At 40.2% G+C, this 144,179-nt stretch overlaps 2 protein-coding genes across 4 annotated transcripts; both read right to left on the bottom strand.

Annotated features, from left to right (window-relative positions):
• Positions 1-31,235: 31,235 nt before the first annotated feature.
• Positions 31,236-37,637, bottom strand: LOC127382922 (adhesion G protein-coupled receptor F4-like). Its single transcript, XM_051615074.1, has 8 exons — positions 37,560-37,637; positions 36,583-36,619; positions 36,302-36,462; positions 35,484-35,774; positions 33,389-34,753; positions 32,646-32,687; positions 32,494-32,553; positions 31,236-31,295 (listed from the first exon to the last, which is right to left on the bottom strand). Exons 1-8 carry the CDS (start codon positions 37,635-37,637, stop codon positions 31,236-31,238), a joined length of 2,094 nt encoding a protein of 697 aa, XP_051471034.1.
• A 6,170-nt stretch (positions 37,638-43,807) lies between these two features.
• CD2AP (CD2 associated protein) lies at positions 43,808-126,807 on the bottom strand. 3 transcript variants are annotated; one of them, XM_051614933.1, is made up of 18 exons: positions 126,597-126,807; positions 104,107-104,267; positions 87,064-87,217; positions 83,225-83,331; positions 78,748-78,868; positions 76,138-76,322; positions 72,375-72,483; positions 67,772-67,863; positions 65,483-65,587; positions 62,758-62,794; positions 62,136-62,198; positions 58,694-58,853; positions 56,462-56,601; positions 50,234-50,349; positions 49,343-49,429; positions 48,554-48,738; positions 47,220-47,283; positions 43,808-46,078 (listed from the first exon to the last, which is right to left on the bottom strand). In XM_051614933.1, exons 1-18 carry the CDS (start codon positions 126,598-126,600, stop codon positions 46,037-46,039), a joined length of 1,932 nt encoding a protein of 643 aa, XP_051470893.1. In that variant the 5' UTR covers positions 126,601-126,807; the 3' UTR covers positions 43,808-46,036. The 3 variants fall into 3 exon arrangements, with proteins under 3 accessions (XP_051470893.1, XP_051470892.1, XP_051470894.1); XM_051614932.1 differs by lacking the exon at positions 126,597-126,807 and adding an exon at positions 119,733-119,767; XM_051614934.1 differs by lacking the exons at positions 49,343-49,429; positions 126,597-126,807 and adding an exon at positions 119,733-119,767.
• Positions 126,808-144,179: the final 17,372 nt, after the last annotated feature.

Raw genomic sequence — 144,179 nt, 5'->3', positions numbered from 1 at the left:
TATACAGCTTGTCCATCTACCAGGGGCCCTGCTTAGGTTTAAAATTCATCCCCAGACTCAAGCCCTCATTGCAAAGTTCCTCATCTTAGAAACAAAACATATTAAGAGGAGAAGACCTGTATTCCCAAGGAGCCCTCTGGCACACCAGAATGTCCTCGCATCTATGTTTGAGTTCACTTATGAATGTCAAAGCACATCCTCCTGCTCTTGTCTGGGGCAAGCAAGACTGTATTTTCTTGTCATAGTTTTCCTGGGAATCCTGGTAGGGAGCAGATCTCCAGCTTTTTGAACCTGATGCAGTGGAGAAACACTGACTTACAAATGCCAAGTATCTGGCTCTACCCTTCTCCTAATCTTGCAGAGGGAGTTTCAGTGTCTCTATAGACCTGAGTCAAATAAATAAACCAAAGGGAAACAGGGCAGACATTTCACAGGACCTGAAGAGGCTGCATAGGTTTTATTGCATATTTTCGTGGTACCTACAGCACAGCAGTGGTAAAGCAGGTTTCACACTCCTGCTTTCCTGAGGATGACTTGTGAAAAAGCATGTTCTACTCGAATATGGGAGCTACATGATCAGCAGAGACTGTCTAGAAGAAAAGGGAAGGTTGTCACAGCTAAGGCGTGGTTCAAAAAGGAAAAAAATGGGACTATGTAACTCAGGAAGCACGATTTTAACCAAGAAAACAGTACCCTGACAGTAGCACCACAGGAGAACAAGCAACAAAGAAAACAAGAGCAGCTAAAGAAGAACAGAAAGGCAATGCCAACTCACAAGATACAGCACCAGCAATTTTGGTTTGGGCTCCTAGAAGAGTTTCAGGTGGAAGTTCCCTATTGCACAGCAAATCCTATTTCTCCACTTCAACATCACTCTGCTTCTCCGTTAAATACGTGCCCTGGAAACATGCAAAAGCCTTCCCAAGGAGAAACAAGTGGTATATGAAGCCTCATCTGTTTCTTTCTCATGTGAAAAAATAAAGCCTGGAATAAACACACGCATAACTATTTTCCAGCTCATCAACCTAATTAGAGCGGCTCAGTGATTTACGTGCAGCCTTCTAGCGAGTCAGAAGGTGGGAATGTAATTGGGAAAAGCTGACTCCCTTCCCCTCGATCTCTCTACTGGATCTCCCTCCTCCTGTTACAGGCTGAGGATGACATTAAAATTGTCCTTTCGCTGCCTGGTTGCTGCTGAAGCCGCAGTTCAACACTCCAAGCTCCGGTGCCTCCAGGCGCTCAGAGGGGATCCCTGCATCCCGCTGAGCAAAGACCTGTGCATGCAGACACTGGGATTGGCTGATGCCTGGCTCTCAGACGAGCACTTCAGTGCTAATTTGCGGTTAAATGCACCTTAGAGTTCTGCTGAGTACCGAGAGCTGTTTTTCCTTTGGTGTGAAGTACCATCACTGCTCACAGCTCCACAACTCCGGGCAATCGCCTCCCCTTTCTAGGAGCAAACAAAGCTCTGAGGAAGGGACATGCACAGTTTCTGTGAATTCTTAACTCTCTTGTTATAAGGGAGTGTTTTGGGACCTTTGTTTTCGTTTCTTAGTTTGAAGGCATCAAATTAACACCAACAGGGTAAGCAGTATCAAAGCAATTAAACCAATATTTTAGGACCCGATATCGCCTAAAGATACAAAAAATATCTTAGTTCTCTTCTGAATTCCCTCTGAAATAAAGGTTATACCAGGGAACACCTGTCCAAAACGGACAATATGTTTCAAAATGCCATTTGCCATGCCCAGACGTGTTACATCATGAAATTCTCCCTGGTTATATCACCCGTGCCTAGAGACCCTGATACCATCGGAAGGGGGGGAGAAGATAAAGAAATAAAGGACGCTGTGCAAACATTAAATAATAAAACTTCCCCCCCAAAAAAATGTTCTTTCTCAGGCACATCGTAGAAGTCTACAGCCTAAATTCTTCATTCTCGTGGCAAAACCTTTTATGCTACAAGAGGAAGAAGAAAAGCAGAAGGGCAATCAAAAGGATTCGATGTGAAACTTAAGTGTCAGTGAAGCAAATAGGAAGATGGACCTAAATTAAGAATAGCGACCAAAAAAAAAGTAGAGTAAGCACCTAGATGTGCACATATGCACGCGATTTTGCACCTTTTGTTTGTGTTTTGGTTTGTTTGTTTGTTTTAAAGTCCTCACTTTAGAAGAACAGGAGAAACAGGACGTACCTTATCCATGAAGTTGTTCATGAACCTCATCCATTAACTCCTCACAGAGCGGCACCCCTAGAACTCCACAGCTGATTTGTCTCAATGTCCGGAGCAGAGCGATCTGTAAAAGCATAAATCCACAGTGGTCTTGGTGTTTCGAGTTTTGAAAATTGAAGAGGGAGAGGGGGAAATCACGCTGTTCCTCAGTAAAAGGCGATCTCTCTCCTCCTCCCCTTCCCCTCGGGCTGCTCAGCTCTGGATGCTGTTCCTCCCTCTCTCCCTCTTCCCGGCGGTGCTGCTGTCGATCATCCGCTGTACCTCACAAAAACCACTCTCCGGAGCATCTTGTGTCCCTGCTGATCAGCTTTCCAAGGAAGAGAGAGACAGTGGGAGCCCAGCACTGGAGTGGAAGGGACGCAAGGCAGACCCAGCCAAATTCTGTCCAACCCTTGTCACATGCTGCTGGATCCCTCCCGCCAGGACAGCTGGAATCCTGTTCATCGCCCCCATCACACGACAGAGAATGCTTTTAAACTTCAAGGTTCACGTAACTGTTCTCATCGAGTGATTCTTATTTTCTGTTAAAGGGGGAGGGAGGGGAATTGCAGTCCTAAAAGGTTGTGTGTTTTTTTCCACAGGTTTAATAAAAGCATCTTTTAGCAACCTATTTCACTTGTGTTCACCAGCACCAGCAGTCACTTATAAAATTGGGCTGGGCAGTAAGAAGACATGTGTGTAAATCACCACCATTACCCTGGACTCAGTAAATGTTTACACTAACTGAAGACCTGACTTTCACTCCCCATTGCAGTAAAATTAAATTTAAAGCCTGCAAAAGAAGTTTACAAAGATGAAACACAGGAATTAACCCCTGATTCTTCTTCACCAACAGAGATTCCTGAGTCTGTCAGAATAAGCTGGTTTTCCTCAGCTGTCCTGTCAATAAGCACCTCCCTGGATAATACAGCAAAATTAATCTGAACCCGGATATGGAAAGAATATTACAGAGAACATTTTTAGTTGTTTTTTAACCAGAAACTAACCCTGACACCTTTCTGCCAGAGGAGCAGATTTAAGAAGCTGCAGAATTCACTAAAAGATTTTAGAAAATAACAAATTCACATGAATTTTTTGACCAGTTTTGTTCAATATCTAAATCAATGATCTGGATGAGGGGATTGATTGTTTCCTCAGCCAGTTTGCAGATAGCACCAAGTTGGAAGGGAGTGCCCGAGGTTAGAAAGGTTCAGCAGAGAGATCTGGACAGGCTGGACTGATGGACTGAGGTCGATTGTCTGAGGTTTAACAAGACCAAGCACCAGGTCCTGCACTTGTGTCACAACAGTCATGTAATGCTCCAGGCCAGGGGAAAAGAGGCTTGAAAGCTGCCCAGCAGAAAAGGACGTGGGGGTGTTGATCGACAGAAGATGAACGTGAGCCAGCAGAGTGCTCAGGTGACCAAGAAGGCCACCAGCTTCCTAGCTTGGGTCAGGAATAGTGTGGCCAGCAGGACCAGGCAGGAATCATGTCCCTGTATTCAACACTGGTGAGGCTGCACCTCAAATACTGGAGTCAGTTTTGGGCCCCTGATGACAAGAAGGACATGGAGGGGCTGGAGCGTGTCCAGAGAAGGGTGACAAAGCTGGTGAAGAGCCTGGCTAACAAGTCTTACAAGGAGTGAATGAGGGAGCTGGAGTTATTTAGTCTGAAAAAGAGGCTGAAGGGAGAACTTTTTGCTCTTTACAACTACTTGAAGATATTTGAAAGATGTGTAGATGTGGTGCTTAGGGACACGGTTTAGTGGTGGACTTGGTAGTGCTGGGTTAACAGTTGGACTTGATCTTAAAGGTCTTTTACAACCAAAATTATTCTATGATTCTATTCTATTTTAATACCAAAGATCATTACTGACTATGACACTTTTTTGCTTCATTTTTTAAAAGTTCCTCACCGATTTCATTGATGTCTTTCTATGCTTGCTGAGAGGTTCAAGGATTGTATTCTAAAAGAAAAAAGGATTGTAGCCTTCAATGGTAAAAGAAGATAAGAGGAAGCAAATAATTTCCAGAAATATGAAGGTTATTCTGAGCCAGGGAAGTCTTACACTCTGATAGTTTAATAAAAAAGAAAAGCAGCATGTTTTCTCCTTTCCTTACAAAGAGATTGGGAGTAGCCCAGTTTCCAGTCACAGACTGGCCCAAATTACTTCATGGAGACTGCAGCCTTCCTTGGTGCACACAGATCCTTCAGCCTGTGAACACAGATTATAAAGGAGGAATCATGAAACTCCAGAGACTGACTTTCTAATTGACCCAAAATCCAGGCTACACCATCAGAAACCTTGTGTGGCAAGGGACCTTAGAACAGTTCACTGCAGAATTAACAGGAACACAGTGTTTTTTGTTCAATTGACTTGAAGCTGCTTTGCTGAAAATCTCATCCAGAACCACAGGTGAGCCAAAATCCCAGCATTTTACAGGATCACAGATCACTGGGAAGGAAGCTCACGAACAAACAACAAGATAAAAATATTCCCAAGCAAACCACAGAAGTGAAAGGTATCAGAAGAAGGAGCTATTGCCACCAACAGTGATGTTGGCAACTTGGGGCACCGATGTCTTGCCATGACAGCCCTTGGCCAGTGCCCACAGGCAACCTCAAGGGTGGGAGAGTAGCTTGGAGAAGGACAGTGTAGCCAGAATATTGCTATTAATTACATTAGCAATTTCACACCTTTGAGTTTAATTAGACATTTTGAATTATTGATACATGGGTGTAATTTTAATTTAGCTTAATTAAGCAGCTTTTGCCTTATTTTGATTGAACTAGCAGTTAATTCTTGTGTTTATAACATCCATAACAGGATTTTGGCTGTTCCAGGTATCAATGTGGTATCAATGTAAACTCTGTGAACTTTTTGATGAACTAATTTAGGCATGTGGGGCTTGGTGAAGATGTGAGATTTAAAAGGTCCAAGTTGTGGAAGGTTTTTTCCAGAACCTTAGGGGAAAAGAAGCCATAGACTTAAAAATGAAGAATCACATTTTTCCAGTGACTGAGGAGAACCAAGAAGCTGCTGGTATTCCCAAGCTTGGACAAATCCAGGTAGCTTGTACCTTTCATGTCTAGACTGTCACAATTAGAGAAGCAAAAGCCAGTAGTGAACATGCTTGCAAGAACACAATCCCTGGTTGTGTTTAAGGGTGGTTTGGGTGTGGTGTTGGTGGATGTGGTTTAGGGGAGAACTTAGTAGAGTAGGGATGATGGTTGGACTGGGTGATCCCAAGAGGCTTTTCCAACCTGAATGGTTCTACAATTCTATGAACACAAAACTGAATATTTGATTGGGTGGGTTATTTTTTTTAAAGAAAAAAATGTACAGAAAAAAGACTGAAAGTTTAGAGGGGAAGAAAATATCCTTTGGTCTACCAGTACATTCATAGATTTTCTTCTGTTTCTAAAGCAGCCTTTTAAAAAATTATTGAGGGAGAGAAAACAAAAATCCCACATGAGAATGTCAGTGCTCCAGTTACTGGGACACCACTGCACTGATATATGTTTTCAACAAACAACATGAAGCACGATTAAAACCCCCTTTTACCTGCATCTTTTGCACCACTCTGCAGTATTCTTGGTGCAGCAGGTAGAACATCACTCCAAATTAAACATGACCATATCCCAACTGCAGTGTGTCTTAAATGTTCAGCATCCTCATTCATGTGTTATAAAAAAATATAATTTGAGGCTTAATGCTTGATACTACAGTGAGTAACTAGGAAAACCTGAGGTAACTCTGCTCTGCTTATGCAGTTTCAGCTTGGCTACACACAATGGCTTGAAAGAGGGACATTAGAGGTCAAGAGCTTCATCCTTCAGGATGTGTCCATCCAAATTACTCCTCTGGGACTTGCACCCTCTCTCATTAAGAAATAGATGCCAGGACTCATTAGAGGGCAAGGCCTGTGCAAACCTCCAAGTTATACTTCATATGACAGAGAGAATAAATACAATGCCAGTGCAAAGCTTAAGGCACAGAGGAGATCGGTGGTGGCGGGTGCCATCCTCTCTTGAGGCCTCATCTTCTAGCTGCCAAAACATGTTAACTGACTCATTGACTATGCTAAATCTACTAGCACCATTTTGGATGGTATTTTAAATATTAATGCTGAGACAGGATTTGCCAAGTGGAGTAATTGTGGACATGCCCAGGTCTTCGCTGTTGGCATGACACTGGATGAGCTCTAGTGCCCCTGTCATTGAGATCTTCTCCTCAACTACTGACCCCCAGTTTAGTTAACAATAGTGCAAATCAGGAGAAATAAATCACACTCACAAGGGATCAGAAGAGATGTTTGAAAAGAGTAGTAGTACATCCTTACTGCACCAAACCCTCAGATCTCTTTTTCATCCCTTTCAGACTGAATTAGCATCCATTTCATCCATTTCAACTGAAAATAACAACAGCATTGAAACATCCCTGTCTTCATTCATATGGAATACCTGCCTATCAAACAGCACCTGTGCTGCACAGTTCTCAGTTGAGTGTTCGAGTGGACGATCAATAACATGGCTCAGTTTACAGTTCCAAACAAGCAAACAAAATAGAAAACTTGATCCTTTGGCCTCTAAGGCAAGTTCACAGATACTATCCACCTGTCAGTGCTGGTACATTATAGTTACCTGTAATTGTCTTGATATGTAAGTTTTTCGTCAAGACTTGACCATTTGTATCCAAATCACCACTATTACTTGTCAAGATACAGTTTATTTTAGCCTTCCTCACTGTTAAGAGCTCCAACTTTGAAGTTGTTAATTAGTCACCTGCAAGTTCTTGAGAAGTTACATGGCAACTGGAAGTGTGTAAACTCCAATGTGTTTTATTCATCAAATCACAGCTCTCTCCCTCCACACTCTGTAAGCAGCTGCTTGCAGTGACCTTCCTTCTGGACAAAAATGCTTGAGTCAATTAAGAAAGTAAAATATCTGCCATTTCTTCTGCCCCCTCACTCAAAAAAACCCTCATTCTTCTCTTGTTTTCTGCCCATCTTTGTCCTCATCCTGTTACAGATTACCCTCTTCAACCTTTTCTCTTGCTCTAAGCCCTTCCTGATTTTTTTAACTCCCAGTTCCTTTCTTCCTCGCACCTAGAACAACATTTCTCAGATGTATTGTCCAAAAATCTGTCAGCCACTGTGAAATGCCATAGGATGGGATCCACCTACCTTAGGCTCATACCATTTACTGCAGGGAAACAGATAGTTTGGGTCTTATTATTGCCAGAGGTCATTTCAACTCGTTATAAAATTCATAGCTGGGAGTAGTCCAGTGAATTGCTCTCTGAAAGCACCAGGTTTTCTAGGATTACAGAACCACAGAATCACAGAATTGATGAGGCTGGAAAAGACCTCTGAGATCACCAGGTTCAACCTACCACCTAAAATCGCCACATCAGCTAGACCACTAAGTGCCACATCCAGCCTTTCCTTGAACACATTGAGGGATGGTGACTCCACCACTTCCCTGGGCAGTCCATTCCAATGTCTGATCACCCTCTCCACGAGGAAGTGCTTCCTAATATTCAACCTAAAGCTCCCCTGGTGCAGCCTGAGGCCATGCTCTCTCATCCTATCACTAGTTGCCTGGGAGAAGAGCCTGACCCCCACCTGCCTACAACTTCCCTACAGAAATAGGTCTATATTTAGTCCTAATTCCAACTTGTCCATAACAACTTGTACCAACCTCCACTGCAAACATAAGCAGTGTCTCCTTAGGCGTGCATGCACATAGGAGCATTTTTCTCTTACTAAGGCATATAACATCTGTGTGATCAATCAAGCTACTAATTCTGTCCTCTGGGTCTGCAGAACTTGTCAAAGACAGCCTTAACAACCTGCTGACAGTTCACTCAGGCCATCTGCATATGTCTCACTTCAGAAAAGTCCTGTCTCAGGCCATGAGGACACCTCGGGACCTTCTGGTTTCAGCCAGTGGTCCCCAGTTTCCCAAGAGGAGGAACATGAAAGGTACAGACCAAAGAGGCAGCCAAAGTGCTACAGCCCATCATGTATGGGTGAGCAGACTTCTGAACTTAATTCTATGGCATATGAAGATAATTATACATGCAGGCTAAGATCCATTTCACCTAACACCAGTTGATGAAATATTAAACATCCAGATTTAAATATCTATAAGTCTTTTATCTTCAAGCATGAGAAAAATGAACAGAAAACAACCTTTTCACCATGGAATTCAAAAGAGGAAACAAGATAAAGAAAAATGGAAAAATGCAATCTTCTTAAAAATTTGAAACTAACATTTCTGGAGTTAAATACTTCCTAAATGCTTGTTATTAATTTCGTTATCCCTGATAATATACATTAATTATGACAATTGAATGGAAATTAAGCAGTTGACTTGCTTCTTGACATCAGCCAAATTTTCCCCAATAAATTTTGAACTTATTAATTCCCCCCAAAGCAGAAATGAGTATAAATCTCTAATTATATCTCTTTTAATGTTTTGAAAATCAGTAAGAACATAGATAAGAGAGACACAGAACCGTAACTCAGGAAAGAAAGGAGGGAGAACCATGACATTTGCCATTAAGATTTGACACAAGATGAGGAAAGAATGTAACATGATTGTTTTTGAGGGAAAAGGGAAGATATGCATTAATGGATGGAGAGTAATAGAAACATCAAGCTTCATAAACTCCACTCTCTGTGATTAAACTGGGTTTTTTTTTTATTTATTTGAAACTGTAAAAAGCTCACCAGTTGACAAGCTGTGTATGTCACCTATTTGGATTGGAAGGCTGGTAAACATGGGTAGACCTCATATTTAAAATGAGAAAGTCTAGAAAAAAAGGCAACAGAATAAGTGGAGGCAATGGGGAAAACCAAGAAAATGATTTTTTTTTTATAAAAAAGAGTTGTCTAAATAAAATGGAAACTATCCCAGAGATACCTCTGGAAAGTGTAAAAACGTTTAGAAGAGTGAATAAGCTTGCTTCCTATTTATGTTAGAAAGGACAAAAAAGGGAATGGGGTTAACTTGTCAACAAAAAGGTTCACACTAGACATTAGAAAAACCCCGGCAAGGTTGGACTGACATCTAGTAGAAACAGTTTCAGAAGAGTTAGAAGAAGTGAGAAGGACTAGATAACTTCTCAGATTCCCTACTTCTCTTGCTTTGAGTCTATATAGCATAACTTAATTCATTTATGAAAACAGCCCATACACCAAGTAAATATTGATGTAACCAGCACAGGACAAAGACCTTATGTATCAAAACCAGATAACAGACACTGAAATGCATTAAATAATGAAGTTCAAAAGAGTATTAAACAGTATTTGATTGACCTGAGCCCACTTGCACTGTCCATTTCTTTACTACATCCCATCAGTTAAAGAATCCACAGGCTTCCCTGCTCTGAGGTCATTCATGAGTGTGTGACTTCGCATGGCTCATAACAGGACACAGAGCTTGTAATTACCTGGCTCTAAAAGTTTCACAGCCTGATTAATCCACTGCAAAATATTCACCAGCAACTGCTTCTCTTCCTTTTCCTATAGAGCAGTGCTCTATAGCAAAGAGAAGCTGATAGTCAGGTGTGTCTTGAACAAAGTTTTGAACATAAAAAATATGATCCTTTCTTCCTATGCATAAAGAACAAAACAGGATCATAAATAAGTAAATAAATAAATAAATAAATAAGGTTCTTCTAAGCTTCCATCATAAAAATCCTCTTCCTGACATCTCTCCAAAACACCCAGTGTTTCCCCAGCAAGATAAAACTCCAAATTTCCAGCTTGGAGCAGGTTTCTTATGGGACAGCTGATCACTTTCCTGTGCACCTCTAGCTGGAGATGTGTCCTTGGGTTTGTACCTGCCATTATTTCAACTACAAGCTTTCCTGTTATTTGTGGATGTTTTGTTAACCTAGACTAACTTATGCTGGTGGTTTTAGCAAGCAGTTTTGATAAAATTCCACCCAACATATTGTTCCTAACTGTAACTGGGAGGACCAAGTCTCTACTTGTGCAGTTACCACCTCTCCAACACCATCCTTCACAGTTAATAATACTTCAATTTTATGGTTCCCATTTTGGCTCTTGTTTGTTTAGTTTTTGAACACACTGGAAGCCTGCTGGTTGGTATAGGTTTGTCTACATATTCAGCTACATCCTTTTGAGTAAGTAACTAGAAAAGGATTCATGAGAAGTTGAAGTTATCGATGGAGCCCCATATCCTTGAAGCAATGCTGTTGTGTCTTCAGCCATGGGTCCAGGCTTTCCTCAGGTCCATGCTGCTGGGAATAAAAAAGGGCAAGAGACAGAGGGAATATTTTTTATCCACCTCAGTTGATTTCTCCCCTATCAGGTAACCCTATGAGCATTTGTGTGACACAGATGAGAGAATGGTGCAATATAAGTGCTTATAAAAAGAAGCATTGTGACCAAAATACAATACCTGCAGCTCTATCCTGACACCAGGGTTCACATAAAAGCAAAGTTTTGTTCAATCACAGAGAAAATAGATTGTCATTACTCACTTGATTACCACGCTCTCACATGAGTCTTCACTGGAGTCCCTGGTTTATTCAACACAGAGGAAGGATCTTGACTGTGTAATCTGCTAGAACTCCAACAAGGTGCAGTGGTCAAGGAACTGTAACAGTCAGATCAGTGAGTTTAATACATGGATGACCCAGCTGAAGCCACCAGCTGAGATGTCCAACAACTATATATGTAAATAATGTTTTCAAGTCTTTCTTTTCTCTGGGTGCTCTTTGGGCCCAGCAAACAAGAAAAAACATTAACTCTGCCCTGTAAAGTAGAATCTCTTGAAGAGGATGAAAAGAGTGAATGCAAGAGAGGAAAAGGAATGGAGAACGGGCAGAAACAGCAGCAGCAGGTGAAAGGAATTTGAAACAGTGAAAAGCAAGAGAAGAGTCTTGAAGTAAAATGGGTTGGAAAATGAAAGGATAACAGGAAAAAAAAAAAAAGTGGAAGACCTTCTGAAAATAAGTTGTCATCCATTTAAACTGCATCTTCTCTAGTTCAAAAAAACCCAAGATCCCCTTTAATGTTTCAGGGTAGGGTCATTGTTCCTTGTGACCTCCCCATGCAGTTCCCCCTTCAGCCTTGTTTATCACTTGCCTTTTTTCCTTCTCTTCCCATTCCCTTCCCAGTCACTGTTGTTTCCCTGTGCATGTCACACATTTTAGTCCTTGGGCCACAGTCTCCACATCTCCCCAGTCCCACAAGTGTGAGGCTGAAGTCTATTTACTATGCTCTATTTACTTCCAGAGAAAGAAAAACAAGTAGCCAAGAGGTGTTTTGGAGTCTGTTGTCCCTGATCTGGGGTATGTCCATCGTGCTCTGCAACACAGATTGTACCAGCTGTGTAAGAGCAAGTGGGGCAGCAGGAAAGCCTCTGCCTGCAGCAGAGTGATCAGCAGCCTCTACCATCAAATTAACACTTTCATACTACCAAAACCCCACCTTCAAAAAGCGTTACCTTCAATGCAACTAGAGGTGGCAGCAAAGAAAAAAACTTGAAGTTTCTCAAGTAACCCAGAAGGCAGTAGAACAGAATTAGAGCTTGGAGATGTGAAATATTTGTTTGTTGAGCTTCTGTCATTGATTAATTTCTGGTGGATTAAATAAAAATGAAAGGTGTATTTAAATACATATATATAAGCACAGCAGAAGACTGATGCTTGACTAAATACTTTTTTGTGGATAATAGTGAAAAGTTTCATTTTGTCTATTTGAATGTGTTCGTGGTAGCTGCTGATTTGACATCACATCTTTCATGGTATTTTCACAATCTTCAAATGCAGATGGACTAGTCACTCTTGATATTTTAAGCAGGTACCCAAAACCTTAACCACTGTTTGCTTTGGTATCAATACATCAGTACACACTCATTGTGCATCACTTGAGAAAAGATACAAACAAAACAACACAGAAGAGGAAAACCTTCCCAGTGAGGAGAAGACACCTAGGAAATACGTGGAGGATAAGGCACTTACACAGAAAACTGGAGTTCATATGACTAAAGTGAAGAGCACAGGAGAAAAGGGGCATAGGACAAACCAATAATGTTTGCAAATTGTTGAGGGCAAGAGGCAACAGAACTTCAGTTTGACATAACTAATTTTTCAGTCTCTTCAGTCTCTGACACGTAAATGCATCTTTTCTCTATCTGTGTAACACGCTTTTGGAAGATGAACACAAACCTTCATTTAATGGGACTATAGTATCTGATCTTTTTTTCCATATGTTGACAAATTTTGTGACTTTCTTGACATTTGTTAAAGGTAAATCCAAAGCACCATGTGTTTATGCATCAGGATGGATGTTAGGGGTCTCTCCATGTAGGTAAGTGTGTGGTCCAGCACGGGCAGCAGGCTGGAAATACCTTCCTCAAAAACAAACCCACATTTTCTCCTACTGTTTTACACCTTGGCAAAATGTGTGACACGCAATGGCACTCGTGGCTTACTGAGGTGATCCCACTTTGATGACATCTCTGTCATGGTGACTGTCTCCAGGGTGCCAGGACTATCTGACTGGTTCTGCAGTTACAAAAACGATGCCGAAAAATGTATAAAATGGAAGTCAGCCCTATAGACAGGAATATTGCCCCAAACTCCTGACAGCAACTGCCATGTCTGGGCATGCCATAGGAGAGAAGAAGGTGAAGACAACACTCCCAGCTTTGCTAGATGTTTATCCAAGAGATGCCATCACCAGGAACAAGCACAAAACACTGTTAATGGTGTTTCTGCACTTGTGTGTCCACCACTGCAACACCATTTGCAGAAAATACCAGCAAAGACTTTCCAGATCTGTTTTCTGCTGTTCTACCTACATTTTTGTTTACCACAAATCCAGTGCTACTGTCCCAAACCAGCTCATGGATGGAAATTAGTTGTTTTCCCCTGCTAATGTAAGGTTATCATTCCCTTAATCCCAAATGCTTATTATTTCTTGAAGTCATTCATGCTGTATGGATGGATTGTTAAAAGTGTTACAGAGGTTGCTATTGGATAAACTGTAATTGCTGCCTACAAAGGACTCTGTGATAAACAAGTGATAAACTCATTCCTGGCTGGTAGAAGGCAGGGAAAAAAGGACAAATGAGTTGTCCATGGAAGAGTTTTTTTGACCCCTACCTATTCACTTACAATTTCAGTGACTGAAAAAAGTGGATTTTAAGGACTTTTTGATCATTAACTGAATAGAAACCAAACATCCATCTGCTCCTCTAAAAGAGACGTCCTGATAACTACAACAAAAAGCTGCCCAATTCTTGAAAAAGCCACTGTTTTAATTGTACCCTTCTCAATAAACAAGATTACATTTTAAAGTCTAATTCTTTTTCATGCCATAGCATGTGATACCAACATAATGCTGTTATTGTCCTCAATGAACTATCGTTACATCCAAAATTTTATATAAATCAAACTCATGGTGGGGATTTAATTACTTCAACATGCATAGAAGCAGAGAACTTACTTTATGATGTTATAATATAGCTAAGATATTAAGCACATAATTGCTATAATACATTTCAATATGTTTTAAAATTATTTTAATATGATACTGACATTGTTAACAAGATGATTGAAGTTCTGACTTTAAAGCAGATTAATTGGGAGATGATAAAATGTAGAGAGTAAGAATTACAGGGTGAATATAATCAAATGAGGCTCAGCAACTATTTAAGATACTCAGATTATGCTCACTAAGAGACATAGACCAAAGAAGAGGAAGAGCACTGAGTGACTGCATCATGGAGGTGAAGATGTAACCAGAACTCATGGCCATGATATGCAGCTAAGCCTGGTTCAGCCTTGTAAAAGTCAGTGAGAATAGACCCAGTTTTCTTTTTTCTAAGCCATTCCTTTATGATGTTCTCATTGCAGGAAAAATCATAGCACCAGAGGGATGGAGAAAACTTCTACATAATAAGAAAGCCCTCTACACTCAAAGGATTAATTTTACAGCCTTCACACTATGAAAGCTTAATGTCCCACAGAGCAACTGAGCAAAGTTCCAGTAAAAATGTGCAACCTGAAGTGTTATCCTCTAAAAATATTTTCTTCCTAAAGGAATAGAAGTTTTGAAATCATGCAAACCCATGATGGTGGATAAACCTTCACCTTAACAATTCCAAAGTGTTCAGAAGAGGTCTATTTATTTCTTTTAATCCCCTGCTGTTCACAGTCTCCCTCTCTCAATGGTGACACATGAGTGGTATGATCTCTGCTGGGGTACTGGGAGCTCCAGTCTAAGGGATGGAGCTCATAACACAAATTGGAATCTGAAAATAAAATATATTCAAGAAGCAGAAAATGCTTTAACAAATAATGTCTTTTTAATTATAAACACATCATTTCAACATAATGTTCTCTGAAAGGCACAGAAGGAAAAAAGATAATTACTGGAATGCTAACTTCAATATTCACAACTTTGAGAACAATCCCTTGAGTACTGGTAACTGGCTAACATCTTCCTCTTGAAGTAAAGAGATAAAAGGTCTTGGGCATATCTTGACAGGGAACCATGCACTAACCAGCCAATACTGGACTTCCTTACATTATTTCAAGGGCATTAACATTAATTATATATACATTGCACCTCTGCACACAAATTATACTGGCTGGTGCTGTGCATATTTACTAGATCACTAGAGCTAGGAAAAAGTGTTTTGCCATGCATGTTTGGAGTGAAAAAGAAAGAAACCATAAGTAAGTATCAAACCCTCCAAAAGTGGGAAATGCAGATCAAAATGACTGGAATGGCACATTGACAATCTCTTAATAACAAGAACAGAAAGGTTTTCCACTTCAATCCAGCAAGATTTTTTTTCCCCAAGTGCTTATAACAAAAGTGAAACATAGAGCTACCATGGAGATGGAGAATATGAAGCAACTTTGTGGTTCAGAGGAGGGATGTGAAGCAATGTGGCTAAGGAGAAAGCTTGTTAGCATGCACATCCCACACAAAATGTAATAGCAGGATTGTATGTTGATGTCATACCACTGCAAAGGGGAATGAAAGACTCAGATTTCCTCTGGGAGAGTCAGGGTCTTCCATATCTTGAGTTCAGTGGGGACATTAATGATTTTCCATTCTTAGTGAACTTAGCTGCTATATTTTGGAAAACAGAAGAAATGACCCTTACACTGTAAAGAAAATAATAATTTCCTCTGCACGTCCCTTTGGTGCTCAGCCTGAGCTGCCAACTTTGAGCAGCCAACTAAACACCCCGGGACACTGTGGTGCCCAGCCTTGTGCAGAAGCAATCAGACACAACTCAAGGGTAGGGACATCTGACACCTCTACTTACTAGCATGTGCCTTAGGACACAAAAAGGGTGAGGAAATGAGATCTACTTCCCTTAAATACAACACATCCAGTCCATGGTAGTCCATAAGCTCCACTGACACACATCCTTCAGATGGAGGTTCAGTCCAACTCAGCATGGAGATACACAGAGATATGCCATGGAGAGGGCTTCTCCCAAGAACATTAAAGTTTGTAAGTAAGGTATGATTTCAGAGGGGACGTTTGGACAAACTTGCTAGGAATTCAAACCATTCAAAGTACGGGAATATCTTGCTCTTGTCACACTAATGCAATTCCTGCCTCACAAACTCATTGTCTAGGAGGCAGGCACTCATGCAACAATGAAGATTTATAGGTACTTCACTGATCTGTTCTTATCTGTAATTTGACAAGTCCCTGTATGACATGAAAAGAAAATTGATTTACTTTTGCACTGTCACAAAAAACTACAATTCAACCATGAAAACACCCATACCAGGGCAGACTATTTTACAGACTACCTGGCAGTTCATGCCAACACTGAAAGCTGCAGCCTTTAATGCAGATGGAAACATGTTCATCTGCCCAATGAAGAATGTTACTTATAATAACCTTATTTTGATCCATTACCACATTCCAGTCCTCTAAAACACTAGTAAAACAAAGGGGTTTGTTTAAAGTTGGAAAGGTCTTCTGGCTAAAACCTATAGTATGTTAACTACATGAGCTTGAGATGTGCAACATAATTTGCTTCTGAACCACTTACTAGGACACTATAAGGCTTGTTTCTTACTTCAGATTGTAAACCTACAGAGATTACTCTTGAACTCTCTGGAGCAGAAAGATATAGGTATGTTTTTCTTTCTTGTTCTCACCCATTCAATAAAAAGCTCACAGACATTGCACAAAAATGTTCTCTTCTTACACCCCAAATCAGTTTTTAAATTACTTACGTAAAAATTTTCTTGATCTATTATACCATCCATTTAAATACCAGGTGCCTCCTTCCCATCCTATCTCCTTGAGATTTCTGATGTGCTGAAATACAGGTATAATATTTCCAAGCTTCCAAGATTACCATTCCCAAGTAATCACAGAGAATGCTAAAGAGCTACTTGTCTATACTTCTGTGATTGGCTTTTCATGGTTTTGCTAAACATAATAAAGGTTTGTCTAATTAACAATCTGCCAGCAAAATCAGTGCATGCTGAATTTATGCTGAATTTCAAGATGATCAGCACACAGGGGTGACCTTTCTGACAAAAGTTCACAGCCAGAAATACTGCCTCAAGAATGTTAATTTAATCAAGTCACACTGACATTTTCCCCTACAGAGAAATCAGATAATACCAGGAAAAAAGTTACATCACCTCCTATTTCTGACAAAAACAAATAAACCATTTCTAATACATCTCAGTAGAAGTGATATGGCTGTGCAATGCCAACAGCATAAAATGTTTCACTGAAGTAGACATTTTACAGGTGCAAAAGTGAAACCATGCATTAACTTGCTAAGACAAAAAGATGTTGCCATTATTTTCCCTGAGGAGTTACAAGAAAAAATAAAACCATCCCAAATACATGATTACACCTTTAACCACAACAGACAGCCCCAATGAAAGAGGATTTCATAAAATCACAGATAACACAGAAAACCTGGGACAATAATTAAGACAAGGTGATTTTCTGAGAGTATATTTAGTGCCTGAGGCAAATCAGCAAAATCATATCTTGACACTAAGAAAAAGGGAAGAATGTGTCAAGCCTGGAGAGCAGGAAGGTTGTTGATTCATTAGAAAGTGTGTGTTGGGCCTTTTTTTTTTAGATTAGACACACTCTGAATTAAATTTGAGTTAAACCTTAAGTCAGACAGGTACCAAACTGGCATCAGTTACTCCATATGGCAAGGGTCTGGAAGAAATACGGGTGGCAAAGAAAAAAATCCCAAAACAGAGCAAGGAAGAAGTAACCAGCCTTCTAAAATACCTGCTTATAGTTGCCAATAACACAGGAAGCAGAACCAGAGATGACATTTGTTCTTCATATTAGATTTACACCTGTGGTAAAACTGTGTTGCTAAATGCACCAAATTCTCTCTGGGTATTTATCAAGAGCAGCCCAACTGAGTGAGGAGCTCAGCAGAACACAGGTATGCAAGTTGAGTTCTGCTGGCAAGCAAATCTGAAAATGAATGCTTCCACAGGGAGACTGCAGACATACTGATGTCATAATGTGTTTATAAAATGTTCACACACTGAAAAGAACTCATTTTTTTTCCCCACAAAAGATTGGTGACATTAAATTTATTTTCTGTTTCACAGAGTTCCAGTTTCATTCAAACTCATTGTTCTGTCATTTTTTGAAATTTTAATAATCAGTCAGGATCATAGAATCATAGAATGGTTTGGGTTGGAAGGGACCTTAAAGGTCTAGTTCCAACCCCCTGCATGGGCAGGGACACCTCCCACTAGACCAGATTGCTCAAAGCCCCATCCAACCTGGCCTTGAACACTTCCAGGAAGGAAGATACATAAAAGAAGACTCATGACTCACACATAACAATATTCACATCAAAAATTAACAAATCTGTATGTATTGTTCATATCGCTTCTTGTGCAGATGATCCAGGACTTCCTTCCACTTCCTTCTCCCTGTCCATCATCTGGCCCATACCTGTGGTACCAGCAGATAGAGACAGTGCACACAACTACCCACGGGAGAAAGATGCAGTTATGCCCTAGAGTATTTATCAGGCTCATCCCTCCAGTAGGGCAAGACAGACCTTTTTTTCTGAGCAATTGCATTTTGCTCACACAATGCTGCACCGTCAGTCACACAGATGAGGAAGGGTCAAAAGGGCCCCTACTGGAGATGGAGAGGACAACATCAAGCTGCAAATGCCTCCATTTGCAAATTTCTCAATTTCCTCCAAATTTCACTGTGGGAAAAAGCAATAATTGATTTGTAAGAGTCCCAGGGGAAGGATGGTAAGGTGCACGTTGGAGGCCAGGTGCTTTTTCCTGAGCTAGATGTGGCTTGGCATTTTCAGCTCATCACCCTTGCTCTAAACAGTTAGGTCAATATTTACAGAAAATAAAAAGCCAATTGAAAGTATCAGAAGTTTCTACAAGTTCCCAGTAAAATAAAGCTCAATTTACAACACATTTTATATCATGTTATCATGTATCATGTCATATATGAAATAAAAAACTATCATCTCTACTGATATTTATGTAAGGTCCAGCATTCAATTTTAACAAGTGAAGACTGTAAGCCCAGAAAACTCACCAGCTCAGCTGGGCTTTGTTGGCTTTTTGTACATTGCAAGTTCTTTGATAAACATTGTGAAATAAAAGGCACCATTTTAAGGTAAGTGACTTAATGTTGACATGTTACACTTTTTCACCAAGATAAGTTTTTCTCTGCCCAATGGTAAAGGCAAGAAGAGCTGTAGGTGCCACTAAATCATCTCTACAAATCCTGACAGAGGGGATGGTGCTTTTTATTGCTATTCCTGGTGTAGGTGGTGGTGTAGGAGCTGCTTAGCAGTGAGAATGGATTATTCACCTGCATACAGAATAATCTCATGCATGCTTTCCACTATGTTGTCCCTGTAAAGAGTTGGGCTCAGTGAGATGGGGAACATTTTTTACTGAGGAAAGTGTTCAGTCCCTGCATTTTTCTTACAGACTTATGTGGTTATATGACTGACAGGAATAACCTGGAGAAAATGTGAGACTGTTTGATCTCTTAATACCCCTGCAGAACTGTTAATATTTGAAGAGAAGAGATATCATTATGCTTTTGTTGCAGGAATGAAAAACCTGTCATTTTGGTTTAGGATCTGGCCAATAAAAAGGGCAAGTTTGGGTGTCTGTGTGTATTACCCCTTTAAATATGTATTTTTTGTGGTTTATAAAAAGTACCTTTTGTATTTCCTCTTGGATGAGTCTTGTTGATAACTGCTGTGCTTCACGGGATGGAGAGCTCAGAGCTCACACTGCAAATCCCCCACGGGTCTGTGCTAACGCCGATGAAAGGGGGGGGGAAATCTATGACATTAAAATGACAGATTCCATTATACTTGCACCTTCAGTGGCTGTCTGGCCAGGAAACAGAAAGTGTGAATGTGCTGAGCAAGATGACTTTGACTTCTAAAAACCGCTCTTATCAAGGTCAGGCAAGCAGCCCAAACTTTTAATGGGGTGCTGGTCTCTTTCCACAGGGATGCTCGCCCTGACCATGGCTTTGTCTCTGGCTTTACATGGCATCAGAAAGGGGCTCTCAATGCCATGGAGAGGCAGACTGGCCTGTTTCAAAGGTGCTCAGCTCACCACCCAGCTGGAAAAGATGTCTCAGAGCTGCATCAAGCACACGTGCATAAAGAAGCTGAGAACAAACTAAAAGCTCAGCCCATCATGGAAGGACATCAGAAAGTTCCTCTGGTGGCAAAAGCAGCAAGCAAAAGGGTAAGAAAAGCCATGATTGGGTTCACTCTACAGATACAAGAAATATTGAATGAGGGTTCAACATCAGATTTTCATACCAACATCAACGTTGTCAAAGAATACACAAGAATTATTTTCACTCCTTTTTTCACATAATGGAGTTTCTTTCAGTTCTTGTGGTGGATCATTTCAAAGGGGGTGAAGAATCCTCTGGTCCCCCAGAAAATTGCTTTTTTTGTTCTTTATAAAATTATAAACCTCTAAAACATTCAGCTTTTTAACCAGAATTTATTATTTATTTGTAAGCTAAATTTTTCAGGTCAGTTTTTATGGTTTTTTTTTCCTATAATGTTCCTGTATTTTCATTCTTCCACATGGTTTCCATTTTTAAAACCCTTCAGTCAGCTTTTAGGGAAAAAAAATTCTTGCCTCCACTTCAGTGTCTCTGAGAAGCTACTGTCTGTATCTTGGATGATAAAAAATTAGAACAAGGAAATTAATTTACTTTTCTCTCATCTCTCTTTTAGATGAGAGCAGGTGATGAACAACAGCATCACTCTGCAGCCCCAGCTGTGCCTTTGCTGCTGGCCACAAATTGGTAAATTTGAATCCTATCAGAGATATTACACTTCATTTGTTCAGTGGTTTATTTTTAATAGCTCTATCCAAAGACCTATAAAGATATTAACAAAGGAAAGACTTTATTCCATGCTCAGTCTCTATTGACATTGTATGGACAGATTGATTTTTTTTTTCCTGCACATAGAAAGGTTTTGCAATGTATTTTGATACCTGCACATACATACATGTACCTTTAAGGCTGATGATAAAGCCAAATAAACACTTTTCACCCACAAATATATCTACCACTCCTATCTTAAAAACATCTTAGTAAAAAAATTAATGTACTGAGAAGTGTGCTGCTTCAGAAAATAAGAAATGCTACAGAGGCACACAGCCTGGGACAGCTTTGTTTCATATTTAGGGTTACTCTTTGGAGGAAAAATCTAAAGCAGCACTCAGAAAGGCTGTTGACAGCAACACTGCTCACCAAGCTGCCCTAACATGTTGGCTCAGAAGGGAACACCCAGTGTGCAGACAGACCAACCCTGCCCAGGATACTTCATGGGCAAAAGCTTCCTTACAAGTAGAACAGGGTCTCTCTGAGTTACCTTTCAACAGAAAATCAGCACAACCTGAACAATACAAAACTATCACAATAACAATAATGCTGCAAGAAAGGTTCATGGGATTGCCCAGGAAAAGATCAGAAGAAAGTTGAAATTCAGATGAAACTTGCCTCAAAATGTTATTTTCCAAATCAATATTTTCTTGCACTGATGCTTTCTTCATTCCTAAACTGGGTCGAATGAACACCAAGATGACCTCAACATAAAAAGCAAGACAACTGAAGTTTCAGAGTTCTTTACATCAGAGCAAAGAAAATTTTCAAGTGCACCATTTGCTCCTTCAAACTTTTAGGTTTTGTTCATTTATTAGCATGATAGCCCTGTTGTACAAGAGAACTGAGCAAAAGCTCATTACTTTTGTTTTCTATTCTTCTTGTTTACATGTTTTATCTTTACTGAACCAGTAAAATAACTTTGGTTTGAAATCAACAATAAAACATTGTGGAAATCATGGGTTTACCCTGAAGAAATAATCTAAGAATTTGTTTCATACTAGTAGCTTTTATTTACATTGTCATAAGATCTTTCTCAGAACCACATGACTTGTTTTTATTTCCTGGAAACACTGATTTAGTTATGTCAAAACTTATCAAGCCAACTAGAGTTCAAGCTCAAAGTTCACCAGTTGAAAATAATTTCATTTTTAACAGAGTTTCTTTCATAGAAAAACACGACTCCAGATGAAATATCTGTAGGATACCCTCTTCCCCTTGCATCAGCAAAATTAGGAATTTTGGTCAGTGATTTTTAATCACTCACTTTAGTGCCTGCAGTGGAAGATTATCTTATGCTGTTATCTTATGCTTATTATCTTATGCTACATCACATCATTTCTACCTAGAGCTGCACAGGGCAATGACTTTTGTTTAACAGGTACAGACTTGCAAATACTTCTCTTACCTGTCACCAACAATTTCCATTTCATAAACACATGAATAATAAAAAATATTTCAGAGGAAACCTTCTAAGTCACTAGCGTTACCAGAATTATTATTGTTGTTGTTATTACTATTATTAGTAGTAGTATTATCCCAGAATGGTTAAGAAGGGACCTTAAAGATCACCAGGTTCCCTATGAGCAGGGACACCTCCCACTAGACCAGGCTGCACAAAGCCTCATCCAACCAGGCCTTGGACACCTCCAGGGCAGGGGCATCAACAGTCTTCTTGGGCAACTTATTACAGTACCTATTTACCCTCATGATGAAGATTTCTTCCTAATGTGTAACCTAAATCCCCCCTCTTTCAGTTTAAAACCATTACCCCCTATCACTACCCTCTCTGGTGAAATGTCCCTCCCCATCTTCCCTGTAGTCACTCTTTCCTGTGGCATCATGTAGGATCTTGAGCCATGGTCCAGGCCTCCAGCATGCTGAGCTCTGTGCAACCTTAGCACATTTGGACTCAATGATCTTAAAGGTCTTTTCCAACATAAATTAGTCTACAGCACTAAAGAATAGGTCATATTCTCAATATTCATATTTGGTACTTGGGTCAGGTTTATCTTATCCCATTTTACTAAGAAGTCAACCAAGGTCAGAAAATACAGCTACCAATCTGGACACCTTCAAGAAATAAAACCCAAGGTTATAGTCCTAATGCTGTAAGTAATCACCCACATAAATGATTGGAGTGATTGACTTTTTATGAAAATCAAATCATTGACAACTTTCACTAATATAAAGAGTATACCTGGATTTTTATTTTTTCTTGAGAGTTAAAAATTACAATAATAAGTAAGTTCCTTCTTAGAAATATTTAAGTAGATCCACATTTGAAATTATTAATGCCTTGTTTATTGCAAGGGTTGGATTTTAATTAGAATTAAAGGATTAAGTTTCTAAGTGGCTTTTGCATGAGCTGCAAAGTGTCCCAGTCCTGGTTCCATGCAGCCTGATGTGACCAACACACGACCAGTAAAACATTTTGTCTTCTTCCCCAGTGACTGCACCCCAACCAGGGAGCAACACAGCAGGACTGGGTTTGCAAACCATGATCAGACCTTCCCCGTGGCACAGTTGTTGTTTTTACCTCTCTAAAGAGAAGACACTGAGTCTTCAGCAGCTCTGCCTGTGACCATTTCTGCTTCAGAGCTGGTGCCCGCTGCCAGTAAGTGCAGGGTTAAATTATGCACTCAGACTCCCCACACATCTCCCCCACAGAGGATGCCAGGCCTAGAACTATATTTGGATACAATTATTCATATTTACTTTAGAAAAGGGGGACTCAGGCTTACATCCCCCTCACTTTTTGAGGTTCCCCAAGAGAATTTACACACTGAGAGAAACTAGGGCTGACTGACAGCACTTCAGCTAATCTCTGGAAAGAGAGACAACAACTCCATCATTAGATCCATTACATTTTAAGCATATTTCAGTTGAAAGTCATGCTCATTTGTTTTACACAGCTTTCCTTTACATTTTTTACCTCTCTGCAAATTAGTATTCATAGAAGAGCTGGAAGTGCTGGCAGTGTTTCTCAATCAGCCCAACTCCTCTCTCCCCTCTGGCTCTAAACTTCCATTTTCATAAAGCACATTTAATTTTAAGAATTCTGTAGTAGCTCAAGTGATCAGGAACACATACCAGCTATTTAATACAGCTCTATAATTCAAGTAATTGAGGACTATGACTAGCAAAAAGGGAATAATTATTTTAGAAAAAAAAAAAGAAGAAAAAAAAGCAGCCATGCATTCCTCAGGAGCATCCCATTTTGCATGCTTATTCCTTGTAAACCCTCCATAGTAAAGTGTCCTGCATCAAGGTTGCCTTCTGCTGCTGCTAAACAAGTGCAGAGCTCCAGATTACGTTGGAGAGCAGTCTTTGGATGTCTCTTCACCTTCTGCATGATCCTTTGCTTCCAGTTTCAGGCATCACCTGTCTCCCATCACCACACACCAAACCCCCAGACATCCCAAATGCCCTGGGAAAAAGCTCCCCCATGCCAAGGTCTCCATGGTAGCACCAGCTCATGGACTTCCCTCCTTTGCCCCACAGTATGCTCCCACTCTTCTTGGCACCAGTGCAATCTGTGTGGCCCTCACAGCCCCCTGGTCAGAGCTGACCAGGCCAAGAGGAGCCACACCACACAACGTGGAGCTGCACCACAGCACATATTCTCTTGAAGCAACCTGATGGCCAAAACCCTCCATCCAGCTATGGTCTGGCTGCCACAGCAGGTCCAGGTGGAGTTTCAAGGATCAATTGCTGAAGAGCAAAGACTCCCATGAGCTAGTAAAAAACCCTAAAAATCTGTAGCTTTTTTCTTTGCCAACACTGCATTTGTTTCAGATGTCAACCCCTAATTCTCATTAATTTCATTCCTGCACATGCAGCTTACATCTCAGTAACAAAAGATTTTCTTTCTACTTTTTTTTTCTTGCCTTCATTTCTTTCATTCATTACAGGAAGAAGCCAGCTTGTAGCCTGAAGGATGCAATTGTGCACTAAATTAATTCTTCTGTCTGCTAGCAAGAATAGAAATCAATACAAATTCAATCCTACAGCTCCTCCTCTGAAAGGAAAAAGAATCTATCTAGCTTGCCAAAAGGAGGTTGAAAGGTAGTTTGATCACATCTGAGAGCAGAAGCCTCTGGTTAATCTCAACAGTTTCTTCTGGCCTAGAAAATAAAAGCTAAAAAAAAAAAAGGATCAGTGAACCTTTTCCCAAAAGCAGATGTTTTCAAGACACACATCTTGGAAGTTCATTTTAAAGCCAGTGGGAATTTCACTACTAATCAGCACACTTCAAAGTCAGCCTTCAAGTCTTGTCTTCAATAGAACTTTTGGTAGATCCTGACACTCATTAATTATATCCCTGTAGCTTCACAACCTACTGACAAAAAAGTCAAAAAGCCTCTATTCTGCTGCCCTGTTCCTGCACTCCCCAGCAGCACCTACACTTGCAGCACAGAAGATAACAAGAGCATTTCTGCTGTACCTCTCCAGGAGGCTGGATGAGTACCTGGGGCTCTCTACAGCACACAGAGATTAAGATAACATTTAGCTAAGGCCCCAGAAGATAAGCAAGAAACCCAGGCTGTCCCAGAGCTCCCAAGCCAACCATCTCAGCAATAAGAGAGATTTTCAACTACACGAAGACACAGGCAAAGGTTGTCTGAGGAACTGCCATTACCCAGAAAAAATGAAACCTTTACTGTGGAAATAGTGATTGCTGAGACACACACAGCAGTGTGATGGATCTGTTGTGATTTAAACAGGCCAGTGGTACCCTAAGCCCCGTTCTGCTCTCCTGTACCACAGGAAGTCAGGATTAACTACTGATGTTAATGAAAAAGAGTGGCACCAATGCAAGGATACTGATGCAGCTACCCCACCTTCCTTTTCCTCACAATTGTCATCAAAGAGCCAGCCCAAGTTCTGCCTGGGGATGGCCACCCGTTAGACTAGAAATTCCCATTTGGTTACTGCTAAAAATACTACAATGGAAAGAGAGGCCTGGGATGGTTACTGAGTATCCAGGCCAGAAGGAATGGTTTCACAGGCTGGAGAGCTGCTGTCACACCACTGCACTCATCCCAATAATTAGGGTTTACCAAAAGCCTGGTTTAGCAACACCAGAGAAAGGAAAACTCGTTGCTTCTCAAAACACTTGCTCTACTACTAACTTAATTTGTTTTAAGGAAAGGTATTTAAAGCTGGAGCAAATTCAAGCTAAATACAGCTCAACCTTTCAAAAGCCCAGCAATTTAACAGTCTGCCTGGACCCTGACCACAGACATTGCAGCATAAATAAGGAGTAAATTATAAAATTCAACATACAATCCCCAAGGGTCAGAATGATCTTTCTAATCAATCCCCTCTTCAACACCATCTTCAAACAGCCCAAAGAGATGATTTATTACTGGTCTCAATCTGAAAGTACCCACAGGGTGCATGAGCTGTAATTAAACACTGACACTTAAGCAAGCAAAAGACCAGTGGGCTTTTCAAGTTTAGCCCTGCTGAGCAAATAAAAGTGCAGTTCCATTTACTGGCTCGAGTTAAGTAAATAAATTGACCTAAGATGACTTTTTCCAGTTGTGACAAACAATGACCTTAACACGTGGCTGCAGTAATTAGTGACAAATTAACTACCTCAGTAAAATCAGAAGAGGCATGCCCCTTTTCCCAAAGCTGGAACTAGCCTCAAGGTGGCACTGAAGCTGAGCTCGGATTCAGATACAATGGGAACCCGAAGGGCCTGGAGGAACACTGTCCAACAACATTTGACCTGAAATGCAGACTGCATGCAAACAGGTTTACAAACTTTGCAGCATTAGAAAGGTTGCTCTGTTACACTCAGATGGAAGGTATTCAAGAAAAACACTTCTAACTACAGTGCTCGGAGCAAAAACCATGGAAAGACTTGATTACATCAGAAGATACCAGGAAAGTTTATATGTAACTGCAATGGCATTTCATAGAATCCTAGAATCGTTGTGGTTGGAAAAGACCTTCAAGATCATCAAGTCCAACCCTTAACCCAGCATTGCCAAGCCCACCACTAAACCATCTCCCCAGGCATCACATCTACATGTCTTTTAATACCTCCCAGGATGGTGACTCCACAAAAAAAAAAATCTGGTTTATAGTGCAGAATATATTAGAAGTTATAAACTAAGTCATCAGCATCACCCTGCTCACAAGATACAAATGGGACATCTGACCTATGGGCCAGGGAGGGGAAATACTGTTGGTTTTATAAATTTGACCCAATCATATCCACCCACAGATATGTTAAAAATATATTCACATATTATTATTAGCCTAAACAAAAGCACTGACAGTGAAGTCAGAGAAGGTGATAGTGCTCCCAGGAGACAACTCAGAGATTTTAAGGGCATCTTCACTGTGGGACCAGAGGTGAAAAAGCACCACATGCCCAAAACTGCTTTCACCCCCCACCCTAAAATGAGACTTAACTTTGGGGAGGGGCATTACCCCATAAACCATGTCCCAATAACACCTGAAGCCAGGCAGGCTGACCACAGGGCATCACAACACTTCTCAGACAGGCAGACCCAGAGCCAGTCAAGGCCTTTGTGAAGGACCAGAGGTCAAGCACCCACTGGCTCTGGGAGCTGCAGGCAGCAGGTTGGAAGCGTGCCTGGAGCCAGCAGTGCCAAGCCTCATGGTGCAGGCAAGGATCTAACACAAACACATTTTACAGGGCAGCCCAACAGCCTTGTTAACAGCCTGCCAAGTCTCTGCTGGTTTGGCATCTTCTTCTCTTTTGATTCACCAGCTGTGAAGGAGATGTCTGTGCTGGATAGGGAAAACAGGAAAACTGCCTGGTTCTGGGAAGGCAACATAGAACTTGAGGTAAATTGATGTTCTGCTCAATAACCGGTTTTGGTGTCAACCTTGACACAAGAAAATTGAATTTTACCTGCTTGGCCAAGGAGCTCTGACATCTCTCTATGCTTGGCCATGCAACCAATGCTGTAAATCCATGGAATTAAAGCAGACTATCCCATATAATTGTGACAACTTGTGAAGAAAAACACTTGGGGTTTTTGAGTCTGACCACTTTGGCAGGCAGTGCAAAACAGCTTCAAAACAAGCTCCTGCACATCAAGGGGTCTATCTGACCCACTCCACACTGACAGTCTTAAGCTGTTGCTACATTGATAATTTGAAAAACTGGCAAAATTCCAACTCTGGTGATTTTATTTTTATTTCTCCCCCCTGTGGCTGCAATTAGAACTGGGCATTTCAAGAAATACCAGTTCACAACCTGTAGAGAACTGCTACAGTTTTCACCTCTCAAAAAACATTTTTTCATTAAATCCTCCTGGTCAGTTTAATTCTGGGGTATTAAAAATAAAGCTTCAGTGCTCATGCTCATCCTGTACCATTAACTGCTTCCCAATTATTTTAAAATAGGTAAATAATCATAAAACACAGGGAAAACACTCTGCTGTATATCAGCTTCTGAAAATAAGCACCTTACTTCAAACACCCTTTTATAAATGACTTAGACAGTTTTCTCAGCAAACTGCAGATGAAACAGATTCCTCTCCCAGTGCTATTGCCTGGGCAAGACTCCTGCTGAATTTCCTGGCATTCTGGAGGAGGTGCATATGAAACAGGAAGCCTTATCCAAGACTGTCTATAAATCCACAGTTGTAAATTTCTATGGTTTCATACGCACAAATGTGCATAGGTGAGAGAAGGGTAAGGTGTAGGTTGAGGCAAGTTTGCTCTAATGTTCAGGTGCTATTAAAAAAATCCCAATACTTGGTTAATAAAATTTCACTGTTAACAGGAAATCAACAAACAAACAAACAAACAAACACACACCAGCTGAAATAAGTGTGATCCCAAAACGTGGTGGGAAATTGAGGTATTTTTAAATACATGGCAGCAAATTCAGGTGCAAAGCAGTTGTTTTCTCCACTCTGCAAACTGCACAATGTGATTCCCTTCCTTCAGAGGTGACACAAGGGATCACAGGGACCAAGGGCAAACACTGACCAACACCTTCAGCTGATGCTACACACCCTGTGTCAGTCTTTGAACTATCCTTTAAAATACAGTAGCTGATTCATAAATCAGGTGTACGATACCACCAGAATGAAAGAAAGCCCTGAAGCATGACAGGCACATAACTCTGATGCCACCTTGGAAAAGGCCCTGTAGGGATTTGGAGAAGATGCTACTGATGCTGAAAAAGGTCTAACAGACACAGCTCCATAATACATGAGACTTATTAAGCGGAGGGAAAAGGAAGAAAAGAAAAACCCTCAAAGCACTTCAAGGAGAGAAAAAAGCTGCAGAACAGAACATGCTGCTTGACACTAAGATGCAGACTTTGGGGTAATGGTCTTTTTACATTTATGTTACAGCAGCACATAGCCCCAAATTTATCTCTGTTTGATGAAAGCTCTCCAACACACAAATGCTCTGTGTGAAGAGTAGGGATAGTCTCTTGTAACAGGACTAGAGTCTATAAGGAAAGAAGACAGGAGAGGAAAATGAGGATGCAACAGAGTCCTGGGGACAAGAACTGTCTCATGTCCCAGGGCAGAGCTCTGCCCTCAAGATCACCCCCTCCACTTTCCCAGCTTGCCCCTGGGACATCTGGCTGTGTTTTTTTCCATACTATGTAACATATCCCAGTTCATCTTCCAGAGTACTGGTCTTCCATTTCAATAAAGGGGTGCTGATGACATAAAAAAAGTATTACTTTGATTAAATCTTCTATATTTCAAATGTATGTGAAGCCACAGGGGGATGAGTGATTTCTGACTGGAGTAACACCAGTTTATTTTAAAGGCCTTTTATCTACTCCTTTTGATAGAGGAGGAGAAATTCCATTTATTAGAAACAATGACAACATTTCACCTTTATTTGAATTTGAAAGCATTGATTAGTCCTCACAAAAGACAATAACATTTTTATCAAAGCTTTCATGAGAAAGGGTTTCTTGGACCAAGGACTGAGTTTTCCTAATGAAACCAGATACACTACCTCACATGGATGAACTCTCTTCTTGGTTAGCACATTGAGCAGGACACTGGAGAGCTCCATCCACTTGATTCAACTCAGAAGCACATTCAAAGCTTGATTTTTCCATAACTAAGGAGGGAAACAAATTATCTGTAGAGTCTTTCTTGTTTATCTCTATCATGATCTTGCAGGACTGGAAAAAAAATGAAAGTTCTGTCCTGACCAACCAAAAAAGGATTTCATACAATTCCTCTGACACAAAAGTGCTGAGATGGAGAGAACAGTTGTAATGCACAAGTAGTGACTTTGTCCATCAGTCTGGAGGACAGATGGAAATGTTGAATACAGTGCCACCTAATAGAATCACTTTTGATCAAAGACAGCCAAGACCAACTAGGTAACACACTATGTTTGCACATCACATGTACATGCTGTACAGTTCCTTATTGCACTGACATGAAGAAAAAAAAAGAAATGGAAGCACTGAAATGGCCAAACTTTCCTCACAGCAGTTTTTGCAAAGGTAAGAAACAACCCTCATGCATCAGCGTGTTTCCTCCAAGGGTTGCTGCAACACTGATGGTTTCTTGCTCCCAAGAGCAGGGCCAGAGCCTTTTCTCTTCTGGTTTTCATGATGCTCCAAGGCAGTGCTGTCCATCCTCTGAGCTTCTCAGCCACTTCAGCTCATGTCAAACCAGGATTTCTGTGGAAGAAGTGCTCCTTTTCCTCTCACTGGTCAGATCCCCTGAAGACAACTGTCCACTGCTAGGACTAGGAAAAAACAAATCAACACATCAGATTAGATATATCATCCATGTAGGTGGAGGTTCTGTTTCAACAGGAAGAGGGGAGATTTAGATTAGCTATTAGGAAGAAATTCTTCACTATGAGGGTGGTGAGACACTGGCCCAGGTTGCCCAGAGAAGCTGTGGCTGCCCCATCCCTGGAAGTGTTTAAGACCAGGCTGGATGGGGCTTGGAACAACCTGGTCTAGTTGGGGGGTGGAAGGGTTGGAACAAGATGATCTTTAAGGTCCCTTCCAACACAAACCATTCTAAGATTCTATGATTGCAAACAGAAGGTTCTTCAGAGTTCTGTGAGAAATGCAACAAGATTGTAAGCTTAAAATTTGACCCAGAAGAAAGCCTCTTCTGACTCTGGAGAAAATAGGACGCTGAAACTAGAATCTGCATAACCCGTTTGGATGTTTTACACACCCGCCATTAAAATCCTAGTTACATATTTCCATTCTGAATCTCCCTCAAACAAGAATTTTTCTTTTATTTTTAACAATAATTTCAGGTGTGACAAACTTCTCCAGCTCTCACGAGTCGAGTTTCACATTTACACCCAAGGTTACAAGCCAAGTAGATGACTAACATTTCCCCCCTCACTGTTACGCAACGGCAAACACCTACATGTGGTCTTTTCCACCCAGATGAGTGACAACATTGACCCAAGTTCTTAGGCACATGCAGCCGTGGTTTCCACAACAAATTTGCCCTGTGAGACCACTTAACACTTTTAGTAAGTGTTGCAGAGTTATGGGATTAGTGATATTTCCACCTGTTGTTTCCAGAACATGATGTTGGTTGTGACTTGAGAGAACTTTAACTTTCAGACTTTCAATCCTGACCTAAAGCCAGATGATGCTTCACATGTTCACTCTTATTTGGATCCTGGATCTGTAAAAGCAGGAATTGCAATCTCTGCTTTTTAAATATGGAATAAATCTCAAACACTTCCCTTCTTGTTTTCCTCTTTCAGGTAGAAATAGTTACTTTTAGCAGAGATTTTGGGGTTGGCCTTTTTGTTCCTCGCTTGTTTTTTGGCTTTGTTTTGTTGTCTTGGGTTTTTTTATGTGGGTTTGGAGGTCTTTTGGGGAGTTGTGGTTTTGTGGTTTTTGGTTGTTATTTTGGGGGGTTTTATTTGTTGTTTGGTTTGTTGTGCTTTTTTCAAGAGAAGACCTTCTACAGCACAATTAAACTTAGGACATAAAAGCAAGCTAGATACAACTGAAGACTGAATTAGAAAGGAAGATGCAGAGGAATTAAAATTTGCACTGTCATGCACAGCCTCCCTTGCACCAAATGACCCAAAGCACACTAGGCCATGCTAACAGCAGAAAGCTTCCTTAACCCTTCTCTTTTTGCCTCATAAACCAACTACATTTGTACAAATTGTCACTAAAAGACACTCTGCAGCTTTCAACACTAGAATCAGGACTGATTAATAAATATACTGGAGAAAAGCAGGGAAATAACTTTGGTTTTCCAAAGTCCAAACTGAACTGACACAGTTTCTTTTGGCAACAGCAGGGGCACTGCAGATGATTCTTGTGAGTCACCTAAAGGAGATTCCCTTCTGTACGTACAGCATGAAACCACTACAGCCTTGGTCCCAAAAAAATAAATACATCTAACAAACAGCAGACTAAAGTTTTCCAATACATCCATTCTGCCAATATTTTCCTAGGAAGGTGTTAAAACACAGTTGTTAAACATTTCCTTTTAACTAATTGTCCTGGTAGTTTAAAACACTCTATTTCTTATTAGTACACAACACTGATTAACACCAAACTTACTGGCCGGGCTGTGAGTAGTTTCCATCCTGAGCTGAAATTCAGAGGAGAGCAGAACAATCCCCTGACATCCCAGAGGAGCCCTGCTCTTAAACATATCTGTATTTTAATGAAGGTGGAAAACAGGCCATTACACTGGGATTTTTTATTTAATTCAGCAAGCACTGGTCTTAGAAAAATGTTAAACTAGGTAAGACTTAGTGCATGCTTCCAGCCTCACCATGAACAAATACGGAGGTGTGTAAATTGGTATAAATTTTAAATTAAGCCATTAAGGGGGGAAAAGATAAAAAAATCTTTACTTTTGCTAGAGTACACTTCCTCCTTGATGAAAGGCAGTTCATCCTTAAGGCTTCTCTTGTCTGTAGATTAAAAAAAATATATATTAAAAGGAACAATTTTCTGAAGTGTAGAAAATGTTCATATAATCCAGAATAAACGCTGAAGTGATTACCTTTCTGTCCAGAAGTGTCCCAAACAAAAGGATGAAGAATCCCTAAAAGATTGCAAAAAATGTTAATAAAACCATCATAACCACGTGATGTTTCTTAAATGCTTCTAGGTGTCTTTTCCTTAAGGACAGCTAAAATAGTTTTGTCAGTGTAATAGATCTCAATCCATGACTCAGGTAACAGCAATGTGCAAAAGGAGTTTATCCACCCAGGTCATGTGGGCTCTCCAAGAATGTCAAGAATGGATATATAATCCATGTTTATTATCATTATGAACTGGACTGATGGGTAACATACCAGGACTTTCTCACCCCACTCAGTAGGAGTGTTAGCCAGGAAGAGCCAAGGCAGAGCAGGTATGCCAGGTAACACTGGATGTTCATACTGATGAGTTCAACAAAACCATCTTCAATAGCAAGTGAGAATTTTATGTGTTAAGTAATAAGGATGAGATATTTTGCAATTACTGGACATTAACCAGTCTACTTTGTTTAACATAAATTCACCAGTTCTTCATCACACTTTACACCAGCTGGTTTGTTCCATCACCCATTTGCATCTACTCTGTCAGTGCACGTTGTCTACTGCATGCACCATCCAAAATAGTCAAGCTGAAAGGAAAGCTTAGATCCTGTTTTGCATGCACAGCTCAAGCTGCCAGCCCCCCTTTGGTCTGCTACTTTCTCCCAAGCTCAGACAGGTCTGAGCCCATGCCCAAGCCCATTCCCAGTCATGCTGAGCTTACCTGGAAGGCGTTCAGTAGCGCAAACGTAACATGGAATGCCAGAGAGTGACTATCCAAAATGGTTGCTAATCCAAACCCCCAGGTGAGACCCAGAAGAGGTGTCAGAAGGGCAACATTTTTGCTAATTCGGATCATGTTGCTCAAATCTTGTGACTTGCAGCCTTCTCCGATAGAAGATCTCCCAGTCTTCACCACGACCACTAACACCACCACCACGTTCACAACAACAATGCTCAGAGCAGGAACAACAAAGGCCAAAAGGGCTTTTGTCTCATACCAGTTGAGCCAGCAGGCTCCACTCCTTAAATACCCATTTTTAGGTTCAGTAATAGCAACAGTGAGGATAGATATGACCAAGGGACATCCATATCCAATAGAGAATGCTGTAGCTATGAATACAGATCTTGTTATCTTAAAAAAAACAAGTAATAATCCATAGAGAATTAAGAGGCCCAGTGTAAACATCCAAAAAAACAAGGCAAGATAGAAAAAGTGAAGGAAAAAAGTGGCTGCTACACACAACTGGTAGTTTAGGGCTGTATTGTGCACAAGAGCCACCAAGATGAACAAAATATCAGCAACGAGAAGCGACGTAGCAATGTTGACCAAACAAAAATGGCGCATGTAGGTTATTTCAGTTTTTGTTACGTGGTGCCAGACAACAGCCTCAATGATCAGGCAGAGAACCAAGCTGAAAATGGAAAGGCCTAACCCTACCCGTGTAATGTCAGCCAGCACTGCACTGCGCAGCACAGTGGGGGACATCAAAATGGAGAAGGATTTGAACGTCCGACGGTGGTGTTTGCAGATGCAGACAACGCTGTTGATGTTGTCCAGTTTCACTCTGCATGCCTGGTTATCCCATCTCCTTTCAGTGGAGTGCCACCCAACACACTCAGCCTTAATGTTCTCCAGTTTATTCACCTTTTCAAAGGTAAGTAAAATATGCTGGAGCTCTTCTGGCAGGGACACTGACAACACCATTCCATTCACCAAACCAGGGTCCAACCGGCTGGTTTCTATAATGGCTCCAAGTGTTGGAAATGCAATGCTGATGGCTTTGGAAGTCTTGGGTAACTTCAAAAGCTCTTCCTCTGGAATGACCACATGCCCAGTGATATTACCTGTGTCATTGAACGCCATAGAAAAATCAAAGCTCTTCCCTGAAGTATTTTTGTGTATGCTAGAGCCTTTTGTAGAGATGAAGTGTTCCTGTATGCTTTCAGATCCATTCCTCAGAAGAAGTTTCCCAGCAAAGAAATTCACAGAGTCCAGTAATATCAAACCAGCGTTTCTGTCCCTTACAAATGCCCAGTTGGAAATAATGGAGCTGTTCAGAATATGGTTTGCTATCCTGCTGTAAGCCTGAAAACAAACAAACAAACAAAAAACAAACAAACAAACAAACTATTACTCCACTGGCAGAGCCTCCAGAAAGGTTCATTTATTTCAAGAGGGATTTCTATAAAAGGAACATTCTTCTTTGACAACAACAGGTTCACACAATCCACCCCAGCCATACCCAAACATCTCATTGGTATGGTCACTACCAGAATTGTCCTGTCTCCTTTGTATTATAGTTCAAAAGGTACTGGGAGAAGCAAGTATAAAGTAAAAATCAGGACACCTAAGTTCTATTCTAGGTCCTGACCCACTATGCAGGAAGTCTGGTTACATCACCCTCCCTTCATTCCTTCCCCACCTTGATGACTTCTGGCTTCATCAGGGAAAGATTTCAGTTTCCATTGTGCAACACATGACAACAGAGCTGTGAGTCAGCATCTCCAAGGCTGCCTTCCCTATGATGTCATACTTTAAGAACTAATTCTTCCTTGGACTGCTCTTCTATGTCTATAACAGCAGTTCCTGAAAACTTTTGATTTAAAAGGAAGTCACAGTTTGAACAGGTCAAACATGTTCATACATGAACAGTTTCTCCAACAACAAAATATGGCCCTCTCTGGAAACTCTTTCCAAGTGATCTCCATGGCACTTGCAGGCACCACTTCACTGGATAGTGGCTAGAAGGACAAAACACTGTATGGATGCTCTGGCAAGCTCAGAAACACCTCTTGAAGTCCCTAAAAGTAAATACCTGCATTTTTCCTCTATTGACATTATCTGATAACAGCCTGGAAATCTTCTTTAGCAATTCCACTATATCAGCAATGTTTCCTGGAATAGCTGGTGAAGACAGGATATCTGGGATGATGCATGAAAAATCAGTTTGGCAGTTACTGCTCCCACGGTCATGAGCACCGAAGTATTTTGCTCCATCTCCAGGCTTCCCATGTGCTGGCTTTCCTTCCCCTATGTAAGGAAGCTGTCCTTCAGCAACATCAAAATGTCCTCCAGAGCCATTAATGAATTGATGTTCAGAAATCCTCTGGAGGGAGGAAAAGAAATTTGGGAAAATTAATGAACAAAATGCAAATAAAGCTAAAGATACAAGGTACGGAGCTGACATGTGCAATGAATGTGTAGGACAGCCTGAAGCCCAGGACCAAAGCTCACCAGAGAAAATGTTTTCCTTGTACAAGACACATGAAGGAAGGTGCAAGAACTAAATGCAGTGTCTTATTCTTGAAGTGACTTGAAAAAAGTACTTTATTTTGTAGTTGGGGAGAATTTACCATGAATGATCTTTGTGTTTGTGTTGCACTTCTCTCATGCTCATTGTCTTGGTTTAGATCCACACAAAGAACCTGGGCCAAGTGGACAAGGCAGCTTCATTTCTGATTTATATTTCCACACAGGAATTTCCCAAATTCTTTTCCCATCATTTATTTGATTTAAGTAATCTGTGGTTTAGGATCAGATCTCCCTCCCTTTGCTCAAGATTTAAAAGGTATGGAAGAAAGGGGTGTCTTTGCAAGAAATTATGAGTACATGACAATGTAACAGTTACCTCACCTGAAAAAGGGACTTAACATCCAGGCTTGCACAGGCATCTGTGAACATTTGCCACTTTCTGTCTTCACAGACAAAGCTTGTCTCCCCATGGAAGGAGGGAGAACAAGGCCGAGTACAAATATCTCCATCATCTTTGCAGGGAATGAGATTTGTACATCCATCTGGAAAACAAATCAAGCAGATATTGTTGTATGGTGCACACCTTATAACATTCCAGGGTCCATGAGGTGAGTATCAGGGGTGTGAAGTATTGATAACTGACACATAGTTATTCACTGTACCTTGCTGATGACCAGGCTTTGACTCCTTACTGAGAACCTGGGGGGAAAAAAAAAAGAGAGAGGAATGTAGATTGAATATTAAAATAAAGAAGTAAAAAGATGACTTATTGACACAAACTAGAAAGGTGATTTCAAGAGCCAAATAATCCTTTTGAGGTCCGAAAGTCTTTTCAAGGTTCAGAATGCAGAGCTCATATGGACTGACAGAACTCTCCACTAACAGTCTGTGTCTCTGTATTACACCTTCAGCTGCAGCCTTCTGCTGCAGTGACATGAGCTAGTGGACAGGATCACACAAGCCTCCAGCAGTTACTCCTCAGTCAAAAGGTCTGGTTTAGGCTTAAGCTTTCCAGCATTTCTCATGTTGATAAGAATATGTGACTTGTTGACATTATGTGAGCTACATGACTTTTGCCATAGGTAAAGCTACAGTTGTATAAATACCAATAGCAGCTTTGTTCCACTCCTGACTGGGAAGCAACCCTGAGGTAGGTGTACCAGGCTCCTGCAGGCAGGACCACCTGCTGGGACTGCTCATGTTTTACAGCCAGGCACAACCCAAAACAGCTTCCACCACTGCCTAGACAAATGGTTTACCATATACAACCAGCCAAACCCCATCAATCTGGAAGCAAAGCTTGGCTACGCGATGCCCTGGGAACTGCACTGTTATCACTGGGTAGAACAGTCTGAACAGCAGATTTCTGACACTCCAACAGTTGTGCTGGAGGTTGCTTGGCCCACTGAACATACTGAATACTTCCAAGTATTTTCTCCTGTAGTGAAAGGACGAGGGGCAATGTCTTTAAACTGAAAGAGGGTAAAGTTAGATCAGATAAACCATAAATTTTTCATGATGATGGTGGCAAGACACTGGAACAGGTTTCCTAGAGAAGCTGTGGCTGCTCCCTCCCTAGAAATGTTCAAGGTCAAGTGTGATGGGATTTTGAGCAACCTGGTCTAGTGATAAAACTTACCCTGAGAGGGTTGCGTGGTGCGGCTGGGAAGAAGTGCAGAGCCCAAAGGAGCAGGCAGTGGGCTACCCTCACATCCATCACCTCACATTTACTGCTTTCCTCCTGAAAGATGATGTTAAAGAACTTTAGACATCTCTGTTTTCACTTCCAAACACAGCTGTTGCTAGTAAGAAAGCAACTAAACCCATCTCAAAGACTGGTCTTACTGGCTTGTAAGGGGAATTTCAGATAATTATTAACATTTTTAATTGAGAATGATTTGTGAACCTTTTCTTTAAAATAAAAAATAAAGACTTGTCTAACACTGGAAGTTACTGCATTAATAATTTCCAGTAAACTGTGAGGTGGAGAGGTTATTGAAGCAGTTCAGCCTGTGGGTCCCTTCTGAAGTGATTTAAGGCAGCCTCATCTTCACCAGGTTCAACACAGCTACCCTCCTCAGGCAGGTCCTGATAAAACCTGACATCTGAGGTGGGAAACTAAGGCCCTTGGGGCTTGGCTATCTAAATTGGAGAAACCAGGACCAGATTGAAGTAAAGTGATATTCACTTCACAGAAGGACTCAGGCCTCTGCTCTCTCCATGAAGTTTCCCATGGTCCTTGGAGAAAGGTCAATATCCAGGGATGCAACTTTTTACAAGCTTATTTGCTGGAGGAAAACAATCCAATAAAGGGAATGAAGGAAAAAGAATGTGTTACATCAAATCCGATGTAAATCTGTACATGTTCAAGGGAAAAACAACAGCTGCTGCAGATTCAACAGAACTTTTTATCCAAGAAACTTCATGCTTTCACCGTCTGCCAGGCACACAGCAGCATGCAATCTGTGTCATTTGTCCACTTTGCTGTGTTTTTAGATCCAAAGGTTTATTACTTAATTATTAAAAAAACATCAAAGGAAGAGCTAGATTTATGCACTAAACTTCTGAGTTAGCTCTAAATGCGAATCCTGTGCCAGCCACTTTGTCCTGGTTTCAGCCAGGATGAAGCCAATTTTCCTTCTACTGATTTTTTTTTTCCTTCAGCAAGCTTTCTTTTAACTAGTACCAGAGTGTTCTAACTAAGACTGATAACAGTGGAATGTTTTTTTAACTGCTGGGTCTTCAGAGTCACACCTTCACTCTGCCAGCTCAGACACCACAGGGAGATCTATGACCCCCCCGTAAGAGGCTGAGTTAGACAGACAGCAAAATTGGCCAGAGATATTCCATTCCATATATCTATGTAAGCTCAGAGGAAGGTCAGAGATCACAGAAGACAACTTCCTTCCTTCTTCTTCTTCCCTTCTCTTCCGTCCATGGCCGGTGTCTGGGGAGGACTCCATCCATCCAGCACCACCGACCCAAAGGCTCGAGCTCTCCTGACTCTCATCACTCTTCTCTCTCTCCAGCAGCTCCAGGACTTTTTGGGAGTGTTCCCAGCTCAGGGGAGTGCTGTGGGAGTTGCTGGGGGCGGGGGGAGGCGAGAGGCTTTTGCACATATCTGAACTTATTTGTATATAATTGTATATATTTTCTTATATCATTAGTGTTTAATTAAAGCTGTGTAGTTTAGTTTTCAATCCAGCCAAGTCTCTCTCTTCTCTCTCTCCTTCCCTACCTGGGTGGGAGGGGGAGGGGATCGAGAGTGTAGTTGTCGAACTTGAGTCAAATGGTGACACCCTTGAACTGAACTGATACTAGCAGAAGTATTTTCTGCTTCAAAGCTAGCAAGCATTAGATCTAAGGAAATAAACTGGCTAAGGAGAAATTAACCAAAAGACTCAGATAAATGTTGCTGAAGAATGGGAGGTGGCTGGAAAACACCTACAGGTTTGAGGCAAAGGCTGCATCAAATTCTTTTCCTATTTCTGCAGTCATTAAACGTTCATTGTACATTTGTAGCCCCAGTTCCATTTCACAACTGGGAATCCTTGAGCTCATCATGTTTCGTCATTAAGTAATTCATATTCATTTTGTCTTCAGCCCCTGATGTAACTCCACCTAGGGCTGTTTAAGCGAGGTAGAAATCTGGGACAGCTCCAGGTATCTGAGGCTCCCCAGGATACTGGCCCACGTTACCAGCGAAACACTGATCTCGCTCAGTTGCGTTGCTTGACTCATCATGGAAACCACCCAGTCTCACCACTGTGTGAATGTGCCAAAATGACTACTGTGCAGCAACAGAAACTTAGAGCAAAACCACCAACGCAGCAGCAAATCACTGTCACTTTAGGGAGGAAACATCAATATAGAATCTCATAATTTTTTAGGTTGGAAGAGACCTTAAAGACCATCTAATCCCAACCCTCTGCCATGGGCAGGGACACCTCCCACTAGACCAGGTTGCTCCAAGCCCCATCCAACCTGGCCTTGAACACTTCCAGGGGTGGGGCAGACACAACTTCCCTGGGCAACCTGGGTCTCACCACCCTTCCTTATGTCTAACCTAAAACTCTCCTCTTCCAGTTTAAAGCCATTCCTCCTTGCTCTATCCCTCTGCACCCTTTTAAAAAGGCCCTCCCCAGCTTTCCTCCAGGCCCCCTTCAGGTGCTGGAAGGCAGCTATAAGGTCTCCTCAGAGCCTTCTCTTCTCCAGGCTGAACAGCCCCATCTTTCTAAGGCTGTCTTCATAGCAGAGGTGATCCAGGACACAGACACATGACCAGCCAAGTTATCCAAACCCTTTCATCTGGAAGGGACTTTCTGGTATGAGGACACTTCCATGCCTCAGCTGTCTCCCACCCTCCTTCTCCAGCTCCTTTAATTTGGTCACAGCACTCTAGGGGGAGGAAAAGCCCTCAACAGGGGGGAAAGTGTGATGAGTGAGTGGCTAGACAGTGGTGACAAGAGAGGAAAGAGCCTCTTAAAAGAAACAAAAAACAAAAACAAAAAAGGTAAACTGATCATGTATTTTAAAAATAATCTGTATGTTGGCTAATGTACAGAGCCTTAAATTCAAAGTCCTGTCTCTGCATTTTCTGTTAGTTCAAAATAAAAGTGTTTTGTAAAACCCTGCAAAACCACAGAACTCCCTTCCTCTACCCCAAGCACTTTCTTGCTTTTAATTTCTGGAAGGCTGGCCCCACGGAGTCACAGCTACCTCAGCCCAAGCAGCAACAACTGCAGGAACTACACCAAGTTGGTGGACACAGGGTCTTTGGCCAAAAGGTTCTCCATCACCTGGGGTCACAGCTTTCCCCTTTATGGGGAAAAGTATCATGCACAAGAATTACAAGCACATCTTGTATAAAGTGAAATTGACACCAGACTTGCCATAATTAGCTAGACAAAAGCATTTTCCTGAATGGCTGCAATCTTGCACTGTGTATTTAACATCTTTGAAAAACACTAAATCCTTCTTTACAGAAGGCTACATGATGGCCAGCTGAAAACACAATAAACCCCCATAATGTGATCACTTGCCATTGCTACCTAGCAAGTTACAAAGGCTGAAGCAGGTGACTTAAGAATCTTCATCATGGTCAGCTGGGGATAAAACTTAATGCTCTTAATTATACAGAATGGTATTAGCTGCTTTTTAAGAGAGATCACACTTGGAAAATGTGAATTTAAGTAAAGCAAGCTCTGAGAGAGCAGTGATCTTTACAGTAACTTTAGCTACAAGAAAATTTCAGTTTTTTCTTAAAAGTGACAACACTGATTAGAGACCAATTACAAAACTACAAGCAAAAAGATCAGAGGATAATTAAGATATCTAATTATTTCCAGAGATGTAAGGAGCATATAAATCTGTGGCAATAGTAAAAGTAAATACAGCCCAAGCAGCTAGGCATATTTTAGATTACAAAGGAACTGATTTCACAGACCACTAATAATTTTCAAGCACTTCTGGAAAAAAAATGTTGTTTTGTGATAGTACTTACTGTTCTCAGAAGTCTGGGTTCTACTGTGAGCAAAATTCACACATCCTCAAGCTATCACAGGTGAGTGTCTAACCATTCCTCTGCTGCCATCATGTCCCAGTCTCACTTTTACAGTCCTACCCAGCACTGCTTGGGTGCTCTGATTCACTTAAGAGTTTTCCCATGAAGAAATAACCTTGGGCATCAGCCTGCTTCTTTTCTTGTCTGACTGGATTAACACTGAGGAACCTGCAGATAAAGGTACTGCATTGCAAAATGACAAAACGAGTTACAAACACACCCACAACACTGCCAGATTGCCACCTTTGCCAGGAGTCCACAAAGATGAACCACGCCTGCGTGGTTTGTATCCTTTCTCCTGGTGGAGGAGGCATCTTTTGCTCTTCTGTATTTAACTGATCTTCCACACTTGGAAGACCAAAACATCATAAAATTCTGGTCAAGTTAATGCATTACACTTCTTCAATCAACAATAACACTACTGACAATATCTTGTGCAGCTAAAAAGGTCAATGAGCAAGTAATAATCTGTTCTTTATGGGCTGCACCCAATCTAAGAGGCGAGAACTCTCTGCTGAACCTTGTGCTACATTCACAGTTGGCTCTTAATATTGGCTCACCTCCATCAGCCAGATTTCCAATAGCCAGTCATTTACAGCAAGCAGTTTATCATCACAGAAGAGCAATTCCTAACACTCCTCCTACTCACAGGGCTGTGTTGGAAGAGGTTTGGTCACTGTTTCCCACAGTCCTACAATGTGGAATTTGTCGTGAGCTTATCCAGTTTCCTGACTTCTGTCAGTCCTCAACCACGAGGTAGGTCTCCAGTTTTAGCCTAAAGGCAGGCATTATCTACTGCTCCATTTTGATACAGCCTTGCTTCTCACATTGGTGAGAAGTAGGAATTAAGCCAAGCACTACTAGGCACAGCCAACACAACCTACGTGAGGTTAACTAACTTGCTCTCGATACAGAACCAAGCAGAGATGAAAAGGTAGCACCTTAGAAACCCTTTACATTGGAAGAGCCAAAGACCATTTTATGTCAAGGCATGGACAGGAAAAGGCTTCCTCCCCTTGGCACCTGGAGCTGTGCTTCTACCTGCCCCTGCTCCCCACCTGAAACCTCTGCTATGATGGCAAAACTGAATGTTCCTCAGCTCTCAAACACCTCCACAACCTAAGCAATAGCCCTCTGAGGGACACAAAGTCTGGGATTCCACAACACTCAGATATAGACTTCTCCCAGAACGAAGATGTGTGAATCTGTGCTCCCATGGGCTGCAAAAGATACTCAGACCATGGCTTCCAACAAGTAAGGAGAGTACAACCCTGAACACAGCAGCATCAGTCTCAGCATCAGTCTCGCACTTCACAAGCTGGTCAGGGCTGTTTGCATTCTTCCAGCTGGGAGGTATGTGCCCAGGCAACCACAAGGGAGGGGCTTGTCTTCTCAGCTCTTGCAAAATCCAATTACTCAAGATATATGGCCAGCTGCTTTGACACTGCTCTGAGAAAGCCCACAGTCAGCAGTCAGGAACATCTCAGAGAGCTTTAATACCAGCCAAAAGCACAGAAGCAGTGAAAACCTGGCTTTACCATTTCCTTTGGAAAGAGTTAACATACTGCTGTTAATTTATGACTTTAACGAATACAAGGTATTTATGTAACAGCTCAGATAGCTTGTCACCCAACTCAAAGTCAAACCGTGAAATACATTACAGGTTTTCATCAGAAACTTAATTTTCCTGAAGCAGTATCAATGAAAAATGTGATCTTCATGGAGACTGTTTAAATACATTTTTAAAGTAAGGAGACCTGTAATTAATTTTTGTTGTTAAAACTGTACCTTGCATGCAACCAAGAGTGTTTTAGAGAATGTTAGGAAGATGACTAAAATCTTTGCAGTTTAAAAATGCCCTTCTGTTGTTCTGCTCTTCATTTGCCTTTTCCCTCATCCATACTCCTTTTAAATATGCCATACCCTTGATCTTCACTTCTTCAATGTAAATATAACGTGATTCAAACATGCATTTATCCATGTTACTGAGTAGCAATAGGGAACTTCAACAAAGACTCTGAAGATGCACAAGAGGGTCAGTTTAATATGGACTAACAGGAAACAAAAAAAGTGGGAATAAAGAGATCCTGAGGAGTTAAGATTCCCAGTTATCTGCAAAGATAAGCTTTCCTACCATTTGGATCCTAAGCCACCCTGACAGTCAGGACCCAGAGCATCCCAGTGAGTAAATTAAAATCTGAAAGCTTCAAAAAGGGGACTATATAAATAATAATACCCTTTGCTCCCACCTCCCAAACTCCTTCTACCAGGAATTTAAAGGCATAGAAAAAAACCCAGAACAGAACTGAGCAGACATTTCAACAGGTTTTTAAATTTATTTTATTGGCAGAGTTTGAAGAGCATGCATCATTTTACAGCACTGGTAAACAAGTCAGTGAAGCACACTGCTTTCAGGAACTTTTACTGTGGAATGTCTTGAAAACCATTACCCTCTCCCCCTCCACTCCAGTACATAACACTAGCTGAAGACAAGACAGACACATACCAGGACAACTCCTTATGGCTAAAAATACTCATAGCAGCGACTTTTAAAGAAGGGTTTTATTAAATCAAGTCATTGCACTTGGGTAATTTATTGCTATAGCGAACAAAGGCCATTAAATAATTAACACCTTTCATCTGTGGTTTTAACTGATTGTCTTGTTCTGTTTGTCTGCTACAAGGTTACACACAGACAAATTCTGTAGAGCAATCCATCCCAAGATTTGTTTCGTGCTCTCATCACAGCAAAGAGCTTGTGTAATAAAATTGGCTGTTCCATGAGGCTCAATTCCTGCTTTTCATCAGCTGACTTAGAGGGATGAATTCCAAGCAAGAATTTAGTGTCCAATGACAAGCATTGCTGCTGCACATTATTCCTCAAAATAAAGATCAGGTTCAAGTCTTAATTTGTGATGCATCTGGGCAATTAAATGTTAAAAGCTTATTAGCAATGTGACTAGCAAATATTATCTAATACCTGCATAGTGCATGAATCAGATTTTATGAACAATTTTAATTTTGTATTTTATGATGCATCAAATGTAGAAAATATACTCTCAAGACGTAACACTTCCATGTCACTTGCTCAAGTGACATAGTAAATAACTACTATATTTATTAATATTCCCATGAATAGAAACTTAATTACTTCTCTTACTGGTGACGCTGCCAAACTCTGTAGCATGTTTTTGTCACTTAAATTCTAGTAGACTAAAAGGAGATAAGGTAATTGCTAACAAAAGTAATGCATTTGACTGGCTTTCTAAAGCTGTATTTTTTTTTCCTCTAATCAAATGAATAAAGCAATAAATATAATGGTCTCCCATCACTTTGCATATTATTTGTGTGTTATTCTGGTGCACTCTGTTCAGCTCAGGGGTGAAAGATAATGGCAATCCACAAGATTTGAACTGTTTTCCATAACACATGAAAAACACCATCTTGGACTCCAGTACAATGCTGTCAAAGCAATTGCTCCAATCACTCATTCAAATACAAAGATGTTATTCAATTCAGAGGTACACAATATATTGAGAAAGTTCATGGCATAAATATATAAATATTGAGACCTTTTGAGCGTATCAAAGTTCCAAAGGGATTTATTTGGAGACATATTATAAACAAAACTATATAGTAAAAACAGATCAAGATGCATATTTAGCCACTATAAGGACTGATGGCTCCAGCTTAGATGCACAGAAGCACAGACGGGACTTAATGTTCAGTTTTCATGCTGTAGGCTACAATATTTTAGGCACAATAGGTTGAGTTAAGACTGGATTCTGGCCTTGTTTCTGGAATTTCTTGCCTTTTTGTGGTTTTAAAAGTTATCTTTGTCATAACTTCATGATTCAGTCCTAAATCCCTTTTAATCCAATAGTGCAACTGACAACACATTCTGCTAAACTACTCAGGTAATTCATTCTTACTACAATGCATAGGACTTTCACCTGATTCATTGTATTAACAAATTCCTATCTCATTACTCAACTTATAAACAGCACATTATTCATATTCTCACTGCAGACAGGCACAACAGCATAACCCTGGGTAAGACTGACAAAATTGTACAAATATCATATATTCCCTTTTGAGTGTAGGGGAAAAGTAGTGACTATGATTATGATACAGTTACTCCATCCCTCCCAATAGACTATTTTACAGATTAGTTGTAAAGATAGATCATCCTATTTATAGCATAGATCTCTTTAAAAATTAAGCTACAGGTATTCAATAAAAATCTATTAAGAATTCCCTCTCCTTTCTATACAGATTCAGTAGTATTTTCAAGCAAACCAAAAAATAAGGTCTGCAATTCCAGCACAGTAAGAAATAAGGCCTCTTTTATATTGGCAAAAAAATTACATCATTATTCTTTTTTGTTTTCTTATCTCTCTGAATAAAAGACTATATTCCTTTTTTTTTTTTACTATATTTTTCTCTTTAAAACTGCAGAACACCAGCATCCATTATTATAAAATAAGAGTCAGTTCTCCTTGCATTCAGCTTTGAATTCCTGGTGAGTTTAAAACATTGAGTCCATAGCTGTCTCATGTAGACATCACTGCTTTCTTCAACTTTTCTATTTCAAGCTGGAAAATTGACATTTTGGGGGGAAAAAAAAAAATCAGTATTAAAGCAGCAATAATCTAAAGTCTTTACAGCTTTTGGTAAAATTACAACCTTTACTATTTCAAAAGACACTTCAGTAAGTAAAATCGTAACACAAAAGCATCTGATAGCTCAGTACTTACAGCTGATTTTATACAACTATATTGCTACACAAACAAGAATTTACCTATAGTTCTGGTACATCTTACTGGATAAACTCAATCTGAATAAAGCAGTCCAAGCTGCATTGTGGAATCATTTGACATGTCCCCACGTAATGCTGCATCATCACCTCAGACTAACTTCCTAAAGCAGCCTTTATTGACTTTATACAAAATACTGTGCCATGATTCATTTGTATTTCTTCAAATGGATATAGAGGATACATGAAAGTTACCTCCTCCTCATCTCCAGTGCATATTTAAGGCAACTTCATTGACTGCTCTGGAGACGCATTAAAAAGAGGACTCACCAGAAGTTCTCAAGTTTTAAAAGCAGCTTCACAGTCAATAAGAAGTGCTGTTTCACAAATAAAATGCCCTTTTGTACCAGACTGAAATCATTTTCTACAGTGAGCTCATCCTATTCACTCCTTAATGGCATCATATTGTAAGGGAGGTAGATGTTTTCATCAATAAATTGAGAGGAGTGGCATTTATTCATAAGGAAATTTTTCAGATGCATTCTGCTCTTTCAGGAAATTATCCACTCAAAATTTAAACAGTTAATGAAAAATTTAGGAAAGTTTATTTTTGCTCTGTTTTGCTTTTGATTACATAAGTTTGTCCTTTAGGTCTTACAAAAGCAAAGTATTTTGCTCTCTTGAAATATGGCCAGTTGGACATATTTCTTGCTAGGAGCAGAATCTAGCAACAGTAACTGGATCATATCCCAACACCCACACATATTAAAAATAATTTTCCAGATAAAGAAAGCTGAACTAAGATGAACTGTGAAACATTCCTATACATTCAGCTGTCTCATGAGGCATTCATTCAACCAGACACTAGCACAGCAATACAAAAAAGGCTGAGCAGGTTCATTAAGACTTTCCTGTGGCACCAAATTCCAGAACACTGCCTACATTCTTCTCAACTTCCCCTCCCCAGTTGCTAACATTACCTCCAGATTACTTCGCAACAGCTTCTCTTCTTCCAAATCCTTCTTTAGTTTTTCCAGTTCTCTCCTAATAATAAAGATACCAGAAATACAAGTTGGAGATGGAAAAAGAAAAAATCATGTTACTAAGAAAGACAAGCCTTGTTTCAATTTTACAAGAGGAATTCACATAACAGTGAAGTGGCACCCAAATCTGTTGGGCCACAAGATTCCACCAACTCTCAACACTTCTTACCTACCACTATGCACCTATGCCTAACTTATCACAATTTAAAGTAGACTACTTGAAAATTATTATTATTATTTTACTCGGAGAGTTGAATTTAAGCTAAAATAAGTTGGCAACTTCTACATAAAGAATGGAAAATTTTTAGACTAGAAAGTTCCTAAAACATGTTTTATTTCATAACTACATTGACGCAAGAGAGCACTAAGAATCATCATCAAGTTGCTGAAGAAATAGTTCACTGATCTCCAGAACTCATCATTTACTAGTTTGTTTTGGAGACCAACTGATCCTGATGCTTTATAACCTCACAAGAGGTCAACCTAAGCTGGTTTGGTAAGTCACCATTTAAATAGTGCAAAAATGAATGTCTGTGCTGTAAAACTAAAACCAGAGAAGGTTGATTTCCCACAGGTTGGTCTTTACTGTGCTTACTCCAACACCAGTTATGTTTTATTTCTACATCATTCTTCAATAACATAATCACAGAATTGTCATGGTTGGAAAGGACCTCTAAGATCACCAAGTCTAACCATCAACACAAACCCCCTCCCCCCCACAACCTCAGCCACTACAGGGTGTCCTGAAGTACCCAATCTACATGGCTTTTGAATACCTCCAAGGATGGTGACTCATCCACCTCCCTGGGCAGGCTGTTCCAGTGCCTGACCACTCTTTCAGTATAGAAATTCTTCCTGATATCCAATCTAAGCCACAACTTCAGGCCATTTCCTCTAGTCCTGCCATTATCCACTTGGGATATCCACGCACCTCCCTGCAACCTCCTTTGAGGTCATTGTAGAGAGTGATGAGGTCTCCCCTCAGCCTCCTTTTCTTCAGACTGATCAACTGCTTCTCATATGACTTGTTCTCTAGACTTTTCACCAGCTTGGTTGCTCTCCTAAAAACAACCTCCTCACAAGTGAACAGACAATGGGGCCACCACAATCACCAATCTGAAAAGCTCAGGAATAACTTTCCCTACTACCAGTCATGTCAACACTGCAATCACTTGTGCACAGTGGTATTAAAAACAGTGAAAAGTACTGGCATTAAAAACATTTGGAAGTGTCTATATATGCCTATGCAGACTGAGAAGGAAAATATTTACCCATGTTCTTTCTTCAGTGCATCTACTAAGGCCATCAAATCATTAATCTGAGTCCTGAGTTCTTCCACAGAATTTTTTTCATCATCCATTTCTCCTTTAAGTTGGACATCTCCAGGAAGGAAGTTGAGTATAACAGAACTTGGTCTCTGAGATGAAGATGGAATTGGTGTACTGATTGCAGATGGCTGAAAAAACACATCAGTAGAAAGCTAAGAAATTAAATCATTCTGATCACTTAGTACTCACAGGGTGTACTGTTAAGGGAGCTACATGGGCTCAAATTTCCTATATTTTCTACCCAAAGGTAAAAAACACCTAGTTCAAATGGACTACTGTAGCATATGAGATATTTTATACAATTTCCCTGAGGTTCCTATAGTCACTAAAAAAGTGCTCTAGACTTTAAAAAAAGAAAAAAAAGTAGTGATTTACTGGAGTACATTGCTCCATCATAAACAATCTTTCGTGCATCTTTCTGATCTGCTCAGTTGCTCTGTCTGCCAGGAGACTAAAGGCTGAGAGGACATCATGCTTATTTGGGAATGATTCCATAGTTTCATGCTAACTGATAGAATATTTCTCACCAGAACTGAAGATGGTGATACTAAAGTATAAATTAATATTATGCTAAGATTTCTAATATGAACTTTACATTAAATGACATGGCTCAGTTGCCCTTACATACAATCATTTGCACTTAGATGGTTGCATCTATCTAAACTGGAAATTTGAGCAAGATGAACTGAACATCTAGCTGCCTGGTACTTCTCTAGCTCCTTGGTATCATACCTTTTTTGTTTCAACTGGCTTTGGTTTGGCACTTTCTTCTTCTTTCTGTACCTTCAAATTTTTTTCTGGACTCACATTTTGACTTGCCTGGCAAACGATTCACAAAAAATGAAACAGTTTTCAGAATAAAAAAATAAAGAAGTAGTAAAGAAAATTTAAAAAGAACTGTCACGTGTTTCTAGAAGATGTGATAGTATAAAGAAAACAAAGAAAACAGAAACTTGAATTGTTAGGCTACCATAGTTTTCTTTCTCTACCATTCAGAACTTTCCTTCCCTGTAATACTCATTCATCTGAATTTAAATCAAACAGGAATCTTGGGCAGGATCCCTAAGCATCTCTGCAGTACTTAATAAGCCCTTGATGCTTCTGGGATTTTGTAGGTGCTTCTGTAAAACACAAACAGCAACTGGCATGACTGAACTATACAACATCTGATGATGCAAACTTAATCCAAGGACTTTGCAGCACCTGGTTCTCATGGTCTGACAACCTCACATCTTAGCATGAGATCTCAAATCCAGTGTTACCACAACATTAAATCAGTTTGTTGTGGCCAAAGACTATCTATTGTTAGGCACCAAAGACACTTTTAGAGTTGTGTGTATACACACCACCTATTTCATACTCAGTGATGCCAGAAGAGCTGAGTACTCACTGCAGCAATACCCCAATACCCCACAGAGGAGAAAAGACCCCTCCAGCTGCAACACAGCCACCCTGTCTTCTTATGCTGGCAATGCACGTAGACAAGGTCTATAGGAACCAAACTTCTGCGGCATTTTACGTTTCACTCTCAGGTAAATGGTCCATAGGACTGTTTCCCAGTTCAACCCTGTTTCCTGGGAGTTAGTTTCTAGTTCACTAATAAGAAAACCCCAATATACTCACAGGATTACTGCTATTGAAACGTGAAGGTAGCCTCCTACCAGGCATCTTGGGACGGTTTGCAGTAGGGTGTGATAAGTTATCTGAGGTAGCTGTTACATCATCAAAGCTTAACAGATCTAGGAAAAGATGAAAACAAAGGACACCATCAAGGCCAGAAGGATTTGCTATGTTCCTTTTTTTTTTTTTTAAGTACTTTTTTCCCTTAAGAAAAATAATGTTTAAAAAATATCAGAATTCTTACTGTTTCAAAGGTTTTCAGCACATACAGCGCGACCCATCTGAAACAACTACATGACCTTGGCACACCAGAGAAATCATATTTACCCCCTTGAAAAAAATTAAACTAGCATTTAAATTTGACTTCTCAACAGAAGTGCTCCACAAAACAGACCTAACAAGTATCTGGAGAAAAATACGACTGTTTTGTTGAGAGATGCCATACCTAACTATTTAAGAGAGCGTATTTTCTTGTCACTAAACTTGCAGGAAAAGCATGAAAATACAAGTTTATTATAACAAAAAGCAAATGGAAAACTACATGTCAAAGGGTTCATGAAAGTAAAAGACATTAACTACAAATATTTCTGTGCAGGGCAGTTTTTTTCCATCAGTAGGACTTTGTCTAAAGAAAACACATGGCTTCATAAAGTCTGTAATCAAACATATCAAAACTCTATTCACATATTTTATTAAATCATACGATCTCTTCAGTAATTAGTCTCTTTGTGCTCAAAGCTCTAGGTAAACTCTTAGTTCAATAGAAACTCAATATCCTACGAGAACAGGTAAGCTTAGGAAAAAACCCTATTAACAGGAAGAACTTAAATATATCTAATATAATTACATAAGTAGGTCCACCCCATTAATAACTGCATTTCCTAATAATTAAAAAAAAAATACTACTACTTACCTGCCAACAGACACACAGTGAGATAGGTTTTTGATTTAAGCATTGACACTATATTGACATATAGATATGATATATTATTTTACAAAACAAATTAGTTACTTATTCTAGAGATGCTAAATGTTTAACAAAAATATCACACAGCATTTACTATGAGCACTAAAAGTAACATTCAAGGCTTGGGCTTTTTTGTGTGTGTGTTTCTGTTTATTTATTTCTTTTGGGGTAGAGGGTGGTAATAACATTTTGATTTATCAAAGAGAAACTATGACATTTGCTTTCTTCTCACTCATTTTGAAGTTACAGCAAGAGGCCAGATAAGAAAACTGCCTAAGAACACTGGGCCAACACTGTTATGCCACAGATGACAAAGTCATCTGATTACTCCAAGCTTTACTCATGCCTAGTCAAAACTAAGTTAATTCCTAGATGTCTAAGTTTTCCACTGAATGTTTTAATTAATTTTAATGTCTTCTACTCTACGTTACTATCCTTGGAGTCCTTGAACTATTCACATCTTTTGGACATCCCTGACGTTACCCACTTCATCATCTGCTCCCTTACTGAAATGCAAGCATAACACTGTCTGTTACCAATCAGGTTTGCTGCTTTTTAATGTTACTAAAGAGAATGTAGAGGTAGTGTGTTTTGTAAACATGTAATCATATTTGCAATTAAAAAAGAAAAAAGCAGGGAAGGAAAACAAAGTAGGAAGGAACAGAAGTGATGAAGGGCAAGCAGCTGACGGGGAAAGAGGATGAGGGAGAAATAAGTAATTATGAAGGTATTTCTGTTGTAGTCTGTGCCAATCAAATATTTAAATTATTAGAAGTCAAGCAACCGTGACCAAGGGGTCTATCTTCACTTTCTTTACTCAGTTGTCAGTAATCACAGAGCACTAACCCATGCCAAACTGTGAATCAGGATTTACGTTTCAGAGATAACAAGAAGGCAGGAAAAAATATCCCCATCTTGGTAATTTTTGCCTTTAAAGGATCCTCCTTTTGTCATTCTGTAGAAATGACTAATCATTTGGCAGTAAATTTAAATAAGAATTGTAAACTGAGTTGTTGTTAGGATCATAATACCAGCCCTGTCTCCCTGAATAAAGCAAACATGTCAGGCATAATAAAAACATTTAAGAAAATATTAAGAAAACTGTGTACTTCTGAAAAAACTACAGTATTTGAAGGCTTGAAGATGAAGACTACTACAGTCTTGAATTGTGTATGATTTAAATATAAATAGTGGGATGACACTAAAGCCAGGAGGTTTTCTGCTATCTCTAAAGGCTTCTAGAGGAAATTACTCCTCCTGAGACAATTGCTCAGCATTAAAATAAAACCAGCACAGTCAGAGGGACTCATGACTCTGCTTGCATTTTTCTCTATACCTTTCCATTTTGTTGCTTTGGTACAGGGAAGAAATTGAAAGACAGGCTGGTGGGGATTAGGGTTTGTCTTTTTGGTGGTGGTGGTGGTTTTGTTCATTCTGTTGTGAGTTCCTTTGTTGGATTTTTTTTTTTCTTTTCAAACAACACTTAATTATCTTAGGAGAAAGCTTGTCCCCACTGAAACCAACAGAGCTACTGATGTAGCTCACTGAAAGTTCACCATCTACACCCATGTCTCACAGACAGCCTGTGACTTTTTAAAGGAAATCCCATTATCATGCCAAAAGAGCAACATCATTCATCTGGGGATAATCTGAGCCAGAAAACTATTCTAAGGCTGAGCAAGAGCACCTTTCTTTCTAGAAAGATGAGCTTAAGCTTAAACAGACACTTAGGACAGACTGTTAGAAATGTCACTTCTGCAAGTTTATCATGCATCCCATACAATACAGAACTGTTAGGAGCTTCAACAGATATGATTAGGTGAGAGGTTTTGTTAAGATTTATGAATGCTTCAAGTATATTCATAGCAGTTTCTCTTTAAAAGCCTTCAGAAAAAGAAGCAAGGTTGAAGGAGTGTCTCAACAAATTACAGTTCCAATATCTCACGCAGGTGGGGTTTAAAAACCCATAATAGAAGTGAAATGTATCCAATATTTTAGAAAACAAGACCTCACACTAATTAAGAGAAGGTGGCAGCCCTTTCTCCTATTATTCATCTTGCTGTGGTTGCACTCCAAACATTTATGGGACAGAGAAAAGTTTTAGAACATTTAAATTTGCAGTCCAGCAACAGTAACATATTTCCTACAATTAAGCATGTGCCTAGGACATGAACTTTCAAAAACACTATTTTACAAGACTCATGATACTAATTAGCCAACAGTAGAGGATTCTGTGACAAGAGGATTCATAACTGCATAATTTCTGTGTACAGAAAGATAAAGCCATTCAGCCTACATACACCAAAAGTGCTGCAAGTACTGAACACATTTTGCTATGAACACTAGGTTTGGCTTGTCAATAGCTGAAGTTTTTCTTATCTTTTTTTTTTTTTTTTTAATCCCAACAAGTTCCTAATTGAAAAGTATAATTAAAGTAACTTCTTCATTCAAAACAAAGGAAAACAGGCATTCAAACAAACAAAAAAAGCATTTTAAGCTGAAACCCAAAAATTTTAGTATCAATAACTGCAACTGAAAATTATGCTTCAGATGTTGAGAGGCTTATGTGTATGGCATAAAGCATTTGGATTTCCTTAGAGTGTGTTATCTTACCAAAATGGAGAAGGGTAGGGTAAATTCCTGACACGTAAGAAGGGAAACATGGCAAACAGGATAGGAAACAAAATCTGGAAAGAAAAGTCAAGGAGAGGAATGTCTAGAAAAAGATTCTGAACCAAAAAATTATTTTACAAAGCAGGAAAAAGAAACATTTGTAGAAGAAACAGAATTGCTTTACATGTTCAGCATGCTAATTATTACAGCTTTCATCTTTTACAGTACTTCATTCTAATCAAACAGAAACATTTATGCATTTTTTCAAATAAAGCTTTAAGAGGAGTTATTTCACCATGTTCCATTTTTATGAACGTTTTGAGTATTTCTTCTTATGTGATGGTTAGGGGTCTAATTTTCACAGGTTGTTTTTTTCCTATAGATACAGAATATTTACAGCTTCTCCTTAAGCTAAACTGAAAGTGGCTCAACCCACATGACACTTCAAGGTCAAGCTAAGTTGCAAAAAAAGTAAGACCCATACTTTTAAGAAATTTGTTTTCTAAAATTTCATTCACTTCAGGATTTCAGTCTGAAGTTGGAGTTGGGGTGGGGGAGAAGGGCAGGATTGGGGGAGAGGGCATGGGGGGATGAAACAGTCTAGTAATGCAGTTGCCAACCCCAGCCATACATTTTCCCCCATGTTTCAGTATCTATTCTAGATTTGTAATATTAAACAATCTTAAACTTATGTGATGACCCAACATCTTTGGAGCTTTATACAGCCTTAGCTGCTGCACAGGCTGAGTCTAGTCTGTTTTCACAGAGTAGTAAAACTACAAGTGACTTATGTGGATCATTTCAAAGAAGGGGAGTTTCACATAACAGAGGCTTTTTGAAACTCTCCTTAAATAGCAGCTCCATGTCACTGTTAGTGCTGCATTCCTGCACATGCTGCCTGAGCCTCTCACTTGCTCTGCACCCAGCAAGGACCACTGAACAGAACTCACCCACTTGCTTGTTATGTACCCCTGTCCTTTGCCCCATCTAGGTATTAAAATCTTTCGTTTTTCTCCATGAGCCTGTAAAATCTTCTGTTAGCAAATCAAAATTCACAGATTTTTAATAGATTTTTCATATATATGAACATTTAATATCATGGCTACTATGTTGCCACTCTGGTTACAAAGATGTCAATGTAACTGCACCGAAATTTAAAAAAAAAAAAAGACATTTCATCTGTTTTTGTGAGGCTTTTTTTCCTGTGGATACCTAGCACAATCCTAGAGATAAGTGTCTGAGTAGAAGGACATGGGCAAATTTTTTAAGGATGGGTTGTGCATCAGACTTTAGTATCTCAGCTTAGTTGGCCTGAAAGTGTTTCTTCCATGCCCTCACTCAAACTCATCTTTAAACAAAGGGAATGGCTAAACTGCCAATTCAACACCTTTAAAACAAGGCATATCACAGTTTATGCATAGATTTTACTGGAGAACAAAAAAAGAACTTATAAATACTTTTGAGTAACTCTGACAATATTTGTCATATTTCCAGAATATTTTAGTAACTGCTGGAGTCCAGATTTTCGTGGCCCAGAAAAATATAAATTTATATATTAAATACACACATGAACTAACCTTTCCTCATAAAGAACATTCAAGCTTAGAAGCACATTTTAAAATGCTTAATGGAAAAATCAGGAGTACTCTTTACTATTTGTAAACTGTTTCAGGTTTTTAATGCATTATTTTTCTCTCTCTGCTCAACTTATTCCACTTCAGAAGCTCTGAAGTGTAAGGAACCTGTTCAGGAACCTGAACAGAAAAGAAATCAAGTTATACTATTTCAAAATGTGTTACTATTAAAACCTTTTCTGAGATGAAAGGTTGCATTTGAGATGTGTGAGCCAGACACTGCAGGCACAATTCACTAAAGCTTTCTCTGCAGTGGTTAATTATACAATAGAAATCATTTAGAGTTTAAAAAAAAGAAATGCCCACAGCAGATGATCTCTGCCCAAGAGGCACACAGAGGACTCAAATCAGTTGTGCTGTCAGCAAAGGACAAGTAACAGCTCAGAGAGCCTGATCATCAATGTGGGTGCTTTAAACCAGTATCAAGGTTTTTACTGGACAAATTTGAAGAGATACCAGGTTTGGCTCAAGGTGCAGCAAAACCATAATAACGAAATTCAAATCTACAATGCTGGCCCAAATTTAAGGTACAATAAAGTCATAATCTTGAATAGCCATGAACCTAATTCCAGGACACTGAAGGTAATGGCATTACTAAAAATATGCAGGATAGCTAGAAAATCAAAAGTTATCTGAAATGCAAAGAGCAGAGCAAACAGAACCAGTCAGCAAGGAAAACAATTTCATAAAAAAAAAAAAAAGGCAAGGTAAAAGTTGCAGCAAAAAAAAAAAAAGAGCTTTCAAATTAGAAGAATGAACCATTTTCTACATTTCTCCCTTCCTGCCATGTAAAGAGCTCATCAACCACCTCCAAACAGCCTACTGACACCTGGCCATCACCTGCTGACCCATACCTCCAGCTACCCATTGCAGGTCTCAAAAATACACTTTGTACTGAATAGGTAAAATGGCACTTGGTGGTATCTTGAGTAAATTACTTTAAAAAGCTTATTCTAACCTTGTAAAATACTGCAATTCAAACAGAAAGACCCAAAAGACCCCTTATTGTTTTCTTACCTGATTCTTTAGAGCTCTTTAGCACAAGTGAATCTACCTCTACTGATTTTGGTCTAAGTGGTAATGATTCAGAGTCTAACTTTGGTTTTGCTACTGGCTCAACTTCAGATTTTGGTCGAAGAGAAACTTCTCCATTAGATCTGTAGTAAGAAAAAAAACAAGACACAGCTGGTCAAGAGGTTAAATAGTTTACAACTGAATCACACCAAGAATCAGAAGTAAATGGAAAAAAAATGCAGTAGACTTTATTATTTTCTGTAGTCTTAAAATCAAGTCTTTCAGAGAACAGTTCCACTCCTACAAAAGCAAATCATTCTGTTCCAGCTTTTGCAAAGTTATCAAGCATGTACAATCTCCTTGTAAAAAAAAAAATCCAAAACTTTTACTACAGGGCACAATTTTGGTACCTAAATCTATAATACTACACTTCAGTGCAAATGCAAACAAGAGAGCTGAATAGCACCTTCAGTAATAGCTCTTGAAATATTCAGTAACATATTCAGACTCCTTGACATCAAAACCTTCCTGTAAAGAAAAAAGCTGCCAAGAACAAGTTATTTCTTTCTTGGTATAGAAGAAAATACCTTGCATACCTGGCCTTTATTCTACCATTCTTTCCATGTCTGATCACACCATCCAAAAAGGAAAAAAAACCCTCACCAAAACAAAGACACACAGACAGAAGAACAGATTACATTTCCTTTACAATTCCTGCCACTCTTTATGCCACGGCATAAAAATAAATGGACCAGTTATCAGTGTGTGTTCCTGTCATTAACTCATCTCCCAAATCCTTTATTTGGAAGTAGAAAGAGAGACAGCAGCCTTATCTTCCTACAGCAATGTTAAACTTTCAGGCTTTAAAATATATTTAAATACCCCTAAGATTGAATGTTTTCGTTAAAGGACCAAAGTTTACTACAGACCTCTGTTAAGTGCACATGTGCATCCCTTTATATCCATAACTATTTTCTGAAATGAGGGAGGAGAACATGACCAGTGGCTTTAAAGAAGAAAGTCTTTACTAGGGAAACTCCAAAATACCAAATGATACAACTGAATTATGGACTGAAAACCTAAGCAGCCTGGCAATGATCTGACTCTTCAGTCAGGCATCCAGTGTTCTCCAGCCTGTGCAGGGTGGGATCAGAAGCAGCTTAGCCTAGATAGTCTCTTCTGTTGAAGTCAACTGTCCAAAATGTGAGCCTTACCCACGCCCCCTTTCCCCACTGCCCTCCTCCTCACTGTCCTGTCCCCTTAGATAATCTTCCTTTTGGTTCAGGAGGACAGGATCTGCTGTAAAAAAGATAAACCTTGACAAACACTTGCTATCTTTGCAGGTATTTAAGGTGCAACCCCTTTGATGTAGAAGCTATCCAATCTTTTCTTTGTCTAAGACCAAGTTCAGCAGGACTTCCTCATGGTTTCTTCAAGTCAGCTAAACATCCCAAAGGGATAGTTACCTGTTGGCAGTTTATCTGCAGTTTTGGGTAAGGATGAGGCAAATACTTCAATGGAGGCAGAAAGGGAAACTGTGGGGGGATTGTACTGATACAAAATTAGTGAAACACCACAAATAATTATTACAAACTCATGAAAAGAAGCATTTAAAAGTGGATCTACAGAAAAAGTGAGAGATTACTTGTCATTTCTCTCCTTATTTGTCCAGTAACTCAACTGAGTATACTCAAGAGAGAGACTGGATGTGGCTCTGCAGTAAGTGGCTTCTTTCCCAGAAGAGCACAAGCTACACTGAGAACCTTTAGCACAGGAACTAGCTGTGCTAAAATCACAGAATTATTGAGGCTGGAAAAGAACTCTGAGATCATCAAGTCCAGCCTATGACCTAACACCACCAAATCTTGCTTTCTGTCTTACTCTGGACAATGGAAGTTGATGCAGCTCAAATCTTCAGGTTTTTTCCAACACAACAGTAATTCTCAAGTGCCACATCCACAGATTCTTTTACACCACACTGCAAAGCAGCCCACAGGTTTGTAACTTCATCTGCCTCATACTGTAATACTTACTCTGAGATGGATTAAATCTCTCCAAGAATTAGAAAGTTATAAATTCACAGTGAAAAAGACTTGGAAAACCAAGACACTGGTAAGTGTAAGGAAAAACTTACCTTTTCACTCTTAAAACATATGTTTCTTCCTACCTCATCCATGCAGATAGATAGAACAACAAAGCAAATAAAACAGACTTGGTGTATACAATTTAACTGACCTGGATACAGATGATGGCAAAACAGGTTTATCAGGACGTTTTGGGTGCAGAAGCCCTGCTCTCAGTAAGTTGTTGGTCTTGCTTGGAGGAATAGGCTTCTTGGGTGGTACTTGAGGAGCCTGTGGCTTCAAAGGCTTCTGATCCAAAACTCCTTTTTCATCTGACAAAATACACCACCACACCATTTTAGAAAAACATGTTGTCTAGAATTGTTGCAATACTAATCAATTAGAAAGCAGCTGCTGTCAGAAAGACTTTCTTTGAACATCAAAGTGAAAAGAAAATATGCAAGCATCTTAAGTGCTACCTTATCAAAACACACGAAGTACTTACCTGAACTTAAAAACCATAATGTTAAAGTAAGCAAAGTATCTTCCTACTGACATGAGACAGTAGTAAAGAATTACAGATTCACATTATTGCACCACAAATGACAGCTAAGAACCAAGAATCTCTCTGTACTGCTAATGCTTTATCTTTTCTATGAATTCACCTTATCTCCTCTTAAAAAGGTAGGGTTTGTTTTTTTATTTTGTTGTAATTAGACTTCTTCCATACATACATACATAATTTACCTATGGAAAAAAATGGGGGGAAATTAATATTTATCTGAATAACTGCATTTGTTTTGGATAAAATCTACCTCCCAACAAATTCAAGATACAAATTAAGTATGGAAAATTAAAGAAAGTTAGATTTATTGTTCATGACTGCATGACCTAATTCAATACTGTCCAGAGAAGCTGACATGGAAAACATGGGACACTGAAAAATTCAAGCTGCTTCACAAATGTTAGTTGAAATCTTCAGCCAGGTTCCCTAATCACACCCTGTGGAATATCCAGAACATACCTTTTACTTTTCCTCATAAAACTATGCTACAGCTCAGTCAAGCATGCATAAAGCACCGAGGATTTAAAAGATTATTGCTAGGTTACAGTAAGGAGTTCCAGTCCTTTACAGTTACTGCCCCTACAGGGCAATAAATCAGTAAATTGGTATGGAAAGACTGACCTTCAGCTTTGACTCTCCCATCCTCCCCTCTTACGACTTCACTTTTAACCAAGTATTGGTCTACACTAAAGTGTTTATATACTCCAAGGACTTGGGGGTAGGGTTGGAAATTTGGTTTGGCTCCATTTCAGCCAAGTGCCTTCACTGTCAGGTCTATGACTGACCTCCTTTGGACAAGTCCTGCAGCCACTGACTGTCAGCCCTTCTGCCATAAAATGGGAAAACACTCATTTTTTTTCCACAGAAACACAGATACTTCATCAAAAACACATTATCTAGGGCAGAATCATCTTCCTGCTTCGGGACATTTGAACACTGGAAGAGATGAAGTAAAAAAAAAAAAACTAAGCTGGTTGGCATCACCTTCCAGTCTCTCTTAGCAGAGAGTTTAAAAAAATAAAGCACTGAGGTAGTGGAAGAATTTTGCCACACGATGGTGCTGCTTGTCCTCTGTAAAACAGCTTCTTAACAGCCACTTGTGCCTACTGATCCTCTTTGCAAGATTTAAAAGTTTAAATGTCCAACAGCAGTTACGATTACTTCATCAAACAGCTTTATTTTAGCTGTGCTGAACACAAGGTGAGAGTCATACCTTTGGTTTTTAAGAAGGAGCTCATAAACAGGGCAGAAAAAAATGCTGCCGTCAAATCGTATCCCTGAATGGTCATGTCAGTTTTCCCTTCAATTCCTCCCACGCAAAATCTGAATATAAAAAAGGTCCACAGCTAAGTGGAAAAAGTTAATACCAAAGGTCAAGATTCACCATGAGCGCAGACAAAATGGCACGACCCTTTTCTGGATTTTGCTTGGCAATGAAAAAAGATCAGGGTTGGCTAAAAATGAGCAGTTTGGTAACGGAAATAAAAGCACTAGTCTGAAGACATTTTCACTGGACAAAAATTTCTGTATTACACCAAGTGTCCTTCACTATAAATACAGAAACACTTACAGGAGTATTGCTTTTATTTTTTTATTAATTTTTTTATCACAATTAAAGGCAGATGTATTAGTCTCCCAATAGACATTTTAAAATTACATGGTCTGATAGCTTCTAATTACAGCTGTTCAATGAACGTTTGGGTTTTGCTTTTTTTTTTTGAAAAAAGCACACTAATTAATTTAATCACTAGTATGAACATGTTTGGTTTTTCTCCTACAAGTAAAACTGTCCTGGTAAATGGGCATTTCTTCTAGTAAAACAGTACTGCTATCTAAAGAAGGAACTTCTAAGACCTGACCTTTAATGAATACAAGGCAAATTTTTCCTCCATCATTTCCTGTGCCACAGTAAAGAACAGTAACACAACCTTAATTTTTCAGTAGCTTTCATATTTGTAAGTATTTTGGATCATGTCACATTCCTAAACTGAACAGCTGAACTCAACTGCGCAAAGGTTAACACCACAGCATGAAGAGAATCAGTCTAAAATTAAATTTCAGTTTATTGCAAGTTTAAAAGAGGCAATTGATCAAAATTTCTAGAATAATACAGTTGATCTCTATTCACACCTGAAAATACTGTTCCAACATACAGGAATGATTTGTTTGCTCGCATTCTTCATATGAAACACCTGAGAACAGGCTTTGATTAAAATGTGGGTTATTAAAACTGCTCAAGGAAGCCAAGAAACCCATCAAGCAGGCTTTTTTGTTGAGATGCTGTTTAGCTACAGTCACCCACAGTTCACTATTCAGAGATCAGTGTTCTTGCAATATGCTTAAGATGTAGCAACATCAGAATTTCTTCCTTAAGACCCAACCAGCATGCCTGTTTAATCTTCTGACTTTTTACACAGTCAAAACAATTTAACAGCTTCCCTCACCCAGTTTTTCAAACACAACAGTAAGCACTTTAGAAATGTGTTTAGGTGATAAAAGCAGCTTGTATTCTGAAATAAAGGCACCCTTTAAATTTTAAGAATAAAGTGGTAAGCACCTCCAAATTCTGTGTAGCTGGAAAACATGGAATATAACATGAATTAATAGGACAATAAATCAATTTCTGAGCATTGTGACTGTGTTGTAACTGTTTCATTCCTTTCTTTCTTTTCTTTCTCCATCTGATTGATTTTGGTCAAAACATTCAGAAGGAGTAGCAAATATTTTCATTTCTAACAACTTATTGTTCAAAACTGCAGACACTATCACAGAACTACACTTAGATGAATTAAGCAGTAACTACATTATTATGCTGTGCAAGAAATATTTTTCAGAATGCAATGCAGTAAGAAGAATTACACATTTCATAAAAGTGTGGTTAATTACTCTAAATACATTTCCACATCACAGACATCAGAACTTGGGTAGATGGTACAAATAGAAACTGTATGATGTCTTCCAGACTGGCACCTATGGCATAGAGCAGCCAAACTAACATCTGAAACTTGTTTACAAATCTGAAATTAACTATGAAGAAAACTGGTCTCACCTTTTTCTTCAGGCCTCCAAGGAGAGAATTTCTTCTCCCCAGCTGGCAATTCAGGCTTTGGAGCTGAATGCAAAAACAAACCAGAGACATTTCTCAAAGAGCTTTAATTATCTAGTCACTAACTAAAAATATGACATACATCAATTTGTGTTTATATTTTCAACTTTGCAAGGAGTGTAATACCATTTATAAACACTCTCTTGAGCCCAGAAAAGGGTAAGCCTGTATTAAAATCTTTCCAAAGCACACTCCCTCATAACATATATATAGCAGCAGCAAAATATATAAAGCATAAAAAGTAACCTCAAATCACACAGAATCACAGAATCTTAGGGGATGGAAGGGACCTCTGAAGATCATCTAGTCCAACCCCCCTGCCAGAGCAGGGTCACCCAGAGCACATCACACAGGAACGTGTCCAGGTGGGTCTTGAATGTCTCCAGTGAAGGAGACTCCACAGCTTCTCTGGGCAGCCTGTTCCAGTGCTCTATTGGTGCAGCTACCAATTCCCAACCATTACTAGGAAATATGAAGTTACTTGTAAACTTTCTTTTGAAGTCATACACTGCTTCTGAAATGTAGTATTTCCTCAGACACATACTGCCATACATATACTATGTACCTGGGCTTTTAACTGGAGGTGGAGGTTTCTTTGACTTCTGCAGAAAGAAAGAACAAAACAAAAATCATAAATAAACATTTTCCTTATCAAAGACTGACTTATCTGTGTTTTGTTTTGCATACTGTAATGTCTAGTTTGTTTACTACCAGATTTCAAAGTATTTAACAAAGGAGGCAATCAATTCACAGTCAGGAAACACAGAGAACTGGAGTAACTCCTCTGATATCTCCCAGACAACTAGTTACAAGAAGAGGAACAAAATGCAGGTTTCTTTGAATCAGATCAGTGTTTCAGCAATGTGCATAAGCATGAAGGTACAAAGAACTAAAACCTAAGAATGACACCTTTTCTTGTCCGAAGAATTGCTCCCATTGAGCCCATTTTAACTTCAATATGTAAACCTTGATCTTAGTAGAGCAGAAGTTTAAAAGAGTAATCAGGTACACATTTGAGGGAAAAAAAAAAGTAATTTTCATCAGAAAAAAAAGGTTCTAAGTTAAGTATCAGAAGTACTATCTCAATCCATTGGCTTTCAAATTACAACAGTAAGAAAAAGCAGCAGCATTTGCAACATAAAAGTTGCAGTCACAGCAAAAACATTTGTTGAGCTTCCTTATCACAGTCTATTTAAGTGGGAAAGATGGACAAACTAGCCATTAAAAATTTGAAAAGTATTACAGAGCTGCAGTTTGCACACTGAAAATCACAGAATCACCAAGGCTGGAAAAGACCTTTAAGATCATCAAGTCCAGCCTAGGACCTAACACCACCACATCAGCCAGACCATGGCACTAAGTGCCACATCCACCCTTTCCTTGAACACCTCCAGGGACGGTGCCTCCACCACTTCCCTGGGCAGTCCATCCCAATGCCTTTATACTAGAAACTTCATACAATAACTATTTTGAAATGCAGTCATTCATTACTTTCCTTAAACTGGTAAAATTGAATTTTAATTTGTCTCCTGCTTAAGGAGTACTGGCACCTCTCAGGTCAGACATCTCAAGCCACCTCATCCTCAGAATCCAATTCATTAATATGCTGTAGAATAAGTGTCTTTGGTTTTGGGACAAGGAACAAAGACAAGACTCACTGAAAAAATTATCACAAAAACCTAAAAAGAAACCTGTTCTTTATACAAACACTGCAGAAACCATGTGAGCTTGGTCTAATACAGCACCTCCAGAAACTCCTTGTAGTATTTTTTAAACAGTTGCTATGGATGGATTTCACTTCTGTGCCCCTACCAGTATTGAATAAGCTCTTCTTTATGCAGAAAGATTTTGTTCTGACAAGTGAACTGTAATTAACCCAGCATGAAAACCCCTATCACATTTCTTTCTCTAGTGTCAGAGAACACAAAAGCTAGCAAAGCTAGATAACAAGTCTGTTTCTTCCTTCCCAAAAAAAGCAAATACATTATCCAGCTGTGCAGTCCTGCTGCCTACACCAGAAACAATTACACTGAGAGTTCAGCATCAATTTGCCATTATGTGATTCTGATTTGCAGTTTTATTAACTCAGTATCAAATAGCTGATTACAATAATCAGCCATCCAATGCCTTGAACTTCAAAGCTGCCTAGTGCAAGGTGAATCCCTATACCAAGACACTACACAATGCAGAGTAAAAGATGAAAGCAAGGTCTGTCTACAGGAAACATTGTTTACAGCTACAGAACAGTTTTTTTCTCTCTCTCAAGGGAACAATTCTGTATTGCAAACCAGCAATACTGCCCACTCACCCCTCAGATCAAACCAGTCGTGTGTTAGGGTATCCATGTCATCCTTGTAAAACTCAGAATCAATTTGGAAAAAACAAAACAAAACAAAACACACTGACTTGGAGTATCCAGACTTTCTGTGTATGTCAGGTAACTGAGGTTAACTGCTAATAACTGCCAAGTTCTATCTAGCAATCCTCCGTGAATGTCTTCAATTCCAGACCAAATGTCACTAAATTACTATGAAACTGAAACTCTGCTCTGCTGAGATACAAGCTCCAGCATTTACATGTCCTCATCTGGAACTGAATGTGTCCCATCTGAGGATGATCAGTGTTTTTGGATTAACACAACCATTTCTGCTACACAAACTTGTCAGAACCAAAACACCACATTAACCTCAACCAAAAAAAATTATAAAATATGAACCAAAATTACAAGAGCAAGAAGTATCACATGAAAACACTGACTGACATAAGATAGCACATGAGATGGTGACAAAAACTATTTCTAGATTCCACCTGAAGACTATCCTTCATGCACTGCCAACTACTGCCAAGTCTTAACATGGGAAAATCCCAGTCAGTGCCACGGGGGCCATTCAGCATTTTGCAGTTCTAATTATTTACAAGACTACAGATGGAAAAGACTGAGTGCTTATCTCCCTTCAGCACAGCAAGCGTTTAATTCAGTAATCAGTTACATGTAACACCACATTATCAGAACTGTATCCTTTTCTATAAAATAACCATCCTCATTAATTACAGTTAGTCTGGAAAAGCATGGCTCTATTTAATAGTTAAGGAGAAGTTCAACACAAACAATAACCTTTGAGTCTTTCTTCGATATAACTAATTCATCAGGATGAAGTTACATAACTAACTCAAGATAAAACTGCCACAATTGTATTAATATTCACAGCATAATGTGCTGTGAAGCTTTTATTTCCTGCATTTCCATCAATACTTTGCTTTGATACTAAATGACACGCAGAAAAACTTACAGGGAAGTCTTTATCAGATTCTTGTATTTGAACAGCAAAAATATCTGGGAAGACTCCCTCTTTACCATTCAGTTCTCCTTTCCACCAGCCTGACTCTCCAGTGTCCTAAAATAAATAACAGGATATTATAATCAGTATTTATTTGATACAGTTACAGGAACAATGTTTTTGCTTTTACCCACAACATAAAACAATTGTCTGAAACACCACATTTATAAGACTCTGGCTACCTTAGCAAGGGAAAACAGCTACAGATGGGAATAGGCTTAGTCAATTTATGTATGTTTTCTAAAAAGAAGGATGAAATTATATTACATCATGTATAAGATAAAGGTATAAGGATGAGAGCTGCAAAGGGCAGGAAAACAAACCCAATGCACAACATTAAATATTCTCAACTTCCTTGACCAGCAACTTACTCAATAAACACTTGAAGTGTCATTTGAGCAATACATAATATACTAAATAAAAATGATTCTGATCTGATTGATGAGACCTACTGGTCTGAAAAGGGTAAAGAAGCAAGAGCATACATCCCACTGAGGGGAAAAAAAAACCACATTAAGACGTAAGAAAAAACAAATGCACAATTAATTCACTGGCACAGAAATCCATTACATGATCTTATTGGATCAAGGCCTTAGCTTGTCTGTAACAGAAAGTATGACATTATTTGAGTATTTTAACAGTACAAGTATCAGCTTTTCTCTGTGTCTCAGACCCAAAATTCTGCAGATGTCAGTGCTCCACAAAAGTCCAAGTGGATTATTGGTGTTAACAGCATCAGGTAACTCATCTGAAGTTTATCACACAAGAAGGACAATTTAGCACTGACTTCAGCTGAGACACTGGACAGGTAGAAGGGAGAAAAATAAACTACAAAATAATTTTAAGAAAAAAATCCCACCTCACATTAAACTAAAGGAGGAATTGGCAGGAAGAAGACCTGAATAGGTGATTAGTGCTGAAAATAAAAGCTTGCTAACATTTTCTTTCATTTCTCCCTCTGTCACCCTTTCAATTAAGTACTGTAAGGTCCAATTTCTGAACCGTGTGCAGGCATAAATAGGATAAGGCATCTACTGCTAAACTTAATTTAGACAGTGCTGAGGCACATTAGCAAGTCAGAGACAACTCCATGGAAAATGATCATATGCAGAACAAAGAGAAAAGAAGTGGCTGAGGGGGACAGACTTTACAGAGTGAATGTTCCAGATGATAACACCTTAACACTTGCAAGTTCAAAACCCCAGACTGCGTCAGCCACCTGGCAGTTAAATTCAATTACACTCAGACTTCAGAAGATGGCTTTGAAGAAAGCTTTGCTCTGGATAAGCTCTTCTTCACTCCAGTTTGGATCAGGGTATCCTTTGGGTAAATCAGTTTTAAAAGGACAGAGAGGCAAGAGATACAGTGAAGATAATCCCTATGTAACATCAATTTTCTTGAGAAGAATAGTGGCAATGTTTTCCTTAATGTTTTCCTTAAACATTACCTTTCTTCTGCAACTACATGAAAGCTGAAAACAGAAAGAAAACTGAAAAAAAGAAACTTGGCACTTTTTTTAGACAAGTTGTTATTCCTTCAGTATTGCAGCATGTAAGCAGTAACTAACAAAAGAACAGTACTGCAGGAAAATTAAGTATGGGTAGGTTCACTTCTTAAAAACAATCTCTGCAACAAGATGACCTTTCAAAAAAAGGGTTTTCAATATTAAAAACAAATAGAAATAACCAACTAAATAACCATCTTTCTCTAAATAGTCAGACAGAATCATTAACTTCTGTACGGTTTCACCAAAATACCAAGCATCTCTAACACCTAGACTTCATCTTTCTACTCAAAACATTTGCTCAGCCTTTTTCATAATACCTAGATAAAAATCAGCAAGTATAACTCTTCATTTCTCACCTTTTGACACAATAGTACTTTCCAACCACCACCTCTAGGTCAGCCTGCTGCATCATCGAAGTACAAATACTGAAGGTAAAAGGGCTATTTGCAAAGCTTTTCCAGTTTCCTCACTGAAAAGGCATTTGGTACTGGGTATATACTGATCTGACTGCCCTTTGAGGAATCCAAGATAACTTTCCACTCTGGAACATTCTCTAAGGACACATGTATCTCCACCAAGTGCAGAAGCAAAGAGCTGACCCTCACCCAAGACAAATGAGTCTAAAAGCATATCCACCCCAACAGACTCCCCTTATTTCACATTTTACACATTACCTACCTGTACAAAACACACAGAAACCTCAATAAATGGGTAGAGCAGACAGAACATCTTACCTTACTGATTATCTGGATGATCTCGCCTTCTTTAAAGCTGAGTTTGTCATTTGAGCCTTCATAGGAAACTATTGTCCTGCAATATTCCTTGGCTGAAACAAAGCAGGACAATTACTACACTTCCATACCGTGGGTAGTAACAAACATAACACTAAGCAACTTGTGCTGTCTGAAAGCAGAGCTCAGAGACTGTCACTATGATGACACTTCCCTTCTAGACCAGCCACCTGAGACTGATTTGCAAAAGGTGCACTATGTTATTTGGATCACAATTAGATATTTACAGAGCAACGGAGATAAATCTTCGTCAAGTCAAAAGTTCCAGCTCTGAAACATTTTATCCACAACTGCAACTTAATTCAAGTACTCTGACTTCAGAGGGAGAACAATTAAAATTGTAACACTATCTAACCCTCCCCATAGCATTGTATGTACAATTGAGCTACTTTAGACAAAAGCTATTTCAAGCTTTTTATTCAGAGTTTAAAAGACATTTTTTTCAAAATTTATCTACATTTCCAGTTTGCAATCCTCATGAAACAAATGTCATTAACAGAAATTCCAGAAACTTCCCAAGCAGCACATTTGCTGAAATTCTACAGTGAAATCAAGTGACTGAAGCAAAAGAATTCCTTGGCTAAGCACCTGAAACCAGAGCTTGTCTGAGAGATCAACTCAGACAGTCACAGCCTCTTCTGTAAAAAGTAGAAAGAATAATTCCTTTCTGGCCATTTGGTACAGTTCAATAATTAATCCATTTAGAATTGTGATAACCATTTGAGGTAAAAATGCAAGAGGATTTGCTTTCCTTTCCCACGCTACAACAAAAGCAACATCAGGCCAAAACAGATGAAAACAGAAGTCCTGACTGCAAAGCATTTTTGGCACCTCTTTTAACCCCAGCACATCTAAAATTATTTAGCAGACAAAAAGGCTGGGGTTTTGTAGCTAACAGAATAAGGAAGAGGAAACAAACAAAAGGACAAGTCATTAACAACTGCCTTTTGCTGGACAGTAAGAAAATAAATGATCAAGATGCAGCTGAATCTTTCTGCTGCTGCTGTGTTTTGTAGTTAGAAGAATGCACAAATTGTATTGTTAAATAAAAATCTACCTTGGTCAGTGCCAACCACTGTTAAAAATGCAAAAGTACATCCAGCTTGAGACAGATATATTATAGAATGGTTTGGGTTGGCAGGAACCTTAAAGATCATCTAGTTCCAACCCCCTTGCCTGGGAAGGGACACCTCTTACTAGACCAGGTTGCTCCAAGTCCCATCAAACCTGCCCTTGAACCCTTATACATAGATATGTAACCACATGAGTAATCCTAGGTTCAAGAACTTGCATTATTTGACTGCATTTTTCTAGTGATCAAAAATGCTGAAATATAGATGAGACATATAGAAAAAAAAAAATACTATCACACTGACTAAAAAACCTAATTCAGAAAAATAAACATTCAATAAAAATATGACAAAAAATAATCTGAAAGAAGGGAGATTTAGGTAAGATACCAGGAAGAAATTCTTCACCATGAAGGTAGTGAGGCACTGGAACAGCTTGCCCAGGGAGGTTGTGGCTGTCCCCTTCCTTGGAGGTGTTCAGGGCCAGGTTGGATGAGGCTTGTACAGCCTGGTCTGGTGGGAGGGGTCCCTGCTCATGGCAGGGGAGTTGGAACTAGATGATCTTTGAGGTCCCTTCCAACCTTCACCATTCCATGATTCTATGATTTCTTTCATTAGTAATGAATAAGGGCAACTCAAGTGTAATAGATTTCTATATGTCCTGATTCTGTAAAAATAAATGCATTTCCTTCCTGCCTGGGGGTTTGGCCAGTACAGGTGAACTATACAAACCTTCCCTTCTCCCCTCCTCCAAGCACTTCTCCCCCTCCTCACATACATCTAGTCCCACAAGAGAAATAAAATCGTGCCAGAAAGGAGATGTTTCACCCTCCTCCAGCTGTCAGGAAGGCTGGAGACAGAAGCCCAGCACCCTGCAGACTGCCAAGCTCCCAGCATGAGCCCCAGCAGCCAGCACCACCCAAGAAACCCAGCTACCTACACTAAGAGAATGCACAATTTGCCACTTCAGCATCTTATTTTTTGAGCCTTATATTCTGCCTGTAGTTAAGATGAAGAGTCCAGTTCAACTTTCCAGCATTTAAGTCTAAGATGTTTTTTTCAAAACAGCAAATCTGAACTGCAGTAAATATTTTTAATAAAAGGTAATTTTAAATATTTCCCAAATACTCAGAACTAACAATACAGTACCAGGAATCACAGATGATGTATTCTGACATAATGGAGAGAAAGGGGGTCAAATTGTGATAATTTTATTTTTTAAACAAAATATTTTGACAGACTTGCACGAGAGGCCAAAACAAGCTTCCCAGAAATAGCAGAGTCACACTGCAAAACAAGCCACACTAGTCTAGACATTTTGGAGATCACTGTTCATTTGCTAACATACTGAACACAGTTTATTTTAAACTTGCTCTCTTCAAAACTGAGGATGACATACATAAATGATAATAAGATCTATATTGAAATAAAAACAAAAAGGAAGGAAAACAAGCTTTCTTCCAAAGGTTGTAAGATGTTCTTAAGTGGTTTCTATAGGTATTTTCGACTGATGTTCTCCTACAGCATCTATAAATTCCCTCCTGTGAAGTCATTTTTCTGGGGAGCAGAGACCCAGCATGGCCACTGGATTAGCCCAATTTCTATGGTTTTAGCATAAGATGCACCTGAAATCATGTAAAGATGAATACTGAAAGTTCTGAGTGTTCAGTACTGAACTGCCATATTTTTTAGGCAGACCTGTACTGATTTTTACACAAAGTTTCAGACAAGTCAAACTTGACAATGCTCAGGGCTGCACATTGCCTTGCTGGCTCCTACAGCAATAGCACTGGAATGGTGTGAAAGCAATATCCTAAATCTAACCCAAATTTGCTGTTTAGTAAAGATTTCCAAGTTGCATTTAAGTATGTGCTGCGTGCAGTTTTGGGCACCACAATATAAAAAAGACATCAAGCTATTGGAGAGTGTCCAAAGGAGAGCCATGAGGATGAAGGGTCTGGAGGGGATGACTTATGAGGAGCAGCTGAGGTCACTTGGATTCTTCAGCTTGTAGAAGAGGAGGCTGAGGGGTGACCTCACTGCAGTCTGTGGCTTCCTCACAAGGGGAAGAGATGGGGCAGGTCCTGATCTCTTCACTCCTGTGACCAGTGACAGGACTTGGGGCAAAGGCAGGAAGCTGAATCAGGGGAGGTTTAGGTTGGATATCACAAAAAGGTTTTTCACCCAGAGGGTGTTTGAGCACTGGAAAAAGCTCCCCAGGGAAGTGGTCACAGCACCAAGCCTGCCTGAGTTCAAGAAGCATTTGGATGATGCTCTCAGGCACATGGTGTGATTCTTGGGGTGCCCTACACAGGGACAGGAGTTGGACTCAATGTTCCTGATGGGTCCCTTCCAACTCAGCAGGCTCTAGGTATGTATGCACTGATGTCCATCCAAGGCATAACACACAAGCTTTGGGTACATGCTTTGCAAGGGCAAAACTTAAGTATCAAGCCATGATATCAAACACTTCTTGAGAGTAACACTCATTTGTAAACCTGGTCATGCTCTTCAGAGCTATCCAATTCAACAAAGGCAAAATAGGGCTAAATGACACAGCTGCCCTACACACTGCCATAGCTACAGGGAAAACAGGGCTCTGACTAACAAACCTGCCACTTCAAGTGCCTTTGTTGTGCTAATTCCACAACTCTTGAAGTCTATTGTTTGTTGCAGTTTTCTTACTTCTGCAAATTATGCATTACATATCAAACTGCCCACTTACACCAAAATAAGGTATTTCCTCACAGAACAAAAATATACTTGAAATTACAAGTCTGCCCTGGAACTAGGTGAATCCAGCTGTCCACACATCACATAATTGAGGTTAATTTTTTTATATGGGGTTGGCACTCCCACAAGATGTTTTGGGTTAACTTGAAAATATCACTCTAGATAAAACAATGTAATTTGGTAGTTAGATGAAGTCATAAATCAGAGATAGTACAAAAAATAAAAAGAAAAATTAATGTATTACAAACAGAACCACAATGTAAATGTATTAACTGGGGAACAGACTTCAACGAAACATAAGCACCAACTTTGCATACAGTTAATGACAACACACCAGCAAGTCCATAGTAAATCTGAGCTTAGAGTCACTTCTATAGCCTAAAGACAAAATGAGCTTGGGAGCTGGCTCTGTAGCAATAGATTTCCAGCACCCCAGCTGAACACTAAAAGCTAGGCAGAAATTAAGTCAGTTTGTGCATCAACGTAGCAAAGGGGTTGCTGCAATAAAACTTCATACCTGAGTCTTATTTTGTTCTGGGAGAGACCCCTACAAATGAGTTTGATTCATTTTCCACAGAAATGCAAGCAAAAACTTCATCAGACTCTTATGCATTCGTGTAACTCCTCAGAGGTAGAGAACATTACACAAAAACCCAGTATACACAAAACTTGAAAGTGTGATGACCAAATACTTCTCTAGAGAGGACCACCCAGCAATGGATGTCAGGCTCCACCAGCCTTACCTTTTGGTTTACTTTCAGCTTCTGATTTTACTACTTCTGGTGAGTTTTCAGGTTTTGTTGTACTGGGAAAATGAATTAGCTTTGTTCCAGGGAGGTGGTTAGGTGATGGCTGTATGGATGAAAGAGAACTTTGTTAAGAAAAATTCATTGAGTTTCACTTTTGATTAGACTACAGGACATGCTGAGGTTTTCATCAGCTGAGATGATGCAAATGTCCATCTCCAAGAGATTCAATGAGCTTTCCCATTAAGTACTTAAACTCCATTACAGCCACTGCAATTAGAACTTTGTCTACCAATTAGAGCCACAGCACAGCTTTCAAAACTGGAAAGCAGTCTCAGAACATTGCCAGACACACTTCTGCAATCATACATTAGCAGCTTCAAGTTTTACTGTTCCATTATCCCGAAAATTGCCTCCTCCAGCACAGAACAGAGTGGTTGTTCAACAGCTCTGCTGAAAGAAACTCACTGACCACACTTACTTTGCACTGGAATAAAAGCAGAAATATTCAGTAGCCATACATCACCTCAGCAGAAGACAAAATCAGTTTTTAACTACTCAAGACAATTGAGCATATGAATGTCCATCCCAGCTTCCCTTCACTCTTAATGATTCATACAGAACAGAACCAGAACAACTAAATGTCACTAGAGATTTCTCCTGAACAAAACAAATAGAGGCATTACAATTGGTAAAAAGTTCCAGAGTTACTATCTGACCAAAATAATTGTTCCAATATTATTACATTTTTTTCTCCCCAGGAGACTTACTGAGCTACCAGAAAGATTCAGGCAGCTTCAGCTGCAGCCTCTTCCTTACAGCCACACCAGCTACTAACACAGAGTATGACCTCACTATAACTTACAGAACTCACCCGAACAGCCCTACTAGTATTATTGACATGAAGAATCCCATTGCCTTTAGTTACTCTGCTCATTTTCATTTACATTAAACTTCACAGACCTTCTACTGCCAGAGAAACTAGATTTACTCTCCTCAAAACCAGATGATGCCTGTGGGCTGGTGGTGGTAGCTCTGACATACCACAGAGGAAGCCACAGTCACTCGGGATGTTCTTGGAGTACATATGCAATTTAACTCACTCCAGAATGCTACATGAAGGAAGCACTAAAATAAACCACCTATGAAATTAAACAAGTCTAACATTGAAATAGTCCTCTACATTTCCCCCTTCCAAAATGAGATGCAATTAGAAATGTGAGGAAGTTTAGGCAGACAGGGTATAAATAGCTTGAGCCAGGCAGGATGCTGGGATCAGCTGAAGCCTACCTCAATATCTCCTGCAGGAGCCTATATACTCTGGAGCACTTCAGATACATCAGTGTTCAGCCTTCCTGTGCTGAACTGTCTCCAGATTTGCCAAGGGAAAAAAACAAAACAACCCTCTCTGCTCCAGAGTTTCCTGATGACAGCTTTTTTCTTTTATGGCTTAAAGACTAAGAATGTCCTTCTAGGATCCCTCCATCTCATTCCAAAAAGAACTGAACATTATTCCAAAGCAGCCATCCAATTTTGCAAGACCTTCATAAGAAATATCTCCCTAGGGCTCTGCAGGTTGTGCTGTAGGCCTGTCTGCCTTTGGGATGACTTTGGCAACAAGCCTAAGTAGAATACTAAGTGCTAAATTCAACTGTTTATTTAATTGTCTTTAAGCTATACAAAACTGTTTTCTCACTTCATTTCCATTCTTGCTGAAAAACAGCCTGCAACAACTTTCCAGATGAGCCAACTAAGAAAACAGAATGCCAACATATTTCAGTGTTTATACAGTCACATAACACAATTCAAAATGTCTGAGCTGATCTCACAACAATTGAGCATATTTCAGATAGGCTCTTTAGACTCCTAAATTACAAGGCAGAAAGTAGGGAAACGCACGTCTGACTGATCAACCTCATGACGAGAAAGCCAATTGAAAGCTAGGTCCTGAAACTCTGGTCTAACAGCATTCACACAAAGATGTAGTGATCCCACAGACTCCTACTTCAAGAAACAAAGCCTGGAGAGAACCAAAGAAATTCTATGTGCCTTCTAGAATCATACAATGGTTTGGGTTGGAAGGGACCTTCAATGATCATCTAGTCCTACTGTCATGCCATGGACAGGGATATCTTTCACTAAGATCACGTTGTTCAAAACCCCATTCAACCTGAGACCTTGAACATTTCCAGTGACAGGACATTCACAACTTCTCTGGGCATCCTGTTCCTGTGGCTCCACACCCCTTTTTTTCCTTACATCCAATCTAAATTTACCCTCCTTCAGTTTAAAATCATTGCCCTTCGTTCTGTTATTACCAACCTCAGTCAAGAGTCTCTCTCCATCTTTCTTACAAGCTCCCTTGATATACCAAAAAACACAATAAGGTCTCCCTGGAGCCTTCTCTTCTCATAGAAACGTTCAGGTTGGAAAAGACCTGCAAGATCATCCAGTCCAACCTTTAACGTAACTCTACTAAACTAGCTCTACCAGCCAAACTGAACATAATCTTCCTTAGGAAATAACATTCTCCAAGCCTTAAATAGAAGATACTTGTAACTCTGGTATTTTGAATCATCTGATGTTTTGACTGGACAAGAAACAAAGAGGGTATACACCATGTCTACAGGTGGATGACCACTGCTCTTAGCATGGCTACAGGAGAAAAACACATTCAAGGAAGTCTCCATTGCAACCCTCTTCCAAGGGACTCAGCCCACTTTTTGCCCTGCACCATTACTACTATTTCTGTAGCAGCAGAGGAAAGTCAATCAGTCATCAAAACAGCATTAATGACCTTAACCCACTGACAAAAACTTAAAATTGGACAAAGGTTTTAAAAGCTTTCTTGATCTGAACACCTGAGTAAAAACTGAAATACTCTATTACCTCAGCTGCTTTTATCAAAAGCTGAAAATCCATACATAAACTCCTGGCATAAATGTGCCATAAATTCAAGATAAAGGACTAAGCATTGCACTTGTGCTTCCAAGGGATAAGAGTTCTCTCAGGTTCAGATCAAAAAAAAACTTCAACTAAAGCAATTTCACTATCATCGCATTATCTGTCTCCTAAGCTTTAAGTTCAATCTCTGATTCTCAAGAGTGTTCCTCTTCCACGTATAAAAAAGGGGGAAAAGAAAATGAAAGAGGATGAAAACAGTATTTTTTTCAGGCTTACACAATCAGCAGTTTAAGTACCCCATTAACCTAAGACACCACCAAAGTCAAAAGCTTAGCAGAATTCACTGAAAGACATTTACACTGGTTATGACAGCTGAGACCTAGACCAGCAATTTCAAAACCAACCAAAATTTGCAGAGATCCTCTAAACCAAACATTAAAGAAACTGTATTAAAGTCCAAGTTTAACTTGTACAGGAAGACCTAACAGTCTTCTAGATTATATTCAGGTTGGTTACATAGACAATTATGAAAGACCTTGTATTGTAGATGTGTTTGAGAACCTATCGGGTCTTGCTCCACATTTTTCCTCTCTATTGTTTTAAACACCAAGGCCTTGGAATAGACCTTATGGAATCAATATTAAATATAAAATTTACAATGGATGAAGTTTGAGGAGGATTATTTTGGTACAGGCATGAGTCCTACAAGAAGATGATGATGATGATTATTAAACAATACAGACAAAATTTTAAATAGCCAGTGCTTTCTGCTTCTGTAATATATTATGTCTTCTGATTCTAGATCTTTTAAGTTATTTTTACAGGAAACTCAAAACCAACACAAACTGCTACAAACCTTATCTTGTTTTTTATCTTCTGATTCATTACTGGATAATCTTGTCTTAAGTTTCACTGAGCCTTCTTTAAAAATATCTCCAAACCCAATACCTCGGATTTTCTTTGGCTGTGCTGGACCAGATCCAGGTTCACTCCCATTTCCTGGAGAGACTACAGGTGAGGTAGGACCACTGAAAACAGACTCTGATAGTTAAAAAAAAAAGAAAAAGAAAAAAAGTTGTTCAAATACCTGCATTTATTTATTTATTTATTTGCTTTTCTTGGGAAAAAAAAGTGGAAGGAACAAGGCTGTATGCACCGCTCTTGCTAAACAGTTTTTCTAGGAACATTATTGTAGGTGCAATATCTCACATCTGTTCTAGCTGCATATTTAACAGAAGACCATTTGAAATGACACCAACATTACACTGAACACACTCTGGCAACCGAGTAAGTAGATCACTAATATTTCTTGCTATTTCAATTACCACTGAGGCTCTATAGTTTGCTAATATCAACATTCTGTTTTCCATTAGTTTCACGAAATATTGCTTAGGCATTCTCTGAATGTTAGTCCAACATTTAAAAGCTTGTCATTTGCATGGCTAGAGCTGCTGAAAGCAATAATAAAGGTCCATAAAGAGTTGCACCATCTTTCAACAGCCAAAAGAAAAAGCAGTATGTTTCAGTAGTAGTGATGCCTCACAAGGAACCAAGAGAAATTCTCTTACTGCTCAAAATGCACTATCGAAAATACCTGAAGAGTTTCTTGCAAATGTATGTATACAGTTTTAAACCTGATAACACATAAAACCTATTTTAAATAATTTAGATATTCAAATCAGATATAGTTGTTTGAGATCAATCCCTGGTAGATAACAAGTACTTAGGATTATTTTAATCTTTCTCTTTTAAAGGACAACATTGTCCCCTAAAAAACATAGCTCAGAGAACTTAATTTAGGTGTTACAGGCTTTTAAGAATGCTTTTTTTTTTAATACTTTAAGTTACAGTCAAATCTGTTGAAACCCGCAAACTAGTATTCATGGGCAAACTATTTCCATGTGCAGAATGCCAGGAGACAGTTATGAAAATAAACACCTTTTATAAACCACATTCATAATAGCATCCACATCTTTGAGCTTTTCAGTTAAGTTCTTCCCAGCATATGTAGGTCTGGGAATTGCAATAAAGATTAAAGCCTCTTCCCTCAGGCATAAATTAAAGGGATTTTGATGATATCACAAAGTTACAGAGCCTCTTCACTTCAGTTTCTCACCTTTCCTCCACCGAGTCACTCTTTACTTAGTTATTATATCCCTCTTAGATATCTAAAAGGACAGCTAGAAATTTCACTGATAAGAAAGGTCCAGGTTGCATGTTTGAAAGACCACAGCTCAGTGGACAGGGCATCAACTGTTTCCTGGGAGCGTGGAAAGAACCATCAGATACTTGAGGTTCTGACTGTGAAATTACTGAGCATTAAATATAACCTTTGAGGGGGTGAAGGGTTGAAAAATCGTAACTTGTTAGTTACTGACAGAAAAATACAATTACTTCAAATTACTGTTCAGTCCAACTGATCTCAGTATTCAGGAATTAAGACCAACACATACTTATTTGTAAATTCACCTCACCAGCCCCCACTAAACTCCAGGAACTTGACCTCCATGGAGACAGCCACTGAGCTCTTTGGGACTGCTCAAGTCTAACAACTCTTGTTTTACACTAGTGCAGTTCTTCCCTGTGTCTGAGCAAACCTTTGTTAGAAACAGTCAATACTGAACATCTGACAAATGAGGGTGCATATTGCTACAAGAAAAAAATAAATCACATTTTCCCTGGAACATTACACAACTGTCTAAGCATCGATTAGCTCAATTTAAGATGTTGCTCCTAAAGAACATCCCCATGCCAGCAGTATCATATCACTAGTCTGAAGTCTTCACACAAACAGGTCTTCATAGACAGAATGCCTCTAAAATGCAATTTCAAGAGAACAAAGTAATTGCCTGTAAAGAATGCCCCAGCCTGGCACCCTCAGCACTCAGCTACTGTTCAGCCACAAACCACCTACTTCTGCCTGAGCTGTACAGTCACAGCCACAAAAGAATGGCTAAAAATGTAAATACTGCCTTAAAAACATTTGTTAGATTAAAACACAATAAAGAGGCAGAGGCCCCTTCCCAGGATTAATTTTAAGCTGAGGCTCTCTATACTGGTTTTGATTCAAGACAAGTTTTAATCCTCAACTGACATAATTAAATGTTTAAGTTTTCCATCCTCACCCTGTAAAAACAGGACTGAAAAAAAGCTATTAAACAGAGCAATACTTTTATATGCAATACTAAAAAAAAAGCTCAACTCTGAATATGATAAAATTTCTAGTGATAAAATGTAAAATAGACATATGCAAGATCAAGACCTTGACTGCAGTTTTACTGAAAGTACATTTAGAGCAAGACCTTGATACTCCATCTGAGCATTTTCTACAATGCAATTATATACTTACCATAATTAGGAAGTATAAATTCTTTACTGTTTTGTTGTACTACAACCATAATACTCCAAATTGTACCTGAGATCTAAAATTACTTTGCTAAGGGTTTACAACAGAACAGAATACCACCTGTGTCATCCAGACTGTCCTGTGTTTCTCCATCATCCGGCAATTCCAATTCTTTCACAAAGTTTGAAGGAAACATCCCTGTCTTGCCATTTAGTGTTCCACTCCACCAACCTTCTTCTACCTGTACAGAAATATTTTGCACATTACCAGTAAAGCAAAAGGAAACTCCTATCAATTCCAGCCATACTTCACACAGAGAATTCTACAAAGAACTTTGGGAAAGTTCAAATGACCATGATTTCTCCTTAAAGAAACCTGTCAAAGATGCAGAAAGAGCAGGCAAAAAGAAGAGCAAGAAAGTAATTTATTGTCACTTCTATCATCACAGCAATGATCCTGACACATGAGACTAGCCCCATGCCAATCCATTCCAAAAAGCAGCAAAATGTTCATCAACTTTCACAAGGTAAGACAGAATAACACATCAAACAGAAGAAAATATTAAACTGTTTATAAAATGAAGTTGCACATTTTAGCCTGGCTTTCTAAGGAAATTTTAATGTATTCTTGCTGACATTTGTCTTTTCCAGTTTCCACCAGTTCTAGTCACACTGGCCTTTTATCTACTAAACAGCTTCAAACAATTCTGATCAAAACATACAAGTTTCAAAGATATAATTTCTACAGCTAATGTTGGGTAGAACTGAAAAGAGTCCTAAAACATCACAGAGTATTGGAAAACTAAAGCTGTCCATTTCATCCAGCAAGAGGCAACTGGCTGAACAGCTCTAGATAGGTCAGAAGGTACAGACAATTTCCCATCAGGGCTGGCCAGTCAGTGAAGGTAGCCAAGATGCACAGGGATTTTATGGTGGCACACAGCAGTCCCAAAGACAGAAGTCTCCTGGATGACAAATTTTGTTGGCTCTGCTATTCATAAAAAAAAAAAAATAAAAAAATGCACTGGAAATAAACCTATTTAGGAATTAGGGAACATAATGACTCTAATGCTCAGTTATGTGCTGGGATTCCTGGTGTGTCATTTATACTGCAATACTCCAAAATTTAGTAGAACATCTATCAGGAATACCCCGTGGTCCAAAGCAGGAGAAACAAAAGCTGGGCATGCAGAGGTACCAGTGAAAAACAATGCCAGAAGGCTAAGGAAGCACTGTGCTCTTCAAATTTATAAACAGTTTTCAAAATGCCTTAACTAAATAAAATGCATTTACTGAATGAGCACTATTAAAAAATATAATTAGGGCACATTTTCAAAATATTACATTTCCATTGATCTGTTTGGGGACTGGAAAGCTCTTTTTAGACAAGAAAAAAAAAAGAGCAGGGGGAAAAAATAAATAAAAAAAAACCTAACCAGCAGCTGTTTACATTATCTTATTTTAGCCTTGTTTTTCTAGGTCACTACACCTGACACACAGGCATAGTTTTTACACCCTACCTCCAGGCAAGCAGAACGCATGCAAAACCTGGCAGCCCCAGAGACAGGCAATGAAAAGAGCATTGTTGTTTTTAAAGAAATACTGCTGTTCAAATATAGCTTTGCTGTGGATGGTTCAAATTCAGAGTCTGGTCCTCTGAAAAAAACTTTCAGTGCAGATTGGTGACAAGTGCTGACCAGGCTCTAGCACCTCGTGATTTACATAGTACATTGCAAAAAACTAAAATTCAAATGCCTTGACTCACCCATACTACACCCAAGAGCCTCCTAATGCTTATGATACAGAAAGCAATTCAAGCATCCATTTAGTCTTCTGCCAAGAAGTAAGGTCAGCAAAGCACTTCACAGACTTGGAAGGCAAAGTGCTGCCAGTTGAGAGACAGTCAGGAATAAAATACTAATTTCTTGAGCTTACTTCTTTCAGCCTCCTCACCACACTGTCTTTAAAAAAAACCTGACTATATACAAACTGTGGTACCCAAAAAGCTATTTTTAATAGACATGTAAAAATAGGTTAAAAAAATTTCTACACTCTTTGGTGGAGAGCATCTGTGCATCTCTGGGCGTTAGCAACACAAATGACAATTTCACAGTTCTTATCTTCCATTTAAAAAGCTTAGGACAAGATCCAATTTCCACAAGAGGGAGATCCAGCTCTGGTACACACATCAGCACTTTTCCTGAGCATGAACTCCTACGCGAAGGTGGGGAGGAAAGGCTGCAACAATCTAATGTGGGGTTTTTTTTAATAAAAACTCCACTAATAGAGCAATACGACTTTTGATTATGATTGATAACACAGCATGCAAATACCACAAATATGATAGCAGATGTATTTTTGTAGTATTAAGTGCTACATCTGACAGGAGTGGAGGGAAGATGAAGGAGAAACAGAAGTGTTACAGCAATGATACAGTCATCACATGCACTGTGTCCTTGTGTTTTGCATGCAGATCCCACATGTTCTGCAAGCAAAAAAACCCACGGATACAGCCAGCACTTAGCACTTCTCAAAAAACTTCTTCTGATCTTTGTAGCCCACTTTCTTAAATATTAGCCATTTAATTTTGGAATCCATCTGCCTCCACCTTTGATTTCATCAACAGTAGTGTCAGTTGTAACCACTCAATTTACAAAAACAATGGCAAGGGCGAAATATTGAATTACTCTTGGATAACTCTTTAAATTGTGGAGCTCATTTACCTATTTCTCCACATAAAAATGTGACCAAATGAACTTTCCTTGAAGTAACAGTTATGAGTTACCTGCACATATATATATTAAATAGTAACTATTATATGTAAACAGAAGCAAATTGTCTCACAACAGTGAAGACAAGTTACCCAAGACAAGTTATCCCAGCATATTGCACAACCAGTGGATGGCATTTTCTACCATTCTTCACATTTGTGGTCCATCAGTAGTTTTGTGAAGCAGTCCTAGCCTACAGCTGTCATGTCTGTTCTACAGCACCAGGAAAACTGTGCCCAAACAGCACTGTGCTAAAAGTTAGCTGTAATATTGTTCTACCAATAACCTGTTTATCAGATTTTCAGGCAAATGCTTTCTCCGAAGTAGCAAAGGCTGGACGCTACAAATATGTATTTTCAAACAGTTAGGAAAGGAAGAAGCATCAAAAAACATATGAAAATAATAAAATCCATGTTTCCTTAAGAAATCAGATGAGGAAATGCTTTGATCTTTTTATTCTCCTTGGCTACTTGGTCATCTCTGAGACATCACACTGAAATAACTCCAGATGTTGATATGCGTGACCCCAAACGGCAGCTTCAGCAACAGATCACTACACATGCTATAGCTTATAAATGCTTATGTTGGACCATTCAAAGTCACTACTACTGTGTACAGGGACTATCCACAAATAAAACTGGTGGGGTTATCCAGGAGCATTCCTTTACAAAATACACCCACACAATGGTATTTATGAAACTAATTTTTAGGGAGCAAGTTTTACAAGTCACTTGCTCTGTTTATTCAGAGAGAACAAATTCTAGAAGCCATCAGCACAAATGCATCTAAAAGCAAAACTTTTTCCTTGCTAGGAGAATGGAAAAGTCTTTCCTGGCAACCATTTGAATCGTGGAGAGTTAATACTACCTCCAAAAGAGGTCACACATGTGAAAAACAGTCTCTTAAAGCTACTTTAAAAGCACCAACAGACACACAGCTTGGAAGAAAAGCTGTGTCTTCTCCTTCAGACATCAGGAGGTAGTAAGACGAGATGGAACCAGAAAATGCCAGAGCACATCATGCAGAAGTTTTCCACCTACCTCTGAAAAGGTTCCTTCCACAATCGCTCCAGTCTTTTCCACAGGATCACAACTGATTTCACTAACAGACATTCTTCCCACACATTCAAGCTTCCCATAAGTTGCCATTGAACAGAACACATACCAAGGAAGCACACAGGTAGGAAAAAATAAGAAACCTCCACTCAAATAAGTAGGGCCATTGCCATCACAGTCCGAACATCAAGATCTGTCTTTAACTGTATTTCCTACCCAGTGGAGAAGGAAGGCAGCAGAAATAGTAACTTGTTGTTGAGTGCATTTGTATGTTCCATATCTTTGTGCAAGTGGGCTGAAGTATATTGTACTACAGGTATAGGTTTCTGTGCTGAATACTATTAACTACTAGCTCAAAGCTTCAATGAGTTTGCAAGAAAACATCAAACTGGAAAATCAGGTAAAATAACATTTTTTACCTAAACTAAGTTAAGAGTATGTCAACTTCAAGGCAATCAGTCAATCAGTTTTAGCATAAGCATCCTAAAAACAAGGATCACATAGACAGGGGCAAAGAACTCTGGAAGTCTTTTGAAAAAGGACTCTGTGTAACAGATCATAGTTTACTGCTGTGATGATCAAATACTTCCCTTACAAATCCAGAAAGTTAGAGCAGGATTAGATCCTGAGAGAAAGAACTGTTAGCTTTAGCTTCAAATACAAATACAGATGCTGGTTTTCCAACAACCCTATAATTCGAGTATTCAGCCAGAACTCCACAATTTTCATTTTGGCCCTGTGAAGAGATGATCAGCTCTGCAGAACAGCTTACCTCTTCAATGATGTCAATCACATCCCCCACCTTCAGGTCCAGCTCATCCTCATTCTGCTGGGCATACTCGAAGAGCACTTTGCACTGCCGCTTCTTGCACCCGGACTCTGATTCAAGGGAAATGGCAAAAGTAGGAACACTTGCAAAGGAAAACTAGTTCCACCCAGCTCCCGAGGATCAAATTTGACCAGCACACCCACAAATCATTCCACAAAGCTGCGTAGTGTCTGCTGCTTGTTTTCCAAGTTCCTTGTGTAATTTTAGGCTAGTGAGCTGCATCTTAGAGCTTGAAAATCATTGAGTTTCACAGACTGCTGATTACAAACAAATAAAAAACTACACTGCCAATTACCAACATGCTAAGAAAAAAAACCAAAAAACCAAAAAAACCCAACATGTTGACACATGCAAGTCAGATAAATCCCCAGTACAATGATTTTCAAGTTATTTCCTGACTGAAATCTGCAAGAATGACAACTGCTGCCAGTTGCAGTGTTAGCACTTGCTCGGAAGAAAATATGCAAGTTTGAGCCTTCAGTCTTTAAGGAATTCTGAAAGAAATAAGAAATGTTTTGTTCTGTACAACACTGAAGTGCCAATAGTCTTTCTGCCCTAAAAAAAAAAACCCTTGCTAACTACAGGTCTGAGGTAATGCTAACATTTGCTCAGCTTGTATTTCAAAATCCAAACTAATTTCTATCTCCAAATGCAAAAACCTTCCTTTTCCCAGGGCAAGTATGGAGTTCAGAAATTCAACCTAAGCTTCATTTAGCAGCATTTGACAAAGGTCGAATTAAAATAAAGTGCAGTCTTTAGATGTTTGCCCCGTATCATTAAAGCTTTGCAGGCATTAAGAAGACAAAATGACATCCCAAGAGGGGAAAACACTGAAATGGCTTCCAACAACCCCTCCAGGCAGGGCAGCATGAACCAACCATTGCCCCAGTTACTCTGCACATATCCTGGAGGGATACTGATGATCCCAGAAAGTTTAGGCATTTCTCTTTCAAACCAGAGGCCATGCCGTCAAACCTTTTCCACAACAGAGCAGCCAGCACACTTTTGAAGGCAATTGTCAACCTGAACTATGACCCACATACATTCCCTATCCTCCTCAAAAGCAATCAGCCACAGTTTAGTGAAAATAGGAATCAAAAGCTTGAAGTGGTAAAGCTTAAGCTGGGTAAGAGATCTTGTATTTTTCACTCCTTCCATACTTAAGCTTCAGCATAAGATTAGCTGGGTAAAAAACACTTCCAAATACAGATACTGCCTGCAAGATTGATCCTGGTCTTATAACAGTGTTGACAGTCCAAAGTCAGATGTTTAGAAGACGGCCACACCCTGTGTCCACAGTACAAAACACACCAGGCATCCAAGTAATATGCAGAACCCAAAATTTCTGAGAGAGGGCTCACCAAATCAAGAATTTCCTACATGCTGGGATATGGTCTGTGCTCTAAAGAGCTTAAAAGAAGCAGGAAATAAATAAACCGAAAGTACGAAACTCAGTGGGTTATTTCTAATAACATGTAATTGCCCACATAATACACCTTTCTTTTAACTCCACTGAGACTCCTACATCAGCCAATAGGGATTGTTAGGTTGACAGTAATTGCAATAAACGGTTCACTGGTCTTTACTACCTCCTACAGCGCTTTCAGGGCTTGCTTAATTTGCCTTTTTTAGTTATCTGTTAATCTCATACAAAGGAGAAGTCACGGCCATTTGGTTTGTGTCTGATCTCAGCATTCCTGTTCATACTGCAGTTCTATCTAAATGGGGAAGAGGGGGGAAAAACAAACCCACAGATGCATTTCACATCCAGAACTCTCTCTCACCTGAGGTCTGTTTTCAGTGATACTCAGTTTAGGAAGTACTGCCTTCTAGTTTTGAAAATACCTACATTAACATAGGAAACTAATCAATCCTCTCTGAAAACACTACATCAACTTCACCTGGTGCTGCAAGGGCTGAGCTGGTGGCCCCGACGCATTTCTGTCTATTTCCAAAACAACTTGTCCGGCTTCAGGTTTTATTTCTTTTGTACAGGGCAAACCACATTTTAGCCTTTTGTTGCCACCATTTAGCACACCTTCTGTGTTTTCCTTTTCCTAAAGAAAGGCAGCCATGTAACTGACAAGAATACTGCCTGCAACTTATCATCCACCTGATACAAAATACTGGAATTTGGCGAGAGCTGCACATGAGAACACCACAAAGGATCTCCCAGGCAGAGACAACCTACCTCAACGAACACTGGAAAGTTGTTATGAAAGAAGCTTAACTTTGTTTTTAACACGGTAAACCTCATTTTATCAGGTTAGGAACCAGAAAGAAAGACGACTAAGCACTGGAAACCTTTTGAAGGGAGTGGACAATTGCCCCCGCACAGAGTAAACAGGATCTGCAGAAGCTGTTTAAACAGTCTTCCAGGAAAAAGGCAACAGCAAGTAAAATGGAAACACATATATTGTAACTGGGCCAAGTAAACAGTTGTGTGCTTAAAGGAAGGTGCTTGAACACTATTTTCTTCTAAGAGGATGAGAACAGCCAGAGCACTATAGAGTTTGAGACCAAGTTGTACCTATTACCCTGGCCACAGCCACCAGTATGAGAGCAAGACATGCTGAGCATTGGATCTTGCAAGGATTAGGGAAACCAGAATGAAAAACCGACACCTGAACTGGTATCTGATCACATTCACAGGATTACAGAATCCTAGACTATCTCCTGTTGGAAGCACCCTAAAGGATCACGTTGATTCCCTTTCAGAGTCTGGTTACATTAATCTATGAACAGGATTAATCTTCCAGGCTAGGTTTTCAAAAGCCTGGTGATGCAACATCTCACGGGCACAGATGTGCTGTTGCCAATATGTGCACAGATCAGGTTCATTGAAAAGTGATTTTGAAGGTAATAACCTCAGTTGTCTTGAAGAAGGTTTCAACAAATTTCTAAGTCTGGTGGTCCCATTTCAGAGCTTTAAAAAAAATCAGTACTGGCTCTTCTCCTTTTATGGTCAAAAACTCAAAGCATAAACATACCAGAAACAGTAAGTTCTGAATTCTTTCTTTTAAAACAAGCAAGCTTAAATAATAAACGCATACAATCCCTTACAAGACAGATTAAGCCAGAGTAATTTAAAGCTTATTCTCTTACAAGACTGAGGTGTCCAAATACAAATCACAGGTCAATTTTTTGGACGCAGGGAACACCAAGCTTTCTGCTCTAGGTTTTAGCCACTTTGATTTAAATACTCGTATTAAAATGTAGAAACCACAGCTATGGAGGCACCAAGTCTGTACTCCTACCATCCTGGGAACTGCAGTTACAATCTAAGGAAGACCATTTATTTTTCTTAGACATCACCAACTCCACTTCATTTCACATTAGAAGCAAGCCTACCAAAAAAAAAAGGCACCTGAACTATGGCATGTTTCCTTGTCACAGAGTCCTGAATCTGTAGCAAAAATTTTATGGTTAAAAGAAATGACCACGGGAAGATTTTTATTACTGCAAACAGGGCCTATAGTTGTTCTTCAGGTACCTGCCAATATAAGCAGAGCTCACACAAAGTTACAGAGTAAGGCTCTGGAATCAGCTAAATATTTTTCTCCAGAATATACAACTTATTGCTGCTGTTAAGAACTACACAAAAACTTTCTGCCCATGCACCCAGGAGCAAAATTTAGCTTAGAATCCAAGTTTTCACTCCTACGACTCTAATTTTTTCTGTACAACCTTAAAACTAAGTCAGACATTAAATAATCAATGTTTATTTTTAAAAATGTACTTCAGCAGCTTACGCAATTGAAGGAATTGGAAAGACTACATACTCTTCTTGAAGCATTTGGATGGGGGATGAGGCTGAAATCCTCCTGCTGGAAGCCCATAGCTGCTCATACGCTGCACAAGACTGGCTACATTGCCAGATTTCTCCCTCCTGACTGGTACGGCATCATCCTTGGGCTCTAGATCCTTCTTAACTTCCTGAAACAAGAGATTTAAAAGACTGAGAGACCATTTAAATTACCTAAAAGGTCAGTGTTTGCAGACAGGAGCTCCACAGACTAGCAGATTTCAGTTACTTACCACTTGGTGTGTAATGATGCGTTATACTCAAAAATCACAGCATCCAGCAACTAAAGACACTACAGGCCTAAACAAACTTGACCCTTCCTTACAATCATGTTAGTAAACCAGTAAGCTGATGTGCTGAGAAAATTCAGAAACAGAAGCAGTATTTTAGCCATCTACTCCAACCCTAAGAAGCTTTGAGCCCAGAAGTCCCTTACTACAACTCTTAAGTAACAGCCCATATCTGAAAAGTTTTTAAAATATTACTTCAATAACAAGACCCATAATAGATTAGGACACTAAATAAAATCACAGTATAGAAAATTGTATTAGGTGATCATCTCCACCTTAGAAAGCTCAAAGGTTATTTACAGACAAGATGCAATTGTACCGCTGAAAGACACATGGAAAACAAAGTGAGATACAGGAAACTGGGAGGAAATGAGAGGAAAGGTGTATAAGAAAGTAACAGAGACAAATTTTTCCTGATAATTGTCTCCCACTTTCCTGTCTTTCTAAATTAAGGTGCTAGCATTGGAACTGAACATGCCAATGAAGACTGAGAGGCTTATAAACAAGAAAGCATCACTTCTTGACAGAAAAGGCCACATACCAGCAGTTATGCTGCTGCATCATCCCCATAAAATGAGTTTCCACGGGAGAACAGACACTCTGAAAGGAGGAAATCATCACTTTGCACAAGAAAGCCATTAAGTCAGATCAATGGCCCATCTAGTGCAGAACAGCTCTCAGCAATTACAATCTCAAATGCTCTTTAGAGGGCTAGCCTGCAACCCAGATCCCCCCCATTCCCAGAGCCCCCATAAGGCTTTCATTAGGGAAATACATCTCCTCCTCTCTCCTCTTCATGTCTGAGAATGAAGCTGTCTTAACCCTTTCTGCACCCACAGTCCTGTCTGCCTCCACAGCTTCCTTGGGGATAGACTCCAGATATTTGCTCTCCACTCTGTAAAGAAGCTCTTCTCTCTTACCTGCTTTATGCTGCCATCTTACTAGTCCTGATGTGTGCCCTTCACCACTGAATTCAGTTTACCCCTACCTCCACAGCTGTGTAAACCTTGATCATATTCCCCCTTGGCTTTATCCACTCAAGTGAGGAGTCCCAGGCTTGTCAGCCCCCATCTCACCAGGCCATCTAGCTGCCTATCACCAACCATCTGATGACACCTGGCATCCTGTCAGTGTTTTGGGCTGTCACTCAATCCAGAGCAGAGGATTTGGAGAACTGAAAAGCAGCACTACCAGATACTGTCAAGATGATGCTCAACTGGCAGTTCCATGTAGGCATAGCAGGGATTACCTATTCTTACAAACATTACTGGGCATTCACCTACCTGCAGGCTTGTCTGCCACCCCTTTTGCCTGCTCAGCTCTCCCTGCCATCAGCATGGCACTGGAGTACATTAGGGTTTGTTAGCACCTCACAAAATGGCCATGTCCACTGTTAAATCCCCTCTCCAGATGACTGGAGATGCTGAACAACGTTGGTACCAGAACCAACTTCTAGGGAAGCCCATCACTGACTCTCTTCTATCCTGACATGTTACTGATAAGTCCTTCACTTAGTCTTCAAGCAAACTACAATCCATAAAAGAATATTTCCTTCACTCTCAGAGCAACTTCATTCCTTCAATAACTTGATGGAAAACTTTTATGATAAAGGTTCTCTGAAAACCCAAGTGTGATACATCCACTAGAATCTCATGCACCTGTGTGCTCAGCAAGACCCTCAAACCTCATCAGCTTTCCCATCACAGCAGCATTCCAACATCTTGAGGAAAGCAAACATCCTCAAGCACTTTGCAGCTTTTCATGTATCAAAGTATCAAAGACAGCAAAGACACTGATAGATTACAAACAACAGGAAACAATTTGAGACAAAAACAGAAGACCAAAGACACAAAAATGAAAGGAGAAATGCCCAAGTGACTTTCTTGCTGGGCTTGTGTCAGTAATTTAAGTGATGACACGTAGGAAACACTCAAAGTCTAACACAAGATTAGCAATGGCAAATATAACAGAAAATATACTGGGATTAGATTAAAAGATAAGATCTAAAATACAGAAGCAGAGAGCTGCAAATAATCAGAAAACATTTACAATAAATAGACATGGGTGAAGAACCAGTGGCAGCCACCCTTGAATCAGCGAGTGGATGGTGACATTTTACTTCATGTATCAGGAAGTACACTGTGACCATAGCATCAAGGGAAGCTGCTTTGCAACAAGTGGAGGAAAAACAACCACAGAGTCTGCTGCTACAGCAATCAGGATTAAAGTAGTTTTGGAAAAGAACTATGAAAGAAGGGGTTAGTAAGCAGTGCATGGATAAGACAACAGCTCCTTTCTCCACATTTAAGCTACTAACCTTTAGAACACCCTTGTAAAGCAAGGACTTTTTATTTTTTCTTCTTCTTCTTGTTAGAGAGGAACTACAACCCTTCCTCAGGGCATTAAAAACCACATTAAAAACAAATTCAGGAATCCCTGGTCTCAACACCTGCATGCGGTCCACTACACCACAAACCTGTATTTTGCATCAGTCCTTCAGCAGCAGAAAACTGATTTTCAAAAGTACAGGTCAGGATCCTCAATCAACAGTGCCAGTAGTTTCACCCTGAGCATCATCACTATGACTCTCTGACCTTTCAGAGATGTTACAATACTACAAAGGAAGTAATTTCTAAAACAAGACATCAGTTTGGATCTCTGAAAACTGACACTAATTGATGCAAACATTAATACACGTACTATAATGTTAATAATTAACATCAAGTGTCAGTAAAAGTCTACAACTATTACATCTCTGCCCAAAGAGCTGGCCTGAATTTCAGTGGTTGGAAAATGACACTGCCCACAGGCCTCATCTCCCAAGTAGCACTATAACCAAACTCAACATGCCCAAGACTCCTGTTCATTGACTTCACAACAAGTAAGGCATGTTTTGTTTTGTTTTTTTTTCTTGGGTTTTAAGTCACAGAATCACAGAATGTGAGGGGCTGGAAGGGACCTCTGGAGATCATCGAGTCCAACCCCCTGGATTACAGCAGGATCACCACAGAAGTCATCCTCATTCAGGCTAACAAGAGTCTGTGCTGTGACAATACCAACAAAAATCCTCTAGACACTTCAGCTTGTTTTGAGATGAGGCCACCACCAGCTGCCAGCCAGCAAAAATGAAATGAAAATCTGACATTAACTGCAGCTGGAAATTTTAATATTGTTATTGTGCCAGTCCACTGTGGCTCAAGGCTTGTCAGTGTTTCCATTAGCAACACAGACTTTATGCATTTATGACTTGGCAGTAGAAGGTCAATCCAGACTGTCTTGGCATAAAACACACTCAACTGGGAAGTAACCACCCACTCCTTCTGTTGTAAACTACAGCACTAGTCATAAAGGTCTGAAGCTTTCGTAACATCTGCTAAATACATATTTCAAAACACTTGTAAAATTTGTCAAAATCACTACAGGCTGATATGCAAAAATGCATATAAATCTAATTCAACAGTGTAAAATTATTGGGGTGATCTTACAGGGCTATTTTTTTAATTGTACCATGGAAATGTATCTATTATAATATAAAATATCAAATCATTTAGGCACAGCAACACGTGAAACAAGAATTACTCTTCTTTATATACAGACAAAAATCCAACACATCTAAATTCATCTATAGCCTCATGATGCCTATTAAAATAAGCAAATAAGCAGGCGGTCCTGACCTACTTTTGAAGCGAGCAAGCAGCCTTCCCCCCATAAGCTGCTTGCCCATGCATCCCCTCCAGCTGGGACAGCAGGATCCTCCCCACTTCCCTCGCCAGAAGCAAAAAAGCACTAAAGTCAGCAGGGCACTGGATAGAGAAAGCAGGTCAGATCATCTGAAAGAACACGAGAAACAGACAGTTATAAATATGAAGTCTGTTTCTGAATTATGGGGCACAGAGAATTTCACTGTCCAGCAAACCTAAGTTCTTAGCTAGATTGTTCAAGCATACATACTATGACTTCAGCTGCCCATCTCCTTCTATGTATGTTGTTGTACCAAGAACAATCATCTTCAGACTTTTTACATTATTTCCACTCTAAACCACAAAACATCTTCTTGTACAAAAGCCACGTGCATTTCTGTTATTGGCCAAATAGATTTTAAAGCAAGATCTCAAGCAGCAGAAAAATGGTCTCATCTCTAAAGAGCCTGAGATGAAGAATACACAAAGGTAAAATGTCTGAGCTTCCACATGTCCTTATTTCACCTCTTTTCTTCTTCATTCCTGTTTTCTTCCCATCAGAGCAGTAATACAGAACCCATGGACTGGCAAAATAACTTTTTAACTCATGTTTTACTGGGCAGAAAATAAGGAAGTCAGAATTGAACCTATCACTTATTTTAGGGGAAAGGGAGGTACTTGAAGCTCGTGATAAATGTACAGGCAATAGCTTTGCTTCTACAAATTTATCTCTTCCCCTCACAGCCTGCAAAAACCTATCACTGAAAAATAACACATACATACATGCAAATGTGTGACTGTATATAAATACATGTAAAAACCTGTACAGCTGCATACAGATGAGAAATTGTTAGCCATAACCTGTTGAAGTGCAATGATACATCGTGGCTCCTGGAACACAAAAATCTTCACATGGCTAATTATTTAAGCACCTTTTATCTCTTGCATTTACAGTCTCAGTTACAGTGACAGGCAGGCAGGCACAGGGCAGCTTTAACAGCTCCAGTCTCTTAAGATCATAGAATTACAGAATGGTTTGGGTTGGAAGGGACCTTAAATATCATCTAGTTCCAGTGTCCCACATCCTTTCGTTCTGCCAGTGTTTCCTCCTTGAATAGAAAACATGTTTTCTCATCCTCAATACAAGCATCCACAGAGGCAAAATATCTAATAAAGGTAAAGAAAGATGAATAATTTGCAGCTACTCCTATCTGCCCCATTCCTTTGCCACACTTCCCATGAACTAAAGGGAGAGATTAAGACAATGTATAGCTTAAAATAGCTGAGAAGCTCCTGAGCTCTCTCCCTTGAGCATTTGGGAGGTCAGAACAGGTTCCTGCTCTCAACAGAAGAGCTTGGCTAGGAGTGGTCACAAGCTGTCCATGACTCCCCAGAGAATTAAATGTTACTCTTCAAAATAGCAACAAATCACTTGAAAGATGAAAGCAGTTACCATCTGAAGAATGGACAAACTTGATAACCTTTGTTTTGCAAGACAAATTGCCTCCTGGGAAGCTTAAGATGTGTCACAGGTTGATTTCTTAATTGTTGGGTTTTTTTGCTTAATTTATGGGCGAAGCAGGAGCTGTTTAACAGCAAATCACCAGGTTCATTTTGACTCAAAATCAAGTTGAACCAACAATAAGGCAGCATTACTTGTCATCTTTGCATCTTCCAAAACTGAAATAGCTTCATATTCTGACTTTTGTACACCACAATCCAAGTCATTTCTGTTCAGGACTAAGGTTAGAAAAAAAGTTTCCAGTTGAGATGAATCCCAAGCAGTTTTCACAGGGGCTAGACACACACTCCTGTGGGAGTCACTTGTTGCTGTAGATCCTCAACACAGCACACCCCTTGCTCCAAGACCATGATTGGCAAAGTAGGGCTTTGGAAATTCCCCTAAATGCTCCTTATAAGAGTTCTATGCAGAGCTATACCTTTACATCTAAATTTTCCTGTGCTTCAAACATGAGAATACAGAAAGCAAGGATGCAAAGTCCTTGTAGATAAACAGAAGACATCTGTGGACTCTCTGTGCATAGCATAGTTTCATAACTGGTTGGAGAAATATTTTCAGAAAATGGAATTATTAATATTTGTGCCAACTGCAGACTCAAATCACAATTTCTAACTTTTTCCCCCAATAAAAAAAAAAAATATAAGGAGTTACAGAAGTGACTCAAGCCAGGCTCACACTTCTGCAGTGTACACACAGAATCCCAGCATTTCCTTCTATTAAATCATACCCACATCATTTAGCATGAAGTTTAACAAGTCACCAGTATTTTATGTGTTCTAATCTATGCTAAATATAGATCACATAATCATACTGCCTCCTCCATCATCATCCATCAGGCAAGGTATCACTTCTTTCTCACAACACATAAGATGTGGAATAAGCAGGATCTCTGGGAAGCGTAAAGAAACTACAGAGTCACTTCAGACTTAAGAGACCAAAACTTGAGCCATTGAATAAATGTAGTAATTGAAGGTGAAGAACAGGTAAACTGCACTTTCTTGAGTAATGAAAAAGCTCAACTCTACAGAAGGAATGTAGAATAGGCTGGACATTTGAGATCTTGATACAGATTATTATTATTATTATTATTATTATTATTATTATTATTATTATTATTATTATTATTATTATTATTTATTTTTCTTAAATGGATAACTGGAGAGGTAAGTGGAGAATTGGATGCCTATAAAGCTTGTGCCAAACAATGTCAAAACAAGTTCTGATTTGAGGTCTTAATATTTGCAAAATACAAGAGACCTAATGATGTGTAATGTCTTGGCATCCTAAAAAGCTTTTGCAGATGTTACAGACTCTTTCCACCTGCTTTCAACAAGGACCAAAGCCCAGATGCAGAAAAGTACAGCAGTCACATCATCAGACCCACCAACAGCAGAGCAAAGAAACCTAACAGGAGTAACTAAAGGAAGCACAGATATCTATATCAATGTTTCCCAACCATTGAATTAAGTAAAAAAATTAAGGCTAAGAATACTTCTAGAAATAATACCTAAGAAATATTTTATGGTACTGCCACATTCACAGACAGATAAAAACATCTTAAAATGTTAAATGCATTTCTTTTCTATTCTACTTGCTTATACATACAAAAATTTAATTGTATTTCTTGTGATTGTTTTATCAACTACAGTTAATACCCTGTCAATGACCAGCCACAGAACAGTGCTTTAGATCAGTGAAACCAAGAATTGCACAAGGCAGAGGACAAGACATAGATTCAGCTCAAGATGTTTTATCAAGTTTCCCCCACAAGAGAAGGCAGGAAAACATTTCTTTCCCTGCTGCAGTTAAGTGCCTCTATTGCTGGTCCAGAGTAATGTGTGACCCATTAACCACCACCAGTCCACTTCCATTTTTAAGTTAGGACAACCCTTTATCCCTGTCACCATCATCCTAGCTTCCTCCACCCTCTGTCATACTTGGCTTCCTTCTTCTCTGCACCCCTTTTCCAGGGCACCCCTCTCTCACTATTCCCTGTAAAACCTCCAGCACTTCACTCTTGGCCACCTCTGCACAAAGGTTAAAGCAAGTTAAAACACTGCCACATCCATGTCCCATCACAACTCTTGCCTAAGAAACAAAATTACATGCTTGTGAGATTTGCTGAATCAAAACTAAAAATATAAACCTCTGAATCCCAGCAAAAAATTAAGAGTGGTCTGATATCACATTTTAGCACAGATTCCCATTAACTAACATTTTTAACTAAAAACACATCTTTCTTTCTGCTGCTGTTTTATAAGCAGAAAGGTGTGACAGGGCCCATCATCATCAGTTTTTAACAGTTGGAAATTACTTCAAATTGAAGCAAATGAACTCATATCCATGGAAATAACATTTTTAGGAATGGAAAAATTTACCATATATAACTTTTGAGATCAGTTCATTGCAATATAGAGAACTCAGTGTTCAAGGAAGGAAAGCACACATTCAAAAATTAATACTGAAAAGACCACAGAAAAGGAGAACTAGCTTCCCCACCCCAAAAAAAAAATTCACAAGTGGTAGAAACACTATGACAGGCCAGATGAACTAGTCTCACACAAGTTCAAGCTTCAAGTTCACAAGTAGATCACTTCAAACTCATAAAAAGAAGAACAGATTTAATATTAACTGTGTTGGGTGTATACACATGATGATTTATTAGACATATGGAAAAGTACTAAAAATACAAGGCTGGAATGCATGCCCAGAGCCTCCCAGGATGTAACAAACAGTATATATCACAGTCCCTGGATAACTGACCTTTTTGGTACTATTACATATGCTAATTCCAAGGTACAGATTTATGACTGTATTTATAGACTTCTGCATAGAGTAAAAGTCTAAACTTAAAAGTAAGTTTTCTGCACATTTACTGCTGAACGAGACACTGGTGATATTTTGTGGAGTTTACTCAAAGGTGGCTGCAAACACCATCTGATGGAACACACCCTGTTTGCAAGCTTCCAGCCAGAGAATGGTTACCTTTCTCTGGTGCTCAGACAGGAAGTTATAAAATTATGCACAAATCAAGTGTAAAAACTAAATAAGGAAGAGCAAAAGAACAGACTGTTTCATGTGGTTAAAGGAGGAGTAACTAAGTACCTGTATATACTGTTGCCCCTTCCAGACTAGTCTGTGCAACAAACCACTAAACACAAACTGAGGAGCACTTTGATTGCCTAGGAGTGTGCAGTTACAACACAGGACCCTGACAAGCCAATACATCATTTAGAAAAAGCAAGAGGCACGTGTGCAATCAAGAAACCTGAATAACTCCAATCAGAGAGAAAAATTAGCATACTAAGCAGGATTCACACAAGTCATTAATCATGTTTTAACCTGCCGTCCTTCAGAACAAAACCTCAAGTTCCCTTCCATACCAGAACAGCCACTGAGGCAAAATTTAGGAGCTCTTTCCATTTCTCCCACACTGTTGCTCATGGCAACATAGTATATTAAAACACATAACATATATTTTAAAATATCAAATATTAAAAGAAGCACCAGTGTTTTCCTCATTCTTTGGTCACATTCAGCCATGAAAAAAAATCACGATGCTACAGATTTTTAATGTTACAGTGAAACAACAGTTTTCAAATGCAAACTAAAACCTTATTAACTGGTGATTTTTTAAAACATTTTAAAGCACATGTGCTAATCTAGAACAGGGAAAGGGCCACACTATTTCACCAAATTTTCTGCACTTCAATAGTTAACATTTGAGGAAAACATCTGTGACATTTCACATTCCATTTCACGTTCACAGTCCATCAGGATAAATAACTCATATAGCCACGTAACTCCTCATGCTCTCTTTTTCTAATCAACATACCTATTCTGTCTCGGATTATGAGATAATTAGCACAGTGCCAACCAACACCAATAAGGCAATAAAATCCAAGGTGTGGACGTAGCATCAATACCAAAAAAACAGCCTAGAACGCAGATGCCCACAAGAGGCTGTGCTGGCACAGCTGTGTCAGCAAAGCACCAAGGCTTTGCTTGTCCCCTCTTCATACCAGATACAGTCAGTTTACAGGGGGAACTCAGCTGGTTCAGGCCTGACTGGTAAAAACTCAAAAGCAGACAATACAGTGATTGACTGCAAAAGTCACAGGAGTAAGAATAACTCATGATGAGCTCTGATTCTCAGTGAAAACTCTCACCTGTGGCTGACTATATGCCTTTGTGTCAGTGCCATTGGCTGTACCTGCCAATGCTTTCAGCTAGCTATTTGGTTTGTTGTTTTTTAATTATTTTTAGAAACAATGGCTCCCCATTGTAAGCAAAGGTCACCAAAGCCACTTATCCTGACATTCTGGTTTGAATAAATCTGTTTCCTTATTTTTCAAGCCAAAATAGCTGGCCAGTAGAGACCCGTCTCTCACCCCGCAAGCACAGGAATCATGATCACCATTCTCTCAAATCCCAGACACATGTCACTGATGGACAGGATTAGCAGGAGCAGCTCAGGCAAACCCATATGGCACCCCTGGTTACACACTCTCCAGTGGCACTACTTCTCCAAAAGCCAGCAGAAAATTCAGCAGGAACAATCCATGGCATCATGGTATCGGCAACAGGTCTTACAGCAGCAGGCTGGGCTCTCAGCTTTACTCCTTGCCAGAAGACAGAGCTGGCTTACACCCATCACTTCTCTCATATATTCAGCACTGAAACCAAAACAACTTCATACAGCTTTCAGTCTTGCGTGTTATCTTTGTTTCTGAAAAACAAGAACTACCAGCTTCGAAGCAAGCATCGCCTTCTTACGAGCAGGGTTGCCTCCTTCTCCCTGGGAAGCTACCGAGCTCCTTGGTCTCACCTCACCACACAAACCACTGCCACAATGGTTTCCTCAAAACAACACTACAGCAAAGGAAAAAGCTCTACTAACTGAAATACGATGTGACTGATAGGACTGATAAATTACTGCACATCTCATTTTCTCCAAGCTTTACGTGGATGCAAATTCAGACAGAACACCTAGCAGAGCAGCAAACCCCACAATTCTGGAATTTTATTCCATTCTATAAAGACATCATAATTACTTCCAACTAAATGCACATGGCTTATCCCATACATTGTTTAAAAGCTCACAACTATTAATCTGTTTGGGGTTGTTTGACTTTTTGTTCTGTTTTAATTAACATTACTACACTATTCAATTGTGCCTAGGTTAAAATTAGGAATAACCCAAAAGTGAGTGACCCTGCCTCACCCACAACCTCACCCAACTCCACAATTCCTGTTTAAAGTTCTAGGCAAGGTCAATTTTCTTTTTTTGAAAAGGAATTATGGAAGCTGCCTCGCTTGAAGGAGTTTTCAGCCCAAACTTCTCTCACCAGTTCACAGCACACTCGGTCCTTAACAGCGTCCCACCAGTGAGAACAATGGAAGGAGGGATAAACACACAGCTAATACTCTAACCTTTTCATCTAGGATGGCTTTTAAGGTAAGCAGAGGGCCTTGGGGTTTCTTTTATTTAGATGAACACACACATACAGACCAGGAAATCAAATACGAAAGTAGCCCCTAAAAACAAACCATTTTTAAAAGGATTTCTTCATGCAAGCACCATAGTTGTCTGCAGTTCCTAAGCATCTCTAGAAACTACAGAAGGGTACATAATCTAAACCAAATCCAAGTAATTGAATTACACAAATAACTCTTTAGGCCAAGAATTTACACTACCTATTAAATAAAATCTAAAACCTATATTGCAATCACAATTTTTAAATCTCTGCTGCTGTTCATGTTTATTACTGTGAAATGCAAAGTCTCTTTACAATATTTATGTTAAGAACATATGGGGGGAAAAAAAGCAAACTCTCTGCTTCCAAAGACCTATTTGCTCAAACACACCCAGCGTTGCAGGTTTGCTTCTGTTTTTTTTTTTTATTTAGGGGGAGGAAGAAAAAATGTCACAGTGAGCAAAGTTCACGTGTTAGTCTGAAAAGGCTCCAGGCTCAGCAGTAAGCTAAGGAGGAGCAGCTGCACACACCTGCACAGGCAAAAAGCTTCCTCAGAACCAGCTCTACCGTAGGCGCGTCCTCCACTGAGCAGCAGCTGGAGCGATGCACATCCCCAACAGGCTTGTAGAAGTGTCCAGCTTTGCTCACTAGAAAGCCCCTGAAGCCTACCAGCAAACTTTTCTACCTTAACTGATGAAAGCTACTAATTAATCTATCCGCTGCTCCTCCCTCATTAGAGTTACTGCCTTGAGCTTATGAGCGAACTGGTTTTACTGCCATGAAAAGCCATATTACTCACAATAGAGTTAGTTACAAAACTAAGATAGCAATAAATTAAACGAGCAACTTTAGTTCTTAAAAATCTCAGCTATATATGGACAAAAACCTTCAAAAATGAGCAGAAAGATGAACAGCAAATCATCACTTCATGCTTACCAACACAACAGTTGGCCAGAGAGTGAATGGAGCTACTAAAAATAAGCAAACAACAAGAGAGAAACAAACCAAAAAAATTAACCCAACCCTCAACCAAAAAGCCCTCCACATCCCACACACTTCAACATCTCCAAAAAACTCACACATTCAGTCTAACAGGGTTACTGCACTGCTCTAATCCATACTGGAGATTAATGTCTGTCTGCATATTTTGCACCATGATGAGTTTCAGAAAGGAAAAGTCACTCTCAAAAAAACCAATAAAAGTCAGCTGGGTTTCCACTGCTAATTCCTTTCAGGAATTTATGAAGCTGTTTATTTTAAATTGTCCATTCAGGAAGAGGGAGAAAAATGGCCGTAACAATGTCAGGAACAAGAACTCTAATTCAAATATTTCAGCTCCTCTAAAACATAAATGCACACAGTCTGAAGAGGAATTTCGTATCAGGTTTTGGAAATCTATGCAGTCCTAAGTCCAACACTGTGATACAGGAAGAAAAAATTTAAAAAAATATGTTTCTGAAAAGTGAATTCAAGGAAATTAGCTTCACAATTGGGCAGTGTAAGTGCTTGTACCTTTTTTCCCCCCTACTTGCTTTCAACTATACAGTCACTGCAAGCTTCTCCATCACCTATGAGCTCTAGTTTCAGGTCTGTTTTAGACATCCTACCCTCTGACTTCCCTCCCAACCTGCACAACACCTGCTGCTTTCTAACCATCGCAGTGACACTGTCACACTGAGGCTGTTTTAGAGGCTTTTCCGGGTTCCCTTTATATTAGTCTGTTTGCTTTTAATGAAAAACAACACAAGTAGAAGTCAGCACCAAGAAATGCACCTTTTGGGATCGACCATCTCAGATTATTTGTTAACTTGTCAAGTGATGAGCTCACAGAAAATTTCCAGGTCCCAACTGGAACTGACATTAGGAACCAAGTATCACCAAGGTTCAAACCTTCTTCAATATCTTTCCATCAATGGGCAAAAAGTCTGGGTAGAATTTAAAAAAAAACAAACCAACAACTAAAACATTACCAGCAGAAGTTAAAAGGTACCAAGCATCAACATTCCAGCAGTATCACAGAATCACAGAATGGTTTGGGTTGGAAGACACTATAAAGATCACCTAGTTCCAATCCACCTGCATGGGCAGGGACACCTCCCACTAGACCAGGTTGCTCCAAGCCCCATCCAACTTAGCCCTGAATACTTCCAGAGATGGGGCAGCCACAACCTCCCTGGGCAACCTGGGCCAGTATCTCACCACCTTCACACTAAAGAATTTCTACAGGAAGTTTCCATACATTCCCTTCTGTACACGAGGATTTCAAGGTCACATAGGGCCTAGCTCACCTACTTGTCTGTACAACAAACTAACCCATTTAAAGACATGTCAGCTTCCTTTGCTGCACTTCTGACAGCAAAGACCCAACTGGTACTACTACATGAAACAGAAACCCACCAGATAAAACTATTTTGAAATATTTAGAAGACTTAAGGAAAATAAAAAATAAGAACAAACAAACAAACAAAAAAAATCTATTTCCTGCACAACTTTAACAACTAAAAATCAAGTTGATAGCCCTAGCTTATATTCAAATAGAAAAGACTCATTTCTCCAAGCATTCAAAAGTAAGTATGAAAAAGCCATGTCAACTGTCAGTAAATCCCATGTATTAGTGGATCCCTGGAGGGAACAGAAGGGGACTGATCTGCTTTAACAGTAATGATACAATCTGAATCTGGGGCATCCAACACATCCATGCTGCATGCAGCCATAATCCTCCTGTTGACATTTTGGTTGTCCTCCAAACAAGCAAGAAGCAGGCACCTGCTGCCTGGCACCCACACACAGTTTGCAGCTGCCACCAAGGCAACAAGCTCTCTTCCTATCCTGGGACAGGACAAAGAGGAGACAAACTTACACAATGAGTAAAACCCAAATGAGCTGGAATTAGCACCTTCTCCCAGTTCTCCTGCAATTGTCTGATAAAAATCAAGGGCTTCTTATGAAGAACTCCTCTAAAAACATTTGACAAAGAAAATATGTCCATCTTCACCCAGTTTAATCTATCATATATTTATCATGGTTTTAGATATTTTATACAGGAAGAGGCTAGGCAAATCTGGTGGATAACGTGCACTTTTAGCTTCAAATGCTAGATTATAACAGATTATAATTTACCATCCAAATTCTGCATGGAGAGGTAATACCCTGACCTCAGTTCAATTAGTAAAAAACCTCACATCCAAATGTGTAAAACACAGCACAACCCTTGGTCCTGTCCACATTGATTTGCTCTCTCCTGTCACTTTTCTACTGACCTAGTCTGTGAGATCCACCCCACGCAACCAAGGTTCTCCCAGTCTGGTGTCCTTCCAGCTGTTCCCTCCTCACTGTATCATTCAGACTTTCAGCTTCCTTTCCCTTTCATGTAGCTCATGAGAAGTTAGCAATTTGTCCCTCTTCAGCATCTTTCTTGTCATTAACCCTCCCAGTCAACTTGCTATACTTCTTTACTCTCAACCCTACACCCCCCTTGCAGGAGGTGTTAGGACGTTTCTGCTTAGCCCAGTAAGACACCATTTCCCACAGACAGCTCAGAGGACACAGAGGCCACCACCCAGTGATGGTGAGCTCCTGGCCAAGACCGTAAATGAGTAAATCAATTTCTCAAGGGACCTTCCTTGATCACAAGGCCAAAGTACAATCCTGCTTCAGCTTGTTTCCACCTCCCTCCTCCAGTTCACCCACACCCTGTGTGTGTTGACATTGCACCAGGCCAAGCTGGAGCATTTGAGTTTAGCTGTTGATGCTTGGTATGTGAAGCAGTCTGGTTATAGTCGTGTTTCCTAAGTTCAGCAATATCAACAATCTGCTGCAGCAGTAAATGAGAACAGTTGGGAAGGGGAGGCAGAAAAAAACCCTACTTTTCTACAACAGCTTCCTCAGAAATAGTCTCTCAGACTAACACTACCTCTACATTAACTTTTATAAAGAAACTATAATCAAATTAGGCATGAAGAAAACCATGACTTTCACTTCCCTATCACCTCACAGTCTTCCAGCCTATGCACTCTATCTTAAAAGAAAAAGTTCCCAACATCAGCCTAGTAACTGCACTCAACTCCAGCACCAGGAAGGCAAGATACCCCTGTTGTCATGAAACCAAAGAGATAAGTTTCTTCTAGACAACTTCCTTTTCACTTCTCGAAATCCCTGCACCTTCTAGAAAACTGACAGTGCCCTGTGACTCAGGATATCTCACCAAGCCATCCACATACTGAACAGCTGTAAAGTTAAAAATAACTGAAGCTAAGATGCATAAAGATTTTTCAGAGTAGAAATAATTTAAAACTAAGTTTATGAAAGACACAGCTGCAGAAGAGCAAGAAAACACCCAACAATTTCAGTATTTAACATGGAAACAAGCCACATCTGATCTCTTTGCTCATGAGTAGAATGATGGTCTTGATGACACAAAGGCCAGAGAAGAGCCGTGTCTGGTGCTTTCTTCCTAGGTGGCACTTGCTAATTAAGTACATTATCAATGCAGTAATCATCAAAACATCACTTAAGGTAAAATTAAGTTACTATTTACACAGGACTTAAAACCCAAAATAGATTTTGAACTAAACTACAAATAAATTAAAAGTATTAGAAAAGTGATAGGCATTTGTACAAACTTTTCCTTGGTAAAAGGTGTTCTCTGAGAACAACTGGATTATTTCCACCAGTTTTTAAATGGTAGATACTTGAATCCCTCCACAGTAAATAAATCAGTAATTTTGCTTTTTCAGTAATTTGTACTAAAAAATTGTCAAATTTAATGTAAGCAAGTGTGCAGAAGTATTTATAGCACTGGGCAAATTTCCCCTTAGATTGAAATAAATGAAAATATCACAGTAACTCATTATTTTGTTTTGCAAATAATTCATTTCCCCTCCAAAAGAGACGGGAACATCTAAATTGTCTGTGATTATACTTCACAGAAGTTACACTAAGGGATCCTTGGAAATTGCTAGCAAAGTTAGAAAGCATCAAGAAATAAAGCATAACATCTCCATAACACTTGCATAGTTCAGATGAGAAAATATCTGGAGCTCAGCAGGCTCTGAATTTCAGAAATCATGTGTGGAGTAGCACACCTAGCTCCTTTGCAGACTTCTTTGAAACTAACTAATGAATAGATGCATACTCAATGATCACATTTAGAAAATATGCAAACAAAAAGAATGTGGAAAGTGCAAACAAGAAATTACACTAAAATGAGGACACAAACAGAATAAATATAAAAGGTTAAAGGAAAGATTTGAGAAGCAACCTCAGAGAGAGGACAACTACTGCATGTCTGTCACACAGCACTGAGCAAGACGAGATCCCAGAGAAAAAGATCATATTCAGAAAGATGCTGACTAATCCAAGGATCCAACAGTACTGCAGCCCAGGGGAACACCTACCTCACACCCTTCCTGTTGCAGATTACTTGTTGCTGACAAACGGGGAGCACCATCAGGAAACCAAACAAGCTGCAAACTAGCTTGGGTTCATACCTTTTAGCTGGACACACTCCCTGCCCTGTCCCTGTGGATGGTCACACAAAAGGCAGTGCCAGCAGCAGGGAGTCCTGGGTAGGGCAGAATTGCTCCTTAAAACAAAGTGGCTTCATCCAGGTTGAAGCACCTACACAACCACAGCCTAAGGATGCAGTTTTTCATTAGAGCTGAGCTGATGGAGCTGTGACCCCACTTCCTCAAGTCTCTCATGACTTGATGTCTTCTGTAGGGTTAGGTTTGGGGCATTTTTGTGGTTTTGGTTTTTTAATCAGTCAGAAGCTATGGCTACTGACTACTGTCAGCAAACTGCTGTAGTAGGAAGGAAACAACATAGGGTACAGGGGTTCAGACCAAAAGATGTGCTGAAGTGAGTAAGAACAAACAGTAGAACTTCAACAAAAAAGGCCTTCAAAAGCATACTAAGAAGATGTAATGATCTAAAAGGTCTTCCAGTTAAAAAAATAATCTTGTTACAATACAACTGGTGTGTATTATAACCATTTCAATAACTAGCATGCTATATGATCACAGTAAAACAAACTCAAGGCAGAAAACTCACCTTCACAAAATTGTCAGGGAACATGCCCCTTTTGCCATTTAGCTCCCCTTCTAACCATCCTTCTTCCTCTAGTTTTTTCACATTCTTGATGATTTCCCCAACTCGGATTGTTAGCTCATCATCATGCACTGCATCATAGTCATATTCCACTATATAGTCCACTAAAAAAAAAACAAAACACAACACATTGAATGTGACTCAGAGAAATGCAACTTGAAAGGCATGTGTGTACAAAAAGGCAGACCTAACAATAAATTCTAAGCACAAGAGTCTCCTTTAAAGCAACACTCATCTGTGCATTGCAGTGTTCCCAACCACTTTGGAAAGAGGGGGGGAAAAAACTGGGTAAAGTAAATTTAGGAATGACACCAGGTCATATTTTGTTAGTGTTGGATAGGTTTTTGTGCATGTGTGGTGGAAGGGATTGATGGCAGTGCTTTCCCCCACCCTGCTAAGTCCCAGCCCAAGATTTATCAATCATGACTCACAGCCCACAGGGCAAGGGTTTCTTACTCAATGCATATTTGGGGCCAAGGAGGGAGAAAAGTTCGAATTGGACATGTATAGTAAGACACTGTCAACTCTCACACTTGCGTCTGCTATTATATTTGCAAAAAAACCTCACTGCTGCACACAAGTTTTTATAGGTTTGATCCAATAAATGTAATACAGCCAAAAAGTGCACTATTCACAGTATCATACAACTCAAATTGGACAGACACATAAACTGCACGGTCCTTCAGGTTCATCTGGTTATGTATGAAGAATAAGAAAGTGAACTTTAAGTTTACTCAGAGGAGCATAGCAATGTATTTACATACTTGACCATCTATTGCACAAGATGCATCAGTTGCTTAATGACAGCATAAGGCTTGTCTGGCAAGAAAAGCTCATTTGTTCATCAAGAAATTCTGCTTTTTTTTTTTTCTGTTTATCTTTATGCCAGAAATTTTCACAAACGTACAGCAATCAAATAATCAAATTGCCTCTCACTCAAATCCAGTCAGGATACCCAGGCACTGCCCAATATAACACTGCTCTCACTGAAACCTCCCTCTCCTCTGCAGATCACAACAAACAGACAAAGACATGAGAGCATAACAGGGTTAAAAGATGGAGATCATGAATGGTTTTATAAGGTTTTTTCCCAGATTGCTCTTTATTCTATTAGTGCATAGTAATATCCAACAATTAATTCAGAAATTAAGGAATCAAATTGAGAAAGTATTATTTCTTGATACTTAACTGAAAGCTCCACTAAATCAATGGATAATTATGATCTGTGGAGAGTTTTGATCAAAAGTGCTGCTGTGTGCCCCCTGAAATGTAGCCTTTATCTCTCTGCTGCCTAGAGATGAAATCTGAAAACCCTTGGTAAAAAAACCCAAAACACCAAAAAACAAAACAAACAGAACTACACGATGATGCCATGAATACAAGAGAAGCTAGAATGATCTGTCTGGCAAACTATTTTCTGAATATATCCATTAGCAAAGGACACAGTTGAATATAAACTATACTTATCTCCTCATGATAAACACTCTCAAACTCCTAACATAAGCTTTTTGTACTGTACACATTTATTTTTGCCAAACATATTCTCTAAGCTTGCTCCAAAGCATATTTCCCCATTACTGCCTGCAGCAAGCATAGTTTTTACTTTCTTCTGTACTGAACTGTCTTTTGAGTAGCTGACATGAAATACTGCCCAAGAGATAGGAAATTCTGGCAGCCACAGGTCATAAAAATAATGGCCGTTCATCACCTACAGTCTGGAAATAAAAATGTCATCTTCCAACCAACTCAACCCAACCATTTTGGAAACATGCAAATGCATAAAAATGTAAGAAATATTCATGTTACATATTTCTCTCATGATAAATTCTGGGTTTAAGCACATTAGCAGGTATTATGCTTCAATATATACACCATAGGACAGTTTTATGGAGTTAAACATGGAAAACGGATCAGAACAAAGCATCAGTCATGCTAAATGCTTACAGCATTGCAGACTACAACTTGAACTGCCAAACACCTGGTCCTTTTTCCACAGAATCAGTAGGTAATCATATTCACCCTATGTCAACATGAACTAATTATTTTGAAAGCTTCTTCAGTTCCTTGGGGGAACATTTCTGTATTTGTGCTTGAAATGTTGGTCACTTTTCCAGACTGTAAAACAGATTCAGTCATGTCAACAACCAAAGGAGAATCTCAGGAACCTTCCAGTCATCACCCATGTGTGTCTATGTTCCAAAGACAAATAGCAGTAAATTAACATCAGCTTTTTATGTTTGAAAAATTCAGGTACTGAATTTCTTGTACTTATCAGTGATACCCAATACTACCCTCACTCTCATGGATACGTCTACAAAACAGATCTAAACTCAGTTGTCTTGCCTAGGAAGGGTCATGGGGAATGTCAAGGTAATTTCCTCCCAAGCATTTTTTTGTGATGACACAGAAACAGCAAGAAGCTACCCATCTCACTACTACATGGTCCTCAAGACAAACACAAAATATTGCTTTTAAATATTAAAAAGTAGTACTAGCTGAACCATCCAGGTAATCTGGACTGCAGTGTGATGGACAAGAAACCATTCTACTACCAAAACAGTACAGATTAAGTAAGTCTCTGAAAGGTCTTCAAGAATGAATATTTTCTCAAGTAAAAACAGTGTCCAGTGATGACAGAAAATGTTTTTAAGGAATGACTATTCCTTATAATAACAACAAATCAGAATCACGCTGGTCCATGGATTATACTTGTGAATGCTTGAAGTAGCTCTGAATGCTTCTGAATTACAGTTCTGGATGCTTCAGTCCTCACTTGAAAGCTTTACTCAAGAACATATGAGATCCCAAAATCAGACAGCAGTAAGTTAGACTACAGTAAAATAAGCTGGTCAAAACTTTTAAAAAAACCATAAAGGCTCAACTGGTAGAAGGTTCAGGAGAACATCTCAGCAACACAAACTACCAAAACCACCTGTGTTACCTCACTCTCTGTTGTTTTGTTTTTTTTTACACAGCTTTCTCAACTTCAAACACAACTCACAGAAATTATCTTAGCTTTTAAGTCCACAGTTATCAAGTCTTGGATGAAAAAGTCTTGTCAAGCTTGCATTTGAACACCAAGAGGTGCTTTTCTTGCACATTCAGCAGGACAAAAGCTCAGCTGAGTGAGAGACAACATTCCCCTGAGTCTTCAGAGGCAGCATGGGCCACCACAAACCACCTCTCCTTCACTGTGTGCAAAGAAGATGCCTTTATCCTAGATCTCTAACAAACAAGTGGCAATCTTGTTTTGGCACAAATTAAAATATAAACATGTCGTTATCTCCTGGCACATGCTTCCAACCAAGGAAAGAGAGAAGGATACAAAAAAATTACAAGCCAAATCAGATTGAGGTTGATTAGGGTATTGTAGAAAATAAATTATAACAGACTGTTATAACTGACAGAACAGATTTAGAAACACAAGACTATGTTCAGTGCCCTGGCAGCAGTTGAGGGGCTGGAAGCTCTGTTCAGTGAAACACTGGAGGCATCTGAGTCAGTGCCACCCAAGAGCACCAGGATGGTGATAGTGGGAATCAGCAAAGATCCATGAAGAGGATACCAGGGCTGACCAACCTCACAGCCTTCCACAATGAAATGACTGCCTTACTGGATGACAAGAAAGCAGTAGATGTTCTCCCATAATAGTGTCATACACAAACTGATGGAGTACAATCCTGCAAAGTGAAATAGACTGAAAACTGTCCAAAATACTCAAAGGGTTATGATCAATGATACACAGTCCAGCTGGAGGAGAGACACCAGTGGTGTGCCCCAGGAGTCAGTGCTGGACTGTTCAATATCTTTATTAATGATTCAGATGATGGGATTGAATGCACCCTCAGCAAGTCTGCAGATGATACAAAACCATGAAGAGTGGCTGACAGACCAGGAGGGTATGCTGCTATTCAGAGGGACCTCAACACGATGAGGAAATGGGCCAAGAGGAACTTCACAAAGTTCAGAGGGAAATGCCAAGCCCTGCCCCTATGGAGGAACAACCCCATACACCAGTACAGACTGTGGACTGTTTGACTGGAAAGCAGCTTGGCAGAGGAGGACCTGGTGGACACCAAGTTGACATGAGCCAGCAACACGCCCTTGCAGCAAAAGAAAGGCAACAGCATCTTGGGCTGCATTACAAGTAGTATTGCCAGCAGATCGAGGGAGGTGATCCTCCCCATCTGCTCAGATCCTTCTGGAGTGCTGGGTCCTGTTCTGGGCTCCTCAGTACAAGACAGACACGAACATACTGGAGTAAACCCAACAAAGGGCCACAGAGATAACTAAGGGACTGGAGTGTCTTCACAGATGGAAAGGCTGAAAGAGCTGGGATGGGGCTCAGGGAGATCTTTCTGCTGAGGGTGTGGAGAAGACTGAGCGGTGCTCAGTGAAAGCACAAGATGCAGTGGGTACAAACTGAAACAGTTAAAATTCCACTTAAAGATACATATGCACAATACATATACATACACACACACCACAAGAGTGATCAAAGAATGGAACAGTTTGTCTTGAGGGGCTGTGTAGTCTCCTTACACATGATCAAAACCCAACTGGATGTAGTCCTGAGCATGCTGCTGCAGCTGACCCTGCTCTGAGCAGGAGAGTTGCACTAGATGATCTCCTAAGGTGCCTTCCAGTCTCAGCAATTCTATGATTCAACCCAAAGATACACCTTAGGTGGCAGCTTTCTGTCATTGAGCCACGACAGCTTTCTAACACAACTAGAGAACCTCCCAGACGGTGCTTTCTGAAGGTTTTGACCCATTTTCAGGGGCAGGGGATTGATTAAATCAGCAGTGCTAAGGGAGTGGTTCTGTTCAGCTCTTGGTTTCAAGCAAGATGACAACCTGACTAATGAGCTGTTCCCCACGGCAAAGACAGGAAGTGTCTCTGCCTCTTTGACCAAACAGCTCACTCTGTTAGCCAACGTAGCAACACTGCCTGCACAAGACATTCAGTCACTGCTGGCACAGGTGAACTCTCCATTTCTCCAGAACTTACAAAACCGGCTCTTCTGCCAACCACAACCTGGTGCCAAAGCAGAACACAAGTCTCCTGATAAGAAGGGCCACAGGACACCTGTCCTCACTGATTCTAAACAAAGGAAATCTGCAGCTACTCAGACTCCTTTGGGAGTTGGATATTATAGGCAACCCTCTGGGAGGGTCTTTATATATAAATAAATCAAGCAAAAGAATGGAAAATATACAGAAATTCTAGCATGCCTGTGTCTTCAGTAGAAGTAACTGTCAGACACTTTTCCAGCAACTAGCACAATTTCACATTCTCAGTACTTCGTTTAGAATATTACAGCAGTTTCAGAATAGCTTTCTGGAGTAGCCAGGAAGACACAAACCAGATATAAAATAAGTCCCATGAAAAACACATTTAATAGCTTATAAAATTAAAATATATATCTATAAAATCATTCATGGGATAACCGAAATCCTTGCATGTAACTCTCAAGCTATTCAGAAAGCCTTGCATAAACTGGCTATAGACCTAGAGGGACAGAGTCCAACATCAAGCAGCAAGAAGAGTTTGAGTTAAATGCCACGCTCCATAAAGGTCTCTTCAAGCAGGTTTTAGGTCAATTCATATTTAAAGTAATCTACTGGAACGTGAACCCTGGAAAGTTGTATGGCCTCCAGAAACATCCTGCCAGCAGAACTGCAGTTACACTGGGAACAGATTTTGCTTTTCCAATTTATGACAACAGACAGTTGCTAGATGCGCAAAACAAACTTTAGTAATACTGTTATTTCCACTTGTACATCTATCATAAAAAAAATCCCTTAAGTTTAGTCTCCTAGAAAACCAAACTAACATTTTTATTATTACATATGAATGCATCCAAAGAGTTACAAAGGTATTTAGTTTTACAGCAAACAGCAAGCTTATATTAGAAGCAAAAGACAGGAGAAGACACAATCTTATCCCTTCAACTATTACACTTTTCTTCACATCTCAAAATCAGGTGTTTGACTGAAGGAGAAAGCTCCTTCCACTTGCCTTCCCCCAGAAACATTCCTACAATTTGAGAGATATACATCTCAGCTGTTTTAATAGTAGTACCATAGTATAACTTTGGCCACTGAAAACAGATCTTAACACTGAAAAAGTAGTTCAGATGTTTAAATGTTGAACAATGAAAATACCTCCGTAAGTGTTAAAAGAAGTGGTGGCTATTAGATTGGTTTTTTTCCCCACTTCAACACCACATAATTCCCTGGTAGCCTCACTTGAGTCACTGAATATGCTCAAATAAGGAGACCTGGTGGAGTCCCCTTATAAAAAAATTCTAGCCCCTGTTTCCCAAACTGCACAAGTTCTGTGAAGCTCTCCTGGCAAGACACACACACCAAGTGAGCACCAGGGTTTGGCAACCAAAGACAAATACATCCTGGACAAGAGTCTCCGCTGCTCTGCAACAAGGCTGCTTCTTCTGCACTCTGAATCTGCTCCCGTGATTCACTCTCCCATTTACACAATGACCCACAATGACCATAATAACCAGTTCCCCAAAGATCAAAGGATTCTTTTGGGGTACAGATGTGGGTTCGGTCTTCCTGACACTGAATAAGGAAGTGCCTCATGTTTCCCATTACTGGGAAAACCACTCTGACCACTGCTCTTGTGCAAAAAGGTCCTTCCCTTCCTTTCCAGGTCCCAACAGCCATCAGCATGAGAAGCAGCCCAGGGGCTGAACCTTGAGCAGATGGAAACCTACAGTATTTCCTGCCTTCCTCCTCACAGTGCCCAAGATAGCTCCATCACTGATGGAAAGTAGGAAATCTGCAGAGAGGTACTTCCCAGACATCTTAGCCCAGGGATGCTGTGATCCCATCCTCTCTTCTGCATGCATTCACATGGTCCCTCCCCCTTGCTCTGCACTTAAATTAGTATTTATTTATACTACTGGTGAATCAGATAAAGAAAACAGCCTGGGAGAAAACTATTTAGTGACAACTTCCTGCAAGTTTATCTCCCCAGAGATAGCTCACTGCAGGGTCACAGACAAACCGATTCCAACCCAACTTAGATCAACATCTCCATCATTGTTACCGTCCAGATCAGACGCACACTTCTCAGTGAAGCTCCAAACAATGCTCATTTCTTGTGCTTCAGTTCACAGTGTGGAGCAGTGTCACAGCAAGGCAGTTGGATTTCTTTTCACTAAATTAAATCAAAGATATGCAGCCCAGGAACAACCTTAATACACACTCAACTTTAATAGGTACTAAGTCCATGGGATGAGACTTGAACTAGGAGGATACAAAAATGTCCTACATATGTAATACAAATGTGAGGTCCCTAACACCAGCATTTTCTCCCTACAGATACACTCATCTTGCCCCTCACCACTTGTTGTTTTTCATGTAATTGAAATCTGTCACAAAACCACATCATAATATAATGCATAAACAATACAAGGTCACTGGACTCCTGTCAGCTCTGATGATAGGGATACAGTTCCAAACTATAAAGAAATTGAAGAAGTGTATATTTAACTAATGGAGACCACAGAGTCTACACACATTTACAGTACAATTCACCACAGCCTTCAGTAAGTCAACAGGTTTAAGTCACACTATACAGACACAATCAATCTGCATCATGCAGAGTCATCACATTCATGCTCCACGTAGAAAACTTATAAAACAGTTGCATCAGAAGGACTACTGAAAGTGTTAAGCATCACAAATAAGATGTTCTACCTTCACAGTAGCTCTAAAGTAGGTCAGCCACCTCTTGTACCGCCTTGGAAACAGCAGTGACACATAGCAGAGCCATTTCTACCTGATGCCTACTCCCAAATGAGCCATACCAATTGTGTCAGCTCCAGCCCTGATAAACAGCTCTGTACCAAATAGTCACATTAGAATCATAGAATGTATTGGGCTGGAAGGAACCTACAAAGGTCATCAAATGCCCTGAAATAAGCAGGGACATCTCCAACTAGACCAGATTGCTCAGAGCCCAATCAAGCCTGACCTTGAATGTCTCCAGGGATGGAGCCTCCACCACCTCCTAGGCAACCTGTTCCAGTAGTCCTGAAGCTTTGATCCCCTGTGCCAGCCACATAAACTTCTGCTGCCGTAAGGAAGGGACAGGGCAGAGGAGGCACTCTGCAGTTTTAGTTAATGCCAACCTCATATATATACATACTGAGTTAAGGTCTTGTTCTAAGCAAAGTTCCCTGAGCCATCAGGATTCTTTCATAAGTTTATAATAAAGCAGCATAAAGGCAAATGGAATTGAAATATTTTCATGCCACACTATGTAGATTTTCTTTTAAATACCCACAATTCAGTCCAAATTTGTTGCAAGCTGATTATTCCAGTAGTGAAATATTTCAAATACAAATGACCTACATCTGTGCTAGGCAAACAAACCTTGCTTTCAAACAATAAGGACACCTTGAACATGAACAAGTACACTGTTGGAACCAAGCTCATTCTACATAAAACCAGCTGAGCTGCATCCACCCAAACCCTGGGAGCACCAAACATTCTGCTGCCATCCAACAGGGACTCAGTTTGGATCCCAATGGGAATTGCTCGATTTGAAGCAAAAGCCTTCATGCTCACCTCAAGACACGTGACATCTCAGAAGGCTCATGAGGTTCGATGCAGCATTAGATAAGCAATGGCAATCAGCCACCATGCTACAGAGTCAGGCCAAATTCCCAAAGAGCCACCTTTCCACTTCCCTGGCATAAGAGCTGATCAGAGCACCATCCCTGCTGGAGCTCACATTCAAGCTGTGCTGAGGCATCTCAGTCTTTCAGTCCCAGGCCCTTTTCAGTATCAGATTAAACCCCATTGTTTTTAGAAAGGAATTTAAAAATCAAAATCTTTCCAATCAGAGATCATAGAGCTGGTTATCAGAAAAACTCTAGTCCAGAAGAACGATGTGTCCTTTCTATCACCACCAAAAAGGAGCTAGATATCTGTGGTTTACAAGATCAGTTACAAACCTAATTAGTACTCTCCAGTGCTTACAGTGAGAGAATTCTATACTATTCTAAAAACAGCTTTTGGAAAAAAATAATAAATACGTCAAAATAATCACACCGGGCGGGGGGGGGGGGGGAACCAAACACCCAAACAAAACAACTTTCAAACATATTAAGTCTCACAATACCCAGTAACTCACTGGGGCCATTTCTTGCCCTAACTTCAGCATCAGCAGCCCAGCTACTGTCAGCTTCTCATTTTGATTAAACACTATGAGCTTCAAAGGAAAATAAACACTATTAGAAGGAGGAAAGGAACAAGATGGAATAAAAGGTAGTTCTGTTATTTTCCTGAAGTGGAGGTTCCCCCTGCATTTTATACTTCCTAATGATAATGGAGAACTTACTGCATTGTTTCAGCATGTAAGAGGGCTTAGAAAGAGAGATGCAGAGAAACTTTTTAACGAGGTCTGTAGTGACAGGACAAGAGGCAACAGTTTTAAACTGCAAGAGGGTAAGTGAATTTAGATTAGACATCAGGATGAAATTATTTACATGAGAATGCTGAGACACTGGCAAAGGTTGCCCAGAGAAGCTATGGATGCTCCAACACTGGAAGTGTTCAAGGCCAGGCTGGATTGGGCTTGTAGCAACCAGGTCTAGTGCAAGATGTCCCTGCCCATGGCAGAGGGGTTGGAACTAGATGATCTTTAAGGTCCCTTCCAACCCAAACCAGTCTGTGCTTCACACAAAAATCTTTTAATAAGATTTTACCTAGGTGTTAGATATAGCATACAAATAAAAGAATATAACAGTAACTGGCTTTAGCACGTTCTCTTTCAGAGAAAACCTGTGACTTTCACAAACTTCTTGTGATTCACACACCTCTCATTAAAGTTTCTCATACTTTTTGATTTTACATTGATAGCTGACACGCAACTCTGCAGAAGCTGGCCAAACTGACATTAATTTCAGCCACTGAACACTTCTCCCAGAAATACCTTCTCATTGCTTTGCCACTAACATCTCCATCATGAACTCTCAGACAGTACAATCCCCAGCCAGCTCCACTCGCTGTCAAAGTCTGTGATAAAGTGCTTTAAGTTTTCTTTTTCTTGCCACCCTGCAACATCTGCTATTTTTTCTTAGTCCTTTTGTAACTTGCTCTATGCTGCATGACCCTATTCTAGCACAAGCATTTTCTGCTTAGAGCAAAAATCCCTCTACATCAACAATTTGTCTTTAAAAAAAAAAGGAAAATAAAACAAAAAATAGAAGTTTACCCATGAGACAGTCTAAAGCCAGGAGCCTTGGTTCTGTCAGCACAGAATTGGTCCATCTGGAAACTGCCCTGGACCCGCCTGGCATTTTTAGAGTGGGCAAGTCAACAGTGCATTCTCCAAGAGGTGACTCACCACACATTTTTATTAAAAGATAATGTCTAATTTTACAGCCCAGCAAGAATAGCTGAAATAATTAGAAAAATGAACTACTGAAAACTGGAAAAAGAAAAAAAAAAAGAGAGGTTTTTCCTCCCAAAGTATTAAAAGTAATGAGAAACTCATTGCCTTCTAACAGTACCCATCTCAAACAACAGCTTCTCAAGCTGGCTCCAGTACAATTAGCAAGATACCTTGTGATGGAAATTAACCAGTAAGAGCAGAAATCCTTCCCAGCAGCCTGCCCTGATGCATTAAAGATGCAAACTATGCATGCCTCATTTTCCCACTCCAGCTTCCCATAATTTTCTAGAGCACATCCTAGTGTTCCCTGTGTATGATAGAAAACACTTCAAAATTAGAAGTGTATCCATTTTCACTTCCCTAAAGCAAATCATTTCCACTCATACCCTACAACTGTATCCTAGAGATGACACATAATCATTACCAGCCAGCTGGGAAAACAGTTATTTTAGTGATACATTCCTCAGTGCAAGTATTTTAAACCAACTCTAGAAAAAAGCATCCAATCATGTCTTCTCCAATGTTACCAGAAATACTTCTCAAAGTCAGCTGAAAACTTCATAAATACTAAAATTGTAGATCTGATTTATCCTTTCACTTCAATAAACAGGAATTGTCAGATTCTTCCCTTCATAGCAAGACAACATGAAATAGGAAGTATCAGAGTAAAATCTCTACCACATACAAGATGGTATTTGATACCACCTTGTAAGGCTGCAAGAAGTCGAAACGTTTTACTTGAGAAGGCATATTAAGCAGAAAGTGATTTTTTGTGCTCTTTGCTATTTCCTTCTGTTTGAATAGAGCTCACTGCAATACAGCTGCAGGAAAGGCAGCAGACGTCTTCACAAACGTGAAAAACTGCTCTTCATTTAATATGTAGAGAAAACCAGGAATCTTAGAGGGCACAAGGGAATGTACTCTAAAAAGCACACCACATTTTCTTAAGTCATGACTCAGACACTGTTCCATATATATTTACACCTCTTCCTCTGCTCCTTCCCTTAAGTTAATTTTATAACATACATTTGGCAAAACGTCCAAGGTGAGTCATAAAACACTGAATAAAACAAAGCCATGCCAAAAAGCTCTGAAGAACAAAACATTGTACCTCATTTAGTTCAAATCCAAGGCACCAAAGAAGCAGTAAAAGTACTACAGGGTCAATACTGCACTTATAGGTTTTTTACTTAAAATTTCCACTAGATAATTAGCTCACAAAAGTGTGTGAAGCTGAAGATCCTGTTGCTTATTTTGCTTAGAATTCTTTTTACAAAGTCATTAACCTCCCCTCCAAAGGAAAACAAATAAACAACAACAAAGTCAAACAAACCCCTGTATCTGAATTCTACAAGTTTCTTTCCTTCAATATCAGGATGCCATGTTACTACAAAAGCTTCAGCTCCTCCTGCAGATTTTTTCCAGGACTCTCCTAGCCAAAGAGGACAGCATGATCATAGCTCCAGGTTATGAATTCATGAGTTACAAAAACAACAGTGTCTCTGAAAGCCTTTTGGGTTTAAACCAAGGGAAAACTCCTTTCAGGCTCTTAAAAAAACCCCTGCAAAAATGTTTTGATAGATGGCCTACAATTTGGCACATATCTAATTCAGAATGAAAATTAGCATTTCTGCAAACATGGCAAGAATATGGTCTTGAAATAAATTTATGGAAACTTAAAAGCATGATTTGAAGCATGTACAAAGTGTTCCCTTCATCTTTAAAAACAGGCATGATGAAATAGTCTGAATGGTCCCAGACTGGGATCCTGCAAAAACCACAAAATAGGCTTAGCATTAAAACAGGGACAAGTGTTCCTACCCGATTTCATGCTGTCAGGACAGGCCACCCTAATTACGGCATTAATTAAGTTAATATCCTTTTGAGTGCGGACATTTTTGTCAATACAAAAACTGAACAGAGTATTGAAAAGCACAAAGAGAAATCCTTATGCAATGGATTTTTACAAAAGCCAGTCAAAATCGCAAATGCTCAAGGGCAGCCTACAATCTCAGTCAGACAGTTTTAAAGGAAGATAAAATTGCTTCATTAGTTTAATTATGTTCCAAAAACTAGGAGATCAAGTCCTTTAAACATCCATTTGTAACTTGAATTTAGGAAGATATGCTTAAATCCTTCTAAGGTCATGATTTAAACCTGCGTGGCTCACAATACTTCTAGTCACAGAAAAACAAGGTTTGAAAAGCTCTCTGGAGGTCACTTATTCAAACTGGTCAGAGCAAGGCTAACCCTTCAAGTTAAACCAGGTGACTCAAGAAACTGTCCAGCTAAATTTTGAAAGTCTTCAAACAAGGGAGATAGAACAGCCATCCTGGACGCCATTTCTGGTACTCAATTCTCATAGTAATGTTTCCCCATTATAGTCAGTAGGAATTACTGCTGTCCTAACTTGCAGCCATTGATTTACATTTTTTCACTGTGCCTCCAAGGAGAATATGGCTTTCTAATCTGCAGGCTAGACCAAGTTCTTGCATACCACATGCACGAGCCTCCTAACCACACTCATCTCTCTGGTTTGCTGGCATCCTCCTTGCATTTGAGGCAAGGGAGGAGCAAATCTAGACACTGTATTTTAGAGACAGCCTCTTGAGTGCCAAATAGTGGTGAACAACCCAATTCCCATGATCTGCTAGACACTACCCTCCTCGTGCCACCCAGCAGACAAGGAGGTTGTTTCCTCCTAAAAACTGGATTATGCATTTGTCATTTTGGAACTCACTCCCTGAGTACTGCAGCACATCAACCATCCATCCCTCATTCACTGTGGGTTTTTTTACATACCTGAACACAACCTTGAACACTTGAAGAACACAGGTTTGCATGAGCGTTCCTACCAGGCTATCCTCCTGCTTCAGTCCCAACAATTCATCCCCTGTACACCCATTTGGTTGAATGTGCCAAAGGAGCTCTCAACAATGAGAGCTGTAATTTATATTTTACTTTTCAGAGTCCGCACTGAAGCACCCAAATCACCGTCATACCTGAGGAAAAGACTTCAGGACTGCCCTAACACTCCTCTTTTAACCTGATGGTTGGCTAATCACCAAATATGCAGCTTGGGAGCAGCTACAGCATGTGCTGTGTCTTGCAGAATTAATTGATAGTAACACAGAATGATCGGTATTCAAAGAATTTGAGGAGGGAGCAGAGGCCTTACAGGAGGTTATGAAAAGCTGTCTGGGGCAAGGGATATCCTGCTGCTTTGGTCAGGAGACAGCTCACCCCAACACAAGTTCATAGAAAGCTCACCCTCACCTCCACTGTCCTCAACATATGCACTTGAAATAGTAGTTTGGATTTCAGAAATACAAAAAGAAAGCCTTCTGACTGCCCCCACATCTTCACCACCACCATGCACAACCCTGGCGACTCAACTATACACACACAAAAGAAGTAAAATCAAGATGAGAGAAAAAAATCAGCAATATAACCTCAGCTTTTTAAAAGACACAGGTCAGGATTCACCACCTGGGTCACTGCTCAGAACTGCAATCGAATGACACAGCAGTGTATAGCACGATCCAGCAGCTCTGCCTTGACAGGAAACCAGCATGGTCTTCTTGATGCATGGAGGATGGCAAGCTCTGTCCTGTTCTGCTGACAACACACCTTATGTTTCATAAACAGCTTTATTTCATGTACTATTCATCAAGCCCATAGCCCACTCTTCAGATAGAGTCATCTGAAACTCTACCGACAGGCAGCTTGCAAACCCAGCTAAATCTGTGAAGTCTTGTATTAAAAATCCTGAACGAGAGGATGTCCTTCACTTAACCACTTCAGAAACCAAACAGATGGGCTCTGCTTTTCAGGAACGGTTGCTTTAGTCATTCACAGAGAATAGAGTTTCTTGCAGCAATTCCAACAATCTGAGGATGAAGGAGTGACCCTGCACATCCTCTCCCTACTCATTCCCGTACCCCTGCCTCTTCCCTTGTGCTGGTCTGGCAGTTACGCTGCTCCAGGGTGTGCCGGTTTAGTTAGTTGCCAAATCAGCCAGCTGGTTCCCTTCCAGTTGGATCCAACTCAGGCCAGTGTCTTGAACTAGATCATCCCATGGACACATGATCACTAAATCTGCCAAAAGTGAAGATGAAAGAATGCACTGATATGTGCATCATCCAGGGGACTGAGCATATCAAGAAATAATGGATCTAGCACTTCCCTTGATAGTTTGTTCTAGGAGTTAGTAACTTCTCCAACAGAAACATGTTTATATGTGTGCAAATACCAGTAAAATTTACTTTAAGTTTTCAGGTGCCTTATTCTAGTTAATCTTGCATTCATTGATTTATGACAGTATTAAATAAATCAAACTCCATAAAAGCATTTAAGTGATGGGAACAATAAAGTCCTGCCCAACTGTGGAAAATCAGAATACAGAAAGACACAGGCATATTTTTACATACTGTGACCAGTCTTCTTCTCAAAACACATGCACTACTGAGGACAACCAAAAGCAAAATCCACAGAACGCACCTCAGTAACAAGTTCTAGTTGTTTAGAAACGGTTTGCTCTTTAAAGGAATTATTAAACCAATATGAAAAGTTAAAGGCACATTTGATAAAGGACACTTGACTGGCTTAAAATGCATGGGGAAGGATGGCAAGGAGTGCATTTTAAAGATCAGGAACAAAAAAGCCATGAAATAATCAGTTTGCTGGATCATGAACCAGAAAAACTTAGGTAAATTCAGTTTGGACCTAGTGCAAAGTAACTGCAGGCTAAAAAGGAAAAGGAGACACAGCCTCCCTTCCCTGGCTTCTGAAATACAGTCCCATCTACTCTCCTGCAGTCAGAGCAAGGACATTCTGCTTGCTGAGATGACAGCAAACCTGACACAAGTGCTTCTTCCTCACCAGCCAGCTTATCAGCTCACAGCATGGCCTCAAAACCTCAAAACCAAAACTTCAAGGCCATGGCAAGCCAGGAAGAGGCATCACAAAGCTTTCTCCACTTTTGGCAGGAGCCTAAAGTTATCCTGAAGCACAGTGGGAAACTGCACCCAGAGGATGACTGCAGGACAAGAGAGATGACATGCGAAGCAGCCTTAAAACAAATCCTTTCGTAACTACAGATACAAATTCAAAGATTAAGTGATGTGACTGTCATTTACCAGAGACTGAAAACTTCATTAAACTAGTGGCTTTATTTCTTCAAGCAGCAAAGATGAAGACTTTCCTCCCCCCAGTCCCAAAGATGCATTGAGAGGAAGTGACTTGAACCATTGAGAAAGTTGCTTATCATTCTGCTTTTGTATTTTTCCTGAAAAATGAAGAAATTATGCAGTGTGGGGGAAACAAAAACAAAACCAAAAAACAGCAAAACCAACAACACTAAGCAGAATTAAGGTAAACTGGTATGTTTCCAATAAATCCACAATTGAACTAAAGTGCTGCAATTGGAAGACAACAATTTCTATCGGGCATGACTTCCGTGACTGCTGTTAATGTGCTGCAGGTAACACCACTGTAAGCAGCATTTTCCCCCTCTTCCTGCTTCCATTCCATCTTTTTGCAACCAGAAGTCTAGTCTCAGTCTCTGGAGAACAAGCCTGGCTGAAAGCTAATCCAAGAAGACAGGGAAGCTTCAGAAGATTCAGCTCATACAAGCAAGGGAAGGCAACAATTCTCACTAGCCAGAGGTAAGTGAAGAGTGAGACTTGATTTCAGCATCAGCTCAAAAAAGATCAAGCTACATACACAGTCAAAAACATTTGACTAGGACTGACCACTTAGCAATTTTATCCAAGAGGTAGAAGCTGATGACTTAAGAGTCTTCTCTAAATAGTAAGTCAGGCAAGTTTCCAGGAACTCTGGCAAAACTGTCTTCTTAATTTAAACCAAAATAAAAATCATTAATAACTCCAGTCCACAAAAACATTCACATAAGCTGAGACATGACTGCTGTGGAAGCAAAATTCTTTTTAAAAATGAGATTACTTAGTACTGCTTAATTCTGAAACCAGTTAAGTACCCTCTACTGTCAAAAAGTATCATGTTCATGGTGATTTAGGTACTATTAAGAAAACATGACCTTAAGTCACTTAAATAATTTAAAATAATATATGATCTGGTTTAAGTAATAGAAGTGAAAAAATAAATTTTGAGTTACTTTAACAATACTGTTAATTTTAAACTCAGAGTTTATAATTACAAATATCTTCAGCTCTAAGACACACAAGCAGACAGATCCCAGCTTCCTTCACCAGAGCTCAGTGGGGAGCTCCAACTGCAACCCTCTCCTGTAACATCACAAGTCAGCACCACCCAATTTGCTGAAATTAAAGGAAAATTATTTTTTTAATAATTCAGAATATTAAGATTCCAATTTATTCCACTGAAAGCAATTCTATGTAATACCCTGAGCATATCACAGGCAATATAAATTCCTTTAAGAAAAGTTAACTTATTACTCTAAATGACCTCATATTATATCCTCTCCAGTGTACATCACCCCAAAAGCAGAAAGATTTAACACACTTGGCAACAGATACACATTGTGACTACTTCTTCAGTCTTATTTAGGACTCTGGCAATGGCAGGTCTGAAACTTTTGAGGAAACACAGATACAGTGTTCAAAAATATCTACAATGCATTGCTTTCTTCATTCAAGAGCAACATTTCATATTGATTTTAGATAAAGAAAGTAAATTCTGCATATGGCTACAGCAATCAAACATAATCCCACCCAAAAATACTTCTTGGCATTAGTCAGAGAAAGTAACTAGCTGTGCTGGCATGACATTATTATTCAAACGAATTTAAGTTTTCACTAAGCAACACAGAATAACTCATGGTGAGAGGAACCTGCAAAGGCCATCTAGACAAACATCTTGCTGAAAGCAAGGTTAGCATAAAAATTAAATCTTGGGTCTTCTGTTTAACATAGCAAGGATCACTCTAGAAAAGAGGCAACTGGACGGGCAGTTTTAGTACTTCAGTCCTGCTAACAACCAGTGTGATGGGACAGCCAAGAGTGATGTGCAAGCAGGGTTACACTTACACCATCACAGCAAGGAAGTTACATAAAACTATTTCTCATCACTACAAGCCCAAAAGATAAGAGGCAGCAAAGGCATGGGCATCACTTTCACAGGGAGAGGGGCACATTTTAGATCATTAGCAAACTCACAATTTAGAGCAGAAGAGAAAAGAAGCCTTCACAGCCAGGGAAGAGTTGAACGTAATTTAACTACATCACAAAATAAAGGAAACCAATTTAAAACAAAGCCAAAAAGCTTTGAAATGAACAGATGAAACGGGCTAAAGCCCTGTAGTGGACAGAGACACATTTTAAGTGCCCCAGTTGTAATCACAGGCTGGAGTAGCTGCTCGAAATGGCTACACCCCAGATCTACTAGCAACAAATTTCATCTGATCAACTCACCCACTTCTGTCAAGATGACCCAAGTCACTTTAAGCACTTCGATTGCTGCTCTTTCCTAACAAGTCATCTTTATGAAACGGTGTTAAGGAAACACTGGATCAACAGTCATAGATGACAGCATCTCCAAGGAAGCAAAATGGATAGGAAGAGCAAAGCGATGACAGCTAGAGCAGGACAGACTGGGCAGCTGCCCCATTGAGCCCCAGACAATCCAGCATGCCCAACCACACGTTTCCTGTGTTCATGCAACAAAAACCCAGCAAGGGACAAAAAAACCTAACAGAGACAGACAACAGAGTGAAGGAGGCCAGTAAAGATAAGATACTTCAAAGAGAAGATCCTACATAGCTGAAACAAGAACTCCAAGAACCATTAGGAAAACAAAATAAACCAAGACAGCAAATACAAAGAAACTTTGCAATCTGAAGCTACCAAACAGTCATCCACCATTTCTAACAAATATAGGAGTCAGGTAGAACAAGCAGCAGCTTTTAGGAAATATGCCCACTGGAAGGACATTTCCTCCATACCCTCCAGCCCCTTTGTGCTGAACAGGGACTCTCACTGCCACAGGCAGCTGTGGAAGACAAGAGCCTCATTCCCCTCTGTACAAGTCCCTGATGGCCCATCCCTATCTACAATAAAAAGTGCTGGGAGAACAACAAACATCTTTGAGTAAGTCCATAAATTACTAATTGCCAGATCATGAGTTTTGATAAAAAAATTAAGAACTTCTCATGACGGACCTGCTTTCCACATCCTTCTCCTCCCCACCTGCCCCAAAGACAAGACTCTTGGCACAGCAGCTCTTACATTTTTGGAAAAACAAAAAAGGCAAGAGCTGAGCTGACAGAATCTTCAGCACCTTTTGATGACGGGATTTCTCCTCCACCTTGACCCAAACCCAGTATCCATCAACTCTTCCCAGTTACTCTTCCAGAGGTCAAGTTTTCATCACTCCTCCCTTGCAGTTTTGTCTAGAATAAAGGAAATGGTAACAAGAAAGCATTTCGCTAACATCGCCAGTACAAGTACAGTTGGTCTGTCAACATCAGGCTCACCAAGCACCCTAGTACAGAAGGGTTGCAATAACTGTACTTCTGATTAAGTCATTTTACTTTTCAGTAGTTTACTGTGCATGAAGTTCAACTCTACATTGCATCTTAAATACTTCTTGGCAAAAATAACCAGTGGATAGGCTCATCTATCCCATCTCATTTGAGGGTGTTTGGAGCGGATTTCAGAGAAGGGGATGGGGCTGTTGGCTTGGTTTAGTTTTGGGTTTGTTTTTTTTTACTTCAAGATTTGTTCCCTGATTTATGTTTTAATTGGTTCCTGTAACACTACTAGCAAATTCTGAAACAATCTGTCACTGCCTCTCTGGCAATACATTAAAACTATTCAGTCTGCTTACAAAAAACTTCAAGGTTGGTTTGTTTGTTTTTTTCCTGTTGCAAACATGAAGGTGAAGACAGCAAAGGGCTTTACACAAGCTTAATGTTCAATGAACTTACTAAATTGTTTCTGTAGATCAAATATCTTTATATATGTTTATGTATATTTATACTCATTCTGTTAACAATTAAGAAGTATGTCTGTCTTCCTAAAGTATCCCACCATAAAATTTTCTACAGATGAAATGCAGCAAATTCAAATGTAGTAACTTGCAGGCACCACAAATCAAAGCTTGCACAAATTTTAGGGAAAAAAAAAAAAAAAAGAAGGAAAATACATACAGCTAAGAAGACACTGACAGAAGCCCAGAAGATTTGAGTGTATCACTGTGGCAATTTATCAGCTGTTGCTGCAATCTTTCATTCTTAGTTATGAAGCCACACAAAAATTATTTTGTATGACACTGCAAATTTAGCTCAACAATCCTGTTAACATGTAAGTTGGACAGTCAAACCACTTCTCAACTATAATTAGAAAAGTTATCTGTTACTGAGTCACAAAAGTAAACTGGACAAATGTTACAATCCATGGAACTCTACCTCCCTCTAAGTGGGTATCAACCCAAGACAGAAAAAAGATAATTCAATGAAATAAAGTGGTTTTGTTTGGTGTTTTTTTTTCCACAGAAGATCTGAATACACTTTTTCCTTCATCTGTTTCCCTGTTTGTAGAGCCATATATTGAATCCACATGATTAGTCTAGCACAGAAGGCAAATAATTATAATGATGGAGCTTAAGTGTGTAACTGGGCATTACTACTAACTTCACGTGGTCTACTGTTCGTCACCCCTGGTAACATTCTCCGACCCATCTTTCAAACACCTGAATGACACGTGTTCTTGCAACATTAACTTCCAACTACTACAAGACCATAAAAGAACCTGTTCCAAGGCATTTTGTATTTCTGCCCTCCTCTTTTTAGTTCCTCCAGAGTCATACTGTCCTATTCTTACTTCTCCATAAATCTCAGAAACCCTCCCATTTGTTAAGCAGATACCCCAACAGTCCCCTCTAAGCCACCTCTTACACGTAAAAACTCTTCCATAAGCTGACATAAAAGACAAACAATCTCTTATCAAGAGCCAGCTCTACCATGATGTCAGTAATAAAATAATCAAATGTCTTCTCAAGGTAACCCTGAGGCCATCACTAAATACCATGTGTGCAGAATTCTTTTACCACTCTCATTTTTCAAGATGTTTTACTGTATATTCCTCCCCACTATCAGTCACAAGAAAGTAACACTTGAAAGTCTGAATAAAGGATAAGACCTTCACAGAATATCTATTTAAAAGGCTCGGGAATCATTCTGCAATCCTTTATAGATGTTTGCCAGCATTCTGGCAGGAACAGATCTCTAACTGCCCATGCACACAAATTGTTATGGTTATAACAACCCATACAATAACAATACTTGACACAGAGGGTATGTACACACTCAATTCAGACACCTCTGGAGCAGTAATAACATGCTCGCTACTGTGATCAGAAGAGGCCAAGGAAGAAGCCACAGTCAAAAAAAAAGGAAGGAAAAAAATACATAAAACAATGTCATAGACTAATTATTAGTCATAAACTGGACTTAACAGTCTTACACAGTATTCCTAATTGTATACTAATAATTTTAATAACCCAAACCTATCATAAGTAAATCCTCAGGTATTGAACATTTCAGCTTCACACGGTCTGAGTTCAGAATGTCTCATCAGCACACTAAACATCTACACATTAGGAACTACCAGGGCAGGCCATGGCAATGACCTGGAGAGACACTTCTCACTTGCAACTACGATAGTGCAGCCCAAAGAGAAACAGTAATTCTCACCTATTCTGAACAATCACAAGAAGCACCAAAAAGTGAGTTCCTGAGAGTCTGGTTTGTCTCCAAACCTAAACCACAAGTTTCCCCTCATATTTTCAGATTTCATTTAAGGATGTTTTGACCACGTACTACAACTTTCACCAAGATGAAAACACTGAAAGCATGTCTTTACAACCAGGAGCACCACAAGTCGGGAGATGCACGTATTGTTTCACCCAACTGCACGTCTGATCTGTACACCACGCACATCTTCCCTCCTGCTTATGGAGAAGGAAGTCAAGTTACCCAAAACCCAGGTGTCCTTCCAGGTGAAAATATTAAACTGTACTCAAACGTGGCACATTCCCACACAGCATGAGCACACACACACACACATTTCACACCACACAGGGAAGCCACCACCACGTGCACTCTTACACATCCCCCTCCAGACACAAATTAAGCAGCTGATGCGATGAGACAGGACAGCAGAGAAAGGAATGAAACACGAGCGGAGGTAAGAACACCAGACCGAGGTGGTCAACGGACCTTCCCGGACCGCAGATGGGGGGAACCGTGAGGAGGAAAGGGGGCTCTGAAGAGCGCTGCTGAAGTCACCCTGTCATCCTTCCCCACGCAGACGCTCTTGTTACAACTCAGACCCAGCACAACCGACTGCCTGAAGCGCAAACCTGAACTGGCACACGACGAGAAACAGGAACACCCCGAGACGCCGCACGCTTTGCTTTTTTTAAACCAACACCTTGCCGGGAAACGGGTGAAGGCGCAGCTCACGCTGAAGCTGGGTTCAAACAAACAAACAAACAAACAAAACAACACAAAAAGCCAAAGGGGCTGGATTTGATCACCAAAAAACAACTTTTCCTCTCCAGCCAAGCTCCCTGCAGCCGGCCCCGCAAACCCCGCTCCCCCCACCGAACACACGCAGCCCCCGGCGCTGCCCCCCGGGACCGGCCGGGCGGGCGGGAGGGAGGGAGGGAGGGACGGGGCGGCCCCGGCTTCACCCCCGCCCCTCGTCCCGCCGAGGAGGCAGCGTTTCCCCGCGCACCTGCGGGCACCTGCCGGGCCCGGCCACCGGCGGCAGCTCCTCCAGCCGCTCCGCCGGCCCCCGCCTCCCGCCACGGGGAACCGGCAACGCTCCTTCCCCGGGGGGCTGCCCCGAACCGCCGCTTTCCCGGCCACCCCCTAAGACAAAGGGCGGCGGAGGCAGCCCCGGGGAAGCGGGAAGAAGGGGAAGGGGGGGGGGGGGGGTGTTGGGGGTCAGTCTCGCCGCCTCCCGCTGCGGCAGCCCACCCTGCCCCGCCGCGCTCACCCATGCTGCGCCCGCCCCGGGCTCCGGCGGAGCGGCTGCGGGTCCCGCCGACGCGCTCAAGCCGGGCACGGCGGCTCCATCCGTGCCGCGGCGGGGAGGAAAGGGGCGAGCTGCGAGCGGCCGCCGGCCCGGGACAGAACCCGGGGCAGAACCCGGAGCAGAACCCGGGACAGAACCCACAGCAGGACCCGCCGCTCCCGCCGCGCCCCGGGCCAGCTCCGGCCCCGGCGGCCCCGCCCCCGCCCGGCCCCGCCACGCCCCGCCCCGCCCGAGGCGGGGGGCGCGAAATCCCGCGAGAGCCGCCGCTGCCGGGCGGGAGGCGGCCCCGCCCCGCCCTTCCTTCAGCCTCCCCTCAGCTTCCCTCTGCTTTCCCGCCGAGTCTCCCGCTCCGGGATTTCTCCTCAGGCCCTCCCGAGGAGATTTCCCTTTGGCCTGAGGGGAGCGGTGCGCGCTGCCTCTCCCCGCACCGGCCCTGCCCGCAGCTCAACCCCCCCCGCCCCGGGAAGGGGCTGCCTCCCGGCTCTGCGGCCCCTCGGCGTTCCCGGGGCTTCCCCGGCAGCCTCCGGGATGAAGCCAGCCGGCCCTGCCAGCAGGAGCCAGGCCCCTTCCCCCTGGCTCGGGGGAGGAGGGATGGGAGCAACCAGGGAGGCCCTGGGGAGGAACGTGGACGTGTCCCCCTTCCAGGCTGCCAGCCCGGCCATGCGGGGCTTGTGCTGCTGCTTCTGGAGAGTTTATAAAATAAGGGTGGGTTGGTTTTGGTTGTCTGGTTTGTTGGGTTGTTTGTGTTGGTTGGTTGGTTGGTTTGTTTTGCTTCAGATGTACTTAAGAAAAGGGGGTGGGGGGGGGGAATGTTCACAGCTATATCAGGCTGCCAGTGTTTAGGTTTTTGTGGGAAACTTGGGAATGAGCGAAAATGAGTGCTTAGAAGGAAAACGATTTAAAGAAGGAAAAAAAAAAAAAAAAGTGACCCTGAGGCCAAAAGGACAAGTAAACATGGTCTGGTTTTGATGAAAATCAGGGAATATAACGCAGCAGGGCTCTCTGAAGTGAAAATACTCTCTCTTCCCTGCTGCAGACATCCTTTTATGAGTGGTCCAAAAAGCCGTTTCAGCCAAGCTCAGGACAAAATTAGCCTAAAAAGAATGTCAAGTATTTCCAGGAGCCAGCTTTTGCCTTGCATCTTTCTCATGGCACATACACAAAATTAGTGGGTTTATGAGTACTGAGGGCAAAATGTGAAGTCTGAGGGTGTAAACAAGCATATACCGTATTGTAGTACGGGTTAGGAGTTGACCTGCTCGAAAGTAACGTCCGTGGAGAAGGACCTTGAGGTCCTGGTGGACAAGAAGTTGTACAGGACAGCAATGTGCCCTCGTGGCCACGAAGGCCAGTGGTGTCCTGGAGTGCATTAAGAAGAGTGTGTCCAGCAAGTCAAGGGAGGTTCTCCTCCCCCTCTGCCTTAGACCATATCTGAAGTATAGTGTCCAGTTCTGGGCTCCCCAGTTCAAGAGGCATAGGGTTTTACTTGAGAGAGTCCAAAGGAGGGCTGCGAGCATGATTAAGGGACTGGAGCATCTGCCTTATGAGGAAAGATTGAGAGACCTGGGGCTGTTTAATCTGGAGAAGAGTAGACTGAGAGGGGACCTTATTAATGTTTATGAGTATCTGAAGGGTGTGTGTCAAGAAGAGGGAACCAGTCTCTTCAGTCATACACTGTGATAGGACAAGGAGCAATGGACACAAACAGGAGCATGGGAATTTCTATCTAAACGTGAGGAAAACAACTTTACTGGGAGGGTGACAGAGCACTGGGACAGGCTGCCCAGAGAGGTTGTGGAATCTCCTTCTCTGGAAACTTTCAAGACCCATCTGGTTTCATTTCTGTGTGACCTGCCCTAGGTGGTCCTTCTCTAGCAGGAGAGTTGGACTCGATAGTCAGAGATCCCTTCCAACCCTTACCATTCCATGATTCAATAATTTTATCACAGTCCTTGGAGGAAGAGTGTCCTTCTGTTTCTTCCAGCAGCAGAACTGGAAGCATACAAGTGATTGTCAGAATTTCCTTGAAGCCGTTATAGCCTTTAATGGTGATAAATGGCCTCGTGATGCACCCATTAGAAGAAGAATCTAGTTTTTGTAAAACTACAACCTCCCTGCACCTTCAGATTTACAGAAAGATAAAGATATGTATAAGATAGTTAACAGCAAGAGGAGATTTGAGACAGAAAGGAAAAATCATCCTTGGAGTTTGAAGTCACTCCCTATAAAAATTCAGAAAATAACTTCCATGAGGATGAGTTATTCTCACTTGTCTTCTCTATAGTTGTTGGGGGTTTTTTTCCACTTCCTCTAAAGAGCAACACACTAAAAAAAAAAAAAAAAAAAGGGGATAAAGGAGAAGAGGAATTACAAATTTGATCTGCTGTAGCCATTTTTACCTTTTTTAACCCACAGGGTTAAAAGACAAAAATGCCACAAGACTAAGTATGCATGAACTGGAGATGAAAAATAAAATACCCATAGTGCATGCTTTTGCAGAGAGTGAAAGGAGCTCCAGGTAGCCACCCTTCAGGAAGTTGCTCTGAACTGGGGCAAAAGCTGATTCCAGTTTATTTCAGCATTGTTACTGCCTTTGGATCAGCCCTGAAGGCTCCTGCTGACACAGAGCTACCTTTGCCCTTCACTGCAGCCTAGAACATGGTGGAGGGCAAAGCACCGGTTGATTCTCAGTTCTTACGCTGAGGACTGGCAAGATGCTGGGTTTTTTTGAACTTCTCTCTTCGTTTTTCATGTCTTCGTGAATGTGGCTGGGACTGGCTCTTAGCAGTCTTCTTGGCAGTGTTAGTGCAAAACAGTGCTGCAGCATCCAGGCAGTCCTGTGCTTCAGCCTCTGCCTCCTTTTGGGTACCAGTGGGGCAGAAATGGGATGGTTCCTGAAGGAGCCTCTGAGACTGCAGAGCCCAGAAGTCTGTATCTCTCTGGATGACTGGCTGCCATGCTCCTGAATCCATCATCTGCAGCCCTGTAGGATTTGCTGTTCTGCCCGTGCCTCAAGCTGGTCCTTCTTTGGGGCTTTGCTTGGTGAGTTGGTGGCTCTGAGCAGGTTGTGCCTGCCTCACGCCTCGCTGTGTTTGGCAAGACTTCTTTTTGCAAAAATGCCAAGAGCTCACTGGTGGAACTGAAAGCAGCACAAGGACCTGCAGTTAGTCTTCTTATATGAGTTGGCAATTTCAAGATGTAAGGAAAATACACCCCTGCAAGGCTATTAACTATTAACTATTATGGCTGAATGGTTAAGCCACCTGATGAGTTGGTTTCTTTTCTATATGCTCCATGTCTGATGTTCTGTGCTAAATGCTTAGTTGCTAATAATGCCCTTCTAGATCACCTACAGTGAATTCCTTCCTCACTTTCCATTTCAATGAGAACTGAAAACATTTAATTAGCCATTTTCACTTGTATATTGTGTAATTATTCGTATTTATGCAGTCTGTTGAAAATGTAGTCTTGCTGTTACACTGCTAGATCTGCAGAGATCACTGGATCTTGCTTTTTTGTCAGTAATTTCTTTCAGCTCAAGCAGAATGTAGAGCATCAATGTTCTGACTCTGTGGACTTCTAATAGTGCATATTTGTTTCAGAGTATTTTCAAATCCGATTAGGTTCCCCAAAATAACTGTGATTACTTTCTCCTGAGCTGGAATTTGTTCAACAGAAATTGGAAAAATAAGAGATTATCACTTTTAAATGCTTAATGATTGAGCTTAATGGGATATCTGAATTTACTGCTTGCTTTTGAGAGAGGGAGGGTTGTGACACGTTCATAGATCAAGAAAATATTCACTGTTAACATCAGTAACTGCTATCATTTCATTTTGCAAGAGAGATCATTGTGTAGAGCCTGGTATGTAGGTTTATAACATAAAATAAGAATGATGCAATTTGAGATTTTCATGTTTTTTTTCTCTCACAAAAAAACCCCTAGGAGTAATGATAGACTCTTTTCCTAGTAGCACTACAGTGAACATTTCACTTGAACTTTTTTTTGCCACTGTGGTAACCTTAAAATTACTCCATTACTTCCAAATAAAGGAATTGAAACCCAGAACTTTCAAAACTTCTCCCTAGAATGCAAAAAAAGAGAAAAAAAAAAAAGAAGAGAGAAAAAAAAAAAAAAGGGAACTGACTCTTTTTTTTTTCAAACAGAAGCTGTGTGTCAGCTCTTACCAAGCTATGGTTTCATGCACGTTTAAGTGGCACATGTACTGCAATAATTGTACATTCCCCTTTAACCAAATCATTTGCTCCCAAACATTCCAGCTCAGTCATTTTTTTTCATGCTTTTAACACCGTATTGCAACTTCTTGCACAATAATATCTGTAAAAATTGACTGGAAGCATACAGCCTCTGGCACTAAGGAGTTAAACAGTTCTTGTAATTTACAAATTATAAAATTTCGCCTTTTGTTTTCAGTAGCAGCTCCTACTAGGGTGACTTAACATTACAAACAAAACAAAACACCCAAACAATTTCGTGTTTCAGAATTAAAACATTATTTAGATGAGAACACTCCCTCTGCTGGTTTGAAGAAGCACCAGATAAATTTCATTTTTTAAATACAGACTGGAATATTCATTCAGCACAGATGCTGTTTTTCCCTTTTCTGCGTGTTCAGTGGAGACTGGATCTGCTTATTTCACAGACTGACTCTTTAAAAAAGGGGGGAGGGAGGAAAAGAGAAAGAAAATTTACATTGCAGAGCAGTTGTTTTATAAATGAAAACTGTTTAAAAACATAGATTTTCAAAGAGGGGGCAAATTAAGACTGGACACTAACTTTTAAACCTGTTATGTCTTTTAACTGTTGGGGGGAGGTCTGCATTATTTTAAGAAGCAAAACCAACTTTGTCTTTCTTTTCTTCCTGTCCCCCTACAGACACTCCATTATGCAGCATCTTAACAGCTAAGCAATGAACCCTTTGCAACACAGCACAGCTCCCTCCATCCAGGTAAAGAGCAGCTAGTCATGGTCTTTCTTTTGGTTTATTACTAAAGGAGGGTGAAACCCTGAGTCACTACAGACAGCTGGTGATACTAAGGAATTTGGGGGTGCAAATCTTCAAGCTATCAAAAGAATCCTGCACTAGTGCTGTGTTTTTCAAGCGGTGGAGTGTGGATCAGCGATAATTATGAGAACTTGGAGCTGGTCTGCAAAGTCATTGAAAATGGCTTTGTAAACAAGCTACACTTGCATTCTCACACGTGAAGCAAGGGAGAAACAAAAATGAGGGATATAATATGGATACTGGAAGCTTATATTATTTGTCTGTAACTGGAAATTGTTGTGGCATTACCACAGAAAATGGTCTGTTTATTGGTTAAGTTGAAAAGGTTGGGGAACAGCAGCCAGCAGAAACAAATTCCTGTGTTCTTTGTTTCAAGTTTAACCCCTCTTGATCTATTTCCTCCATTATTATCAAGCTCTTTAGTCAGTCCCATTCTCTTCTCCATAATTAGTTCTAGCCTTGACTAGCAAATACTGGGTTTTTTCCTTCTGTTTTTTTATTCCTTTGCCTCATGCCAAAAAACTCCTATGCCTTACTCCATTTTGCTGGGCTGAGCACAAGACCAGGAGCCAGGACAAGTTTCTGTTCTGTGGCCTCATTTTCTTGTATAAAAATATGGCCTTCAGGAAGAACTCAATGCTGATTCAAAAAGTATTGTAGATGACATCTTGTCCAGTACCAAGTACTTTTAAAGTCCGGAATAAAATATTAGAAATGTCACTTATGTTGGATAGATACAAAATAAAGTAACTGTTGAATGTTGAAAGAGAAGAACCGGGGGAGAGGGAGGTGTAGCTGAAATTCAGGCTAAGTAAAGGCAACAATTTCTGCCCTGAGGCCATTGTAACAGTAATCTGAAAGAGTAGTTACCTACCCCGATTGCAGCTATTATGTTTTTTTCCTTGACATCTCTTCTGAGGATTCAATTCAATACAAAGCTGCAAACAGCAGGAGTTTGTAGAGAAGCATCATGCTAATAAAAACCAGCTCATGTGGACATGTAGTCGTTAACGGCGTAACCACATCTGTGGTTTCAAAGATAGTGTATTTGATTTAAATGCTGGAGAGGTCTGGCAGGGGACTTGGACTCGATGTCCAGAAGTCCCTTCCAGCCCCTAACAGTCTGTGATTCTAAGATGCTATGATTCATCTCCAATGTTTGGTTGTAGCCCAGCAAACTGTACTCAAGAAGTAAGAAGAAAGCAAACTGTGTGTTTCATTGCCATATTTGTTTTTTTCTTTAATAAGCAACCACCCTCCTCCTTCCCTTTTAGGTACATTTGGCGTTTTGCATTTGCATTAAGTCCATTTGGCATCCACTGTTTGGGATTTCCTTATATTAACATCTAGCACAAAGAAATCTCATCTTCAGGGTCCAGTGGGCTAATGATTTCCTTCGGCATCTAAATAAATCAGCAGCTGTGGCCTTCAGACATCTTGTCTTATCAAAATAAAAGTAACTGACACAACTGCATATTATTGTAGCATTTCTCACATATACTCTGAGAGGGGGACAGGAAGACTTTTCTCTGCAGAGACAACTTCACACAAAAGATACAGTATTAGCAATGTGTGTTTTCTCTGGCTCCATCAGTAGCAGCAATGTAGTCCTAATTGCAGAGACCTAAAGATAGAGTTTGCTCAAAAGGTAGTAAGTTTTATTAACACATTTGATATGTCATTATGAAAATGTGCATCACTGTAAATGCACACACTTGATATGTCCATAGAATCATAGAATCATGGAATGGTTAAGGTTGGAAGGGACCTTAAAGATCACCAGGTTCAAAATCGCCTTCTATGAGCAGAGACAGCTCACACTAGACCAGGCTGCACAAAACCTCATCCAACCTGGCCTTGAACACCTCCAGGGCTTCCATAGCTTCACTGGGAAACCTATTCCAGAGCCTTGCTACCCTCATAGTGAAGAATTTCTTCCTTTCTCTCTCTTCCCCCTTCTCTCCCCCCTAATGTTTTTGCTCAGTTCAGCTTCCAAACCCAGCAGGAAACTTTCAACGCAGGGAATTGTTAAGTCTCCAGAGCAGTTTGGACTTGCAATTAAACTATGTTCAACTATAGTTTCTAAAATTCCAGACAACCCAAATCTATCACCAAAAAGACTGACGAGGTGCATAAACTCTGCGTATGTTAGTTGCACTCATTAAACTATTTTGAGTTTTATTGTCTTGGTTTTGGTTTTTGTGTTATTGTTGCTTTGCTGGTTGGGTTTTTTTTGTCATGGAAGTACAGCAAAGCCACACCCTGCAAACTCTAGGACATGAAGACAATATTCTTTATAGTGATCTACTATAGGGGACTCTTGGGAGCCTTTTGGAGAAAGGGATGTCGACTTACCTATGTGTTTACATTTTCCTGCATTGAGTTTTCTAAGCTGACAATGCAATGAATAGTACATTTTCAGCAATGCCACAGACTTGAGAGTTCAAGACAGAGGAGTGCAAACATACTCCTCTGTCACCTCATGCTTTAGTCTTCACGCAATGCCTCTTCTCCCTTCATTCTCAACAATTTAAGATTGTCATTAATTTTCTTGAAACTGGCAGCTTTTTTTGTCAGTGCTGTTCAGCTGCTTTTGCATTTATAAACAGTATTCCCAAGGGACAGTCTGTACATCTTGTGGAATCGCCAGAGCTGACCAAATACCTACTGTTTAGAAAACTCTATAATAAAACCTTACTTCCTCTGACAATTACACACCCTCACCTTCAGTTATATTAACTGAACTCTAGGATGTGTTGCTATAATCCATAGATGCTTCAGTATAGTATAGTATAATATATAGTATATAGTATATAGAATATATATATCAGTGGAGGTGTATACCTCTTTCCAGCAAGCTGCTATATTTTACTAAAACACAGTTCCTGCATTTTCAGTTCTGAAAGTTACCAAATAAATTACAATTGACAAAACCACTAGGCATTACTGGAGAGGAAACATTGCCCAGGTTAAGAAAGGACTCACATTTCTCCCTCCACATCCCCAGATAAACCAAACCTTATCAATTTTGCTTGTTAAAAAAAAGTCAGAATTGTGATTTGATCTAATAAGCATGAAATATTTTCAACTAGAAGGGTTAGCTCTCATCTTAGCAAGGTACTTGTGGCGGTGAAGAAGGGCCCCTTGGCAGAGCTTTCGAAGCTTTCACTGATTAGTTGTTGTTGTTGTCATGCAGAGTAAGAACTTAGATATTTATCTGCATTCCTGCAGGCTCGTAGATCCTCTCCCTCGGGGCACTGATGCCTGCTGCCAACAAAGAACATCAGGTTTTCCAGAGAAACAGCAAGCACAGCCTACCAACAGTCTGAGCACTTCAGAAGCACCTGACTGCTTTATGTTTTCACTCTTAAGAAGTCAAAGCGTTGGGAATTATTCGATTTACCAGAGCGTATTCCCACGAAAATAGCAGAAGATGAGCTTTCTGTTCCACTCGCTGGCTATTCTGTATTTCCACCTAATCAGTTAAAACATCTCAACCTGAAGGAGGAAAAGCAGCTCCTGCTCTGCTTTCAGAGACGGTGCAGTTAGAAAGGCAAACAGAAGGCTGGATTTATGTCTTGACGAGCAAAATGTTTTTCAGTTCCCATTTCAGGTAGGACAGTGAGCTGAGCTTTTTTTCCACTTTTCCCTGTGAAAAGAATTGCAGGGGGTTTGTGTGCAGCCAGAGAAAAACACCACAAAGAAATTAATTATATGGAATAGTTTATTGCATTGTTTGGACTCGTGTTTTCGTGCTGGAAAATGCAAAGGGGTGTGTGTGACGGAAAAGGGGGATGTGTGACAGCAACAGCAGCTGAGTTACCAAAAGTGTATCACCAAATAGACTCATAAACCTGAGTGTTTTTCTAAGGAAGCAACATTTAACTAACTAATCAGATTTGTGAGTTGATTAACCGTAGATATGGTTGATTGATACTTTTCCTACCAAAAGCTGAATCCTTTACCTGGCATCCTCCCAAAAACACCCACTCAGAGAAGAGTTTCCAGACACAATGTTTTCCATTCCTTTTCACTTCTGTGTTATTTCCAGCCCAGACTACTTGAAAATCAGCATCCCTTCTTGAATCTAATTAGTCCTTATGACTTGGCCCTTCACATCAAATTATTTCCTTTTTAGAAATTCCCGTTTCTAATTGTTCCAGAGCTCCTGCAGTACTCAGGAACTCCCAATCTCCCCTCATGACCTTTTGTCACAAACAAGAGTGAAAACAACAGTTTTGTTTAGACACACCAGTCTGCTAAAAGACCATATTTTTTTCAGTGAGCTCTTAAAAAACAGAATTGTTCTGCTACGAGGACAGATGGTAACAGAGGATTGGTCAGGGGCAATTTCCTGTCTCAGCCATTTTCTACACCAATTAATCAGAGCTCTCTTGTGGGAAATCAGAATATCCAACCTTACTCTTGTTCCAACTTATGTTTCTTGCAATAAATATTCTGGAAAATACTTATTTCTGGTGAAAAAAAAAAAAGTTTCAAATGTCCTGTGTTTTTCTTTCAGTGTTTACTTTTCATAGAATGGTTTGGCTCGGAAAGGACCTTAAAGATCATCTAGATCCAACCACCCTGCATGGGCAAGGACATCTTGCACTAGATCAGGTTGCTCAGAGATTCATCCCACCTGGCCTTGAACACTTCCAGGGATGGGGCTTCCACAACTTCCCTAGGCAACCTGTGCCAGTGTCTCACCACCCTCACACATCACATGTTGGTAATGACTGGATTTAGGGAGATTAGTTCTTTCAAGCAGTTCTTTGCCATCCCAGGTGACTGCTCTGTGATCCTTTTTCTTCTCAGTGAGTGAAATATCAAAGTGCCCAAGCCTCAGCATCTTCCATACTTGCTGACTAGCCCTACTCCTGTGTTATATTGAAACATTTAGTTATTCTAGAGCTGGTGTCAAAAGGGACACAAGTACACCCATGCATGAAATCCACCCTTGTTATAATGTTTAGTAAAGTGCTAATGTCCACCTGTAATTTTTAGAAAAGGGCAGCATGGCATATTTCATGTACCCAGCCATTTCAGTCCCTGACTGGAATATCCTTTTGAATTTTAACATAAACAGTGAAGAGAGACTCATTTAATCCAATTTTAACTGCATGCTTCACCTGCTCTGCTGGTGAGGATTCATTTGACAATCTGTGGAAACGAAGAAGCAAGCACTGATAGGAAACAGTTCATCAGATCCTAAAAAGAGTGCCTAAGAGATGAGTGATACAAACCCTGGAAAGGTGCCAGCATATTTTTGGTGGTTGCAGAGGGAAACCACACAACTACCTTAACTACAATGACTAGAGTTTGATAAAGCAAATGCCAACATCAATGTAGATGGATGTGTGCTCCTCTTGCAGCATCTCTATTATTTTTGCCTATATGTTCTGCTGTCAAAATGTTTTCCTTGCTAGCAAAATCAACAGTGCATTTTGGATAAACTACAGTTAGGTTTAGTTCATGTTTTTGGAGATTGCTTCATGCTCCCAAAGGTGAGGCAAGACTGAGACACAGCTGCTTAAAGAGGAAGTCTTGAAGTGGAAAAAAGTAATAAAATACTGGCCTAATTCAGTATGCTCCCTTTATTTTTAAGCCTTTTGGTGTGAAAGACAGTAGTTCAAAGTGCAGGGTCCTGCACTGTTCCTGCATTTAAGCTAAAGGTAAGAAGTTCAAAAGGATAGTGTTTGAAAAGATGATGTTTGAAAGGATAAAAGTTGAGGAGAAAACTCAGAGAAGTAATTGGCTGTACTCACTGACATGATGCAGACACAAAGAATGATAAATATGGTTCTTCAGTTTATCATGAGAGGTGTTTCTGTTACATAAGGAAATTTTGATGCCATCATTTATCTAGTAAGACCTAAGCTTGAAAAAATAATGCAAAGTCCACAGTTAGGAAGAGTAAGTTCAGCTTGGAATAGGTGTGGAGAAGGGCCATTTGAATATATCAGAGTGAGAGCCATTTAAAAGAAATTGTTTAGTCTCACAAAACAAAGACTGAGGAGGGAGGGATTTGCTCTCTGTAAATACATCCGTGGGATGATATGAGTGAGAGGATATGACTAAAGCTTACAAGCATTACTGCTCAGAATCAGTGGACACAATGAGGTGGTGGATATGCTTAGACTGGAAATTAGAAAGGCAATATTGCTGCAGAGCACAGCCATGATATTCTGGAACAGCATTCACTCAGGAGTTTGGAGAGAAGCAACATAACAGTTCTCAGGATGAAGCTTGCTTGCTTTATGTCATGGATTATTGTTGCTTTATTAGCAGGGGACTACATTACATTATTTCCTAAGTCCATGTAGAGACACACATATATATAATGTCTATTTGTTGTATGCATGTGTGTACTATATGTATATACATAAATATTTCTTGTTTAGAAGTTCTATGCACAAGAGTCAAGTTCTTACCAATCCATGAGAAGCAGAGGGCACAGGGTCCTAGGTACATTTATAGACTGATGCAATGTTTTGTGTGGCATGGACTTCACAATTACCATTTGCCTGTGGCATCCGAATACTCAGGAGTGATTGCAAGACAGCACACAGGTGCCAGAGCAAGCTTGGCATTACCAAAGCCAAGTAGTGGGGACAGCAGTTAGTGCACAGATCACAATGAGCTCAGCTCTCTCCAGGGGGTTACCATGGTCCCATTTTCACCCTGTGTCTCTCATTTTCAGGATGGACAGTGTTCAGACTGTCAGAACAGCATCCCTAAAGGGGCAGGTAGAAGCACAGACCTGGAGAAGGAGTGTAAATGTCTCTCCTTCCCTCTAAGAGAAAGGAAGGAAGGAAGGAAGGAAGGAAGGAAGGAAGGAAGGAAGGAAGGAAGGAAGGAAGGAAGGAAGGAAGGAAGGAAGGAAGGAAGGAAGGAAGGAAGGAAGGAAGGAAGGAAGGAAGGAAGGAAGGAAGGAAGGAAGGAAGGAAGGAAGGAAGGAAGGAAGGAAGGAAGGAAGGAAGGAAGGAAGGAAGGAAGGAAGGAAGGAAGGAAGGAAGGAAGAAAGAAAGAAAGAAAGAAAGAAAGAAAGAAGAGAAAGAGAAAGAGAGAGAGAAAGAGAAAGAGAAAGAGAAAGAGAAAGAAAGAAAGAAAGAAAGAAAGAAAGAAAGAAAGAAAGAAAGAAAGAAAGAAAGAAAGAAAGAAAGAAAGAAAGAAAGAAAGAAAGAAAGAAAGAAAGAAAGAAAGAAAGAAAGAAAGAAAGGAAAGAAAGAAAGAAAGAACTGAAATCTTGTATCAGCTTTGGCTGTGTTCCCATGACATTAACCAGGTGAGTTACCACCCCAGCCCAGAAGAAGTGCTTGAACAGTGCTATTTGACAGCTGCTGATTAACCTGTGTGCTCTAGCAGCAAAGTGATAGGTGCCATACAGAAGCCAGACACTTGAACTATCACCACTTGTGCAAGCTGGTGGCCAGGAGTATCTGTTTCTGGGGGGCTACCAATCCAGCATCTGTCACTAGCATCTGGTTCATGGTGGGGAAACAAAGGGAAGTCCCAGTGACACATCTTCCAGCTGCAATCCCAAAGAAGTGTCATAGGAGGGCAACAGAATGCCTGTTCTGCAGAGAATGTGTGGGTATTATTACAAGGCACATAGAATATGCACAGAATTGAATTTCACCTCTACTAAGACAGCAAACAGACACCAAATATGTCTAATTGAAGGAAGCTCTGGAGTTTTGCTCTTAAAGTCCCTGAAGAAAGCTGTAGTAGGACAAGTGCCATGGCTGTATGTGATTCCAGTACTGTAACTTCCATTAGAAATGATGATGTATGAGATGCAGTCATCTTGTTCTTCTGTGCTCCCAGGCTGTGTTTGTAAAAAGCAATAGCCGTGATGTCATTTTGAGATGGTAACTTCTTTTCTTAGAACAGGAGAAGATCCTTATTCCATTTACTTAGCTTTGTAGGTACAACAGCACTGCTCTATGCAGTTCTCTGCCTCCTCTACTTCATCTCCTTTCATGTGTATTTGTTGTTTTTTTTTTTAAACAGAGCTTATTCTCCATTGGCCCATACAACTTTTTCTCCTTCTCTTCACCTCCACATACATTCTTTATTTTTTGTTTAAAATGTGTACCCATTTTATTTAATTCTGCAAAACCATTTGCAAAAGAGATGGTATGTAATCCACAGATGTGTTCTGTGTTTCTTGCCTGTCTGTAGAGAATGCTGTTAAGCTTCTTTGTAACAGGCTTTAAGATGTACTTCTTTTTGGAGCACCAGCTATACACGTTGCCTTAAAAACCCATTCCAGTAATTTCCCTAAAGAGGTTATAAAAGTCTCAAATGCATTTTACTTGCCTCTAGTTTTGAGAGCCTAAAATCAGCTGTTTTTCATATAGTAACTTCCATAGCCAATTTTAGATTGTTTGGACACCAGGGCCCTGTTGGATCAAAGCAGAAAGGCAACACCAGAGCAGAAGAATATAAAGTCTGTGGCCTGGGAAGGCAAAGGAGCTCCAGGCACAGAAGTAAACCTGAGAGAAGATGAAAAGGCAGAAGCCTGAGGTCAGAGGGAGGAGAAGACTGATAAGAAGTCGTAGCCAATACAGCAAACACAGGCCAGGCAAACAAATGCCTTTTCCAGGAAGTGCAACTGTTCAAGAGGAAACTTACTTCATGCATAGTCTTTGTATCAGCTAGATCTGATCTAAGCCTCTGAGCTCTAAGCCCAAGGAGCTCTGAAAGGAGGGCAGCCTGGAAGGAGGGAGCAAGCACCTGGAGTCTGGTATCAGGGAAGAGACCTAAGGAAATGGATTAGCAGGTAGGTTTGAGGTAGGCATCTGAAAGATGTTGGCTTTTCCTTTACATTTTCCATATTTGGAATGTTTCTGTTAAAATAACAAAACCAAACAAACAATCAAAATACCCCAAGCCAAACCAACCAACCAGAAACAACAACAACAAAACACCCGGGCATGTGAAAGTGGAGGAAATTAAACAGTTACTATAACACCAAAAAAACCTGAGCCAATCATCCAAGCCAAAAGAGGCCTGAAGTGACTGGTCTGTCTGACCTTTCACTCAGCTTGCAGCTTTAGGGCTTGAAAGTACATATTAAAAAAAAAGAGAGGGACAGAACTGTAGTTAGGAGGATCCTTTGGGGTAATTGGGTCTTAGGGTACAAATCACTGAAGAGGAATATTGGTCAAAAGGGACAGCTTGCTAGAGGAGCCAGAGAGAAGTAACTTGGACTGGCTGAAGAGCAGTCGAGACTTGAGGTATCAGCTTTTTTCTCCTGGGAGGAGAGACAGAGCTCACAGGCTGCCAGTGGGGTGTTAGTACTGGAGACACAAACCAGCCTTGCCCTGAAATTATAGAGGAAGGCTTCAAATTGTTTTACTTTGTTTTTTGTTTGACTTTGGGAAAAGTGCACCTGGTAATTACATGCCAGTCTGTTTATCTTTTCTTCTCCACCTTTAATAAGCTACTATAATTTTAAACACTGTGATTCATTATTGTGAAAGGAAATTTTCCCAGGTGTCCAGGCTGGAGCTCAAACTGATCTTCACAACAGACCTTCAGAGATAATCAAAGCCAGCCTTTATGGCTGCCAACTGTGGCCTTCCAGAAGTATTGCAGAAAACGCCGGCAGTACTTTTATGATTTACTTGGCTGTTGGCAAAAGGCTGCAGCTGTGCTAAGGCCTGTGAAAGCAACACCTGTCCCCAAAACACTCAATTGTGGAAAATTACTTGGGGCCACAATTCTGCCCAGGACCAAACTTTATTCCAAGAAGTGCAAGAAAACAGTACTAATTCAGCCCAGGTAGGGAGCTGAAAGGGCTTAACGACAAAAGACTGATCCAGCCCCTGGCAGATTTTAGACAAGCAGAGTTTAGCCCAGCAGGATCTGGAGGCTGTAGGTTCTGCCTTCACAATATAAACCAACAGCCTCAGAGTGTAGTTCTTCTTGCAAAGTCTTTTTTCCCTATGACAAGAGTGTATTGTGTTTTTTTCTGACAAAGCTCCTTTTGTCTCCCTGTGTTTTTTCTACAAGTGATATTTATAGAAATTGTAGTCAGAAAGCTGCCAAAAGCACTTCCTGTAAATTACATAATGTGTCTGTCTCCCTTCCAGTGTCACGAGGACTTATTCACAAGCTTCCCATTTCTTCTGAGACCTTTAGTTTACAAGACAGAAGGGCTCTGACTGTTACCATATGCTGTACATATGCTCAAAGAAAACATGGGCAATAGGAGAGGGCTGAGTCAGGCAGCAATGGGCAGAGAGTCACTGGAGTAGTGGCTGTGAGTGGATTCCTGTTGTAAAGGGTAGTTTTGGTGTTGTTTTTTTTTCACATCCTTAAAATGTTTCCTTGAGCAGATTTTACTTCTGAAGATGCTTAATCCGGTTCATCAGCTTGCCCTGTGTTGTGCTGTGGATTTATCCTGGGGCACAAATGCCTGTGGCTGTAGCCTCTCTTTAGTGTCTATCAAAATGGTGCATGTTCCCACCTCACTCAATATTTTCATGGTAAAGTAGCTGTGCAGTTTTGCCCTTAGATCTGGGCTATATTCACCTTTATAGATGAGAAGACCGTGGCATACTCCCAGCAAAATTAGACAGTTTAGAGTATGCAACATTCTGAAAGACAGCTGATTTGCCTCAGTTAATTTTATAACCAACCAAGCATAGAATGGTTGATTATAATGTTCAAATGGAGAACATGAGATTGAAGAGTTGACTTAATCTGCATCAGTAGTCAGTAAGGAAACATCCATTCATTTTAGTGGGAATGGTTTTGGGCCTAAGTGTGCACGTAGATGGGAGTTCAAGGGAAAATGGGATCCAAGCAGAAGGTACAAAAAATGTGGAGAGCATGTTACATAGTAAACAATCCCATGAGCTCATGCTGTGCACTTTCTTTGCCTGCCTTTGATGTTGGAGCTCCCATTTTATTTGTACAGACTTGATCCTGCAGCCTTTGAATTTAGAGGGAAGTTTTCTCATTTACTTTGTTTGTAGAAGAGCTGCCTTTATATTCTTACATGACTTTCTAGAGCAAAGAAGCAGATTTGTACTTTTATTATGTGATCAGATCCGGAGCTCCCCCGGTGGAGGAAGAAGACAGAACCAGGACTGTATTACCTGCACTGGCTTTCTGCTCCAGGCAGGCCCAGGGACAGGAGAGGAGCTGCACTTCCAATTTCTCTCTGCTGTCCTTTTTCCTCTCTTCACCAAAATGCCAAAGCAGACAAAAGCACTGGTGCAAACACGGATCAGTGGGAGTCGAAGCAGGTGAAGGAGCAAAGGAAGGATGGAGTGAGAGGGCTGTACTGGGCTGATGGAGAATCATTGAATGATTTGAGTTGGAAGGGCCCTTTAAAGGTCATCTAGTCCATTCCCCCTGCAATGACGAGGTACATCTGAAACTAGATCAGGTTTCTCAGAGCCCAATTCAACCTTGCCTTGGACATGTAAGGGTGGTGGCAGAGAGGAGGTAGCTCTGACACTCTCCACACTCTGCTGGCCTGCAGCCTGCTCTGTCTGGTCCTGCATCCCCTTCAGGAGGCCAGGTTATCTGCAGAGGGTGTTAATGAAAGGGAGAGAGAGAAACTCCACTCAGGCACATCAGACTGATGCACTGCTTAGCAGTAATAGCACAGTATATTTTAGGGGGAAGAAGATAACAAAACAAAACAAAAAAAAGAAACAATATCACCCATTGTGGATCTAAGGCAGTATCCTGCCAATTCTCAAAGGTATGGTATTACTTCTTGTGCAGATAACCATGAACACAAGATGGGTGACACACTGCCTACATTTCATAATTTCTAGAGAAGGAATTTGACACCATGTTTCCCCCAGGAAAGGGAAAAAATAGCTGCATTCTGAAAAAAAAACAACCTGAAATAATCTGTCTTGTCCAGCTCGCTTGTTCCTCAGCTCTGTCATATTCAGAAGAGAACAACTTCCCTCCAATTTGACTCTGCCTCTGACTCATGCCAGCAGCCACTTGCAGTGGTGGCCTCCATCAAATGAGCAGTCACTGCCATAAGAGCCTGGGAGAATTACTGACTGAGGACAAAACCCTGCTGAGGCCACTCCCAAAAGCAGACTGTGAGATTGGCCCTAGTCTGTACAGCTGATTTTTTATAACTATTTACAGTCCTGTAGCAAGGATTAGAAAGTGCCAGTGGAGGCCAGCATGTCCCAGCCCCAGCCATGGCTGCTGCCATCGTGGTCCCACAGGAGACAGAAAGCTCCTGACTGTGGAGCAAGCAGGAGTGCAGAGGGATGCAGATGGAGGATGCTCAGTGGGAGGGGAGCAGAAGGGCTGTGAGCATTACACAGCTCATTGTGGCTTTGGGACTTCCTGGCAACATCACCCACTTCTAATTTGATTTGAAACTGAGGTGATTTCCCAACACAAATTTTTGCTCTTGGAATCTCTCCCTTAACTACCCTTTTGTTAATTTGTTAACAAATTGGGGTGTTTTCTGTAGCAGATGAAGGAACTTGGGTTCACAGCTGCACGACACTGGCTTAAA

The sequence above is a fragment of the Apus apus genome, chromosome 3 (assembly GCF_020740795.1).
Source record: "Apus apus isolate bApuApu2 chromosome 3, bApuApu2.pri.cur, whole genome shotgun sequence".
NCBI classification, from domain to species: domain Eukaryota; kingdom Metazoa; phylum Chordata; class Aves; order Apodiformes; family Apodidae; genus Apus; species Apus apus.
Note: the sequence above shows the minus strand (reverse complement) of the source record. Positions and strands in the feature narration are given on the sequence as shown.

Excerpts from the sequence above, each read along its gene's own strand:
- LOC127382922 (XM_051615074.1), bottom strand. The coding sequence starts at position 37,637 with ATGGATGTGAGGGTAGCCCACTGCCTGCTCCTTTGGGCTCTGCACTTC. Across the intron at positions 36,463-36,582 it reads AAAGCCTGGTCATCAGCAAG|ATGGATGTACAAATCTCATT; the intron begins GTACAGTGAATA and ends TTTGTTTTCCAG. Across the intron at positions 35,775-36,301 it reads ATGTTAAGTCCCTTTTTCAG|AGGATTTCTGAACATCAATT; the intron begins GTGAGGTAACTG and ends TCCTCCCTCCAG.
- CD2AP (XM_051614932.1), bottom strand. Across the intron at positions 76,323-78,747 it reads GGACAGTCTGGATGACACAG|AGTCTGTTTTCAGTGGTCCT; the intron begins GTGGTATTCTGT and ends TTTAACTATCAG. Across the intron at positions 65,588-67,771 it reads TCATCCAGATAATCAGTAAG|GACACTGGAGAGTCAGGCTG; the intron begins GTAAGATGTTCT and ends TATTTATTTTAG.